Source organism: Malaclemys terrapin, chromosome 1, assembly GCF_027887155.1.
Source record: "Malaclemys terrapin pileata isolate rMalTer1 chromosome 1, rMalTer1.hap1, whole genome shotgun sequence".
Classification (NCBI taxonomy): domain Eukaryota; kingdom Metazoa; phylum Chordata; order Testudines; family Emydidae; genus Malaclemys; species Malaclemys terrapin.
The window spans coordinates 316,141,907-316,255,335 of record NC_071505.1 but is presented as its reverse complement, the minus strand read 5'-3'; the positions used below and the strand labels follow the sequence as shown (position 1 = coordinate 316,255,335).

Here is a 113,429-nt window from a genome sequence, read left to right as displayed (position 1 = left end):
ACTTGGCGTAAAGTTACGCCAATTACACAAGCTGAAGATCTTGCCCACTAACTTTAAAGAATAATTCTGATTCTGTCTAGAAGTAAGATTCAAGAAAATATTTAGGGCTGTGTCCTCAGGGGACTCCTGCCCTGAATATGGAGAAAATAGGGATTGGTTTATTCTCAGCCACTCTTTGTCAATTGTGGTCCACAGAATAAAAGGTTCTGAGAATCTAGCAGTTGGGAATTGGCATGTTGGAAGGGGAGGGAGTCCATAAGAGGATTTCACTCTTAAGAGGTAGACATAGAATGAAAAAGGTTGGAGGATTCCTGTTCTCAGAAAACAAACACTGAATCTTAAACTAAGAAATTTGACCCAGCAAGTCTGCTGCTTTTTAACTGACCTTGGGCCCACCTTCCTGACTACCTATGGGCATAACACATACTTGCTTTGTGAAGAATATTCCCTTATGTGTCACTTATATGCCAAGTAACCCGATGTCACTTGTATCTTGGCGGCAAAACAGATGGATGGCTCACAGTTGATGAGTGCTCACCTCTGAATCAACTGCACTAAAAATCCCTTGACTTCAAATGGCATTGAACTGAACTCTTCAAGGGCCTGATTCTTATTTATATTAAGGCCCCTTTATGCTGGCAGAGTGATATAAAGGGACCTTAGTATAAATGGGAATCTGGCCCTAAGATTCTAGTGCCATAATATAGCAGTTAACATAAATCTGCTGTGTGCCATGAACCAACCTATTCCTGTGTATTACATGCTGCTAGAGGCAAGGGGCCTGATTCTCCACTGACTTTCACCTTTTAGAGCTTGTCTATACAAACACTTAGTTTACAGCTAGCCGGGGTGGTGCAGCACATTAAGGGCATGTCTACACTGCACAGAAAACCCCATGGCATCGAGTCTCAGAGCCCAGGTCAACTGACTTGGGCTCATGGGATTCAGGCTGCAGGGCTAAAAATAGCAGCCTAGACATTTGGACTGGTGCCATGCCTCCCACTTTTTAACATGGGTGTAGTTTTGGGGGGCAGGGTTGGCCTTGGGTTTACAGTTTGGGGGGGCAATACTGCCACCAAGCGCAGCCCCTGCCAGCACCACTCTGCACCTGCAGGAGGCTTGCAGTTTGGGGGGGCAATGCCGCTCCCTGCTACCCAAAATATGACCATGTTAAAATGGGAGAGTGCATATCCCCCTGGTTCTGGCATCACCCTCCCACTGTTACAAAGGCTCCAGGGCCCTTGCTTATAGGTCTCAAAATATTTCCTCATCGCTTATAAGGGAGACAGCATAGTCCAATGGCTAAAGCATCAGATTGAGAGTCAGAAGACGTGAATTCTGACTCATTGTGTAACCATGGGCAAGTCACTTAAGCTCTATGCTTCAGTTTCCTCATCTCTAAAATAGGAATGATAATTCTTACTCACCTTTGCAAAGTCATTGAGATGTAGCACGACTATAAACACTTGGGGGCAGGGACCCTTTTACCTGTGTGATTGTACAGCACCTGTCACAATGGAGCCTGGAGACTATGGCTTCTACCACAATGCAAATAATAGTTACACAGATGAAAAGAGCTATATAAGTGCTAAGTATTATTATTTTAAGTCTACATTTAATTGCAGGCATCCACAGGCCAAAGTTGTTCATTTGTAAAAAAGATTCCTGAACCCTCTGGAGCCACCACACTTTTCTTTCTATGTGGAAGATTTTGGGTGTGGGAACATTGGGGAAATATGCACAGACGAATGAAACAATCAGCTGAATACAGCCTTAATGATCTCTATTGGGAATGTTGTAGTCTTCAATTAATTATGATGGGAGGAATGATTTAACCAGATTGGACTGTGTGAGGAATTGCCATAGCCAATAAAACCAGAAAGGATTTGCAATGCATTTTAAAGTACTGTGCACATATTCATCTTATTTGTAGCACCTATAACTGTAGAGTAATGTGTAAATTCAAACATTGCATATCTAGATAACATATTAAAATGATACAGTACCGTCTCACTACACACGTTTAATAGAAGTCTCTGCTGTATAGCTGACTTGATGAAATGTATGAACTTGCTTTTATATGTTTTGCAGTGCAATATAGAAGTAACAGCTTGAGCACGTTGTAGATATCTGATTATATCTTAATGCACCTTAATTCTTTTTTCAAGAAAGTTTAAAGATAATCACTTGAAACTAATAGTGGAGCTTAATATTGTTCTTTATAGATCATTTTGCCTGCCAAATTAAAACATAGAAATGGTAGCGGGAAAAATAATCCTTTACAATTAAATATTTGTTCTGAAGTATTTTATGTATGGCAAGTCCCATTTATGGATAAGTAGAATCCTAAAAACAAGTCTGTCTGCATTTGGATTCCAGTGTCCACTAATGCAGTGGTTCTCAACCAGGGGTATGCAGAGGTCTTCCAGGGGGTACATCAACTCATCTAAATACTTGCCTAGTTTTACAACAGGCTACATAAAAAGCACTAATGAAGTCAGTAGAAATTAAAATTTCATACGAACAATGACTTGTTTATACTGCTCTGTATACTATAGACTGAAATGCAAGTACAATATTTATATTCCAATCATTTTATTTTATAATTATATGGGAAAAATGAGAAAGTAAGCAATTGTTCAGTAATAGTTTGCTGTTACACTTTTGTATTTTTAAGTCTGATTTTGTAAGCAAGTAGTTTTTAAAGTGAGGTGAAACTTGAGGTACACAAGACAAATCAGACTCCTGAAAGGGGTACAGTAGTCTGGAAAGGTTGAGAGCCACTGATCTAAAAAAATTCTGGCATCCAAAACTTTGGTTTGTGTCCCGCCACTGCAATTTTAAAAACGTAATTAGAGCTTTAAGATGTTTGAAAATTTGCTAGTGAAGAAAAATAATCTTGCTCCGCTCACTGAAATGCTTTATGCAGTAGAGTTCTCCAGATAGCTGTGGCTTACAATGTGCCCTAAGTGGCAGCACATAGCTTAGGAACAGATCAGAGAATGAATTGTGACTCAAATTTAGTCAGTTTCTCCCCTGCTCCCCAGTCCTCTGAGAGGGAGGGCAGTATATCAGGTAGCCTCTTTTCCTGATGCAGCTTGCTCCCCACTGTGCATCCAGCCAGCCACTCTGGCTGGCAGGTGGAGAGAACAGAGCCTGGGCTCCTCTCACTCTCCACTTCTTGCCATCCTTGCTCTCCCACAGGAGCTGGAGCCATGGCCTAAGCAGCCCTTATTCAGCCATGTAGGGAAGAAAGGGGTGGAGGGGCAGGGCTTAGTCCCCTGCGTGTAAGAGCTGTGGCAATGTAGCCAAAATGTTTTAAAATATTTTTCAAAACCACATAGGACAATTGTTAATTGTTAAGACTCTTCTTGCTGGTTTTGCAGAGACAATCTTTTAAATAATTTCATGGAATGCTGTTCCCAAAACAAAATATTTGAATGTAGTAATATTTACAGCAATTCCTAATTACCAAAATAACCACAAGTTAACACCACAGTAGTCTGACAGTAATAATTATGAATTTCAAAGGAACAGGTACTATCCTTTATGGAATTGAGTCTACACATATTCATTTCAGAGACTGTGTACTACAAAACAATAAAGGTTGTAACCAAATTATTTGTATAATTATATAAACCACTTTAAAAGAATTAGTTGCTATGATTTGCACAACAAAATAAAGAGATTATGAATGTGCTAGAAGAAAAGTCTGATTGCTTGTCAGTGATTATTATTTATTTATGTATTTATATTGCAATAACACCTTGAGTCCTAGTCATGGACTTGGCTAACAGGATAAGGAATAGTGTTGCCAATTTCTGAATGTATTTAGAAATAGGAGTATTTGTGTTGAATGCCACATTCAGCTGTCCATCCACTTAGGAGAAAAAAAACTTCCAAAAGCGTATCTCATTGGCATACCTACACGGTCTATTGGCTCCCAATTCTTAAACTTTAAAAGTGTGGCTCTCTGAAAAATGACTATATAAATATGGCATCCTCTTACTCAGCAGTTCTTTCCTCCGCACTATGGCGCTAACACATCTAAAACAGAGCGTTAAATTCTATTTTGTGTGCATCAACAACAGAATTGTTTACTAAATTACAATTGCTGCGCAAATCTGTTGAAGGCAGCGAGGTTGCAAAAATGTCACTGGGGCCATAATACGAAGACGATATTACACAGGTGTAATTGAGAACATAATTTGGCCCACAGTACATTTATTACTGGTGACAAAACATGAGAAGGAAAATACCTAACCTGACTCTCAGATTCCAGGTTCCTTTTGCGGGGCAGAGATGGGAGTTAGAAAAACCTCCTTTTTACATATAAACTAGGCACATTTGATGTGGAACCACTGAGACCACAGGTGCCGACTTTCTAGTGTGCCAGGGGGTGCTCGATCCCAGCCCTGCCCCCACTCTACCGCTTCCCCCAAGGCCCCACCCTGCCTCTTCCCACCCCCATGCCGCCCCTGCCCCATAGGCACGGGAACTAGGGTTGCGGGAGGTGCTGCAGCACCCCCAGGCTCCCAACTACCAGCCCCTTACCCAGGGCTCAGCTGCCGCCCTGCACCCAGGGTCCCGGCTGCCAGCCCCACACCCAGGGCTCTGAGGGCACCCCGTGCCTGGGGATCTGCTGCCACCCTGCACCCAGGACTTTGCTCCCGGCCTCAGTTCTGGGGGGCCAAGAGGGGGTGGATGGGATAAGGGGGCTGGCTTTCAGCACCTCCACTATTAAAAATGTTTCAGTGCCACTGCCCTGCCTTCTCCTGCCCCCTCCCCCAAGCACACCCTGCCCTCTCTCCCCTCCTGCATGCCGCAGAACAGCTGATTGCGGCGCGAGGCACTGGGAGGGAGGGAGAGGGGCTGATCTGGGGGCTGCCGGTGGGTGCTCAGCACCCACTATTTTTTTCCCATAGGTGCTCCAGCGCTGGCGCACCCACGGAGTCGGCGCCGATGACTGAGACACAATGAACATATTGCTCCACACAGCCATCTTTTTCATCAAAATATTTTTGTTGCAGGCACAAGGGAACAGTGAAATCAAAATCTCACAAGAATAAAATATGCCGTAATACTCACTTATAGGACCACAGGGATTTATTGGAACACTGGAAATACCAACTCCAGCACACACAAGCAGGACTCAACTTCCTGCTAAACCAGGTCAGCTACAACAACATAACATATCATACAACAACTACACACTAAGATAAAGATACAGCACAATCTAGTGGTGGAGGTACTGCCTATACTAATCATTACAACTTTCCCCTCTCTAGTTAAATAAGAATTCCAGTGAATCTCTCCCCTCCCCCCCCCACAAGTTTCCTATTGATCTGTCTGCTCAAGTCCTATATTCAGTCAATGAACCATCACTAGTAGTTGGATCTAGATTATCAGCAAGTGCAGGAGTCATGTCCTTTTGGTCAGTCCTATCCATTGTGTTTGCTGAACTCTGCAGTGTGTTGAGATCCCAAGGACAGCCTGGCAATTCTTCCTCCACAACTGGTCTCCTGCCAGGAGCCACAGGAACCTGCTAGGGTACTTCCAAATCGTCTTCTGCATCCCTCTGGGATGGTGGTTGAGCATCCTCAGTGTTTGCCCTCCCCTTTCTGTCAATGAATCTGTCCACCAGTTCTCAATGTGCTACAAAGGGATGAGCTTTTCCTTCTAGTATTATCAGCAAGGATAAGTTGTTTACGTTTTTTTAATTACCATGCAAGGTCCCAGCCAAAAAGGAGTACATTTGGGATATTTTCCAGTTGTGTAGCCACATCTTCTCTCCTTCCTGGATGGGCACATGATTCTCCTCTTTCCTAACTCCTGTGTTTCCTGCTTATCTGTACCTCCACCATCTGGAATGCTGTCCTCAGGTCACTGATATAAGACTCCACTGCAGGGGCATACAGAGGCTTTTGGGAGCCCAGGGCAAAACCTGAAACTGAGCCCCCCACCCTTCAAAAAAATATCATGGAGACAAATGAGTTTAAGAAGAATACTCCAAAAAAACATGAAATCAAAGGTGCAAAAACACTGTCCCCCCCAGAAAATGAGGTTTGGAGAGCAAGCCCACCCCACACTCACCCTGCAACAGTGGCTCCTGTGATGGGTTTCTTTAGTATTTCCCCCCCTAAAAGGATGTTAAATTTAATTACATTATGGTTGCTATTATAGAGTGGTTCAGCTATGTTCACCTCTTGGACCAGCTCCTGTGCTCCACGTAGGACTAAATCAAGAGTTGCTGCTCCCCTTGTGGGTTCCAGGAATAGCTGCTCCCAGAAGCAGTCATTAATGATGTCTACAAATTCTATCTCCACATCTCATTCTGAGATGACATGTACCCAGTCAATATGTGGTAGTTGAAATCACCTATTATTGAGTTTTCTGTTTTTGTAGCCTTTCTAATCTCCCAGAGCATTTCACAGTCACCATCACCATCCTGGTCGGGCGGTTGTATATTGCTACAGCTATACTCTTATAATTCAAGCATGGGATTTCTGTCCATAGAGATTCTGTGGTATTGTTGGATTCATTTAAGATTTTTACTATATTTAACTCTACGCTTTCTATCACATATAGTGCCACTCCCCCACCAGGATGACCTATTCTGTCATTTCATTATATTTTGCACACTGATATTACCATGTCCCGTTGATTATCATCATTCTACCAAATTTGTGTGGTGCCTATTATATCAATAATAATTATATTATTTCAGAAATAATCTAATAAAGAAGAGCGATGGATATGCAAAGTCAACAAAAGGTGTCTTCATACCCCAGTCTCATTGGTCTTCACTGACTAAGATTCTAACCAATGGTGCAGTTTACTATCTCCATTCTCCCATTACTCACAAAATGAGAGACACTGGTCCTCACCTTGGTTATCTGGAATTGTCAGCAAACCTTGTGTAATAACTGTGATTCAAGTTCCTTCCCCTGATCACTGCAGATGCAGCTTGGTGGGCCAAACTACAATACTACATGTTTCTTCATTGCAGCTGTAACTGCCTCCGTTGTTTTATCTGTCAGTAGCTGTGCCACCATAATTTGAGAAGGTGCCATACACTACCAAATACTGATTTTAAAATGGTGTTTTTTGTAACAGGCCTTTCAAGTCAAGCTGTATGCACTCCTAGGGCTCACTAGGTTGGGGTTTTTCCCCTAAAGGAGTTCTGCCTCTCCTTGCCAGTGCTTTCCTTTCTTGACAGGAAAGTATCCAGTCCTTAGCATCTGCCTCCAAGCCCAACCAAGAAAATCTGTTGGATACCAGTCTCAGTGTCTTCATAACCCAGATGGCCTGCTGCTCAGTTATCATGAAGACCCTTCAGTACCATTCTCTGCAAGATTACTGGAAAGACATTTCTGTTACCTTCCTACACCACCAAGTTGGTAGCAGGATTAATGGATAATTGCTCCTGAGCTGCGTTGAACCTCCCTAGTCTGGGTCTCCTTTGGTAGAGCTGTTGGCACATTGAACATAATTCAGAGTCCTTAGTCTGTTTTTGCCAGATGTCCTCATAAGACCAGTCTGACTCTATTCTCACTGGTCTCACCTGGCTGACAGCATCTGTAACCACATTTTGCTTTCCAGGTTTATGGTGAAGAGAGAGACAGACAGACATAAGAACATAAGAATGGCCATACTGGGGCAGACCAATGGTCCATCTAGCCCAGTATCCTGTCTCTCACCAGAGACCAATGGCAGATGCTTCAGAGGGAATGAATAGAACAGGGCAATTATCAAGTGATCCATCCCCCTGTCATCCAGTCCTAGTATCTGTCAGTCAGAGGCTTAGGGACACCCAGATAATGGGGTTGCATCCCTGACCATCTTGTCTGTGAATCCATCTCCACAGGTATTCTTCTGGGTTGTGCTTGATAAGGAGCCTCTGCAGGGCACTGTGGTCTATGTTCACAGTGAATTCTGTACCTAGTAAATTGGGATGATAGGCCTCAAGGGATCCACAGTAGCCAGATACTCCAATTGTGTAGCTGAATACTTGATGTTAGTAACTGTGATGGGGATGGTCATGCCTAGTGGTTGGAACTGTGGCAGTTTTGCCTAGTGGTCTGAGCCAAGAGTCAGAGCTGGAATTGGGAGTCCAGAGTGGGGTTTGAGTGAAGCCAGAGTGAGAGCAAACCCAGAACAGGACAGGAGCAAGAGCAAGGCCAGAGCAAGACTAGGAATAGGACTGGAGCAAGCTAAGGCTTAGTGGCACCAGATGCCCCATAAGGCAGGAGAGAGTTCCAAGCCCTGGAGTGACATTGAGCAGACTGAGCTGCTGTTCTTCCTGTGAGGCTTATATACCTGCCCTGAGAGTCACCCGATCAGTTCCTAACTTGTGGATTGGCTGGAGTAAAGCACAGGAGTGACATCATCTTACATTTTGTTTCCCTCTCATTTAACTTACTACCACCAAAAGCCACCTACAGAGCTCATCAATTTGTTCAAGTGCAACCTTTGAGGCATCACAGGTTACTATAAATGGGTGAGCTGGATCTGAGAAATTAAGCCCAGCATAATTTAGAAATCCTTCCTTCAGTGACTCAAACACTTTTTGATGTTCCTCCATCCAGACAAGGCCACCCCTAGTTAGCTGCTATAACGGTGCTGCCCGCTCTGCAAATTTTTTTACAAATCTATAGAATCTACAGAGGTCTACAAACAGCTGTACCTCCTTCCAGCTTGTAGAAACTTTAGTCCTTTATAACATTCAGTTTCTGTGGTTGGGGTTCCAACCCAATCTCACTGACTACATATCCTTGGAAGGTGATGCTGCTTCTCACAAACTGTCATTTGTTTCCTGAATGTTTAAACCCTGACTCCTTAAAAAGCTTTAGAATCATTTCCACTCCTACCAGATGTTCTTCCCACATCATCTAAGTATGTGAGGATGTCTTGATTGCTCAAAATTTGGGTTAGATCATCTACTACCCTCTGAACATCCCTCATGCATTCATGGGTCCAAAAGGCACTCTGTGGAATTGAAACAGTCTATAGGCATTAGTGTAGCTAAGGGGGGGAGCAGGGGAAGCGTCTGCTCCCCCACTGAGCACATATCCAAAAGTGGCGCCTTAGGTGCCAACTCATGGGTGCTCCAAAATTTGGTGGGTGGGTGCAGAGCACCCACCGGCAGCTCTCTGCCCCACCCACCAGCCCCAGCTCACCTCCGCTCTGCCTCCTCCCCTGAAGCGCCACCCGCTCTGCTTCTCTGCCCCCTCCCACTCCCCCCGCGAATCAGCTGTTCGTGCGGGAAGCCTGGGGTGGAGAAGCAAGCGGCGGTGCGCTCAGGCCCAGGGAGGCAGAGGCGGAGCAGAGGTGAGCCCCAAGCGAGAAAAAAAAGCAAAGGGGCGCAACTGGAGGAGCGAGGCGAGGATGCGGCCGGAGGAGCCAAGGGGGGTGTGGCACGGCCAGAGGCAGGGCCAGCTCCAGACACCAGCCTACCAAGCATGTGCTTGGGGCGGCACCTGGAGGGGGGAGGCGCAGCGCTCCGGCCCGAGAGCGGGGCCATGACTGGGCTCGCCGCCCTCCTCCGGCGCTTTGGCCGCCAGGATGAGCGGAGCCGCAGCGGGCTCGCCACCCTCCCCCCTGGAGCCGGGGGGGGCACTTTTTTTATGTGTTTGCTCCCCCTGCTCTTAGAACCTGGCTACACCACTGCCTATAGGGTGTCAGAGACAATTTGTCACTACAACCTGATACGCTAGTGGAATCTGATGAGGGGGGTGCCTCACAAGAACACTCCCTGTCTTAAGCACAATCTGATGTTACCCCCAATCATCTCTCCTAAACTCTTCATTATTCTTGGAGAATACACTAGCATACTGTAAGAACAGCTGTTCTAATCACTTCTTTTTGTTGCCTTCTGCAGCTTCTTCCATCAAGTCATCCCCACCCTAGTCCTTTTACTGATTGGGCCACTTCACAGCTCTTGATCTCTGGCCCCTGTGAGGTTTGAGATACCAGCTACATTGACCACTGTCCCCATGGTCTGATTTTTCATCAGCTGCATTTCCTGGGCAGTCACTTTAATTGCTCTTACACAGAACCATTTGATCCAGCTTGAAAGAGGATTCTACTAAACAGCATTCCTGCCTGGATATTGGTAGCTTCAAATACTCCTACAGATTTACAGCAGGACCTTTATCCTTCGAGGTATTATTGCATGATGACCTGGCTTCACCACAACTTTATTCCAAGCCTCCACATGCATCTGGCACGTAAATACCTTGCAACACCAGCTACAACAGTACCATGTGAATGCTTGTTCTCACTTTCAGGTGACATTGTAATTAAGAAGTGGGCAGCATTATCTCCCGTAAATGTAAACAACTTGTTTCTCTTAGCCATTGGCTGAACAAGCAGTTGGACTGAGTGGACTTGTAGGCTCTAAAGTTTTACTTTTTTTTTTAGTGCAGTTAGGTAACAAAAAAGCCTACATTTGTAAGTTGTGATTTCATGATAAAGAGATTGCACTACAGTACTTGTATGAGGTGAATTGAAAAATACTATTTCTTTTATCAGTTTTACAGTGCAAATATTTGTAATAAAAATAATATAAGGTGAGCAGTGTTCACTTTGTTCTGTGTTGTAATTTAAATCAATATATTTGAAAATGTAGAAAAACGTCCAAAAATATTTAATATATTTCAATTGGTATTCTACTGTTTAACAGTGCGATTAATTTTTTAATCACAATTAATTTTTTGAGTTAATTACGTGAGTTAACTGTGATTAATTGACAGCCCTACAAATTATGCCCTCAACCATCCCTGAAAAGCTCAGGCATCTGTATTACATTTTCAAGGCCCTTGTTGGAAAAATCCCTTTTAAAAGGTGGCAGAACCCTTAAGATGCTGCAGAAATCTTTAGAGAACTAGGGAATGATGGGAGACACAGGCCATCTGCACAGGCCATCTGCACTGGGCCTGTTGCTTATCCCTCAGGATCTGAGAATTTTGTGGACAAGTTCTTAGGCCCCCTCCTGCTGGTTTTCCTCATAGGAGAACATTATTGGGTGCTATATTTGGAACTTAAATATTAGAACTATGGGCCCCCTGGGAATACCTATGATAGAAACCGATTGCCATCCTAGTATATTGATGTTTAGCAAGTACTGCTAAATCAGAGAAAAGAAAAATAGAAAATTGTCGATTTTCTTTACCTAATGGTAATAAGAAAATTGCAGACCTGGCACTGCTTCAGCAGCATATTGGGAATTCCCACTTTTGGTTACAGTATTCAGAGTCAGGGAAATAGTTTAGACATTTAAAAATGTTAAATCACTTATGTAGTTATTAAAGCATATCCAATTATATTCACTTTCATAATGTGAAGAATATGGTTTTACTGGATAACATCTGAGATTATTATTTATTCTTTTATTCTTCCTGGAAACGACCTGATAAGGATCCTTTAAAAGTGTCAGTGAATAAGAACTCTGCTTTCTCTCTTCCAAATTCTTCAGCTTTCCTAGCCATCATTTAAAAGTTTTGGTCTCATTAGTGAGTGAAGCATCTTTATTTGATTCTGGAGAATTTTCAGAGATAAAACAAACATATTCCTTGCCACTGTTAGTCCCCACTTTTTTCTTGCAATTGCAAGCACTTCTTAATCTTAGAACAGGCTGTGTTTTAAAACATGTTAGCAAATACATGCTTATTAATCTGTTTTAACCATCATTTAGCATCTAGGGTAGACAAAGTACAGCTGGGCGAGCTAACACATTTTAATTATTAAGTATTAATGCCCTGTCCACATAAGTGTTTTAAAATGTGCTAGTTAAAACAGGTTAGCTAACACAATTTTAAACATAACCTATTTTCCTACTGTAGACATTGCTAAACTGAGTAAAAAACTCAAGATCTTTATCAAGCATTCTTAAAACTACAACACCCACCTTGGGAAGTGAGGAAACAGATTGACCGAGCGAGATGGGTACTCAGAAGTCACCTACTACAGGAAAGGCCCAACAAGGAAAATAACAGAACACCACTGGCCATCACGTACAGGCCCCAGCTAAAACCTCTCTAGCACATCATCAACAATCTACAACCTATCCTGGAAAACGATCCTTCACTCTCACAGACCTTGGGAGGCAGGCCAGTCCTCGCTTACAGACAGCCCCACAACCTGAATCAAATACTCACCAGCAACTACATACCACACCATCAAAACACTAATCCGGGAACCAATCCCTGTAACAAACCCTGTTGCCTACTCTGTCCCCATATCTACTCTAGCGACACCATCATAGGACCCAACCACATCAGCCACACCATCGGGGGGTTCATTCACCTGTACATCTACTAATGTGATATATGCCATCATGTGCCAGCAATGCCCCTCTGCCATGTACATTGGCTAAACCGGACAGTCTCTACGTAAAAGAATAAATGGACACAAATCAGACATCAGGAATAGTAACATACAAAAGCCAGTAGGAGAACACTTCAGTCTCCCTGGACATTCAATAACAGATTTAAGAGTAGCTATCCTTCAACAAAAAAACATCAAAAACAGACTTCAAACAGAAACTGCAGAGCTACAATTCATTTGCAAATGTAACACAATTAATTTGGGCTTGAACAGGGACTGGGAGTGGCTGGCTCACTACGAAAGCAATGTTCCTTCTCTTGGTATTGACACCTCCTCATCTATTATTGGGAGTGGACCACATCCACCCTGACTGAATTGGCCTTGTCAACACTGGTTCTTCACTTGTAAGGTAACTCCCTTCTCTTCATGTGCCAGTATATGCATCTGAAAAAGTGAGTTTTTTTACCCATGAAAGCTTATGCCCAAATAAATCTGTTAGTCTTTAAGGTGTCACCAGACTCCTTGTTGTTTTGTGGATACAGACTAACACGGATACCCCTCTGATACTCATTTCTCTCAGGGGGGTGGTCTTTACTACCCACAGTGTTTCAATCCCTGATAAACAGCGGGGGTATTATTACTATGAATTTCTAGGCATTACTCCCTATAACACAGCAAAGTTGCTGCATCATCCAGACATTATGTGCGCATGTAATCGGACATTATGGAGTTCATAGCTTCCCAATGCCCCCACATTTTGAAGCAAAATGAAGAATTGTAAAATAGAAAGACTGTTCATGAGAGAGTGATTCTAAATATACATTGTGTATAGTAAATTAAGTCTAAAATGTTCCTTTAGTTTATTATAATATTTAACACTTTTCATCTACATATCTCAGAGAGTTCCACATATGTGAGTATCATTCCCCACCTGGGGAAGAGGTTGAGAGAACAAACAACACATGACAGATGTTAATCATGTCATTTAATGCATACTGGAAGGCACTCAGATAATATGGTGGTGTGTGCAGCATAAGAACCTATGCAGAATACAATAGAACAGATTTTCTCAAAAAGTATTTACAAACTCATATTTTAACCAGAGGGCTGTTAAAGTAACCAGATACATGTAATCGATTAACTATTTAAAGTACATGTTTGCAGTAATAGATGGAGTTTTAAAACTCCTGAGACTCATCTGATTGCTTTTTAAGGCTAAATAACATATTTGAATTACTCTTGTTACTTTTTGGTGATCTAGTCACATAGATAAACAATGGTCATAGAATCGGATCACAAATTAAGGCTGGAAGGGATCTTGTAAGTCATAGAAGTTAAAGATCAAAGGGATCTATTCAATCATCTGATACCTGTCCCGGTCAAGGCAGGATTACTCCCTAAAATATATTTTCAAATGCTTTGCCTAGTATGGTTTTTAAAGGTCCAAGAGATGGACTTTCTATGGGACCACTTCCCTTGGTATCTTTCTCAGCCTATGTGACATTCTCTTGGTGTTATCTGGAACGGTGATCTGCTAGGTCACTCCAATCCTTGACTCTGGGAGCCAGCCTTACCCTGCTCTGCTGTGAGAACCCCCACTCCTGAGCTGTTCAAGCATTGCCTCTGGCATGTAAGCTGCTTGGATTGTGCAACCGAATGACACTAGCCAATATCTCCAGTCTCAGATACAACCCTAGGAACCTCCGTCTTGCAGTGTCCAGTTATGCCCGCTGGACGCAGCAAGCTTATATGAGTTTGTCAATTTAACAAAGAAATTGATATGCACCAGGTTTGTTATCCCAAGGGGAGTCTCTGACACATTTCAAACCAAATGCACTGCTTCCGGTAGGATAAACAAACATTTATTAACTACAAAAGATAGATTTTAAGTGATTATAAGTCAAAGCACAACAAGTCGGATTTGGTCAAATGAAATAAAAGCAAAATGCATTCTAAGCTGATCTTAATACTTTCAGTGCCCTTACAAACTTAGATGCTTCTCACCACAGGCTGGCTGGTTGCCCTTCAGCCAGGCTCTCCCCTTTGATCAGCGCTTCGGTCACTTGGTGGTGATGTCTATAGATGGAGTTGGAAGAGAGAGGAAGAACATGGCAAACGTTTTTCTCTCTTATCATGTTCTTTCTTCCCTCTTGGCTTTGCTCCCCCCCGTTTCAGGGTCAGGTGAGCATTACCTCATTGTGGTCCCAAATTGTCCAAAGGAAGCAGGGTGACTCACTCAAGAGTCCAACAGATCCTTTGAGGCTGCCTAGGCCAGTGTCCTTTGTTCCTGTGAGGCTGGGCTAGATTTGTCCCATATATGCCCTGATGAAGTGTGAACTGCCCCTCTGTTCCTGGAGAGTTTTACCTGGGCTTGTTTTAAGCCATGAGGACACATTTTCAGCCTCAGAACTATATACATGAAATTACAACCTATAACCTTACTATAACAACCATGCTCAGTGCATCACGAGCCTTCCAAAGACACCCGACATGACAAACTTTGCATTGGATACCATACAGTCTATTATAAGGATGAACATGGGGGTGCAGGGTGTTCCACTGAGGTACAGAGTGTCACAGCCTAATATTAGGTTGTCCAACCCAACCCATTATTTCTAATGCAGGTTACTTCCCAGACTACTACATTAATCCTGTCAGTGTTATTTTCTCAATAGTCATGATAGCCATTATGACCCAGTCTCACTGTGCCCCTCTCTATCAATGGATGCTCCACAGCGTAAGTGTTACCAGTACCTAATTTGTGCCAGGGCTTGCCAGGGCTGAGCCCCGGCACCTCTAGGCTTGGCAGTTCATAGCCCTGGCACCTCTGGGCTTGCTGCATCAGTTACATGTAAAAAACGTGTGTGTGACAAAGTTCCTCCTCTATCTTGGTGGGTCCTGTGCTTATTGGTGGATTTTCTTGCCGCAGAGATTCGCCATGTGGGTTGGGGAACAGCCCAGAGACCTTCCCCTCTGGAAGAACCCATAGTCCAGGTCAATTGGGAGGTTTGGGGGGATCCCAGGCCCGCCCTCTACTCCGGGTTCCAGCCCAGGGCCCTGTGGACTGCAGCTGTCTATAGTGCCTCCTGTAACAGCTGCATGACAGCTACAACTCCCTGGGCTACTTCCCCATGGACTCCTCCAAACACCTTCTTTATTCTCACCACAGGACCTTCCTCCTGGTGTCTGATAACGCTTGTGCTCCTCAGTCCTAAAGCAGCGCACCCTCTCACTCTCAGCTCCTTGCACCTCTTGCTCCCAGCTCCTCACACTCGCCCCACAAACTGACGTGAGCTCCTTTTAAAACCCAGGTGCCTTGATTAGCCTGCCTTAATTGATTCTAGCAGCTTCTTCTTAATTGGCTCCAGGTGTCCTAATTAGCCTGCCTGCCTTAACTGGTTCTAGCAGGTTCCTGATTACTCTAGTGCAGTCCCTTCTCTGGTCACTCAGGGAACAGAAAACTACTCACCCAGTGACCAGTATATTTGCCCTCTACCAGACTCCTGTACCCCACTGGTCTGGGTCTGTCACAATTGCTTGAAACCCAGACCTCTTTCATTACAATTTAAGCACACTGTTTTGAACACAGTCAATATGACCTATACCCATTGTTGTAAATTGGCTCTGAGTGCAACTTTTGTGTATTTTTTTCTCACCTACATTGAGATACCACTAACCTTTAGTGCATACAGTCATGATACAAAAGTAGAAGTACTCAGTTATAAGAAAGCAGACAAAACTAGATAATTATGTTTGGAGCCAACAAGCAGTAATAGATACATTTGAAAATTAATTGATTGTGAATAACTTCAATAGTTCAACAGACTCAGAACTACACTAATCTTCAGGCTATATATTCCAGATCATGAATCTGAGAACTTGCTAGAAATAGGACATGTTGCTAAACTTTTTAAAGCAATAATGGAAGGACAATGATTTGTAAATTTAAAAAGTAAAAAATGCAATAGACATTCCTGTATATAAAACAAATAAATCTGATGCTGGTCCTTTTGAAAACCTAATATCTGCTGTGCGGCACCTTTTCCATCTTTGCATGACATATAGCCATGCCTTCTGCAATAAAAGAGTGAGCTGTGAAACTCCTATTTCCCATTGGCTTTCAATTAAATTTATGCACCTAAGGGCCTAAGTCACTTTTGAAAATGTTACCATTAGTTATTCCAATAATACACTATGTAAAGCAAATACATAACAAAGAGCATTGAGAGTCCATCAGTGAAAAAGAGGGAAAAGAAGTCACAAACTGTATTATCATAAACAATAATACTATAAATTATTTTTAAGCAAGTCACCATAGCAATCCTCTAATTTGCATTCACAGAAGAGTAAGGCGAGGTACTAAACATTTATTTTCACAGTTGTGAAAGAGAGAAATACATGTGATGCGTTAAGAACAGTGTGACGGATTGGACCCCCCCTTCCGGGGTGCCCCCTGATGTACTGGGGTCCCATTGAGCCGCCTGTTCCACCAGCCTGGACTCCCTCACCCTGTCCTGCTGCAGATACACACACACACAGGTAGGGACGCACCCAGCTGTAGAATCTCACAGTCTGAAATCAGCTCTGTGTGAGAAGACGCAGCTCGGGGAATTGCCCAGCACTCTAGTGCACACACCCTCTGGACTGCAAATCCAAAATTATATTGTCTTACTCTGTATAGAGATCTATATAGCGTAAGCTCATGGAATTCGTCCCCTCCCTCAATGTGGAGGAAGATATGCACAACTTTTTGTCCCCTCCCCTTTCCCTCCCTCCCCCCCGTTATGAATTGCACAAACTGGGTTTTGGAATAAACAAAAAACAAGTTTATTAACTACAAAAGGTAAATTTTAAGTGACTATAAGAGATAAGAAACAGAACAAAGCAGATTACTGAGCAAATAAAACAAAACACGCAAACTAAGCTTAAAACCCTCAGGAATACTGGTTACAAATAATAATTTCTCACCCTAAATGTTGTTTCAAGCAGGTTGCAGAATTTCTTGAAGGTAAACTGCACCACTTCCAGCTTAAATCTCCAGGGATTCCTTTTATAGGCTGGCCTTTCTCACCTGGGCTCAGCCCCTGCTCCCCTCCCAGCTTAGTTCCTTTGTTTCTTTAGGAGTTTTCAGTAGTCTTCCTTCTTGGGTGGGGAGGTAGTGGAGAAAAGCCCAGATTAACTCACTCCCCAGCCTTAAATAGGATTTGCATATGGCGGGACTCCTTTGTTTCCCATCCTGTGGAAAAATACCAGCATTTTAAGATGGTATCCTGTACCAGGTGACTTGATCACATGACCCTGCAGTGTCAAAGCAGCATCCCAGGAAACTTCTCAGGAAGGAAGGAGATTAGTAACTTCAAAGTCCTATTGTCCTTCCTAATGGCCCATCCCAGGCTGATTGCCTACTGTCTGGTGGGCATTCTCAAAGTACACACAGAGTTATAATTGTTATATAGTCAATATTCCTAACTTCAGATACAGAAATGATACATGCATACAAATTGGATAATAATATTCAGTAAATCATAACCTTTCCAATGATAACTCACATGACGCATCTTGCATAAAACATATCTTAGTTATGCATATTCATATCCTAACAATATTTCTATGAAGAATACGGAGCGTAATGTCACAAACAGTACTAAAGATGAAGAGAGCTTGTTTCATGAACTCTTCACTTCCAGACTCCACTACATAAAGAGCTGTGTGTATATATATTAGGGCTGTTGATTAATTGCAGTTAACTCACACGATTAACTAAAAAAAATTTAAACGCAATTTAAAAAATTAATCGTGATTAATCGCAGTTTTAATCACACTGTTAAACAATAGAATTCTAATTGAAATTTATTAAATAATTTGGATGTTTTTCTACATTTTCAAATATATTGATTTCAATTACAGAATACAAAGTGTACCATGCTCACTTTATATTATTATTTTTTACACATATTTGCATTGTAAAAATGATAAACAAAAGAAATAGTATTTTTCAATTCACCTCATACTAGTACTGTAGTGCAATTTCTTTATCATGAAAGAGCAACTTACAAATGTAGAATTTTTTTGTTACATAACGGCACTCATAAACAAAACAATGTAAAACTTTAGTTTAGAGCCTACAGTCCTACATCTTGTTCAGCCAATCACTAAGACAAACAAGTTTGTTTACATTTATGGGAGATAAGGCTGCCCGCTTCTTATTTACAATGTCACCTGAAAGTGAGAAAGGCGTTCACATTGGACTTTTGTAGCTGGCATTGTAAGGTATTTACGTGCCAGATATGCTAAACATTTGTATGCCCTATCATGCTTCCGCAACCATTCCAGAGGACATGCTTGCATGCTGATGACACTCATTAAAAAAATAATGCATTAATTAAATTTGTGACTGAACTCCTTGGGGGAGAATAATATGTCTCCTGCTCTGTTTTACCCACATTCTGCCATATATTTCATTAATGGCAGTCTCAGATGATGACCCAGCACTTGTTGTTCATTTTAAGAACACTTTCACTGCAGATTTGACAAAACGCAAAGAAGCTACCAATGTGAGATTTCTAAAGATAGCTACAGCACTCGACCTCAGGTTTAAGAATCTGAAGTGACTTCCAAAATCTGAGAGGGATGAGGTGTGGAGCATTCTTACATAAGTCTTAAAAGAGCAACAGTCCAATGTGGAAACTACAGAATCCAAACCACCAAAAAAGAAAATCAACCTTCTGCTGATGGCATCTGACTCAGATGATAAAAGTGAACATGCATTGGTCTGCACTGTTTTGGATCATTATCGAGCAGAACTCCTCATTAGGATGGATGCATGTCTTCTAAAATGGTGGTTGAAGCATGAAGGGACATGTGAATCTTTAACGCATCTGGCATGTAAATATCTTGCGACGCTGGGTACAACAGTGCCATGTGAACTCCTGTTCTCTCTTTCAGGTGACATTGTAAACAAGAAGCAGGTAGCATTATCTCCTGCAAATGTAAACAAACATATTTGTCTGAGTGACTGACTGAACAAGAAGTAGGACTGAGTGGACTTGTAGGCTCTCAAGTTTTATATTGTTTTATTTCTGAATACAGTTATATTTTGTACATAATTCTACATTTGTAAATTCAACTTTCACGATAAAGAGATTGCACTACAGTACTTGTATGAGGGGAATTGAAAAATACTATTTCTTTTGTTTTTACAGTGCAAATATTTGTAATAAAAATAAATATAAAGTGAGCACTGTATACTTTGTGTTCTGTGTTGTAAGTGAAATCATATTTGAAAATGTATAAAACATCCAAAATATTTAACTAAATGGTATTCTATTATTGTTTAATTTTTTTAATCGCTTGACAGCCCTAATATATATATTTATATATACAAACCAGTTTACTACACTTTCCAGCAGATAGCAACTTGCTCAGCAGCTAGCGTGGGTGAGGGACTTCGATATGAAGAGAGAGTGAAATGATTGGTGCTGCTTGGTTTAGAGACAATTTACATAAGAGAGGATATAATAGAGGTAAATAAAATGTGAAGGTAATTCTGGCGCTCTAATTTACCTTTTTTCATAATGCTAGAGCAAGGGGTCATTAAATTAAATTCAAAAGTAAATACTTTAAAACTGATAACAAGAAATACTCTTTGACATAACACAATTAAACTGTGGAATTTATTCCCACAAGACATTGAGAGCAAAAGCTTAGTACAATTCACAAAAGGATTAAATATTTATATGGATAATGAAAACATCCACAGCAACATTAGCTAGGAGGAAAAAAATGTATAAGAGTGAGAAACCCTCATATTTCAGGGTATATGCCAATCGCTTCTAATGACATTAGAAAAGAAGTTTCCCTATGTGGATGTCATTCCATAGTTGTCCTCTATGACATTTCTTGCATCCCCAGCTGAAGAACCTTACACTGACAACTAGAAGAGACAAGAAACAGTCCCAGATGGAATGATGGTCTGAGCCAGCATGGTCATTCTTATGTATGTTTTTGGGCCACCCTGACCGTAAATATGGAGGTCTTTCCCAGTTCTAAGGTGGTACTTCCGTCCTCCCACAACCATAACAACCACTAACTAAAATCCTTTCCATGTATAAACCAATGTGTTTTTTTATTACAAATTTAGTGCTTTATACATATCAAACTGAAAAGTTCTTTGTACTTTGGGTAAAACCATAATGGATGAGCAAATGAAGAAATGCATGTAGTTAATAACAGAATGTGCATAACCTTTAATCTGACCCTGTTAACCCATGGAGAATTGTGTCCACATGTCCAGAAAGAGACTTCTGGTGACTAACAAAGGATACCTGTGTGACACAGACATGCCCCTGCATACCCAGGCAGGGTATGTCTATATCAAACCATCTTCTTGATATTACATCAAAAGGGGTCATGTGTGGTCTCTGCCGAAAGCTAAGAACTAGCTGATTGTCATGGTTATTACAAGATGTTTGTATGGGAAACAGTTTGTGAGATATGTCAAATGTAGAATATGAGCTGGCAAAACTATTGAAGTGAGACTTATCACCTGAGGCAAGGCAGGTTCAGCGCTAATTCAAACAACGTTAAGAACAATGGACATCTATGGAGACAGCACTTTGTTTAGTTTCTGGGTTTCTGGTCCAGGTAGAGAGTTGAACATTGTCAAAGAAAAAGAACCCCAGAAGGGTTCTCTGAAGGGCCGGGGAGGGGGGGGGGGAACGGACGACTAAGGCTATGTCTACACTACGGGGGGGATCGATTTCAGATACGCAAATTCAGCTAAGGGAATACCCATCACAGGAGGAGACTCTCTGCCAGCAGGAATGTCTCATGGACAAGCACTGCAAGGAATAACTTTTGGGTGAGAAATACATTGTTAGACAGGAAAGTAACCTGTTGGTAAGTATAGGCTCTAGATTGCATCTTATGTTTTTCTTTTTCCTGTAACCTTATATTTCCAAATCCTTATCCTTGCTTTTATTTGAATTGCTATCTCAAGCTCTGTTAAATAAACTTTAATCTGGTTTTACTATAGACTTGTCTAAGTAACTTGCGCTCAAGAGAGCGTTGAGCTGAGGGGAAGCCACTGAACTGGGGTGCACTGCTTCTCCGGAGACAGTGAATCAGTGTATACTGCAGATGAAGATAAGGGACTGGACACTCAAGTGTAACAAAGTGGGGTGTGTAAATTGCTAGCCTGCATAGACAGAGGGCAGGGCTTGTGGAGCCTGGAACAGAGCACTTAAGTTGCCATTAGCTTCTGGTGGGTGCAGAGGAGTCCCTGTCCTGCTGTGAGCAAGTGGTAGTGATTCACCTGGACACCTCGGCTAGCCCAAAAAAGTGTCAGAGGCTCTTATGACAGATGTGTGTTGTAAAAACAACGCAAGACTGTCAGAAACCAAGGCGAGGCTGGACATGCCTAGGGGTTGGAACAATGTTAGTCAGGACTACGGGTCAGAGCCCAGGGTCAGCACTGAAATCAGAAGTCAAAAGCAGGGTTGGAACACGGCAAGTGCAGAGCTGGGAGCCAGGCTGGAGCAAGACTAGAGACAAGACTGGAGCAAAAGCTGGGCTGAGGCCTGCAGAATCTGTCACATCAGGCAGAGTAGCATTCCACCCCATGGAGCAATGTTGAGCAAACTGAGCTGCTGTTTCTAATCCTGTAAGGTATGTACCTGCTCTGAGAGTCACAAGACCAGCTCCTGACTTATGGATTGGCTGGAGCCTAACACAAGAAAGACTCATTTCCACATGTCATTTAATTAGGCTATAATTCAGGGATGACTCATCACTTCACTAGGACAGTGTGATAAATAACAGGTACTTATCCAAATATGTTCTGTGATTGGTAAGAGATATTTGTTATTGTTTTCTGTGATTTATTAAATAATGACCCCTTGAAAGATGTTTATAACTCATTAGGAATTGCTAGTTGCCACACATGTTCTTAGTAATAATGACTGGATTAGAAATCCCTATCAGGCATGTGAACTGTGATACCATAAAAAAAGTTCCATAAGTAATTACGTAAACTGAGATATCGAAAACAACACATAGTGGGATCAACTGTGGGAAATTAGCTTCTCTTCTCCCCAAAGGAATATCTTTGTCCCATACCCTATAAAAAGGAAAAGTTAGCTATGCTGAAAGTGGACAAGTTGCTATTGCTTCACCAGTTACAGAGGATTTAGTAAACTATGCCTTTCTTTCTGTATCCCATATTGTGCTACTCTCCCGTATCGTACTAATAATCTTTCATTAAATAATTCCAATTGACCCTATCTGACATCTTGTGTTACTAATATTATCATTATTAAATTCATACACAAAACATGCTGATTATGATTGCTTCTTTCCCATGGGTGCTGGTTATGTTTTGGGTTGACAAGCCAAGTATTGAATGTCATCAGATGATCGGCTGCATACATGTGTTCTTTCTGTGTGCCGCACTGGCTCTGGCCAGTTAGCCCATACAGCAGGCTCCGATCGAACTGCCCAATGAGACCACAAGACCTGTTTTAGTAGTGAAAGAACTCAGTCAGGTTTATTGCCAACAAAGCACAGTCCTAGGTTCCTGGATCAATGCTTACATTAGCACATGTATGCCTGTGACGATGGACACAGCTCAGTCAGTGGCAGGACTTTCCACTGCCCCCTAGGCTGGACGAAAGGTTAAAGCGAGGTATCCCAACGTTTATAGACTGAGACAAACAGCTGGGATAAATAACGTAGGTATCACCTTATATGTTTCATGACATGTTTGTTACCTCCCCTTGATAACCCCTAGGGAGCTAGAGGGTTCCTGGCAGCTGCAGTTCCCAGCATGCCCTGAGGGAAGGAGAGGGTGGCGCGCAGGTAACTCCGTGCAAGCTGGGACCCAACATCAGGCTGTTTCTCCCTCTGGATCCCTGGGCTCTGGGGAGGGAGGGAGGCTGGTGTCTGGGCTGGGGGCGGGGGACATGGCTGGGCTCTGGTGGGGAGGGAGTGCGGGTATCTGAGCAAGTGGGGGCCCCATGGCTGGGCTTGGAGGGGGCGGAAGGTGGCAGAGAAACAGGAACTGGGTTGTCATAGGGGTTTCTTTAACTCTCTACTCCTGGGGGGAAATTTGTATGTGTCTGTATTGTTACAGACATATTTGCTGACAGGTATTTTGAAATAAATTACCAAAATAATTGAAACTGGCGTGATTATCTAGTATTATTTTGACATATTTGCAGAATTTTAAAATGCTATGTGCAGAATTTTTAATTTTTTGGTGCAGAATGCCCCCAGGAATAATGTTTCAGAAAAAATATCACTATTCATCATTTTTGTCTAACCATTTTATCGTGTGCTAAGTTGGGGCGTTCTTGTGCTGGCCAGGTGGAATGTGTTACATATTCAGTATGTTTTAGCAATGCTACCTAGTGGTGCCGAGTTCGTGTACCAGAAACTGACTTGCAGGCAAGCAGCTGCTTTTGCTAGGGTCTGACTGTTGCTCATAGCATAACTTTTGCTGACTTTGGTTCAGGCCTCAGGCCATGCACCAGGCCCATGCTTCAGGTCTTTCTTTCTACTACCTTCCCCCATTTTTGGTCTTTTTATGGGGTGGACGTTTACCCATTATCCCAGACAAGCATAATGCATGGACTGAAGATGACCCAGTGGACTAAACACTGTTATATGGCCACCTCACTTTATCATTCATCCATTCATGCCCCATCTGTCCCTGGGGCTGCACATTCCCTCGTACGACTGATGGACAGATTTTATTTTTTAATTGTGTTTAGTTTTTTATAGTTTTTTATGGTGGGCCTGGGAATGTTAGGCCCGGGACTTTTATTGAGGAATGTAGTTTTATAATTGAGCCTTGGGGGCACATAAACTATATGTGTAGTTTATATGGGTATATATGTATAGTATGTGTGTGCACATATGACACCACCTTATATCCAAGCATGACAATCCTTTTCCAGTCTGGTGTTGTAGTCTGGCCCTTTTACTTTTGTACCACAGATAGCCGCACACTCCTTTTAGGGCAATTATAGTAACCACCTGTATCATTAGTAGAGGCTGAGTGTTTTGATATACTGGGCTAGGTATTATTACAGTATAATAAAATAATAAATTATGTGTCTCATAGTGCTATGTATCTAAGAAGTAAAACAAAAATTTGGAGTAGTGACATTACAAATGAGGCCTTTACATATAATATTTTTGTAATTAGTTACTACACAATACTGTCCATCCATATTATAGGTTACCCTTACTGCTGGTTGTCACCCTCCAGTAAACTTTTCTGGGCAGGAAACAGGAGTGGCTGGCTTCTCTGTTCCATTGGTTGCGCGGTTCTGTGATACACTAGTAGTTGACATAGATCCAGTTGTTTCTTATAGATGCTGTTTTCCAGATAATCTACAGAATAGACAGTAACCAATATATTAAATATTGCCGTGCTAGGATTTAGTATTAGTACCCAGACACTGAACGAGATGTTTTTGAATTACGTGTCTCAGTTAGGATGCAGTGTCACTGACCCCAAATTGTGACTATTACTAACAGGGAATTTGTTTACCTAATTTGTAGTTACTATGTAACTTAATTTCTTTACCAATTTCTTTTTCTTGACTTTATGTTGTTTCCTGCCATTCATTTATTGATTTTTACCTGTGTTTTGGTTAAATAGTTTAGCAATGTTATGCACATTGTAAATGTTGTACAGCAATAATACAACAATACAGCAATAATGCAGTAATACAGCAATAATACAGATGCTTTTATACAATAGCCAAATTCAAATTAAATGACAGTTTAACCTGGTCCAGCTAGTGATTTCTAGCTGATTGCCAACTTAATTGACCATATATGGTAGACTGAGGTGTAGTTGACCAGTGTCTTATTTATAAAGCACTTCATTTTGCTTTTCTTGACTCTTGGGGATTCCTTCACTGTATACTGATGTCTTCTGGTGTCTTTGTGGTGTGATATCTTCTGGTGTCTTTGATCTGTGGGATGCAACCTTAAACAGCTTAAGTTAGTTAACTTAATACAGTTTTTGCTTGTTTGTTTACATTTTTCTTGTTTTCAGTAACCCAAAATACACAGATTAACTTAGTTTCATTACAATATAATAGGGACCAAGTCTTTTATAACACAAGCTAAACTTTTGCAATTGTTGTATAGACATTTATTTTCACTTGAGGTGCATTACTAATATTTTATACTAAATTAGGGCTGTCAAGCTATTAAAAAAATGAATCATGATTAATTGCACTGTTAAACAATAATAGAATACCATTTATTTAAATATTTTTGGATGTTTTCTACATTTTCAAATATATTGATTTTAATTACAACAGAATGCAAAGTGTACAGTGCTAATTTTCTATTTAAGTTTAATATAAACATTTGCACTGTAATAAGCAAAGGAAATAGTATATTTCACTTAACCTAATACAAGTACTGTAGTGCAATCTCTTTATCATGAAAGTTGAACTTATAAATGTAGAATTATGTACAAAAAAAACTGCATTCAAAAATAAAACAATGTAAAAATTTGGAGCCTACAAGTCCACGCAGTCCTACTTCAGCCAATCGCTCAGACAAACAAGTTTGGTTACATTTGCAGGAAATACTAGTGCCTGCTTCTTGCTTACAATGTCACTGGAAAGTGAGAACAGGCATTCTCATGGCGCTGTTGTAACCGGCGTCGCAAGATATTTACGTGCCAGATGTGCTAAAGATTCATATGTCCCTTCATGCTTCTACCACCATTCCAGAGGATATGTCGCCATGTTGATGACAGGTTCTGCTCGATAACAATCCAAAGCAGTGCAGACCGATGCATGTTCATTTTCATCATCTGAGTCAGATGCCACCAGCAGAAAGTTGATTTTTTTTTTTTTTTGATGGTTCGGGTTCTGTAGTTTCTGCATCAGAGTATTGCTCTTTTAAGACTTCCAAAAGAATGCCCCACGTGTCACCCCTCTCAGATTTTGGACCGCAGTTCAGATTCTTAAACCTTGGGTCGAGTGCTGTAGCTATTTTTAGAAATCTCACATTGGTACCTTCTTTGCGTTTTGTCAAATCTGCAGTGACAGTGTTCGTAAATCAAACAACATGTTCTTGGTCATCATCCAAGACTGCTATAACATGAAATATATGGCAGAATGCAGGTAAAACACAGAGTAGGAGACATACAATTCTCCCCCAAGGAGTTCAGTCATAAATTTAATTAACACACTATTTTTTAACAAATATCATCAGCATGCAAGCATGTCCTCTGGAATGGTGGCTGAAGCCTGAAGGGGCATACGAATGCTTAGAATATCTGGCACATAAATACCTTGCAACGCTGGCTACAAAAGTGTTATGCGAAAGCCTGTTCTCACTTTCAGGTGACATTGTAAATAAAAAGCGGGCAGCAGTATCTCCCATCAGTGTAAACCTGTGGTTCTCAAACTTTTATACTGGTGACCCCTTTCACATAGCAAGCCTCAGAGTGCAACCCCCCATTTTTATATATTTAACACAATTATAAATGCTGGAGGCAAGCGGGGTTTGGGGTGGAGGTTGACAGCTCGCGACCCCCCATGTAATAACCTCATGACCCCCTGAGGGGTCTCAACCCCCAGTTTGAGAACCCCTGATGTAAACAAACTTGTTTCTCTTAGCAATTGGCTGAACAAGAAGTAGGACTGAGTTGACTTGTAGGCTCTAAAGTTTTACATTGTTTTGTTTTTGAGTGCAGTTATGTAACAAAAAAAAATCTACATTTGTAAGTTACACTTTCGTGATAGAGATTGCACTACAGTACTTGTATGAGGTGAATTGAAAAATGCTATTTCTTTTGTTTATCAGTTTACAGTGCAAATATTTGTAATAAAAATAATATAAAGTGAGTACTGTACACTGTACTGTACACTGTACACATTCCGTGTTGTAATAGAAATCAATATAATTGAAAATATAGGGAAAAAATCCAAAAATATTTAATAAACTTCAGTTGGCATTCGATTGTTTAACAGTGCGATTAATCGTGATTAATTTTTTTAATCGCAGTTAATTTTTTTGAGTTAATCGTCTTAGTTAACTGCGATTGACAGCCCTATACTAAATATAATGCTTGACTGCTAAAATAGATGCTCACAACCTTTTATGAGAAGATGTATTGCTTTCCCCTGTTGAGCACTGTTTTAGCAAAAAAGTTAGTAACAGAATTTTTACCCAAACTTTTTAAAGTTAATTTGCTGGTGATACCAATTCCACTTTCGTTAACTGTTTAGAAGCACAAACTTTAACAACCATTACTTCCCTTTAACATAACATAAAAGAAAAGCATATAAAAAATTAAACCAAAATGAATTTTAAATGCAAGTTTCTGCAGACACTTTGAGGGTATTACATTTTCATGACACTTTGTTGTGTTTGGCAACCAAAGGTGAGATAACCACACATAGCAAAATTGTTATATTTTTAACATTTTTGCTATAACATTCTTATAATTATATGTATAAAATACTTGATAAAGGTGTTGTCAAGGCTGCTTCCCCACTTTGAACTTTAGGGTACAAATGTGGGGGCCTGCATGAAACTTCTACGCTTAACTACCAGCTTAGATCTGGTCCGCTGCCACCACTCCCTGGGTAGCCTTGAGAGACTAATTCCCTTCCCTGGGTAGCCTTGAGAGACTCTTCACCAATTCCCTGGTGAATACAGATCCAAACCCCTTGGATCTTAAAACAAGGAGAAATTAACCATTCCCCCTCCTCCCTTCCACCAACTCCTGGTGGATCAAGATCCAACCCCCTTGGATCTAAAAACAAGGAAAATCAATCAGGTTCTTAAAATGAAGGCTTTTAATTAAAGAAAAAGGTAAAAATCATCTCTGTAAAATCAGGATGGAAAATAACTTTACAGGGCAATCAAACTTAAAGAGCCCAGAGGACCCCCCTCTAGCCTTAGGTTCAAAGTTACAGCAAACAGAGGTAAACACCTTAGTAAAAGGTACATTTACAAGTTGAGAAAACAAAGGTAAACTAACACGCCTTGCCTGGCTGTTTACTTACAAGTTTGAAATATGAGAGATTTGTTCAGAAAGATGTGGAGAGCCTGGCTTGATGTCTGGTCCCTCTTAGTCCCAAGAGCGAACAACTTACCAAAAACAAAGAGCACAAACAAAAGCCTTCCGCCCCACTCCCACCCCCAAGATTTGAAAGTATCTTGTCCCCTTATTGGTCCTTTGGGTCAGGTGTCAGCCAGGTTACCTGAGCTTCTTAACCCTTTACAGGTAAAAGGATTTTGGAGTCTCTGGCCAGGAGGGATTTTATAGTACTGTACACAGGGGAGCTGTTACCCTTCCCTTTATAGTTATGACAGGTGTAAAGAAGTTTATAAAACCCAAATAGAAGATTGGCATTTTGTTAATATTACCTTTGTCTTAATGTTGAGGTTATATGTTGGACTGACAAGCCAAGAGTTGCCAAATAACAATGGAACAGGGCCAAGATCCTCAAAAGTATTTGGGTTCCTAATTCTCATTGAAATCAGTGGAGTTTAGGAGCCCAAATACCTTTGAGGATCTCGGCCAAACAGCTTTATTGAATACATACAGCCTGATTGGAGGGTGACATAAAAATGACTAAACTCCCATCAAATGTTCTGTCCCATCATGCACTCAGTAAAAAGTGGGATAAATTCTATACAGGTTGTGCATAACATGCTGATACTAAGTCCTGGTAAGGATCTTAATGCCCCAAATTTATCTCTGATGTAAATCAGTTAACGTCAATGGAATTACACCAGGGATAAATTCGGCCCAATATCTCTAGGACATTATATCCAATATTTATTTCTGTCATCTGCCAAATCTTAATTAGCTAATGTTTTGCAAATCACTTTGAAGGTGTACAGTGCTATAACTGCTAAATATCATTCGTTATTATCTTTTACATTCATGCAATATAGTTGTAATTGTCAATCAATATAACACCATGTACTCATTAATAAATTATTCATCTTTTGTCACCATCATCATTTAGTAATAATCCGCTTGCAATCATTAAAACTAATAAGACAAAATTATGTAACTCCTTCATTATTGATACTTATATAACTATTGAGGCAGGTACTAAATAAACAATAAACCATGATGCTTAAAGAGCTCTTCCCTTTCCAGCAAAAATACTCTATAGGCCTTATAGAAAGATCATATAGATATTGTCAAAACCATGCAGAATAAATTAATCTTTATTTTATTTATTTATTTTTGTTATCAGCAGGAAGTACCATTATTTCTTTACCTTGCGTTTTTTTGTTTGTTCAAATACCCTTTCTTCCCTAGCTATCTTTACTCACAAAGCTTATTTCAGAACAGATCTAATGGTATGTGCTCTCTCTATGCTAACACTTTCACTGTTGCAGCACTGGTTGAACCACACCAGTGCTAGAGCAATGGTGGGAGAATTTTTTAAAATGTTTATGCAGACAAGAGCTTGCAGGGTATTCAGACTCTTCTGCAACCTGGGTGCTCTTACATTTGCCCTGCAGCATTTGATATTTTTACAGGGAATGTGTAATCACTGTAAGCTACAGTACATGTAAAAACCCTATGGAGGAAACGAACTTGTTTTATCAACACCCACCACAAAAGCTCAAGAGGACATAATGAGACAGTTCAAGCACCACCACTGCTTGTCAACCTGCATCACTAAGGGAGAGAAATAAAAAGATAAATAATAATTAGATAAATAATAATAGATGATAAATAAAAAGCAATGTATGTATCTCCTTGGTGAGTTTGTTGTAAATCATAACATTAAAAAAATCTTGCAAGTTCATCCTGTTTGAATGCTGGATAAGCAAAATTTTCAAGTCATGAAATTCTGATGAGTTGCACTGTGGTTTTGTACTACAAACTCCGTGCCAATGTTTGAGAACTGAAGTCATCGTCTGCATATCAATTTGCATTTTGGCTAAAATCCTTTCTCAAAAGCAAAAATCACTAAAAAAATCACTAATCCTCACAATATCTCTATAAGGCCAGCGTTATTACTCCCATTTTAAAAAAAGAGGTAATTTCAATTCATAGATTCATAGAAACATAGATTCAATGACTTGACTCATGTTACCCTCTCTATCCTGAATTCTGCAAACATTTATGCAGATGCTTAACTTCAGACACATAGCTAGTCCCACTGAAGTACTTGAGGAGTGACTGGTCTAGTAAAAGAATCTGGACAGGCACCAGCCAAGCATGGACTGAAGGGAAGTATTGTGTTTGGGTTGGAGTTGCACACAGAACTTTCAAGCTATGAGAGGAACCTCTGAAAAATTAGTTATATGGAGAAGAATCTGAGCTCTGATGGAAAAAGGGACAAATCCTGAAGTCTTCGAGACTTTTGCCTGAATAAGGACATCAGAATTTTGCCTGTAGAGAACTGTACATTAAGACTTTGGAGAGAAAAGTCATGGATATGAGTCCACTTTTGCAAGCTTGAATTTTGCTGTCTTTGTAATTAATTCCCATTTTTGTTCAAAAGTCTGGGAAATGTGCATTTGTAAATAAAAATGGATTAGGATCATTTAATACTCCAGTGTCTTCTGACCACTAATTTTCTATCCTAAAAGGAATAACCCACCTCTTGGAACATAGTGCATTAGGACCCAGATCCAAAAAGAGACATGAGTGCCTAAGCTCCAAATTTAGGTGCCTAAATCCCAGTTTTAGGCTCCACTGAGATCCACAAAACCCCTGCTCGGTTGCCACTTTCCCTGTCTCCCACACCTCTCGGGTGAGTGCTTTAACTATTTTCTTCCCATCAGGAAGAAGGGGCAATTGAACCTAGGTCTCCCTCATCCCAGGTGTATGCTCTAACTAATGGGCTAAAAGTTATAATGTAGAAACCATCATCACCACCTCCTCCTTCTCCTTCCCTCCCTATCCCCATTTTGTGTGGAGTTAGGCAGACACCTGCCTATCTCTATCTCGTTCTTGCAAGAAATGCCTTAGGCGCTAAAGCTGCCTGGCTCGGTTGTTGATCACAAGCAGAGAAAGCCACCTCCCTGCAGCCCAGACTTAGGTGCCTATCTCCATGAAAGGGGCAGGGCTTAGGAAACACCCTTATTGTTGACATCTCCCATTGGGTGCTTAGGCAGCTCCTCACAGGGACGGCTCCCGGCACCAGCTGAGCAAGCAGGTGCTTGGAGCGGCCAAGGGGAAGGGGCGGCACGTCGGGCTCTTCAGCAGCAATTCGGCGGAGGGTCAAGGGCCTGCCGCCGAACGCGATCACAGCTTTTTTTTTTTCCCCCTGCCACTTGAGGCGGCAAAAACCCTAGAGCCGGCCCTGGCTCCTCACCTAGCATGCTGGCTTTTGTGCATGTAATTCTTAAGCACCTAGCGTCCCCTCAGCATACATTGTATAGGGAGCAAGGTGCCTAACTCAGGCTTTGCGAATCCCATTGTTGTTCCAGTGGTTTTCTAGACACCTAGAAGTTGGGTGCTGCAATGTTGAGCATCACAATGCCTCAGTCCCTTTGTGGATCTGGGCCTAACTAATTAATGACTATGCCACTATCTTAGTCCTGTTTCCTTTTCCACTTAATGCAGCTTTGCTAGGGCGACAGGGGATGGATCACTTGATGATTACCCGTTCTGTTCATTCCCTCTGGGGCAACTGGCACTGGCCACTGTCGGAAGACAGGATGCTGGGCTAGATAGACCTTTGGTCTGATCCAATATGGCCGTTCTTATGTACAACATATAGACAGTAAGTTTTTTTTCAGGGAGATGAAGTATAACTTGAGAGACTCCATTTTGCTTCTTCTCCCCATTTACCCCCTCTCTCCCTGAGGCCCTCCACTGCAGTGACCCTGCTTCCAGTTCAGAGAGACTGACTTCTTCTAGAGGTCCATCTAGCCCAGCATCCTGTCTTCCGACAGTGGCCAATGCCAGGTGCCCAGAGGGAATGAACAGAACAGGTAATCATCAAGTGATCCACCCCCTGTCACTAGGTGACCAGATGACAAGAATAAAATATCGGGACACATGAGGGGGGCAGCCACAGGCTCACAGCCCCCACCCCACTGGAGCCATGGAGGAAGGGGATTACACAGCTTGAGGAAGCTGGGGGTCGGGGGTGCACAGCCCTCGCTCCAGCCCACAGCCCCACTGCAAGCCGCGGGCGAAGGGCCCCAGCCACAGCCCTGCTGCTTACCTGGGGGACGGTTCCCACCCACTGGGAAGCACCTGGCAGGTTCCTCTGGCTCCTAGGATCAGCGATGGCCAGAGGGAGCTCCACTCCACATGCTGCGCCTGCCACAAGCACTGGCTTCAGCTGCCATTGGCTGGACACTGTGGGGCGGGACTTACTTGGGGGCGTGAGTAGCACACAGTGCCCCAGGGTCAGGAGTAGCTGGGAGGGTCTGCGCTCTGTCCGCACCCGCAGCTCCCATTCACCGTGATGGAGCCAGCGCTTGTGGTAGGTGCAGCATGCAGAGACATCCCTTCGCAGCCGCCCCTGTGCCTAGGGGCAGCAGGATCCTGCTGCCCGCCATTTCTTGGGAGCCCCCCCACCCCAATAAGCACCGCTGGGGCCCCAGGTGAGCGCTTACCAGTGAACTCCTCCAGCCCTGAGCCAAAATATTGGGACAAATGGCATCCCGACCGTACATCAGTCGGGACACGGGACAAACAACTAAATATTGGGACAGTCCTGATTTTATCGGGATGTCTGGTCACCCTACCTGTCGCCCATTCCCAGCTTCTGCCAAACAGAGGCTAGGGACACCATCCCTGCCCATCCTAGCTAACAGCCATTGATGGACCTATCCTCCATTAATTTATCTAGTTCTTTTTTGAACCCTGTTATAGTCTTGGCCTTCACAACATCCCCTAGCAAGGAGTTCCACAGGTTAACTGTGCATTGTGTGAAAAAATACTTCCTTTTGTTTGTTTTAAACCTGCTGCCTATTAATTCCTTTAACTTCCCACAGTTTTCTTTAGTCTATCTTCTCTTGGAAAGTAACTGTAGGGGCAAATTGTGCTCCCCCCACTCCACCCTTGGAGGCAGCTGTGACACTGCATGCCATGTTCTTCACAGAGATATTATTATATGATTATGACATAATCATAATGTATTTTATGCAAGATAAGTCATGTGAGATGTCATTAAAAAGGTTATGATTTATTGAATATGATTATCCTATTTGTATGCAATTATCATTTTTTTATCTGAAGTTAGGAATATTGACTATGTGTCTGTATTAAAAATGTGTTTACACCTGGGGAACACCCACTAGACAAAAGGCTGTCAGTCTAGATGGCTGGCTGGGAAGGACTCATTCAGGTTAATGAGCCATTAGGAGAAAACAATAGGTCTTAGAAGAAGCTTATCTCCCACCTGGGAGCTTTCCTGAGGATGCTACAGACAGCCTCCTAGTTATGGCTGCTGTGACACTACAGGGACATGTGACTAGGTCACCTGCTGCTGGACTCCATCTTGGGATGTCGGTGTTTTTCCACTGACTGGTGTGGGAACCAAGCTTTGAAACAAAGGGTTCCCGTCATATGCAAAAGCTATTTAAGGCAAGGGAGTGACACCATCATGGTTCTTCACTGACTCCCCACCCAAAGAGACTCCTGAAAACACCTGAGGAACAAAAACTGAACTGGGGGAACTGCTGGACCCAGGCTAAAGGGATTTCAAGCTGTAAGCCAGTGCAGCTTGCCCCTTAAGAATCTACAACCTGCTTGTATCATCACTTAGGGTGAGGATTTGCTATTCATATCCGATCTATGTAGTATATTAAGCTTAATTTGCATGTTTTGTTTATTTGCTAGGTAATCTGCTTTGATCTGTTTGCTATCCCTTATAATAACTTAAAATCTATCTTTTGCAGTTAATAAACTTGTTTTTGTTTTGTCTAAAACCAGTGTGTGAGAATCATAACTCGGGGCATAAAGCTGTCGTATATTCCTCTCCACATTGAGGGAGGGGGTGAATTTCATGAGCTTACGCTGTACCGTTCCCTGTGCAGTGCAAGATGGTATAATTTTGGATTTACTCTCCAGAGGGGGGTGCATGCCTGAGTAGCTGGGAAGTTCCTATCTGGAGCCTTCCCATGCAGAGCTGATTACAGCGTCTGCATGTAACTGCAGCTGGGTGTGTCCCTACCTGTATGTGTGCTGGTGAAAGTGCAGGCTAGTCACAGCAGTACAAGGGAGGGAGAGGAATTATTCCAGCTTAGTACTAATGTGGACACGAGAACGAATGGATATAAACTGGCCGTGGGGAAGTTCAGGCTTGAAATTAGACGAAGGTTTCTGACCGTCAGAGGGGTGAAATACTGGAACGGCCTTCCGAGGGAAACGGTGGGGGCGACGGACCTGTCTGGTTTTAAGATTAAGTTAGATAAGTTTATGGAGGGAATGGTTTAATGGTAAAACACAGTAGCCAAGGAAAACCAAGCAATGGTACGTAAATAGTATAATGGCTGACAGGGGTCAGGCTAGAGACTCTTGCCTACATGCTCGTGGTCTTACTGATCACCATATTTGGGGTCGGGAAGGAATTTTCCTCCAGGGTAGATTGGCTGAGCCTCTGGAGGTTTTTCGCCTTCCTCCGCAGCATGGGGCAGGGATCACTAGCAGGAGGGTCTCTGCTGATTGAAGTCACTAAAACACAGGATTGGGGACTTCAACAGCAGAGTCCAGGGAAGGAGTAGGGACGGTTTTGTGGCCTGCAGCATGCAGGGGGTCAGACCAGATGATCATAATGGTCCCTTCTGACCTTAAAGTCTATGAGTCTATGAGTGTAAAGGGAGCCCAGGCTGGTGGGTCAGGTGTGTTCAGTGGTACCCCAGTTCCAGGTGGCACCCTGGGGGGAACCCGTTATAGCAGCATACAAGGACATTTGCAAGACAGCTAGGGAAGGGGCTAGGCTCATGGACCCACAGCTTGAGAAATGACAAAAGGAAATACTTTGTCATCCACTGTGTAATTAGACTGTGGAAATCATTGCCGCACAGAGTCATTGAGGCCAAGAATGTAACAAGATTCAGAAAGGGATGGGACATTTATATGGATAACAAGAATGCCCATTTATCATAATTAATGGCAGTCGACGGGGGAGCGGCAGCAGTCGATTTGCCGCCGTCCTCACGGCCAGGTAAATTAACCTAAGATACGCGGACTTCAGCTACGCTATTCACATAGCTGAAGTTGTGTATCTTAGGTTGACTCTTCTCCAGTGTAGACCTAGCCTAAGATACGCAACTGTAGTTACGCTATTCGCGTAGCTGAAGTCGAAGTATCTTAGTTCGACTTAACTGACCGTCCTCATGGCGGCGAGTCGACTGCCACAGCTCCCCCGTCGACTCCGCTTACTCCTCCTGCCGAGGTGGAGTACAGGCGTCAATTCGGGGATTGATTTATCGCGTCTAGACGAGACACAATAAATCGATCCCTGATACATCGAACACTACCCGCCGATCGGGCGAGTAGTATAGACGTACCCTTAGACATAGAAAGTTGAAGTGTACATGGTACAAACTTGGGTCTGTGACTATGTATAGTCTTTATTGCCATAAGCAATCATGCTATTAATAGGCATAGGAAACTATCCACCTCAGTAACCATATGCCTATTTATCATGTTTGCAGGAACCAGCCCTAATTCTGCAAAGATTTATACACATGCTTAACTTGGATTTCAGTGGGATGATGAATGTGCTTAAAGTTAAGCACATACATAGTTGTTTAAGATGCCTAGAAATGCCTTGGGGTACGGATTCTGTTAACTGTTCAGCATATTTACCACATTATACAGCTTCACATACGTTTGCTGTACACATACAACTACATCACAACATTAGCAATGTCAAGTGTTCAAAAATCATGACCCCTTGGGGGGCTGAGCTGCAGGGACCTGGGATCTCTCTGGGGGAAGGTGGAGGGAGCTGGGGAGGGCTGCAGGGGGCTGGGGTCTCAGACCTCAACTCTATTTTCCCTCTGCACATTTGTGTACACAGAGTCAATCATGACTAGTAATTTAAATTAAATCCACCCTGCCCACAAAAAGTTAATCCGGCCCTGCCCGGCACTGGGCTGGGCTCAGGGGGCAGGGGTCTGCCGGCATTGGATAAGGATGGGCTGGGCTGTAGGGGTCTGGGGTATCCTGGGGGTAGATGGGGGTCTGGGCTCAGGGGTCTGGGGTCTGCCAGTGATGGATAAGGGTGGGCACTGGGCTGGGCTCAGGGGTCTGCCGGGGATGGATAAGGTGGGCACTGGGCTGTAGGAACCTGGGGTGTCCCAGGGTAGATGGGGGTCTGGGCTCAGGGGACAGGGGTCTGCCGGGGATGGATAAGGGTGGGTTGGGGTGTAGGGGGCTGGGGTGTCCCCGGGGGAGATGGGGGTCTGGGCTCAGGGGGCAGGGCTCTGCCGGGGATGGATAAGGGTGGGCACTGGGCTGGGCTCAGGGCTCTGCCGGGGATGGATAAGGGTGGGCACTGGGCTGGGTTCAGGGGTCTGCCGGGGATGGATAAGGGTGGGCACTGGGCTGGGTTCAGGGGTCTGCCGGGGATGGATAAGGGTGGGCTCTGGGCTGGGTTCAGGGGTCTGCCGGGGATGGATAAGGGTGGGCACTGGGCTGGGCTCAGGGCTCTGCCGGGGATGGATAAGGGTGGGCTGGGGTGTAGGGGGCTGGGGTGTCCCGGGGATAGATGGGGGTCTGGGCTCAGGGGGCAGGGCTCTGCCGGGGATGGATAAGGGTGGGCACTGGGCTGGGCTCAGGGCTCTGCCGGGGATGGATAAGGTGGGCACTGGGCTGGGCTCAGGGCTCTGCCGGGGATGGATAAGGGTGGGCACTGGGCTGGGTTCAGGGGTCTGCCGGGGATGGATAAGGGTGGGCACTGGGCTGGGCTCAGGGCTCTGCCGGGGATGGATAAGGGTGGGCTGGGGTGTAGGGGGCTGGGGTGTCCCGGGGATAGATGGGGGTCTGGGCTCAGCGGGTAGGGCTCTGCCGGGGATGGATAAGGGTGGGCACTGGGCTGGGCTCAGGGGTCTGCCGGGGATGGATAAGGGTGGGCACTGGGCTGGGGTCTGCCGGGGATGGATAAGGTGGGCACTGGGCTGGGCTCAGGGGTCTGCCGGGGATGGATAAGGTGGGCACTGGGCTGGGCTCAGGGGTCTGCCGGGGATGGATAAGGTGGGCACTGGGCTGGGCTCAGGGGTCTGCCGGGGATGGATAAGGTGGGCACTGGGCTGGGCTCAGGGGTCTGCCGGGGATGGATAAGGTGGGCACTGGGCTGGGCTCAGGGGTCTGCCGGGGATGGATAAGGGTGGGCACTGGGCTGGGCTCAGGGCTCTGCCGGGGATGGATAAGGTGGGCACTGGGCTGGGCTCAGGGGTCTGCCGGGGATGGATAAGGGTGGGCACTGGGCTGGGCTCAGGGGGCAGGGCTCTGCCGGGGATGGATAAGGGTGGGCACTGGGCTGGGCTCAGGGGTCTGCCGGGGATGGATAAGGGTGGGCACTGGGCTGGGCTCAGGGCTCTGCCGGGGATGGATAAGGGTGGGCACTGGGCTGGGCTCTGCCGGGGATGGATAAGGGTGGGCACTGGGCTGGGCTCAGGGCTCTGCCGGGGATGGATAAGGGTGGGCACTGGGCTGGGCTCAGGGCTCTGCCGGGGATGGATAAGGGTGGGCACTGGGCTGGGCTCAGGGCTCTGCCGGGGATGGATAAGGGTGGGCACTGGGCTGGGCTCAGGGCTCTGCCGGGGATGGATAAGGGTGGGCACTGGGCTGGGCTCAGGGGGCAGGGCTCTGCCGGGGATGGATAAGGGTGGGCACTGGGCTGGGCTCAGGGGGCAGGGCTCTGCCGGGGATGGATAAGGGTGGGCACTGGGCTGGGCTCAGGGGGCAGGGCTCTGCCGGGGATGGATAAGGGTGGGCACTGGGCTGGGCTCAGGGCTCTGCCGGGGATGGATAAGGGTGGGCACTGGGCTGGGCTCAGGGGACAGGGGTCTGCCGGGGATGGATAAGGGTGGGCTGGGGTGTAGGGGGCTGGGGTGTCCCGGGGATAGATGGGGGTCTGGGCTCAGTGGGCAGGGCTCTGCCGGGGATGGATAAGGGTGGGCTCTGGGCTGGGTTCAGGGCTCTGCTGGGGATGGATAAGGGTGGGCACTGGGCTGGGCTCAGGGCTCTGCCGGGGATGGATAAGGGTGGGCACTGGGCTGGGCTCAGGGGGCAGGGCTCTGCCGGGGATGGATAAGGGTGGGCACTGGGCTGGGCTCAGGGGGCAGGGCTCTGCCGAGGATGGATAAGGGTGGGCTGGGGTGTAGGGGGCTGGGGTGTCCCGGGGATAGATGGGGGTCTGGGCTCAGCGGGCAGGGCTCTGCCGGGGATGGATAAGGGTGGGCACTGGGCTGGGCTCAGGGCTCTGCCGGGGATGGATAAGGGTGGGCACTGGGCTGGGCTCAGGGGGCAGGGCTCTGCCGGGGATGGATAAGGGTGGGCTCTGGGCTGGGTTCAGGGCTCTGCCGGGGATGGATAAGGGTGGGCACTGGGCTGGGTTCAGGGGGCAGGGCTCTGCCGGGGATGGATAAGGGTGGGCTCTGGGCTGGGTTCAGGGCTCTGCTGGGGATGGATAAGGGTGGGCACTGGGCTGGGTTCAGGGCTCTGCCGGGGATGGATAAGGGCGGGCACTGGGCTGGGTTCAGGGGGCAGGGCTCTGCCGGGGATGGATAAGGGTGGGCACTGGGCTGGGCTCAGGGGGCAGGGCTCTGCCGGGGATGGATAAGGGTGGGCTCTGGGCTGGGTTCAGGGCTCTGCTGGGGATGGATAAGGGTGGGCTCTGGGCTGGGTTCAGGGCTCTGCCGGGGATGGATAAGGGTGGGCACTGGGCTGGGCTCAGGGCTCTGCCGGGGATGGATAAGGGTGGGCACTGGGCTGGGCTCAGGGGGTTGGGCTCTGCCGGGGTCGAAGGGAGTCAGGGCAGGGCGCTCCCTGCGAGGCGCCGCCCGGCCAGCAGAGGGCGCTGCAGCCGGAGCCTCCCGCCCCAGCCTCTCCCCTTGGCGGCGGAGCCGGCTCCTCGGCGCCGCATCATGTGGGCCAGGCCAGCCCTTGCACGGAGCCGCGGCCGCGGCCGAGTGTCTGCTGGGTGGGCGCCGCCATGAGGCGCTGAGCGGCGGCTGCGTGGGGAGGATCGAGCCGGCCGCAGCCCCGAGTCTCCGCCCGGCCTTGTCCCGAGCGAAGCCCCGTCCGCTGCGGGGCGGGTCCGGCCGGCGGGAGCGCGGGGCCATGTGAAGCGGAGCGGCCCGGAGCCCGCGCCCGGAGCGAGGAGCCGCCGCCGGCCCCGAGGGGCCCCCGCGGGGGGAAACATGGCGACGTCTAATCTCTTAAAGGTGCGACCCGGGCCCGCTGCCCGGGCAGGGCCCGCTGGGGGGACCCGTGTCTCGGTCCGCCGGTGGCGGCGGGGCCTGGGGGCAGCTCCTGGCGGTCCCCAGGGCCCGTCGCTGCGGGGCGGGGGCGGGGGAGGTGGGGGAGCGCGGCGGCCGGGCAGAGGAAATGTGGGGGAGCGAGGGGGCAGCCTGGAGTGGGGGAGGGGCTGGGGTGTAGGGAGAAAGGGGGAGCAGAGGAGAAGGGGGGACAGTGGTGACGGTGGGAGGGACAGGGGCTGTGCGGGGTCAGAGACCTGAAGGGGGAAGCATAGAAGAGCTTGTCTCTGAAGTTTTAGTGTCCAGTATGTTGTAATATTTTGGGGTTGGGGGGAGGGCTTATAAAAACCTTCATCTTCCCCTATGCTGGTGGCTGTGTGGGCTCGAGAGACACGGATCTCTCTCCCCTGTCCCCTTCGCTCCAGTACTAAACTTCACACAGTCTAACGCCCCCCCCCCGCCCCGCCCCCATCAGATAAATGTGGGGAAAGTATACGGTGACATATTTTAGACAGGACACTGTTTAATTCTCTTCTGCATTAACAAAGAAACTCTAGACACACAGCAAATGATTTTTAGATAGAGTTTGAAATGATTGTACCGTGAGTAAGTATTGTTTGCATCACCACCATGTTCAAAATTTGAGGGGTGCAGTTTACCTGGAAGGAAAAAAACACTGAATATGTACCATTTATTTAAGCAACATTTTTTACATAATCTAGTGTTTCCATAAATTTTTGGTATATGATGATAAACATCAGTGAACATTGACATAATATTACTCCTGAGGGCATTCTGTGCCAAAAAATTAAAAATTCAGCCCACAATATTTTAAAATTCTGCAAGTTTTATTACTAAATAAATGAAGAGGCTCCAGCACGGCGGTGGGGAGCACGGGCCACTGGCTGCACAAAGGTGGGAGATGACCCTACAGCCCCCCTGGGACACGGACTCAGTGGTGAGGCTGTACCTGACCCTGACACAGCACAAGGCCTGGACCTGCCCCAAAACCACCCTGGGGCCTTGCCCTTTTGTGCCAGGTGCACCAGGTGTGGGGCAACCAGGTTCAACGAGGCAGGATCCAAGTGTGGAGGGGATCCAGGTGTGGAGTGAGAGGATTCTGTGTGAGACAATCTGGGTGTAGGCAGTTCAGTGGGGGGGTCTAGGTGTAGGGGGATCTGGATTCACAGAGGCTTGTTGGGGGTGGGGTTCCAGGTGCAGGGGCAATGGGACTCTGTTGGGGCTTCCAGTTGAAGGTGGTTGGGGCTCAGTGGAGGGGTCTGGGTGTGGGCTTCTCAGCAGGGGGGCCTGGGTGCTGGGGGAGTGGAGCTTGATGGGGTTGGGGTCTGGGTGCAGCTAGTTGGGGGTAAGTGGCATCGGGGTCTGGATGTGGGGACTCAGGGGGGTAGGGCTCATCAGGGTGGGGGTTTGAATAAAGGGAGCTCTGGGGGGGTGGTCTGGGTGGGGATCTGGGTGCAGGGGGCTCCAAATGCAGGGGTTGAGCTTCAGTGGGGTGGGGCTCAGGTATGGAGGGCCAGAGGGGTTCTGGGTGTATGGAATGAGGCTTGGCGGGGGTGTCTGGGTAAGGGCGGTCTGGATGTAGGGGGTTGGCCAAATGGGACAGCAGCTCCCCGCAGCTGAGGAGCGATGGGGGCAGGAAGCAGAGGAGGATGCTGCGCTTCCTGCAGCCGGGGGAGGTTTCTGGGGTTGGGTTTGACACAGCCCGAGCCACTCCTTGCAGGGGAAGAGGAAGTCCAGTCCTCTCCTACCTCCAGCCCAGCCATGACTAGCAGCTGATCCCGACTCAGGGTAGGAGCCCCTGGCTGGGGTGTCCCCAGCCCTGCAGTGATTTACCTCTCTGCCAGCTGTTTAGGATACCTGAAACGATGTACCTGTGTTGCTAGAGTGGTGTGTGACTGCTCTTGCAGCTTCCCTGTCAGAAAGTCATTTTTCTTCAAGGAAGCAAAGAAATCTGCGGGAGACAAGAATTCGTGTGTGCAGAATTCCCCCAGGAGTAATAGCCCTGATCAGTTAAAATTGCAGAATTCCAAAACCACTGTGTTGCTATGAAACAAAATGCCCAAGAGGGGGAAATGGGGACATAGTATGATTATTTGAAGGAGTCCTATTTCAGAATGCTAGGTCCAAACAGCCTATATATTTGGCCATGTTTTACTTCAGCACTGTGTGTGTTGTTACTTATAGTATGTTTAGAGATTTTGAATAGATTGACATTTGCTTTGGGAAAACATTAATTACATGGTCTTATAAACAGATGTAAGAAAGTTTAGCATCTCAGAGTTGATAGTATTTCACTTTAAATCTTCTAGAAAATAATTCCTACAATTGGGGGAGAGTGCAGTGTAAAGCCCTGATTCTGTTAGTTGTGGAATAGTAATATCTGCAAAACTGGTTTTGAAAAAGTGTTTATAATCACATGCTAAATATACAAAGATGCAGGCTCAACACAGATGATCTAGATATAGATGCCTGGTAGATAACTTGCTGGTGTCTATAAAGCTTTTAGATAATTAAGTTAGTAGTAATTGAATGGTAGTTTGCCTTTTCCATCAGAACATCTCAAAACCCTGTACAAAGACAAATATGAACCCTTTTTACTAAAGGGGAAACTGAGATAGAGATTGATTTACAGGAAACCACACAGCAGTCCGTTGAGAGATCTGGGAGTAGAAACATTCTTGACTCCCAGTCTTGAGGCTTAAAAAACTACTACACTTAAAGCATATTAACACAAAACTAAGGTTGACTGGCAGTGTCTCATATCCTTTCAGAATATAAGATGCACCTATACTTCAACCTTCTGAACACTCTACAATACAGAGTTCAACTTAGGCCAGGTCTACACTAGCGAGCTTACTCCGGCACAGCTGTACTGATGCAGCTGTGCTACTGTAAGATCACTTGTGTAGCCACTCTATGCCAATGGGAAACGTAATAAAACCACCTCCGATCGGCGGTAGCTATGTTAGTGGGAGAGCGTCTCCTGCTGACATAGTGCTGTCCACGCCAGCGCGTCTGTCGGTGTTTTTTTTTCTCACAACCCTGAGCCACTGAAGTTATACTGACAAAAATGCTAACTAATGTAGACATAGCATAACATTTCACCCCCTTCCTTTTTGGGGGGGAGGTGGGGGTTGTGGTATGTGGGAATTGCAGAACCGCTAGCTTTGTTATCAGTCACCTCCACGTCCTGGCATTCCACTAGGCATGTCCAGAAAACAAGGGAATACGAGTTGCACCACATTCTAACCCTCTTGCATATTCTCAGTGCTCAGCAGAACCCCATATCAGTACCCATATTCACGCATTGCTCGGCATCCTTTCTGTCCTCTGTGCTGCATTGTGGCTCTGGGGAGTTCCAGCTGTTTGGCGGCCCACATCTGATACTACTGCTATACAAATAAATAATAACTGAAGGTGTTGTCCCATAGGTAATATTTAGGATTAGAAAGAAAAGGTGTTAACATTTGGCTAGTCCTTGGAGGAGGGAGAAGGCCAAGTGGTTGAGTGTAGGTCTGATTTAGGTAGCTTCTGTTCATTAAATTGTACCTTTATCGTAGTAAATACAAGACCTAAGAGTTTCCCTCTCATTCCTTGTGCACTTTCCCCAGGGTTCTCTATTTGCTTGGGAAGTGAAGTGAAATGAAATATGACTTCCCCCACGGGGGCAGTGGATGCCTTGACACTAGCTGAGTTGAAACCTGACTGGGTGATGTCAGTTTGGAATGGATCAATACAATAATTTGAGCCTCAGATATGCACCTTCCTTCCCCCGCAAAATGAAGAATAGTAATTTTGATATCACATTAATTTTTTTTATTGGGATGTTGTGTTTTGAAAACACTTTGCTCAAACAACCTCAAAGTTGGCCAACTAGTCCTTCCCTGGACCATGATGAGGCACAGCAAATTTCAAGGCAATCTCAATATACCTGTGGATTTTAGAGCACTTATCAAAATCAGTTTGTTTTGTAAATCAGTAAGATGGTCTCTGCCTTATCTGTAGTGGTGCTACACTCCTCTAATATAGGACTCGGATTGCAGGAGGCAGTTCTTTGTGTCTGTATTTAAATATTTCTAGAGTTCATTGCATAAAACTGGAGCAATTATGAGACTTACATGAATTGTGGTTATTTCAGAAGTATATTTGCTACTCTGTAAATGACTGCATTACAAAACGTAGTAAAGATGCTCAAACTAGTGCAGGGATCTCATAGTTGCTTTCTGGAACTTTGAAGTAGAGAGAGGCCAAATACATAACAGGATTTTTAACTCCCAAAGTTCAGGCATGTTCAGATCCATGGTTTTCATTCAGATATCACGGTATATCAATACTGTGGTCTCCTCAGAGCCCTTGATGGTACAGGGAGCAAGAAAATATGGTCCCTGATTGTGCAATTGGATCCATGTGGACAGAACCTTGTATCTATGTAGATCAGGGGTAGGCAACCTATGGCATGCGTGCCAAAGGCGGCACACGAGCTGATTTTCAGTGGCACTCACGCAGCCTGGGTCCTGGCCACCAGTCCGGTGGGCTCTGCATTTTAATTTAATTTTAAATGACGTTTCTTAAACATTTTAAAAACCTTATTTACTTTACATACAACAATAGTTTAATTCTATATTATAGACTTATAGAAAGAGATCTTCTAAAAACGTTAAAATGTATTACTGTCACGCGAAACCTTACATTAGAGTGAATAAATGAAGACTCGGCACACGACTTCTGAAAGGTTGCCGACCTCCGATGTAGATTCTCATAGGAGTGAAAGGAGCTGCATGCAGGTGTAAGTATACCCTTGCAGATTTAGTTAGGGATTGGGGCATAAGCTTAGTCTGGATTCTGTAGGAAACCTGCTATGTTTTTTCCCCTTCCCCTGTTTAAATCCTGTATTTTATCCCATTTACCTCTTATTTCAACCATTCTTCTCCAACCTCTCATCCCTGGCAACCTGCAGTATACCAGCTAGTTTTGATCTCTATAACTTACAGTAAATATTTCCAGCTGCATATTCTGGGTGTCTCGTCTTGACTATTTCGTAATAGGACTTCCTTAAAATGTCAGCAAGGAATATATGCCAATTGCCGTTTTATAGTGGAGGCCTTCTTGTCGTTAACATTGCCTAACCCTCAATATCTGCCGGTAAAGCCCCATTCTTCGGCTCGTCGATAGTTGCTCGGTATTCAGTAGTAACTGCAGTGCAATCACAGCACCAATTGTGAGAGCTGCCAGACAGTAGAGGTTGGTCAAATTGCATGCTAAATTTGAAGTTGATGTGAGAGCTGGATTTAAGCATCCTTTAGGCCCCATATTTGACATCCAGGAGCTAGTACAAGACCAGCACAGTAACATACATGTTAAAAGAATTAGGAGTCCCTGTGGCACCTTAGAGACTAACAAATTTATTTGGGCATAAGCTTTCGTGGGCTAAAATCCACTTCATCCGATGCATGCAGTAGAAAATACAGTAGGAAGATACAGAGAACATGAAAAAATGGGAGTTGCCGTACCAACTCTAACAAGACTAATCAATTAAGGTGGGTTATTATCAGCAGGAGAAAAAAACTTTTGTAGTGATAATCAGGATGGCCCATTTCAAACAGTTGACGAGAAGGTGTGAGTAACAGGGGGAAAATTTGCATGGAGAAATAGTTTTTAGTTTGTGTAATGTCCCATCCACTCCCAGTCTTTATTCAAGCCTAATTTAATGGTGTCCAGTTTGCAAATTAATTTCAGTTCTGCGGTTTCTCATCGGAGTCTGTTTTTTTTGTTGAAGAATTGCGACTTTTAGGTCTGTAATTGAGTTTCCAGGGAGGCTGAAGTGTTCTCTGATTGGTTTTTGAATGTTATAATTCTTGACGTCTGATTTGTGTCCATTTATTCTTGTGGGTAGAGACTGTCCGGTTTGGCCAATGTACATGGCAGAGGGGCATTGCTGGCACATGATGGTATATATCACATTAGTAGATGTGCAGGTGAACGAGCCCCTGATGGTATGGCTGATGTGATTAGGTCCTATGATGGTGTCCCTTGAATAGATAACGTGGACAGAGTTGGCAATGGGCTTTGTTGCAAGGATAGGTTCCTGGGTTAATGTTTTTGTTGTGTGGTGTGTGGTTGCTGGTGAGTATTTGCTTCATGCTGGGGAGCTGTCTGTAAGGGAGGACTGGCCTATCTCCCAAAATGTGTGAGTGAGGGATCGTCCTTCAGGATAGGTTGTAGATCCTTGATGATGTGCTGGAGAGGTTTTAGTTGGGGGCTGAAGGTGGTGTTCTGTAACTTTCTTTGTTGGGCCTGTCCTGTAGTAGGTGACTTCTGGGTACTCCTCTGGCTCTGTCAATCTGTTTCTTCACTTCAGCAAGTGGGTATTGTAGTTTTAAGAACGGTTGATAGAGATCTGGTAGGTGTTTGTCTCTGTCTGAGGGATTGGAGCAAATGCGGTTGTATCTTAGAGCTTGGCTGTACACAATGAATCGTGTGATGTGGTCTGGATGATGTGAATGACCACACAACACCATCAGGGGCTCGTTCACCTGCATATCTACCAATGTAATATATGCCATCATGTGCCAGCAATGCCCCTCTGCCATGTACATTGGCCAAACCGGACAGTCTCTACGCAAAAGAATAAATATATCTCTTCCTACTGTATTTTCCACTGCATGCATCTGATGAAGTGGGCTTTAGCCCACGAAAGCTTATGCCCAAATAAATGTGTTAGTCTCTAAGGTGCCCCAAGTACTCCTCGTTCTTTTTGCTGATACAGACGAACACAGCTATCACTCTGAAACCTGTCATACGTGTTAAAGTTAGAGACAAGGAGGGTGAGGTAATATCTTTTATTGGACCAACCTCAGTTGGTGGAAAGAACAAGCTTTTGAGCTTCACAGAGCTCTTCCTCAGATCTGTGGAAGGAAGGAAACTGAAGTGTCCAAGCTAAATACAAGGTGGGATAGATTGTTAAGCATAAAGGGTTCACACATGTTGTAGGACAGTGGTTCTTAACCTTTTTTTACCCAAGTACCCCTAAACTTAAATAGACAAATCTGCGAACCCACAATCAGAAGCGATGCATAGAGGTGTCACATGCCCCCAAGATTTCTGCCTTCCATTTGTCCCTGCTCACTGAAGTGCTGATGTAGCAGGGCAGAGCTGTGGTGTGTCTCCTTGGCTAGCTGCTGCCTGCTCGTGGAGTCAGTGGCTGTGACACAATCCCTTTTGATGGCAGGGGGAGAGCTCTCTTCTGCTGTGATCCTGCAATTTTTGGTTGCATCCCCCGCCCCAAACCCAGACAGGCTGGGTGGCCTGCTGAAGTGAGTCAGGAGTGGAGGTGGCACCTGGGGCTGACACCTGGTTTATTTTGTCAGAACCCCTGAAACCTGCTCGTGGACATCCCCCCCCCCCCCCCCCCCCACACACACACAGTTGAGAACCGGTGTTGTACGAGACCACTTAAAATGAAATGGGCAACTAACACCCCTACAGTTCTAGAACAATGGACGATTAGTAGATAGCAGGGTATGTAGTAAGTAGGGCTGTGAATTAATCACGATTAACTCACGATTAATTCAAAAAAATTAAGCGCGATTAATCACGCCTATAACAATAGAATATCAATTGAAATTTATTAAATCTTTTTGGATGTTTTTCTACATTTTCAATATTGATTTAAATTACAACACAATACAAAGTGCACAGTGCTCACTTTATATTATTATTTTTGATTAAAAATATATACACTGTAAAAATAATAAACAAAAGGAATAGTATTTTTTTTTAGTTCACCTCATACAAGTACTGAAGTGCAATTTCTTTATCGTGAAAGTGTAACTTACAAATGTAGATTTTGTTTTTGGTTACATAACTGCACTCAAACGAAACTGTAAAAGTTTAGCGCCTACAAGTCTACTCAGTCCTACTTCTTATTCTACCAGTCGCTAAGACAAACAAGTTTGTTTACATTGACAGGAGATACTGCTGCCTACTTCTTATTTACAATGTCACCTGAAAGTGAGAACAGGCATTTGCATCACACTTTTGTAGCTGGTGTTGCATGGTATTTACATGCCAGATATGCTAAACATTCATATGCCCCTTCCATGCTTCAGCCACCATTCCAGAGGACATGCTTCCATGCTGATGATGCTCGTTTTAAAAAAAAAAAGTGTCAATTAAATTTGTGACTGTACTCCTTGGGGGGGAGAATTGTATGTCTCCTGTTCTGTTTTACCCACATTCTGCATATATTTCTTGTTATAGCAGTGTCAGATGATGACTCAGCACATGTTCGTTTTAAGAACACTTTCACAGCAGATTTGACAAAACTCAAAGAAGGTACCAATGTGAGATTTCTAAAAATAGTTACAGCACTCGACCCAAGGTTTAAGAATCTGAAGTGCCGTCCAAAATCTGAGAGGGACGAGGCGTGGAGCATGCTTTCAGAAGTCTTAAAAGAACAACACTCTGATGCGGAAACTACAGAGCCCAAACCACCAAAAAAGAAAATCTCAACCCTCTGCTGGTGGCATCTGACTCAGATGATGAAAATAACATGCGTCAGTCCGCACTGCTTTGGATCGTTATCAAGCAGAACCTATTATAATCATGTCCTCTGGAATGGTGCTTGAAGCATGAACGGGCATATGAATTTTTAGCATATCTGGCACGTAAATATCTTGCGATGCTGGCGACAACAGTGCCAAGCGAACACCTGTTCTCACTTTCAGGTGACACTGAACAAGAAGCGGGCAGCAGCATCTCCTGCAAATGTAAACAAAACTTGTTTGTGCGATTGGCTGCACAAGAAATAGGACTGAGTGGACTTGTAGGCTCTACATTTTACAAGGTTTTATTTTTGAATGCAGTTTTTTTGTACATAATTCTACATTTGTAAGTTCAACTTTCATGATCGAGAGATTGCACTACAGTACTTGAATGAGGTGAGTTGAAGAATACAATTCTCTTTTTTACAGTGCAAATATTTGTAATAAAAAATAACCTAAGCACTGTACACTTTGTATTCTGTTGTAATTAAAATTAGTATATTTGAAAATGTAGTAAACATCCAAAAATATATAAAATACATTGTATTCTATTGTTTAAAAGTGTGATTAATCACAATTAATTTTTTAATCGCTTGACAGCCCTAGTAGTAAGTTGTTGTAATGGGCCATGAAATCAGTCTCTCTTTTAAATCCATGGTATTTGGTGTTCAGTAGTTACAAATATAAGTTTCCTTGTCTCTCTCATATCCTGGGACCAACATGGCTACAACACTGCATGTAACATTAAAGTTAAGGAAAATGAAGTAATAAGTGTGAGGGAAATGCAGTGCTATCTACCAAAAATAACTGAGATGGGTGGGTGTGCTCTCAGTATAAAGTGTCTCATTCTCTTTTATTGTATTACAATAGTGCCTAAACCCCAACTGAAATCTAGGCCCCATTGTGCTAGACGTGATACAACATGCAGTAAGAGACAGACTTGCCCCAAAGAGGCTACTATTCAGTGTTTAAAAAACAAAACAACAACCCGCTACATGAAGACAGAGTTACAGTTGCTTGGTAGTGTGTCGTCCTGTTGCAGAATGTTTGAGTTGAGGAAAACTCAAACTTCTGAGAAGCAGGAAATGCAAGTGAAAGTTGCCTGTGCAAACATTCCTTTTTGTCCTTTAATAGTGTTAGATGGAATCCAGTGGGTGAGAGTGAATTGGTTGTAAAAGAAAGAACAGGAGTACTTGTGGCACCTTAGAGACTAACAAATTTATTAGAGCATAAGCTTTCGTGGACTACAGCCCACTTCTTCGGATGTTGGCTGTAGTCCACGAAAGCTTATGCTCTAATAAATTTGTTAGTCTCTAAGGTGCCACAAGTACTCCTGTTCTTTTTGCGGATATAGACTAACACGGCTGCTACTCTGAAACTTGTAAAAGAAAGTTAAGTATATTTCAGGAACTGTGGGGTTGGCAGAGTAAAGGTATGTGTTGTTTCTCCCTCACCCCAAAGATGCATGACGGTTTTATTTTCCTTTGGGTCTTCTCATACAAATCACCGTTTTTGTGATTCAGAACTGTTGCTTGTTTGATTAACAACATTGGCTAGTTTACAGGGTTTGTAATAATACAAAGATGTACATAGTACTTTATAGACAAACAAGAATGACAGGCCTCCATTCCAAGGAGCCCAATCTTTCACATGTCTCTTGAGTGATCTTTACTCATGTGAGCAGTCCAGTTAAGTTCAAGACTTGTAGAAATGGGCCCTAAATTATGGACATTTATATTTGCAAAGGTATAGCTAGAGCTCTGAAAACACTTAACACAAATAAAAATATATGACTAACAAGATGTACTGGGGCATTGCTGAAAGAGAGCAGAGTTAAGGTTGCATGTGCAACCTTAACCGCATATCCTGGCCAGAGGCCAGATTGAAAAGGGCTAGGATGGAATTGGAGGAGAGGAATTCCACACAGTGAATGTAGACCGTGCACTCTATGAGCTTAGAGATGGAAGGAAGACGGGGTAGTAGCTGGAGAGGCATGTGGGGTCAAGGGTGTGTGTGTTTTTTAGGGTGGCAGAAACTAGAGCAGGGAAAGCGAAAGAGTAAAGGAGGGCATGAGAGTGGGCACAAAGGAATCAGATCACTTGATGTGCTGGGGTCATTAAGGCAAGTAGGATGAGGTTAGAGGTGGAGAGCAGAGGAGAAAATTGTCTATGACGGGAGAAGGAGATGAGAGTTGTAGGAAGGGAAGGCAAGACAAGCTGAAAAGAGGATGACGGTCATATAGTATTTTTGTCAACTTTCTCTTGGAAAAAAGTGGTGAAAATTTGTGCAGAGAGGGAAGTGAATATATGGTGGAGTCAGAATCCCCATCCTGGAGCAGAATATATTTTTGAAGAAATAGAGGTTATTTTGGTAGATAACTACAACTGTAAGGATTGTTCAGACATTATCTGTATGTATTTAGTACAAAATATAATTTTATGTGTTATACATAGACTTGGCAGAGTTTGATTTTTTTTTTTGAATGTCAAAGGATAATTTTAAGCTATTGTTTATATAAATTTTCACAATTATGGGAAGTATGGGGAATGATCAGACAATTTAATGACTGTAGATAATGAGATTCAAAAACGTAAAGCTTTGAACAGTTTTAAACACAAGTTGTCAGCATCAAATATCAAAATATACAAAGGTAAATATCTTTATATCAAACTCTAATAGGCTCTCAAGTAGCATTTTTCTAACCTTATCTATTTGTAAATTTCAGTTATCATAGATGGAAATATTTCTGATCCATTTGTGTACAGTGAAATCGATTACCCACATTTATTGATAAAAGTATAATCCTTCCAAGCCCAGTTATACAAATGTTTGTTCTACAGTTATATTTTGTTTGTAAAGTTAGTCTAGTCAGCTTTGTTACTCTGACAAAAAGCAAGTATGTATTCTCATTCTGATGCTATGTGAACCTTGTCTACCACTGCACTATAGTTTAACTTCCACTGGAAAAATACTTCTCCTTGCATCAGTCTCTACTCATTTATTCTTTCCTATTATAACAATTCAAAGGGCATAGGATTTCTGTAAGAAAAAGGAAACTTGTTCATAGAGCAATGTTTGGGAAATATGTAGTGAAGAAAGGTTTCAGAGTAGCAGCCGTGAAGTGGGCTGTAGTCCACGAAAGCTTATGCTCTAATAAATTTGTTAGTCTCTAAGGTGCTACAAGTACTCCTGTTCTTTTTGTAGTGAAGAGAGAGAGTCTAAAATCGGTACATGTTGTGTCTGGTATTCAGTGCCTCTTCAGACAGCAGATATTGGTATTGTTGAAATGCAATTATTGTATGTTAATGTAGTATGTGAATGCTGGGAGGAAAGGAAAGACAAAATTTCATTAGCAAGATTCCTTAAATGTATCACAGTGAAAGATTCTTAGTTATTTTTTAAATTTACCTTTTTTCTCTACCTTGTGGATAAGATCATGTAGATTTGGACCAGATGGATGCTTTCTGTGGTAGCACAATCATCAGGGTGGAAAAGAATGACAAATAAGTAGGGCCCTTTGTTTTCAGTTTTTATTTAATTTAATTTTTTTCCTGGGAATTTCAGTGTTTATTACCATCACAACAAAAACAGATGAAAATCAGTGCAAAAGTATTAATAATTTTTCTGGGTAAATATCAGGGTTTATTTTGGTAGATGGAAAGACGGGGAAAAAATTAGTAGATTAACGCTTTGAATTCAGTTCATCGATGTGGTTTGCTGCAGAACTACAACAGAACTCAAAACATGCCACCTCTGAGTTTAAGAGAAAAATACATGTCTAATCCCCAAATAAAACTTTTAATTTGAATAAACAGTTTACTGTTGTAGTCTTAGAACTATTAGCCTGTAAATATTTACATTTAAGAATTGGGCCACACCATTTGCGGTGCATACATTCAACTTCATTCGTTTCTCCTGGTTTTGTTTTTTAAAACTTTCGAATACTTCCTTGTGTTCTGAAACTTATTCTGACACAGACTTTTATTTTCTTTCCATTTTAGTGTGTCAAATCTTTAAACCGTTGTTTATTAGAAACTCGAAATATGTATGTGGTGGACGTGAGATTTATCAGTACGTTCAGATGCACACATGCGTGCCTGTTTGTTTATTGTGTGTATCTTCTAGACTAATACATAGCCTTACTTCAACAGGCAGTTTTGCATATATATACAGATAATAATGCATTATTGTAATACATATAGCTCATGCAGTGTATTGTATTTTCCTAATAAAACAAGTTATTTTTTTATATATTTGAATGGTACACAAGTAGGGTGAGAATGAGAAAAAACTGAATAATACTTTTTGTAAAACCAATACAATTCCAAAATCACAAATGGGGAAAAATAACGGTCCAGTTGTAATTTGATTTCTCATGACTAAAAATGTCTAGTTCTCTCATTCTTTTCATTTTACGTATCTCCTTTACCCATTTTTGATGCTGATAATGTGAGCAGCAAAGCTTTCAGCAATCCTATTAAATTTGTTGTGTACTTCTATTTTCATTATTCCCTTTTACCTTTGCCCAAAAGGTTAGATCAAATACTTTCATCCTTAAATGTACAGGTGCTTCTCTAGTGGCTATGTGCAGCGCACACACTGGTGTTGTTATCATTGTGCATATATGCCAGTTGCAGAACGTAAGCCTGGAGCAGTTCCAAGTTTCTAAGGCCTTGTCTACACTATGGGAGTAAGTCCACTTAAGTTAAGCAACTCCAGTTACATGAATAACATAGCTGGAGTCGACGCAGCTTAGGTCCACTTACCGCAGTGTCTACACCACGCTGAGTCAACGGGAGACACTTTCCCATTGACTTACCTTACGCTTCTTGTTCTGGTGGAGTATTGGAGTCGATGGGAGAGTGATCTGCAGTCGATTTAGTGATTCTTCACTAGACCCGCTAAATCGATCCCCTGGTGCATCGCTTGCTGCGGCGTTGATCCCTGGTAAGTGTAGACATGCCCTTAGGCTATGGCTATAATTCAGCTTAAGATGACATAAATTAAGTCTCTGAGAGATGTGAATTAGCCACCCTGCTGAGCGACATAACTTATGCCAACTTAAGGGTGGGTGTGGACAGTGCCGTGTCTGAAGGAGAAGTTCTCCCACTGACACAGCTACTGCCACTCGCGGGGGTTGGAGTAATTAAGCTGATGGGAGAGCTCTCTACCTTAGCTTAGAGCGGCTATACGGAGAGCTTACAGCAACACAGGGGTTTGTTGTTTTTTTTTTTGAGGCTGAACCAAAAGCTTGATATCTGTAGTCTAAAACTAGTCTCAAGAATAATACATTATTAATACCTTCTTATTTGCACCCCATTTGCTTCCAACAACACTTTAAAGTAAGTTCATTCTACTTTTTTGCACCTTATCTGTGACCTTTCCAAGTTAATTTATTATTAAACTCTACTCCTAGAAATATAAACTTTTGAACTATCTGAATTTTTTCACCATAAAGAAGTAAGTCCCTGTCTTCCCTAATTTTCTTCCTGCTTAAAAACATTTCCTTAGTTTTTTGCAAGTGAGAATTTAAATCTCCAATCATATCCTGACTTGAAATTCTCTAGTGATTTATTTTTGACTTTTCCACATCTACTTTTAAGTCTTCTATCCTTAGTCCATGTATTTGTATCTAGTGTTGTAGCCCTGTTGGTTTCAGAATATGAAAGACAAGGTGGATGAGGTAATATTTTATTGGACCAACTTCTGTTGGTGAGAGAGACAAGCTCTTGAGCTACACAGAGCTCTCTTTCAGGTCTGGAAAATGTACTCTGTGTCACAGCTAAATACAAGGTGGAACCGATTGTTTAACATAAGTAGATAACACATTTCAAGAGACTATTCAAGGTGAAGTGGCCCATTAACACCTCTCCAGTCATCAGGGGGTGGAAAGCTGGGGGCTGGAGAGGGGATTAGTGGGTTATAGATAGTTGTAATAAGCCATAAAGCCAGTGTTTCTATTCAGTACGTGATTTTTAATATCTACCAAAGTTATGAATTTAAGCTTCCAGGCTCATCTTTTGAAGGAGTTGTGCAGGTTTCCTTTGAGGACGAGTAAGGCTATGTTTTAGTCACAGGTACTTTTAGTAAAAGTCGTGGACTGGTCACAGGCAGTAAACAAAAATTCACGGGCCGTGACCTGTCTATCACTTTACTAAAAATACCTCTGACTAAAACTGGTGTGGGGGACTCGAGAGCACCGTGGGTACTGGCGGTGGGGCTAGGGCAGGCTCCTTACCCAGCTCCTGGGAAGCGGCAGTCCCAGCTGCCCCTGCTCGGCCCCAAGCCCTAGTTCTGCAGCTCCCATTGGCTGGGAGCTGCAGGGGTGGTGCCTGGCTGCCAGCAAAGGCAGCATGTGGAGGAGCTAGGGGAGCTGAGGGAGAGGAACCTCTTCTCCTCCCCCCAGTAAGCAGTGGTCCTGAGGGTGTCCCACCAAATTCCTGCTGCTGGGGGTAGGGGGCCCCTGAGACTGCAGCAGCCAGTGTGACTGACCCCAGGGGCCACCCGAGCTGCTCAAGCAGCTCCTGGACCAGCTGCACTGGGCTGCTGCAGAAGTCATGGAGGTCACAGAAAGTCACGGAATCCGTGACCTCTGTAACAAACACAGCCTTAAGGATGAGGTCTGAGGTCAGATATAGAATGATCACTTCAGTGAAAAGCTTTCTTTCACCCATAGCTGATACGGTGTTTTTGTTTATCCTTTTTTTTTTTTTGCATGAGTTCATCCAAGAGCATAGTGATTGTCTCATTTCACTCGTGTAGTTGTTGTTGGGGCATTTAGTGCACTGGATGAGGTACACCACATTCTGTGATAGGTATGTGTAGGACAGATATGCAGATATGTCATCTGGTTCTGCTTTGAGTTACTGGATCCTGGTTTGTGGGGAGCTTGCTTCTGTTGAGGAGGTTGGGGAGTTGTTTGAAGGCCAGAAGAGGAGATTCAGGAATGTGGTCCTCATCGAGTGCGAGTTGTAGTTGTTTGCCCCATATGGGTTCCATTGTGGGGTTGTAAGTGACAATTCACATATCAAATCCTGGTAGATTTAACACAGGTTTACTTTTAGCCATGTTTCTTGCACACATATTACATTAGGCTTTTTTCCCCAATTCTTAACTGCATTATTAAATTATGCACGTTCCATCTGTAAGGATCGTTAAGACCATGTTATTTAAGATGTATTATTGCTTTAATTTAAAATCATGTGAATGCGGTCTATTGAGAGGTTGTCTATCTTTAGATATCTTTCTGCTGATTTTGCTATGATTTTAATCATTTCACGTTTTTTTTTCCTGTCTGCAAGATTCAGTTAATTATTTCTATAATGAACGCTATAAACTGCTCTTTACTTACAAGCAGGACATCATCTCCTATTCCTTTCATATGCTCCTCCCTGACCAGAGATGTGTTCTGCTGCCCATCAATTCCTTGAGTATTTTTCTTCCTATTTTCTGCAGTGAGTACCTTTTGGTAGCCTCTGCTTATGACACATACAAAAAATTAAAATAATTCTAAATATATTTCGCTAGCTTGTTTTGCTACTGCACATCCTTTATATTCTGCACTGTGCTTTCCCCCCCATGATTGCTGCATTTAGGTTCTGTCCCTTCTACACCATTCTCATAGGAATGATTTCCTCCACATTTATTACACCTTATTGTTCCCTTACAAATGGCTGCCACATGTCCAAAACTTTGACAATTATAGCAACTTACGGGGGGAGAAGGTGTTAATATATGGTCCCTTTGGGAAGGCAAGGTGAGCATCTCTCAAATAAATTATTCTTAAGGCCCTTACACAAAAAATAATCTCTCAGTGCTAACAGTCTTGCCCTGTCTCTAAAGTTTTGGGGGGGATGGAAAGTGGGGAAGATTACTGAGGAGATTGTGATACTGCCACTCTGGCACATGTGAACTTTTTTTACCCGCTTCAGTCTTATGTGTGTTATGGAGACTATGCTGGGCTTGTTGGTCTATCATTTCCTTCTGGTGATGAACAGAGATCAAATGTCTCTGCTAACTTAGGTCCATCACTGCTTTTGATCCTGTCATCGACCACAGTTGATTGTGTCAACTGTAGAACCTGGCAGAGATAGCCAGGGTAGCACTTGAGTGGCTTGGTTCTTTTCTTTTTGAGAAGAACCAGAGGATAGTATTGTGTGATGGATTATCTGTCTGGAGATCTCTCTCATAGGTAAACTCGTAGGGTTTTATTTTGTCATCTTTCCTTGTTTTGTGTCAAACTGCTGAGGTGATTTCAATTTAGTGTGCATTTACATGAACATGCTAGATGCTCAGCTCTTTCATCATCTCATTGGACCTGCATAGTAATGTTATTAGCCATTCCTCATACTATGATTGGAAATCAAATAAAATTTGTCTGCAGATACTTGCATGTTAGATGGAAGTAATACTATTTAAGTGAGGAAACAACCAGAATTAACTTCTCCAGTCACGTCTATACCTAAAATTTAGGTCAACTTAGGTCAGGGGTGTAAAAAATTGACACCTGTGAGAGACGTATAGACACTGATAGGCCAAAGGAAGAATTCTTCCATTGACCTAGCTACTGCCTCATGTGGCAGTGAATTAACTAAGGTTATGGAAAAATCGTTTCCATCTGCACTACAGCGGCACAGCTGTGCCATTGTAGAGTCTGTAGTGTACACACCCTCCCTCTTTGAAAGGGTGAATTCCTCTGTGAATATGACTCCCAAATTCCAGTTGGTTCTGGTAGGAATCCCACAATGCAGTGCAAGAAAAAACCCAGAATGCATAGGCTAGTGGTGGAACATTGCACCATGGGAAAATCTGCTCAGAATGCTGTGCGGTTATTTTGAAAAAGCACAGAGCTGTCTGGACACTAACATGGGAAGCAGTCTAAGCGGGCATCAACAAAGTGTTGTGGGTGCATATTTTGGTATAGTTATATTGGAAAAACATATACTGATAAAACTTTCCTGTGTAGACAAGACCAGACTTTTGGGGTTGGTGAACTCTTCTTTTCAGGTAGCCCAGCACTTGTCTTGGCTGCCGGTCAGAGCTTTCCCAAGCAGTATTTAGAATAAAATTGACATGATTATTAGTTTCACAACTGTATATTCTGGATAGTAACAGTAAAAATAGCTAGCCTTGACATTTTCACTTTGCTAATGCTTGTGAAATCTGGGATCTGCAGCAAAGGCATTGGAACTGTCGGTCTGCTGATTCAGTAGCCCGTACTGGATGGATTCAGATTTGGAAGATTATTTTAAGAAACTCTGAAGGCTAGAAACTTTATATAAATATAAGCTTACATCTGTCAGAAATTGTTGGCTTAGTGACTTAATCACCAAGGAACATACTGTGCTCACCACTGGCAAGTGGCTTTTCCAAGGCTTATTCTGAGGGATGCTGGGAGCAGCCTCAAGGTTTCAGTCTTCCCTCTGCTCCCTCTTTCCTGCCCCTTGTAATGGGAGTGTCTGCTTCTGTACCCATACACTCTCTGCAGCAAGGAATTGTGTTATATTGATAGTGTCTTTCCTCAGCGCCAGCAATGAAAATTACAAAGGTCTCATGGGTTTTACTAGTGCTCAGAACCATAGGCCTAATGCTGCATTCCTCAGGCAAAACCCTTAATTCTCTCCATTTGTAGTTCTGTCTGCCTGTGGCGTACAGAATTGGGCTCTTAAATGGCAATGAAACTCAACACATTTTTGTAAACATCATTCTTTTGCTCTGGAAATTCATGACTAGTGAAAATATGGAAGACAGAGGGGAAGAGGATCAAAAATAGGCTGGTGAAGGGGAAGAGTGAGGAGGACTCCCTGGCTTTTTGCAGTAGGCAAGAAACAGTAGTGCGGGAGGATAAGGTTTTTTTGCCCCCTCCTTCTAAGTAATCATTGTGGTGTGTGTATGGGAGGACACAAAATGTATTCGATACCTGAAGGTAAAGGGCCATGCCAGCCAGATGGATTCTGCAGCAGAATGAATCTAAGCCTTCAGCAAGGTCCTGGCATTCTGTACCGCTTGGGTGATTGGAAGTTCTGCAGTAGCTTTCTGTAAATTTAAAAAAAAATGAAGTATTGAAGAATATATATGTGACAACAAATGATACAATCAATGTAATAGCCACCCTTTGTACTTAAATAAATTTCTTTATCATTTGCATTGTTCACACTCTCTTTTGCAGACTTCAGTATTAACACTTAGCTGCATTGTCGAAATAATCTGGCTATTTCTCCTGAACATTAGATACACTTTTTTTTTTTTTAAAGTGGTTGTTACATTATTATTCACCACCTCAGTGAATGAATATGGGGTAGTTCATAACTCTCAGAGCTACTGTTTCAGGCTGTCTGTAGATTCAGGCAGACAATACTGCAGTCTTCAGGTCACAATTTCATGATTTTTTTCACAAAACTGAGAACTGGAAATACTTATTTTAAATGAAAGCCTGGAGTGCTATTTTGCCATTCTGGAGTGCCATTCCGAAACAAGGAGTAAATTCCATTTCATCACAGAATACGGGGAGCCCTGGTTAAAGTCTATGAGACTCAAGTACTCAAAAGCAGGGTCCAGAGCCATTGCTTTGGTGGGAAGCCTGTTGTACTTAAAGTACTGCACAGGATCTTTTCAGGGGGAATAAGACAAAACACCACATTTATTAGTAATACGTGTATTCATTAACACTGTATTATATGCATATAATATATTACACTTACACTCACACACACACACAAACACACTCCGTCTTGTTGTTACCAATTAGTTGCTCCCCTTAACTTCACTGGCCAGGTGAGTTAGATGGGGGAGGGGGTGGAGCCGGGCTTCTGCCGATCCGGATCGATGCTCCCATGTTGACAAGACGAGACCCGGGGTCCTCTGCAAGACACCTCACTTTTATAGCAGCTTTCCTCTTATGCAAATCTGTACCAGATTCAAACTCTGTGTCTGTGTCCATTGGTCCTTTGTGCTGCTTTCTTTTGAGTGTTGTCCCAATGCTGCAAAGAGGGTGTTTCCAAAAGAAGGTGCTTGCTTCTAACCCCCGAGGCAAGAATGTCTGCTTGTCTTTAATGAGCCCACTTGACACGTTTTATTGTTCTTGGGTCTGGCTCCCAGCCCCTCTCCAACAGTTGAGGCTGTCTGGAGGTGCTGCCTTCCATGCCTTGCTCATTCACACCTCATTCATTCAACAGGGCAATTGATTAAGAGTGGGGGCGGGGAGAGCTCTTGTTCTACTGCTAGCAAAAAGAATTTTTCTTCTATCTTATTCTATTCTTAGGGGCTATAATATTATACCAAGGGCAATGCAAAGTTTCTAAATGAGGCTTTGATACAAAGTCCCATGAAAACAGAGGTCACACGTGGGTAGACCCACCACAAGGTTATACGAAGAGGCACAATGTAAAGTTATATGAAAATTATCAGAGATTGATCTACAAGCCCAGTGCTTCTCCTGGTCTCGTGCCCTACTTTCTAGCAGTTGGGAATGGAAGACAATGCTAGGCTTCTCTGTAAGGTACTGTACTGTGCTTCCAGGTAGGAGTCTCTTTCCTATTGGATTGCAACTACAGCTGTTTCTCTGTAGTGTGGATGCACTTTACGTGGATCTATGCTTGACAACCACTTGAAAAGTTCAGCCAGTACTACTTATTTGCTTACTTAGCCTAGGCAATATATTCCTTGTGTTTAAAACAACTATGTACACAATACAGCTTACCTCGGTATAAATTGTGTTGCTTGGGTGTGAATATCCCCGCCCCGAGTGATGTAAATTATACCAATCTAAGCGGTGGTGTGGTCAGCACTTCTCCCACTGACATAGCTACTGCCACTCACGGGCTGGAGTAATTAAGTCCATGGTAGAGAGCTCTCCCATAGACTTGGAGCGTCTGCACTAGCAGTGCTACAGCAGCACACCTGCATCGGTGGAGCTGCGCTGATGTAGCCATGTCTCTAGAAAGTAGGTGCCACAAGTACTCCTGTTCTTCTTTTTGCGGATACAGACTAACACGGCTGTTACTCTGAAACTTCTAGAAAGTAGGGCTCTCATTTTTGCTATAGGTTTGGTGTTGATTTAATCTCCTTTCCTATGAGCCAGCGTGGCAGTTAAGATCTATTTTGGCCCGTATGCTAACTTTCCTCAGATGTGACAGCTGAGGATTGGTGATAGGGAGGCTGTGGAGGACCATTGTATCCGGAATTGCCTCACCTTGTTGTGCCAGGCTTTGAGGACATGGTTCGAGGCTGATTTTATTCATTCAGGTTTTTTCTGGAGGGGGAGCGTAGGGAAATGCTTTGGGCAGAGAGCCCTTTTTGTTGATGTGTTAATTCTAATTGTATGTTACATTTAAAACTGCATTTAATTTTATATATGCTTAAAACTTACAAGATAATCATTGTTACACTTATTTATCTGATTTACATGTTCAGGTCCTAGCTATATTTCACCACACTTAGTAAAAGAAGTTATTCTTATTCATACAGCCAGGTGCAAAGCATGAAATTTTAAAGTTCAGCTGCATTTGTTTCTTATTTTCAAACAAGTCTGAACAGTTGTTTTCTCCTGCTTTAAAAAACAAACAAAAAAGTGTATTCCTATTCCTCTCTTAATCCTAATGGCTGAACAGGGTTTTCTCCACTTACCAAAACACCCACCTTTGGACTAATACCATACTTGTGAAGTTTCAGCCCAGAACTAAATCTTTTAGAACATAAGAACATAAGAAAGGCTGTACCGAGTCAGACCAAAGGTCCATCTAGCCCAGTATCCTGTCTACCGACAGTGGCCAATGCCAGGTGCCCCAGAGGGAGTGAACCTAACAGGCAATGATCAAGTAATCTCTCTCCTGCCATCCATCTCCACCCTCTGACAGACAGAGGCTAGGGACACACCATTCCTTACCCGTCCTGGCTAATAGCCATTAATGGACTTAACCACCATGAATTCATCCAGTTCTCTTTTAAACTCTGTTATAGTCCTAGCCTTCACAACCTCCTCAGGTAAGGAGTTCCACAAGTTGACTGTGCGCTGCGTGAAGAAGAACTTCCTTTTATTTGTTTTAAACCTGCCTATTTTCAGGAAGTTCTAAGTGCAAACACAAGTTTATGATGGCAAATCCTACTCTATTAAACAATTGGTCTGTCAAGTCTGTTATCTTGTTGCGAGAGCAGTTGATCGGGACCAGAAATGCTAACAGAAGTTGAAATCTTGCCATAGGAACAAGAAAATATTTAAGCAGGCTACCTGTGATTGTCCAACAGACTTAAGAAAACTGAACCGAAGTAGGAAGAACCATGCGGTTCGTGATTTTCAAAGATACTATGTGGAATTCAAGAAGAGAGTTGTCCCTACTTCAGACTAGGGTGGGGCATTTGATCAGTCCAAAAATAATTGGTCAGTTGATCTGACAATAATTTGACCCATGTTTGACCGATGTCAAAAACTATGAAATATTTTAAAGTTCTAATTTATTAGAACAGTAACAAAAAGGTCTCCAATGGTCTTAGTCTTAGATATACTTATGCCTAATTACAAAAAGTTACCGTATATACTCGATTATAAGCTAGTTTGTTTATAACCGACATCCCCTTCCCCCCAAGATGGATAAGTAAAAATGGAAAATTTTTATGACCCGTTCATAAGCCAACCCTATAATTCAGGGGTCAGCAAACTTTGACTCCCGGGCCATTAGGCTAAGCCGCTGGTGGGCCGAGATGGTTTGTTTACCTCGAGTGTCCGCAGGCACGGAGGTAAACCAAAGTAAACAGTGTCCCGGCGTGCCAGCTGCTTACCCTGACGGGCCGGGACAGCAACTGGTGGGGAAATTTTTTTGGGGGGAGAAGCTGGGGGTCTGGGGAGTAACCTCGGTGACCACCCCCCACATGACCCGCCCCTAGCCCGGGACCCCCACACTCTCCCCATCCTATCCCTTCCCACCTTATCTGGGGAGGGCCAGGGGAGGATTTATCTGGCCTGGCTGGAGCTGCTCCAGCAGGCCAGGCCGGGCGGCGAGGCCGCAGCGTGCTCTGGCCGGCCGGGCCCAGCGGCTGCAGCCTGCCAGCCCCAGAGCTGCAGCTGCTTCAGAGGCTGGGGGGAGAGCAGGGGTGGCCAGAAGTGGAGAGACTCTGCCCTGCCTCTTCCCTTCTGACTGTGCTGCCTCTCCTTGCTCCCTTTGTTGTGGGGAGGGGCTGTGTCCCACCTCTTACTCTCTATACCCGTTTATAAGCTGACCCCCTTCTCTGGTGCTTCCCTTTTTTACTAAAAAAAATTTGGCTTATGAACGAGTATATATGGCACTTTAACTAGTTATTCTAACTCAGAAAAATATGAAACATAATGAATTTCTAAAAAATGAAAGAAAAAACTGAACAGTTACAAAACAAAAGAAATTAAACAGAAATGGAATAATACATAACAATAAAAGAAAAGTAATTTTAAAATGCACTTATGCTAGGTAAGCAACAGACCAACTCGGGATGCATCTTACTTTTCATTATCTTTTTCTTTTTCGGTTTCAGCTGCTTCATCTATATCTTTGTTGTCATCAAATTCATCCGTACCTCCTCCTTCCTTTTCATCTGATCAATATTGAGTCAACGCTTCATCTGCCATTTTCTTCTCTAATTTTAAATTTTGATACACAGTCACCAGCTTCTCAGCACTAGAGGTCTTCAGTCGATTTCTGGATTTTGAATGTATGATTTCCCCAAGTTGAAAAACGTTCTTCCATACATGAAGTAGTACATATAGTGTTAAAAGAATTACTGCCACTATAGCTAGAGTGCAAAATAGACCCCCACCGTTTCAATCATGATGAAGTAGCAAACTGTCTTGATTCAGCTGCTGGGATTGTACTCCATATTGTTCTACGACTGAACAAGCTGCTTCTTATTTTATAATTTGCTACTTCCATCAGAATTTTGGTCGCTTGGAGATCTTTTAAAATTTGCAACAGTCACTACAAGGTTACAAACTGAATCAAATTCATCATCAGAAAGGTCTTGGTCCTGGGAGCGTGGATCAAGAAGGTAGGCAGCATTACACGGAGGGATTTTTTTCAATCCTATTATTTTGGGTTTTATCTTTTTCTCTTCTGCTTTTGTAAGTGGGCTGTTCAGTATTCTCACAAATGTTTCTTAACCTTTAGGAGCTTATTCTCGGCATCAGACAATGTAGAACGATCATTTTTCTATATTCTGAATGGATTGAGTTTTGCATCCAAAAGATCTCCTCAGCAAGAATGTCAGTGCGGATTACTCAGGAGCAATCCCCAGCTACCCCTTTTGGAACAGCAGCTGATTGCTAGAAGGCTGTTAGTATCTGAAGTTTTTTGAGACATTTAATAGAAGATGCCCCTTAAGTATGACAGGGCTTACTTAGTGTAGATGAATTGAGTGCTGTAGTAAATACACCTCTACCCTGATATAACGCTGTCCTCGGGAGCCAAAAAAATCTTACTGTGTTATAGGTGAAACCGCGTTATATTGAACTTGCTTTGATCCACCGGAGTGCGCAGCCTGCCCCCCGGGACACTGCTTTACCGCATTATATCCAAATTCGTGTTATATCGGGTTGCATTATATCAGGGTAGAGGTGTAATGCTAAAAAATGACTGCTGGTATTTTGGCTTTTAAAAAACAAAAAACTTGTTAGTGTGTTTTCTCTCCTGACATGATGAGAAAGTTGTCAGATATTGAACATCGCTAACAGAAAGCTGCATTACATGGGTTGCATGTCTGTAACATAAAAGATGTGGATACTCGTTTATCAATAAAACCCGAGCAGCTTTCATATTAGTGTCATAATCTTCCATGGACCCAATTTGTTGTTTTTAAACTGGTCAGCAATATATTGGGCAGTGTATTGATGCTTAGCTGTGCATTGGGATGGGTAAAATGCTGATTGTGAAGTTTATTGTGAAGTTGAAAACACCCTCATTGTGATTAGTGCTCCAGCCATCATGGAGTAAAAATGCCAACTCTTTTTGGTCCACTTTGGCATTCAGAAGACATTCTGCAAACCATATTTTGTAAACTGGGTACTGCTTGTGAAAAAAATTCTAGCATATAAGGATTTTAAACTATATGAAATGGTGGGTGTATTGCTGGCATAAATACCTCTAGCATACATATGGTCAAGTTCGTGTTTCTGGTCATGGGATATTTCATGCAAAAAAATCTCTTGATCCCAATTTGATGGACATCTGAAGGCTTTCCAGAAGTAAGGAGTTTTCAGTGCTGAAGCAGATGGAGTAGTAAAATTCTTATTAGAAGAAATGGAATTGGCTTCACTTTCATTGTCATTCATATCACTATCTTCAACAAAAGACTCCATGCTTCATGATGCTGCTGCCAAAGATGAAGTTAGAGGAGAATGCAAAGAAGAAAGCAAATTTTGTTCCAGACTGGTTTTCCCTTTCTTTCTGTTTGAGTGCAATAATCTAGTTTTGACAATAGGTCGACAAACATCACAAGAATTCAACAAATGTTTCTCCATTCTATCTACGTGTCACGCTTTCAGAAGAACAGAACTTGCACTTAGCTTGAACAGTTTTTCCATACAAATGATTTTGGCTTTCCTTGACTGTATAATTTATTATGTCACTGTTAATGTCTCACTACTTCTGGAATGCTCTCTAGATTATGAAGTATCTCTCATATTTCAATCATCAGTAGCCACTAAGTTTGATTTCTAACTTCTGGTATTCCAGAAAATTCCAGCCCATCAAATTGTTTTTGGGCATGCTGCCCCCATCCCCAGGACCTTTGCAGACTCCCAGATCACATGGAGGGTGAGGTGGAGAGGCGGCGACTCCTTTCTGCAGCAAATATAGTGGATTCTTAAGCAGGCTCAGGAGGAGGAACAGAGCAGAAAAGCAGGTGCCTTTATACTCAGTGCAAAGCACAGAAGAAAAATAAGACATACACAGAATCACAAAAATATTGCCAAAATTTGCGCAGTTGTCACAGCATTGATGGTCTAGTACAAATATTGTATGTATATCTTTGTTTGTATGCTAGAAGATTGCAGCCAGTCAAGATGCTCAACTTTCAATTGATTCTCCTTTTTCTCCAAAAGGTGACATTAGTATATGAGAGAGAGAAGGTGGGTGAGGTAATATCTTTTATTGGACCACCCACTTTGTCTCGCTATCGTCCTGGGACCAGCACAGCTACAACAACACTGCATACATTCATATATAGTAAAGTGAATGATCAAGATATTTAAGTAGACTTGCTAACAGATGGCACAACCATGCTGTCAAAAAGTAGGCTGCTGCCTATATCAGGCCATTCTTGCTGGAATACTTGACAATATTTGACCATGATCAAATAGGCAGTCAGTTGATATTATTTGACTGGTCAATTGGGCCAGCTTACAAAAGCCTACATCAGACTTTCCAAAGAGTTAAAATTTTATTAGTGGAATTTTGTAGGTTATATTTAAATAAGTTGTAAATCATTGTATCTAATTGTTATGATTATAGACTAAGAAATAGGTTGATAGCACAGGCCATTGTTTAAGTGGGTATATTAGGACATCAGAGAGTTCAAACAAGACCCCATGTCTTCAGCAATTCCCAGGCCACAGAATTTGCTACAGAAACCAAGTTTGTATTCTTAAAAGAATGTTTTCTATCCCATAGAATGTTTTTTTCTGGAAAAAGTGGGGGGCTGTGCTCAGGCAAGATTACAACATGTACAGTAAATATCCTTTATTGTTTTTATATCCTTATCATTTATCTTCCTCCCCCTCCCCCCAGTCTGTATTTTTGCTAGGGTTCAGTGCATCTATAGGACCTGAGTGTGGTGTAAGAGGTCAGGGTTTAAATTACTTAGATGCTTTTGAAAATCCAGATCCTCCAGCATAATGTGGCCATTTGGACTGCACTGCTTGCAGATTCTGGCTGCCATGCTAATGTGCCTGCCCCTGGAGAATCAGCCTGATGGAAGGAGGCTCCTTTGGTATAGAGACTCCTCCACTTCCTTGTTCTCTCCCCCTTTCTCTGCTGCTAGTGCAGTGTGTGTAGTCTTATGGTATTTGTTTGGTTAATACTTTAAGAAGCTTGCTGCCTGGACAGCTTAGTTTAAGAGTGAGCTTGTAGAAGCCTAAAGGACAGTAGTTGGTTAAATATGAGGGTAGGAAACCATCCTATGGGAACAAAATGCTCCTTTTTTCAAATGAGATTGCGGTGCAGCAAGGACACCCAATCTGAGGAGGAACATTCATTACAACATCTGGAAAGATTAAATGTTTTATGAAAGGATGAATGTGCTTGGACATGCAGTATGGTAAATAGTCAATCTTAATGTTTGCTAAAGAATTTTTGAGCTGGAAGCTCAAAAGAACTGTCATTTCCACTAAATGTTTTAATCTTGGGAATAGTCTGGTTCTGAGGTTCTCAAACTTCATTGCACCGCAGCCCCCTTCTGACCAGAAAAATTACTATATGACCCCAGGAAGGGGGACTGAAGCCTGAGCCTTGCCCCGGATGGGGGGGCCAAAGCCCAGGCCCAAGGGCTTTAGCACTCGGCGGGGGGACTGTAACCTGAGCTCTGCCACTCAGGCTAGGGCTGAAGCCGAAGCCTGAGCCCCGCCGCCTAGGGCTGAAGCCCTTGGGCTTCGGCACCAGATGGTGGGCCCTGGGCTTTGCCCTGGGCGGTGAGGCTCGGGCTTCAACCCCGGGCCCCAGCAAGTCAAACACCAGCCCCGGTGACCCCATTAAAACAGGGTCGTGACCCACTTTGGTGTCCCAACCCACAGTTTGAACCACTGCTCTGGCTCTTAGAGAAAATGCCATTCTGCATTTTAGCCTTGGCATATGTACTGCATGATAAACAAAGAGATGGCTTTGCAAATAGTGTCATGTGCAGCTTATCAGGAAATCTAGATTTCTCTGGCTACTTGGATCTACAAGGAACATAGGGGTGACTGCCAATCTATGAAAATACAATGTATACAAATTTTTGACAGTGAAAGTGATGTAAGCTGTTTTGGGCTGGGGCTGTCTCTGTATGTGTTTTTATATAGGGCCCAGCAAAATGGAGTTCCAATTCTGACGGGGCCTCTGAACACTACTACAATAACATTAGATTTAACTAAATTTTGTCTAGAGTTAGCTACAACTACTTTACATGGACTCCCTAAAATGTGCCTTACAAGAACTTTAGACTTTTTTAAAAAGTTAGAAAATGGGGGAATTTCAGAGTTAAAGTTGCATTTCATGAAGAAGTGCTTCCCTGTATTAATTCACTGGGGAAGCAAGGGTTCGTATGCACATGGATGGCCTGAGTGCATATTTTCTCTAAAGAGTGTTGGAATTAAAAATGAACATTAGGAAACATTATGGGCGTTTAGAGTTCAGGTTGTACTTCTTAAATAAGACAATCGATGTATAGCTTTTTCTAAAAATCACTTATTAAATTTTATAAAACAGCCATATCTCAAGTGACATATAGAACAAAGTTTATAGTTTAGAATCATCAACATAAATATGAAACATTCACAACTGGCCATTCTAATATACTAGAATGCATGACCATCATGTACTCCAAATACAATACAGAATTTGTAGGTGTACATGGCATTTTACAAAAAAAGTCAGTCGCTGTCTTGAAAAATTTAGTTGAACTTGAATATTGTAGATCTAACAATTCAAATGGAAGGAAATGTGAGACATCTGTGACGAGATCATAATATTTATTGAACTATAATCCATTGAGGCCTGTACTTCTTAGAAGTAATTCTAAATCACAAAATTAAGATTCTTTTAGGTATTAAACATACATATTAAGTGTAAGTTACTATAAATTATTATTTGTAAAAATCTTAAATAGGAAACCTACAGATATGGAAAACTTTATAACTGTTCTTTTATATCTATTCTGTGAAGTAGGTCATACCTCACAACTCTTAGAATTAACTGTTTGTTAATTTTACTCAAAATTGAGTGTTAATTTGACTATTTAGCTTCTGTTTATAGTAATCCTTAACTTGAAGTAAAAGGAAGTATTGGAAAATGTGGAAGCTCTCAAACTGTCCTAATTGACTTAGAGGTTCATTTTTACTTGATCTGCATTTAAATTATGCTTTTTGTTTCTTCTTTAAAGAATAAAGGTTCACTTCAGTTTGAAGACAAATGGGATTTCATGCGCCCCATTGTTCTGAAGCTGTTACGCCAGGAATCTGTCACAAAACAGCAGTGGTTTGATCTGTTTTCGTAAGTGATTTTTTTTTTTAACTTCCAGTTCTTTGGTAACAGGATGGAAATAAAATTATAATATTGCTTATAACGTAGAAGTCAGATGTAGGAGGGCCATGTAGAAATGGATGCATTTACAAGATAAGAGAACAAAAAATACTGGTTAATTCTGTTTCATTAAATAGTAACACTGCTTCTCTTGAATACAGTTTTGTAGAGTTGGTGTTTTACTGAGACACAGGCCTCCAAAAATAGAACACAAAAAACAGCACCACTTTCTTATTGTTTTTACAATTTTGTTTTACTTCAGCTGAAGATGATAGGCTTCTTTTGTACCCTCCCGCAAACCTTTCACTCTAATTGGAAATGGGGACTAGATATTTTGTAGTGCTTTGACAGTAAAGTCTGCATATATGACCAATCACTTCATACAGTATTACTCTGACAATAAATGCATATGACTTGCAAGTGGTTTAGCTTTAAGCTGATTGTGGCGTCCTTCAAAAATGAAATAATAATGCAATTTTACTGATAGAATTGGAGTAATTGTATACTTTTAAACATAACGCTTATACGATTTTTTTTCCTGACACTGATTGCAGCATTATACTTGTAGCTTTTTTTTATTATTATTTCAGTTTCACTATGATACAAGGAGTAGATAATAAACCTTCTATTATATAAATCAGGCCATCTCTGCTCTGTCAGCTGAAATTATAAATGACTTATGATAGATCAAAAATTAAGATTGAGCTTGGGGAGGCCCTGTTTTAATTGCAAAGTTCTAAAATTATTGGTTCCAGCAGGGATATCTTGCACCAACTCCTGCAATGGAATATAGGCATCTTCTGACATTCCAGCTACTGGTTCCATTCTGACCCTGATCAGAGGACAGTGTGGTCTCAAACGGATGAAGAGTATTCAAAGATCTAGCCCTTGTCTGCATGGGAAATTTGCACTGGTTTAACTTTAATTGGCTTTTAAACTGATATAGTTAAACCCTGCTTAGACGCTCTTAAGCTGAAAAAAACCCACTTCTCTAAAGAAATGTGTGTTTATACAGGGGTTTGCATCAGGGTAACTATATTGGTGTAAACCCACTCCTTAGATTATACAGTACAACTTTCCCATGTAGACATGGCTGTAGTATCCCAAAAGGTGGTAATGAAGCAAAGTGATGCTCGACATAGCATGTTTTACGTGACTCATGATGATATAACTGAGGGCATAATTTACCTGCAGAATCTCTATTATTAGTGGTGAGAAGGAAAGAGCCCAGCTTGACTCTTAAAAGGCCAGGTTGAGTTTGCTGGACTGGCAATTAGGAAAAAAAAATGTTTATGTTCCTGTGGATCAAATTTGTTATGGAATTAGTGATGCAATAGTGCCATTTTTGGTTCCTTTCCAGAGGAGAATCACACTTTTAAAAGCCACCCATGCCATGGAACATTTCTTGACTAAAGTGCCTCTTGAGGTCCCTGATTATCTGTAAGCTCAAATTTCTTACAAGGAAGGTCAGTTTCTGGGCAATGGTGATTCAGCTTGCTGAACAAGTGAGCTTCAAGCTGTAGTGCAGCAATTCAGAAATTTTTCACAGTTGGGACCACATCTTCATAGAGTGTTTCATGAAGAGCTCTCATCTTGCTTAGGATTGGTCAGTGTCAATGTGGCAATGACGGCAATTGCTTCTAGGTAAAAGTAAAGTTAGGAAAGTTATTTAGATGTTTTTAATTTAGTAAGTGTTCCTGTCCCTTTTGAAAGAAAATAAGCCTCCATTTGTTCTTCATTTTACGCTCCCTTTCCTCCCATCTGTTCTTTTTTCCCCTACCTCCTACCAGGTGCCTGGACATGCTTCTGTAACCTGGTCCCCTTCTCTCTTATTGTCTGGTTCTTTTCTCCCATTATGTGTTTCCCTACCCCCAGTTTTGTTCTCCCATAATCCTTGCATGTGTTAATGATCTCCCTGCTACCCCAGCTCCATCCAACTCACAACTGTCCTTTCCCTGATTCCTTGAATTTATTGCTTGGCTACTTGTTGTTTACCTCTCCTTTGCTTCCCTGGATGTTCTGTTTCTAATGGGGGAACCACTAGTCCCATTGGCAGCTCTTGGGTTCAAATGGTGGCTGGCGGCTGTAATCCCTAAGCATATTCTCCTCATATATAGGAATGGCTTCTAGTAGAGGCTTGCTCCTTTTGTTTCCAGCTGCTTCTATAGATGTCAAGACTCTTTGCAATAACTGGAAATGAGGCCTCAGCACCCTGATTGGTCAACAATAACATGTGAGCCACAGATTTGAGAACTGTTGATTTAGAGAGAGAGATCCATTTTGTACCATCTCTAGACTCCTTCAGAAGATGGTGATAATCCCACCTTAATCAGTCAATCCGTCTGCTGATGTTTTCCCATGTCTGCATGCCACTCCTGTTAGTCCTCCTTCAGATGTTTCATGTTAAAAAAAACAACAACTAAAACTTCCTTAAAAGCGATCCAGATGTTTATTTTGGTATTAAATGAGTATGTTTTGCTGTTTCCAAAAGAATCATATTTAAAATATCTGAGTGAATCTGTTAGACTGCAGCATATTGGTGCTTTAAAGCTTGCAATGACTATTGTCAAGTCTGCTACATTAGAAAGCTTCTAATTTGTGGCCATCCAGGAGATTTGCAAGATAGTCATATATATGGAGTTCTTTGAACGCATTCACTAAATGGTATGGTATTGCTTAGATTTGGCCTCTAGATATGAATTAAGACTTGATCTGTCAGTGTTATAAAAGCCCCTTTACAAGGGAGGTTTGACCAACCATTTCTTAAAATATTCCCCAAATAAAGTGAAATTACATCCTCTTCCTGTTTTGAGAGGTATCATATTTCTCACTACATAAAATCTCTTCATTAGAGCCCCAAAATTGCCTACTTTCTGATTCAGTGACTAGATTGCTTTTTACTCTCTGCAGTGCCCAGCACAATGGGTCATAAATCCTGATTGGGGCCTCTAGGACTAAAGCGATACAAATAATTAGTACTAGGTTATGATTCTGCTTGTTGTAGTAGCTTTAGAACAAATTAGTAGTTTTAGAAGTTGGAGTTCCCACCTTGGTTTGCAAAGGAACAGACTCAAGAGTGTTGATACTTATGTGGTAAATATCTTCAGAAAGTAATATGTGAGTGAATAAGTCTCTTTCTTGTCTGAGTACAGTAGAACCTCTGAGTTATGAACACCTCGGGAATGGAGGTTATTCGTAATTCTGAAATGTTCGTAACTCTGAACACAACATTATGGTCGTTCTTTCAAAAGTTTTCAGCTGAACGTTGATTCAATACAGCTTTGAAACTTTACTATGCAGAAGAAAAATGCTGCTTTTAACCATCTTAATTTAAATGAAACAAGCCAGAAGCAGTTTTTTTACCCTGCCAATTTTTTTAAAACTTCCCTTTATTTATAGTAGTTTAACACATTTTGTACCGTAGAGTATTTGCTTTATTTGTCTCTGCTGCCTGATTGCGTACTTCCAGGTCCAAATGAGATGTGTGGTTGTATAGCATGGATTAGTTCTCATTAAGATGTGCTGCCTTTTAAATGTTTTTAGTTTTGATAACTTAAGTAGGAACATTTGGAGAAGGCACTGTAGGAAAATATATAAAGTTCAAAATGCATATTTAAGTCCCAGTCTTGCAACCAGCTCCACACAGGTGGACAATGGATTCCCATTAAAGGCATTGGGTTTCCATGTAGGCATAAGTGTCTGCCCGTGTTGATCCAATTGCAGGACTAGGACCTTAGTGTTCAGACTGGTGCAGCTGTTTATCTGTGCATACCAAATGATAGTTTTTCACTCTATCGAGAAGCTGTGGAGATCGTCTTACTTGTTGGGAGTGGCAGACAACCTTTTAGTTGAGGACAGAGAGTCAGGAGATGTAGGCTCATTTCCTGGATCTGCCACAGAGTTACAGCATGATCTTGGCCAAGTCATTTAAACCTGCTAGGCCTCCACTTTCATATCAGTATAATGGGGCTATTTCCCTACCTCAGAGTGGTGCTTTATGAACATTAATGATGCCCCTATGGTATACTCAAATGGAAGGTGAAGGACAAAGTATTACTGCAGTTCCTGACTTTATACTGCTTGACTGTCAAATGTCAGTGTTACATTTAATATTAAGGCATCATTTTGGGTTTATGAATTTCATTTTTCAGGGTTTATTTTTAGCAATTTTTGCATTTTATGTAGATGTCAATAATTGGGGAGGCTGGGTGCTTTCCTCTTTTTTATAGACTAATGAATAATGTATATTATATACATTACTCATCGTATACAGTAATGAGTAATCTCTCTGTATTGTTTCCTAGTGCACTTTAGCATACTACTGTTTCAAAAGCACTATGTTAAAGCGCACAGGGGAATCTTTAGTGCTTACCAGGAAGCCTACACTAACCAATAAGTATGCAACACCCTTAGTGCTTCAGAAGTCACACCTCCATAGACTGCATTACTGCTCCGTGTAGACAAGCCCTCAAATACAAGTACCCATTTCTGGTGTGATTTGGATCAACACCTATTTATTTTATTCTTTCTTTTTTTTTTTTTTTTTCCAGGGGTGTTTATCAGATAAAACCTAAAATTACATGTTAAAATAGTTCATGAAGAGCTTTTTAGAAAAGAGGAGGGCATGTGCCCTCATACACAAACAGTCATTGTATTGGTGGGATTTCATTTTTAGTGTATGGAATGTACACCCATTTCCTTTGAGGAACTACTTCAATATAACTGTTTTTAGACTTTGTACATTTCTGCATTAAATTCTAAGTGTAGTTCTTACTGAAAGATGTATAAACTGTTTTCTAGGGATGTGCATGCAGTTTGCTTGTGGGATGACAAAGGTCCAGCAAAAATTCATCAAGCTTTGAAAGAAGACATCCTTGATTTTATTAAACAAGCACAGGCAGTAAGTTCTCAATCTTCAATAATTTACACTGTCCTTTTAAAAAAATAAAAGTATAATCGTAAACCTCTTTGGATCCCACACATGACTTGTTCCAGTAATTTCTAACACAATGGAAAATTGCCTTTTAGGCATTGGTGGACCTTGTTTTGAATATCACAATTGTACTGAAAACTTTTTATTAACCGATTCATTTTATCCTGAGTGTTTACCTTGACCAGAAAGATTAAGTACTTCTCAGTCTGCTCTTGAGAATAAAGAGGTAATAATTGTTATATACTGTGGAGGAGATTTGGCCATTATTGGATAAATATTTTTGTTCATCAGGGAGTCTCCTTGGAAATATTCCTTCACTCGCTTGCCTCTTTGACTTATAAATAAAAGCATTTACTGCTGAATCTTTGACTTGAGGCAAAGTTAAGCATCAAAGTGATCTCTTTTGTATGATTCGAGAGAGAGCTGGAAAAGGAACAATAAACCCCCTTTTCTAGTTCTGGTTTTTATTGCCTAGAACATTCATTTCTGGGGATGTGATCTGCAAGCTGTCTAACTTGCTACAGAAGTTGCTAGAATATTCTAAATTTAGCTATCAGTGAAGAGACCTTTAATGCCTATCAAAAAAGATAGAGATCAGATCAAAGATATTTTAAATATTTTTCAAAAATTACCAATATTTGCTTGACTATCAGATTGATAAAGCCAGAATTTGTGTTCTATAAGAAAATGTCTGGAAATAAAGATTAACTCTTAAATGCAAGGAAGTTCTTTAATTCTTTTAGCTGGCTTCAATACTACACTAGCATATTCATGAGTTTGCTTAAGAAATGGTCAAATGTATAGTCTTCTGACAGAATACTAGTGAGTTAACAGCTTGACAAGCTCCATAGGCCATTTGTATTTCAGTAGCTTTGGTCTACTGTTGACTTGACACCTGGATTTGAGTTTTTTCTAAATTAAAATACATATGAAATAGTGTTGTAGTGTGCTCATAAGAGTTTTTGTAGAGTGTGAAAGATGTGCAAAGACAAAAATTTGGAAAATAAAAATAAATCTAAAATGTGTTCCTACAAACTCAGAAAGGGCCTTTTACTCAAACAAAGCCTTTTCTTTGCTAGGCCCAGATACAGCAGACTATCCCTATCTGGCAAAGCTCTTAAACGTGCTGATGTTCCTTTGACTTTATTGGTACTTAAGAATGTGCTTAAGTGCTTTGTCGAATTGGGACCTTTGGCATGATCTGTACTGGTAGCTGTTTTTGTAAGCTTATGTTTATGCAATGTCTAGCCCATCGTGCCTAAATTGGCTGTAACCTGTAGGAGCTAGTGCAGCATAAATGTTAAAAGTTCAGGTGTCTAAAGCCAGATCAGTAGATCACATTGAATTCAACCTTCTACTGCATATAAGGTAGAAAATAGTCCTTGTGAAACTTTCCTGTGTAGACAGGCTATACTGAGATAACCCCCATGTGGACATTTATTCTGGTGTAAGAATAAATAAAGCCAAATCTCTTCACAGGCAACATAACCTAACCCAAAAAAGCCATTCTTATACCAGAGTGGTTACATGGGGGATTATATCATTTTAAAATCAAATCTTAGATTATACCAAAAATACTTGTACCATGAAGACACAGCCATCTGTTTTTTATGTAAAAACTTATTTACAACTGAGCTGCTCTTTTCTTCCAGAGAGTACTGAGTCATCAAGATGATACAGCTTTACTAAAAGCATACATAGTAGAATGGCGCAAATTCTTTACACAGTGTGATATCTTGCCCAAACCATTTTGTCAACTAGAAATTACTTTAATGGGTAAGCAGGGCAGCAACAAGAAATCCAATGTAGAAGACAGTATTGTTCGAAAGGTAAGTGACACTTTCTGATCAGAGTTTTGTAACAGAACATAAAAGTTTTAGTGTTGATGCATTCCACAGCTGAAGGATAAAATTTCACTAACCTCACAGTATTGGAGTATCACTTTGCTTAAATCACCTTGCAACTTTTACTCCTCTTCCCATAGTTTTCCTCTGCCACTTACCGAATATTGCCCTAACACTGACCATTTCCTTCATCTGTTCAGAGCAGCTCCCTGTGTTTTAAAATAGTTGTAGATCTCTGTAAAATGATTTATTTAACAAAAATACTTCTGATCTTGCTCCCTTTGCAGCCTGAGATACGTGAGGTCAATGAGCTTACATTTACTGGACCATTAAGGAGTAGTAATGACGTGTTACAGATGAAGCTCTAGTCAGTACTTAGCAAGGAGCCGGACAGCTGTAACTGAGGGCACTTAATGGGGCTATTCAAGGGCAATCCCTCCTGCTCCGTAGAGGACACTTCCCTACCCTTTGGGAAGGAAGAGAATTTATACTTTTAAATAGCATGGAATTTGCTGTAACCATCAGATACAAAAACTGCACAGAATTACAAAAGGGAGCTGATCTAGCAACTGAGTAGAGGAGATCATTAGTGTAAAATAACAGAGGCTGGGAGCATGCACTGATTATATCTGTTTTTTGGGGTTTTTTTGGTTGTTGCTCAAGATAATGCTGATCATGTTTTCTAAGCATCTATTAACTTGTTTCCCTGGAATTCCTATTGATTTTTTTTTTAATGCAATTTAAAAAGTGTACTGAGGTGGATAGCTAAAAATATTGAAAAACAGTCTTTGCTGAAAAGAAACCTCTTCCTCATCTCCATTATCGATAAATCTCTGAGCCAGTATTATTGTTACTTTGAAAATTGTAAATTGGAAGACTGCTTTTTGGAATGCTTGAACTATGATCATGCATTTTTAGACCTCTAAAAAATGAACCATTTTGTTTTGAGTAGCAGCCCAAAAATTTCACTATCCTGTGGCTTTTAAATTTAATTTTGTTTGGACATGTTTCGCTAAAATCTCAGATAAGTGGCATACCTACTATACATCTTACCATTACTATAAATCCTTTAGAGTTGGTTGTTAGGACAGTGTGATGAGCTCACATTGAGAATCCCTAGCTTTTTTGGCTTCCAGGTGTTAAAAAATGAGCATTTATTCATTTTGAGTGCGAGATTCCTCTCCAGTTCCAAGAGGTGACCGTCACAGTATCATGTTAAAGCTCACAAGTTGTTCTTGAATAAATCCTTGTACATCCAAATACAAAGTTAAGTATTTCACCTACCTTCTCTGAAGTGAAATTTTAAAAGAAAAGCAACTGTAATGTATACATTTACTCTCTATTTTGACATCTTCATTTTAAATTTCCTTTTAAATATGAAAGGAGAGCTAAACAAAAGAAACACAACTTAAGAAAATTCTTTATTTTAATGACACTCAAAAATTACCTTCTGTCTTCTGAGCATTAATTCAGTTCCAACATGTCTGAATCTGGCATGTTTAAGAATAAAACACTGAAGTTAAGTCAGGGCAGATTTTGGTTTTATGGAGCAGCTCGGGCTAAAGGTTTCAGAGTAGCAGCTGGGTTAGTCGGTATCCGCAGAAAGAACAGGAGTCCTTGGGGCACCTTAGAGACTAACCCATTTATTGGAGCGTAAGCTAAAGGGTTTCTTTATGCTCCTTAACTTTCCAAACACTCATCTGCATTTCATTAGATACCCACTATAGTAAATTATGTGATGCACAGAAATTGACATTTTTATCTTTGCCAAACTTGCCAAAAAATTAGGCTCCTAGAAATCACTATTGGAATCACTTAAAGATAAGACTGTTCACAATCATCCTTTAAAAACAAAGTTGATTCAATATCTTCTACAGTGATGACAGTGAAAAACAAAACTGGAATCTCAAGTAAGCAGTTGGTGCACTTAAAAACTTGAGACCATAGCAATTAATATAAAACACGGAGATACTATACATTAACTAAGCCAGAGTTTAAAATATGAAATTTTAGGTATTCTGTGTGGCAGAAAGAAGAGAATCAGGATTTATAAGGAAAGGTTATTACAGACAGTTTAACTTTAAAATGACTAATATGCCATTTACATATATGCTGCTTAGTTGTAGAATTATTGTGCTTGACTCTGTACAAATATGACTTCCACCAGGGAGCTTTCAGTGTTGTTCAGATGTAACACATTGGTCTGATCTTGAGGTTTAGCACCAAAATCTTAGGGGTCTTGCTGCTTACCAGAACCAGCTGAAGAGACAGTCATCCAGTAAAAGTAGTGAGACCCTTATCTAACGGTAACTCTTTTTAAATGGGGACTACATCATTGACTGAACTGTTCATTGCAATATCTATGTAGCTCATTGATTATTTTTACATTGTACTCACAGAAACAAGTGATCGCATGGCATTGGATGCTAATAGCTTAATCTAACTGTCATGAAAATCTAAGGCAATCCAACAATTAATTACTTTTTTTGTATACCCTTTGCTCTCTACTAATTGCTATTTTATCTTAATTTTTCTACGTAAGCCTTTGGGTCTGCCAACTGCTGGACCACTATTTGACATTTAGCTCCAAGGTTAACTCCTTTGTATTGAGAGACCTGTTACGTCCTTTAGTATATCAGTGCGCACTTAGGGAACTTCTAGTGCACGTCAGCAGGGTTCATATAGACAATTAGTGCAAGGCATGATTGAGTTCTTCAGATTTACACCCCAGCTTGCTGTGCAGTAAGTGCTCATGTAGACATGCCCTTAATTTGAAGTTCTGCCCATCCTTTTCTAACTGACTTTTTTTCTTCCTTGTTATTTAGCTCATGCTAGATACTTGGAATGAGTCCATATTTTCAAATATAAAGAATCGACTTCAGGACAGTGCAATGAAGCTGGTTCATGCCGAAAGACTAGGAGAAGCTTTTGACTCTCAACTTGTTATTGGAGTTAGAGAATCATATGGTATGTCTTATCCAGTGTGATCTCAACTGCATCTTCCTTTCTAGTTCACAGACTTTCATAACATGCCTTCAACTAGATGTTGACAAAAGGGGTATGTTTGGAATGATCATTATAATGTTTTTGTATTGATTATCAGTGGGGTAAATGCACTTGCCAATGGCAAGTAATAAACTTTTCACTGGCAGGTGAGGAGACTGCTCACCAATTTCTGCAAAATTGAAATGTACATTTTAAATAATAGTTTTAGCCCTTAATGTTGCAAAGAGACCCCTCTGAATGTGACACCTGGCAGTGCAGTCCCAGTCCTAGAGCTTGGGCTCCAGCCTGAGCCAGGAAGTCTACCTGACCCAGAATTGACTGGCGTGGGTCAGCTGCAGGTTTTTCTTTGTTGGATAGACATACCTCATTATTATAAAATTTAGCAAGAGAAATAATTGTTTTTTAGTCAAATGCAAAGCACGAAAAACTAGAGTAAGATCTAACTTTTTCTCTTTATAGTTAACCTTTGTTCTAATCCTGAAGATAAACTTCAGATTTATCGGGATAACTTTGAGAAGGCATATTTGGATTCAACAGAGAGATTTTATAGAACACAAGCCCCTTCTTATTTACAACAAAATGGAGTACAGAATTATATGAAATATGTAAGTATAAAGTAGGGCTGTCAAGCGATTAAAAAAAATTAATCATGTGATTAAACAATAATAGAATACCATTTATTTAAATATTTTTGGGTGTTTTCTACATTTTCAAATACATTGTTTTCAATTACAACACAGAATACAAAGTATACAGTGCTTGCTTTATATTTATTTTTGATTACAAATATTTGCACTGTAAAAAACAAAAGAAATAGTATTTTTCAGTTCACCTAATAAAGGTACTGTAGTGCAATCTCTTTATCATGAAAGTTGAACTTACAAATGTAGAATTATGTACAAAAAGATAACTGCATTAAAAAACAAAACCATGTAAAACTTCAGAGCCCACAAGTCCACTCAGTCCTATTTCTTGTTCAGCCAATCGCACAGACAAACAAGTTTTGTTTAAATTTGCAGGAGATGCTGCTGCCTGTTTCTTGTTCAGTGTCACCTGAAAGTGAGAACAGGCATTCGCTTGGCACTGTTGTCGCCAGCGTCGCAAGATATTTACGTGCCAGATGTGCTAAAGATTCATATGCCTGTTCATGCTTCAACCACCATTCCAGAGGACATGCTTCCATGCTGATGATGGGTTCTGCTTGATAACGATCCAAAGCAGTGCAGACCAACGCATGTGCATTTTCATCATCTGAGTCAGATGCCAACAGCAGAAGGTTGATTTTCTTTTTTGGTGGTTTGGGTTCTGTAGTTTCCGCATCTGAGTGTTGCTCTTTTAAGACTTCTGAAAGCATGCTCCACGCCTCATCCCTCAGATTTTGGACGGCAGTTCAGATTCTTAAACCTTGGGTCGAGTGCTGTAGCTATTTTTAGAAATCTCACATTGGTACCTTCTTTGCATTTTGTCAAATCTACTGTTAAATGTTATTAAAATGAACATTTGCTGGGTCATCATCCAAGACTGCTATAACATGAAATATATGGCAGAATGCGGGTAAAACAGAACAGGAAACATACAGTTCTTCCCCAAGGAGTTCAGTCACAAATTTAATTAACGCAGTATTTTTTTTAACGAGCATTATCAACATGGAAGCATGTCCTCTGGAATGGTGGCTGAAGCATGAAGGGGCATACGAATGTTTAGCATATCTGGCATGTAAATACCTTGCAATGCTGGCTACAAAAGTGCCAAGCGAACGCCTGTTCTCACTTCCATGTGACATTGTAAGAAGCAGGCAGCAGTATCTCCCGGAAATGTAAACAAACTTTTGTCTTAGCAATTGGCTGAACAAGAAGTAGAACTGAGTGGACTTGTAGGCTCTAAAGTTTTGCATTGTTTTGTTTTTGAGTTCTGTAACAAAATAAACCTACATTTGTAACTTGCACTTTCAAGATAAAGAGATCATACTACAGTACTTGTAGGATGTGAATTGAAAAATACTATTTCTTTTGTTTATCGTTTTTACCATGCAAATATTTGTAATAAAAAAATAATATAAAAGTGAGCACTGTACACTTCGTATTCTGCATTGTAATAGAAATCAATATATTTGAAAACGTAGAAAAACATCCAAAATATTTAATAAATTTCAATTGGTATTCTATTGTTTAACAGTGCGATTAATCACAATTAATTTTTTTGAGTTAATCATGTGAGTTAACTGCGATTAATCGACAGCCCTAGTATAAAGATAGTCATGTGATAACTGTTCTGTTGTTGGTACTTAAAATGATTGCTGTTCTGCTTCTGCACAGGCAGACGCTAAATTAAAGGAAGAAGAGAAAAGAGCATTAAGGTATCTAGAGACAAGGCGCGAATGTAACTCTGTAGAAGCGGTAAGTTTAAAAACTTAGTTGTATATGTAGTAAAATCATGTGCAGTATTTCAATAGTAGTAAAGGGTTCTGATGTCAGTTTTGATCATAATTTGTCTTGCATTTTTATTTTAACACATAATTGCAGTCAGAAGATCTGACATACTAGAAGCCTTATTTTTATTTTTATTTTAAATCCACTATTAGTTTTACTTATTTTAAAAATAAAAATCAGTAGGCCCTATTTCAAAGGTCTCCAAAATGTGGGGTGTGTGTCCCGAGGGGGCTGGGGAGAAACATTCTGGGGGGATGGTGGGCCCGGGCCAGCCCCCACGGGGGGGGCGGGAGAGAGCACCACCCAGCTCTGCTTCTGGCCCTCATCCCATCCGCCAGGCCCTGCCTGCAGGCCCCAGACGAGGCTCAACTCCCAGCCGCGCCCTCAGCTGTGGCCCCAGTCTCAGTCCCCGTACCCATCTGTGGGGCCCCTCCCAGAGCCACGGCCTCATTCCCGGCCCTGGCTCTTGGGGGGGGGGGAGGGTGTGGACAAAAGGTAAGAGAGGAGCGTGAAGTAAAATGTTTGAGGACCACTGCTCTACTTTGTAGTTTGGAGTCTTACTAAACGTTCTGTGGAAAATACAGTAAAAGTACAGATTTTTAATTTACAACTCTCCTGTTTTAGATTCAGTACTTGATTGTTGGATTGGGAATGGGTTTGCCATTTTTTTAAATGTAAGTTAGTACAATTTATGTTGCACTTAGTGGGTTATAGTGACTTGGGAAGTAGGTAGGCAGTCCTAGGAGGTAAAAGGTTATTCAGTGCCAGCTTACAATATCTGGAAAAGTTCACTGTTTATCACATGAAACTCCCCAAACACTTCATAACTGGTAAATGACTAAATTTGCTCCCTCCATAACTGAAATGTAACGATCTCTGGTGTGAAGTACATCAACGGTTTACCAGTGCTCACCAAACAGCTTAAGAAGGAAAGTGAAAAATACTCTATCAGGGTGAAACTCCAGGGAGAGATTTAAGTGCAGCAAGAAGCAATTTGTAGTTTCCTGTGCTGAAATTTGTTCAGGACACAAAACTATTTTAAACAAACACCCTAAGATCTGTAGTGGTCAGGATTTGCTTGGTCGCCTTCTGCATTACATCATAAGTGGGGCATCCCTAGCTAAGATGAATGGTAAGCAGTATATAAAATTGTGTCTCATCTGCCAATCTCTTGAGTGTAGAAGTAATTTCTGCGCTAGAATTGTCATTAGGCTCTTGTTCAAAGCAAACTAAATCAGGCCAGGTAGGGTACACTGGAATGAACTATTCTTCGCTGTTGGAAGTGCATTTGGAAACTAAGTAGGGTAGTTACTGTTCCAGAACTGATACTTCCTTGTGAGGAAGAGGCCACAGAAATATTAAACTGTTCACTCTTTCATGAGAGAAGCTACTACATTTCCCATGCTACATGCTTTAAAGGAAAAACACCTATGAACTGAAGTATTACTTTGTTTCGTGGTGTCATAATTTCTGTATTAAGTACAGCCTATGAGCATGAAACATTTTTCTGAGCTGTAGTGCATGAGGAGAGGCTAGTATTTATATTGAACATGAACTTAGAGAGAACAAACTGGCATTCAAAGGATTGTACAGTAATAATCTAACTATATTTCTTAATACATTTCAGCTTATGGAGTGCTGTGTGAATGCTCTGGTGACCTCATTTAAAGAAACTATTTTAGCTGAATGCCAAGGCATGATCAAACGAAATGAAACGGAAAGTAAGTGAAGCTTAAAAAATATTGCAGCATGATCTCAGTCAGCTAGATTTAAAAAAAAAAAAAAAAAAATTCTTAATAAATGTATCTGATTACCATTTTGTAACTGAGGCGGCTACATGTTTCTTTTTATTGCATATGGAGCCCTTTCATTCCACAAAAAGCATATGCTTCCATGTGCCATTGTAGGGAAATGTGTTTTTAAATGTGTTTATACTCTGTACCTTCAATACCCCAGTTTGACTGACTGGATAACTCTTCTTTTCGTGAAAGGCTAATTGTGACGAAGGATTTTTTTTTTACACACATTTATTCTTTCTTTTGCAACAACCTGCTTTCTCCAATTTTAATCAACTTTGGGGCTCTTCTTCAGAGCATTGCATCCTCTTGAACTTGAGTAATTTTAAAAATAAAATACCTCTCTCTGGAAATCTCTCTCCTTTACCAAGATACTGCTTTTGAAGGCAGGGAAAGCGTTGGGTGTTTTAATTACTATTTCTGGTCCAGGACCAACGTTTGGAAGAATGAACTGGTCAGCGAATAAAGTACCTCTGCATGTCTTTCACCTGTTTCACACCCAATATCTCAAGACCTGAGAGAGCTGAAGATTAATGCTGTATGCCATTTAAAAGATGGTTTGAAGCGTTTGCTTCTAGAGATTTTGAGAGTGGGGTGATTGAAGTAGGAAAGATTTGTGAAGGTGCTGATCTGCTGGCCATTCAAGATGATAGCTACTAAAATGTCAGAAATGAAGTAGGGGAATTGACAAAGAAAACCAGAAATCAGTGTGGTTATTTTTAAAAGCACAGAATCCTGCAACCAAATTGTTGAATTTTTGTAACTGTATGAATCATAGAATATCAGGGTTGGAAGGGACCTCAGGAGGTCATCTAGTCCAACCCCCTGCTCAAAGCAGGACCAATCCCCAGACAGATTTTTGCCCCAGATCCCTAAATGGCCCCCTCAAGGATTGAACTCACAACCCTGGGTTTAGCAGGCCAATGCTCAAACCACTGAGCTATCCCATTTTCATTTCTATACACACGTCAGAACTGGGGTTCTCAGCTTTCAGATAGTCTTAAGATCAAATATGTTCTGAAATGCCAGGTCTAGAAGTGAATGTTTTATACTACATCAGACTGATCCCTCCGTCTAGCAATACTTTCTTGGCACTAGACCAGGACTGAATATAGCAAAGTCCCCATTTGCTGCTTGGCTTGTACTGAGTATGCTTGCAGGATTGAACATGCTCAGTAACACTGGTGAAACTGGCTGCCCTCACTCCCCCCTCCCCGCAAATTGGCAGGCACGGGTCATGTCTGCTCGTTATAGTATAACTTTCAGTCCCCAAAGGAGTACAGTAGGTTTATTTGAACCCAAAGCTATAGAGGTACTTCAAATAAGATACTTTCTTTAGAAACTTTGCTAGTTACTTACATGCCTCTCTGTTCCTTTTTTCATGCTAGAGACACAAGTTGGGTGAGGTCCAGTAAAAGATGTTACCTCACCCACTTTGTCTCACCCACTTTGTCTCTCTAATATTCTGGGACCAACATGGCTACAACATCTTTCCATCATGTTCTTTATGCCTTCTCTTGAATTGATCTGTAAGGCTACTACCATTTATTTCAGATCTCTTCAAAACTCACCTCTACCCTATTGACTATAAGAAATCAGCCACTTGATGGCTGGGTTAAGGAGGTAGATGGAAATAGCTGAATCTTAAATTAAAAGATGCAACCATGCCTATAATGTATTCTCCCACCTTTCATATTTCATTTGTCATTTTATATTGTGAGCTGGGGTAGCCAATAGGCAGACTGAGGACCAAATCTGGACCTCCAGAAACTTTTGAGTGGACTTTAAAGGTCAAACGGGCTGGAGCCGTGCAGAGCAGTGCCCACTCCTCAGCGCAGCGTCTCCCAGCAAGGGGTGGGCAGCTGGGCTAGGCTGTGGGACGCAGTGTGTCCCAGGCAGCTGCTTGTTCAGCCACAGCTCCTTCCTCCACTGGCCGGCAGCAGCTCAGGGATGGGGCAAGTGGGCCACGTGAGCGAATGAGCAGGTGCTGGCATTCAGGCTCAGTGAGTGGGACAAGCAGGGAACTGGGCCGCCCAGCCCACCAGGTGAGCAGAGCTGCCAAGTGCCTCTCGGCCGGGCCGGCTGCTCCATTGCGGGGCCTCAGAGCCTGGCCAGGAGGGGTGACAGAGCCAGGCCCCGACTCCCCACTTTGGGGTGGGAGGAAGCCCGCAGGGAGGTGCTGACTGACGGGCTGGCACTGTGTCCCTCACTCAAGAGTGAGGCTGCAGTACCCCCTCCCAAACCCCCCAAATAGTCCCTCCCAGTACACATGCACGGCAGTATCCTCTTTTTGGAAACTTGAAATATGGTAACCCTAAGCTGGATAGGGGACAATTAAGGGGCATGGGGAGGGGAGCTGGGTGGGGGGCAATCGAGGAGTTTTATACCTACAATCATTTTATTTGTCAAATCTAAGTTGTTAATCTTTGTAAACTCAAAACAAATTAAAAACTTGAAATAGTTGTCAAAGTGTTTTAATGCTAATATTTGTATCTCTGACATTTTATCTATGTACTTTCTCAAAGGCTCAGATGTAATTTATTACATCTTTCTTGGAGGTTATTATTAGGGGAAAAAACTAGAGAAAGGTTGGAGATGCCTTTGTTACTCTTCTTGTGGATGCAGTGGGGAGGAAGAACTAGAGAGGATATTGATTCAGAAAAAAGGGACCAAAGAATTCTTTGCCACAGATGTTTTTTGGGACAAGCAGCAGGACCAAAACAATACAACCCTGCTTGTATAGCAGTTCCCAATCTTGCTTCTAATTCTGAGATCCATTGTTACTAGGAAAGTTGAGGCAACTGGAGAGGATGAGTGTGATTGAAGGTGGGAAAAGGGGTTCTAGTTGTACCCCAACCTACTTCTTCATGAACAAGATGACACAAAAATGGGATGTGGGACGAGAACTGCTTATGATATGAGATGCATTTAGTTTGAACGTGTGTGTGTGTGTGTGTGTGTGTGTGTGTGTGTGTGTGTGTGTGTGTACAAGTAATCTAGCAAAAAAGAAAATAAATTAAACACTGAGAGAAGGGGAGGATAATGCATATATGTTGACCTATTCCTGGTTGCCAGTGATTTTTTTATTATAGTTTTTTTTATTGGTGAATACAGAAAAGTTTTTATTCTCTAACATTCTACTAAGCATTTTTACTAACTTCTCAAAGAGAAGAATCCTTTCCTTGTGGAGTTCACATTTTGAAGAAGTTTCAGTAATATTAATATAAAACTATTTGAGGGGATGTATGGTTATTGAGATCGCTTACTCTACTATTTTTGTGATTTTTATGTCCCATTTGAGATATTCGTGTGAACAGAACATATACAAATTTTACTTAAAGCATTGTCTGGTTGTTACATATGGAGTGACTAGTGGTTTCATCAGTATTTTGTGTTTTTTCCAGAGTTGCATCTAATGTTTTCACTGATGGATAAAGTTCCTAATGGAATAGAGCCCATGTTAAAAGACTTGGAAGAGCATATTGTTAGTGCTGGACTAGCAGATATGGTAGCAGCTGCTGAAACTATTACTACTGTAAGTGTATGGTCTTGAGGGGGGGGGAAATTTCAATAGTCAGCAAGAACCTCTTGCAAAGGAAAACAAAAAATGCCCCCCCCCCCCCCCCCCCCAATAGTGGGATTACTGGGTATATTACATGCAAGTGTAAACATATATTTTTTAAATTTAATAGATATGTCAACAAACACTTTGACTTTCTCTTTAAGAGATCAGAATTTAAAACATCCTAAAAGGAATTTTGTACAATTATACCTGAATCCTTGTTTGGATGTTTGAACTTACAAATACTGGATCCATATATTAAAACATGAAATTTAAAGAAAATGTGCAGATGATAAATTGGAGGGAGCGCATATCAATCCCTATAGTTAGATGTATTAGCAATTTAGTTATAAAGGACTTTTTCAATTACTTATAACTTTTTGAACCTGTTACCTTTTGAGATTAAAATTTGGCATGCTTGTTCTGAACTAAGGAATGGTATTTTTTTTGTGTGGAAGTTTCTCAGAAATGTTTGTTTTTCAAGCAAGAGGACAAAATATATTTTTCGGTTATTTTTTTAAAAATCCTAGATGGTGGGGGTTGTTTTTAATAGTTGTAGCCACACAGGAGACATAATAGACACAGGTACCACCGCCCTGCCTCTGGAGCGTAGATATCCCTCCAGTGAAAACTGATTTGATTTGGCATTTATAAGGTTTTTAAATACTCAATGTACACATACACATTTTTAAGTAGGAAATTTCATACCAAAAACTACATTAAAAGAATGTAAAAATTGCAAAGCCAAAACACTTAAGTTAGGGAAATACAGTTAACGTTGCCTACTCGTGCCTTACCTATGCATGTGTATTATGATAGTCTCTAATTTCTAATGGTCATTAATTACGTGATCACATATTATTCTTTGAGGAGTGTCCTTGTGGGTGCTCCACTTTAGTTGTCTTGACGCCCTGCACTTGTCATCGGAAATTTGTGGTAGCAGTGCCCGATTGGGCCACGCATGCGCCATCTCATGCCACTGCGGGCAGTTACATAGTGGTGCGCGGCTAACGGTCCCTCAGTTCCTTCTCTACCACCTTCGGCTTGAGTCGAAGTGATCAGCAGCGGCCCTCTCTTACCTTTGATAAGATTAGCGTTTAGGTAGTTCATAGTTGTTAGTATAAGCAGTAGTTAGATATTCTACCTTTATACTTATTTTATTTTACTTTAAAAAAAATTTTTTTCTTCCTTATCTACCCCTCAGTAGAAAGATAAGTTTATCCTCCCGTAGGATTACTACCATCCCTTTTTGTTGGGGGATAGACTTTTGCAGGCATGCCCGGACCACCAGGCTTCAAATGCTGCCTGACTTGCAGACTGTCAGTCCAGGTTTCTGACAGTCATGCACAGTGCGTCAGCTGCCTGTCCCAGCGCCAGCCTGTCAGTCAGTAACACTTATTACTCAGAAGTGCCCACACTGCTGGAATCTCAAACTTAAATTCCTTATGATAGAGAAATCACTCAGGCCGGCCGTGGACCCTGAGTCCAGGACACCTCCGGGCCAACGGTCGCCCGCTCCAGCAACATCTATGAAGGAGTCTTTACCCAAGAAGGCTACCAAAAAGTGGTCCCAGAATTCTCCGCACTGGGAATCAGCCAAGGAAAAGCAATCCCCGCCCGAAAAATCTACCCCAGTACCGATGGCACTTAGTGCATTGGACCATGAGACACTGGGACCCTCCAGTACTGAGAGTCCTCAGAAAGCGAAAGACCCTATGAGGGCAAGCTCGAATGGAGGTTCACAGAGCAAAGTGAAACCTTCCACGTTGGCACCCACAGAGGCGAAAAGAAGCTTGGCACCAACTGGCATAGTGGCGCCACCTGTGGTTCCTATGCTGCACTACTCGAGATCTTTGGCACCGGTGGCTACAGTTTACACTCCCAGGCTGTCAGCAACACCATCCCCAGTACCAAAGCTCACGGTTCTGCAACAGTTCATGAGACATGTGGATCTATTAGTCCCCTCTACTCGGTACTGAGGGTACTCCATCCAGATCGGTACCGAGCCATTCGAATATTCCACCTAGATCAGCTCCACCTCTGTCTAGTGACGAGGATGACCCAGTCACATATACTCCTCGTCACTCCTCACCCAAACGTGGATCGTCTCATCTATCAGAACACCACTCATCTGCAGAGGCATGTACCTGGTATGGGCCCTGCCCCCCGTGCCATTGCCACCAAACTTGCCATACTGGAATCCATGGGCTATATACAGGGCCCAACACCACAGGTCTACTAGCCCGCTAAGATTGAGAGCTGCACAATTCCTATTGCCAACTATCCCAGCACCCTCAGAAATACAAGAGGAAGTGACTGAGGAAACCGAAGATGTATCCTATCCTATTTCCTAGAACTGGAAGGGACCTTGAAAGGTCATAGAGTCCAGCCCCCTGCCTTCACTAGCAGGACCAAGTACTGATTTTGCCCCAGATCCCTAAGTGGCCCCCTCAAGGATTGAACTCATAACCCTGGGGTTAGCAGGCCAATGCTCAAACCACTGAGCTGTTCCTCCCCCCCGACCAGGAAACCTCACCACATGCACACCTCTCATCTTTGTCATCGGATGAAACCATAAGGCCACCGTCCCTAACCATTGGGATGATTTCAAGGCCTTTCAGGACCTCTTCAAAAGGTGGCAGAATCCTTAGCTATTTCATTAGAACAGGTACCTGAATCTCAACATAAGTCACTGGACATACTCCAGTCATCCCAGTCAGCAAAGATAGTATTACCGATCAACGATGCTATTATGGAGCCTGCCAAAAACATCTGGCAGACACCAGCAACAGCATCATGCAAGAGATTGGACAAAAAATATTATTTGCCATCTAAAGGAGCTGAGTTTTTATTTACACACCACACCAAACTCACTAGTGGTGGAGGCAGTAAATGAGAGGGGAAAACAACACCACTCCAGAACAACCCCATATGATAGACTGGAAAAGATTAGACATCTTCGTCCGCAAGGCCTTTTCCTCTGCGACACTTCAGTTCCGTATAGTAATTATGCAGCCCTACTGGCAAAATACACACATACACTATCTTTTCAGAAATGTCAGGATTTATTGATAGTGTGCCTGACAATAAAAAAAGAACAATTTAAAGTTAATATCGCTGAAGGACATCTCATCGCCGAACAGCTTTATAGGCCTCTCTTGACTCCGTAGACATGGCTGCATGGTCCATTGCGGCTGGCTCCCTCACTCAAGGTTCCCTATGGAGGTCCAGGCTACAGTCGAAGACTTTCCCTTTGAAGACCCAAAATTATTTGTGGCTAAAACAGATGGGTCTCTCCACACCCTGAAAGACACATGGGCAACTTTGAAATCCATGGATATCTACACGCCTGCAAATAAAAAGAAAAAGGACAGGTATTATAACCAGGGAGCCTGATCGCCTCCATACACACAACATAGAAAGTATGACCAGCACTGCAAACAGCAGCAAACCAGACGTTGACAGACCCAAAACCAACCTTCGACGTCCCAACAATCCAACACTAGCGAGCAATTTTGAAGGTGTGCTCGAGGGCACAAGACAACTGCACGTTCTAATGCTAGAAACAGACACTATCTCCCAACCATTCGGAGATGGATTGTCACATCGATGGCCTTCCTCATTGCCATCACATCCGCCAGATGAGAGAGAGAATTAGGTGCCTTAATGGAACATCCCCCATACACAGCATTCTTTAAAGATAAAGACTGGACATCCAAAGAGCATTAGCTTCTACACTGAAAGAAACAAAAGTATTCAGAAAATCACCAAGACTATCTGTCTCCATAACAGAATGCTCGATGGGTCAAAACATCTCAAAACCGAGACTATCCAAATGTATATCAGCATGCATCCACCTCTGCTACCAAAACACCAACCTACAAGGCCCAGTGGGAGTCCGCACGCACTCTACCAGAGCACAGGCAGCATCTGTGGCCTTTCTTAGTAATGTCCCCGTCGCTAACCTTTGCAGAGCAGCAACCTGGGCATCAGCCATACATTCCCAAAGCACTATGCTAAAGAACAAGAAGTCAGCATCAGACGCTCACTTTGGACTCTCAGTGTTATCCAGCGTCAATATCGAAACTCCGAAGCCCCTCCCTTCCACTGAGGGGCACTGCTCAACAGTCGCCTAAAGTGGAGCACCCAAAGGGACACTTCTTGAAGAAGAGAAGTGCAGTACCTGAGGTTCTTCATGATGGTTGTCCCGGTGGGTGCTCCACTACCCTCCCTACTCCCCTCTACTTCGGAGTTTCACGTAGATTCTCTGGGGTAGAGAAGGAACCGAGGGACAGTTAGCTGTGCACTGCTATGTAACCGTCCATAGTGGCACAAGATGGCGCAGGCGCGGTGCAGTCAGGCACTGCTACGACAAATCTCCAATTACAAGCGCAGGGCATCAAGACACCTAAAGTGGAGAACCCGCAGTGAGAACCATCTCAAAGAACCTCAGTTACTGCACAAGGTGAGTAACCTCTCTTTTTTTTTTCACCTGGAGATTGTTTTTTTTGTTTTCATTTGTTTTGTTTTGCTGCTTTAATTTTAGGATTCTGAGAAATATGTAGAGCAGTTGCTTACATTATTTAATCGATTTAGTAAGCTGGTTAAAGAAGCTTTTCAAGATGACCCAAGGTTTCTTACTGCAAGAGATAAGGTATATGTTTTAATATAACTGATCTTTGTCTTCATTTATTTTAAATTGTTGAAATCCATAACAAATTATGCCTCTGAAATCCCATTGCCTGTTTATTGATGAGTCCTGAAGTCTGTTCTTATGCTAATAAACTTGTTGAATAAAAGTCTGGTTAGAATCTTTTTAAGGTAATTGGTAACCTGATTTTTATTATTTGTATTGTGGTAGTGCCCAAAGGACCCAGTCAGGCCTGGAGCTGGTAGTGTTGTTTAATTGTACAGCACCTATGAAGATGCTGACTGTGCTGAGGAGCTTATAGTCTAAGTGCCTGATTCAGCAAAGTAGTTATGCTCCAGGTTGTACGTATAATTCTGAATAGTCCTCTGACTTCAGTGGAACCCCTCACATGCTTAAAGTTAAGCATGTGCTGAAGTATCTTGCTGAATCGGGGCTTAAGAAAAAGCTGTTTTTCAGTACGGTAGCATTAGTCTGCGTCTAAGACATTCTTAGTGTTGAATCAATTGATTTTTAATTCATCAGTGCTATACATTTCCAGGGCCTGTCAGTGACATACAAGAATTGGGGAAATCACTGACAAGCCCTGGAAACGTATAGCACTGATGAATTTAAAATCGATGGATTTAATACTAAAAAAGCCTTAGCCTGCTTCTAAGACACACATATTGAAAAGCAGTCTACAAACATATTGGACTAGTAAAGGACATGGATGAGAGGGTACAGACACTTGCTATAGTAAATTAAAAAATTAGAGATGTGAATTGTTTCATATTTGAATACATTATTAAAAAAATTGAATGACGTGTTTTATACTCTTATTTTAACTATTCATTTTAGGCATATAAGGCAGTTGTGAATGATGCTACAATATTTAAACTTGAATTGCCATTGAAGCAGAAAGGGTAAGCCATTTAAATACTAATGTGAATCAAGTATTTCAAATTTAAATTTGAACAGGTGAGTTCAATAATGTTTTAAAATGTTTTAAGAAGACTATGTAATGCCATACTACAGTTTACTTTGAGTGCTTTTGGGGTCAACAGAAAAGCAAACTAAAGGCCTGTTGGGGCTTTGTACCTTTTTTCATACTCTGAGGAACTTTTTCACATGACAGCAGATCAGTTATTAAATAAAAAATGTAGCCTATCAAGCTGGCTTTTACTTGTAGTATTTTGTTGCTTAAATATTTTTACATTGTTTATAATGACTTAGAGTTGGGGTCTACATAAGTTTAGGACTGTTTAGGGATAGTGATTCTTTTTTTTTTTTTAACCTGTCCTTATTTAAATGGTGTTTTTATTAATTATGTAAAGTTGCTGTTGAGCTGTGTATGTATCAATACACAAATCCTTGTCTCTCTACATATTGTTATTGGACTGCCACTATCCAGACTGATGGATAGTCCTCTTTCATACTGAGAGCTGGCAGTGAATGCCAAGCGTTTTCATTCCCCTCAGCTAGGGTAACTACAACTTTTACTTCCCTTTACTGTTTTAATTTCTGTCATTGAATCAGGCAGGAAGGAAGAGGCCATTGTCATCACTTTCTGTCCTACTGCACTTTTATTTTATACACATTTGTTACTTTCTTTTTCACTGAGATAATGATGAAAATAGCGGAGGAAGTGGGATGAAAAAAGACATAGGTGCACTGTGTGTGGGGAGCTTCGTGCAGTAGTTATTCACCAGGATTTTTGTGACCTGTGAGCAGACTGTGAATTTCCACAGCAAGGCAGCAGTTTCAAGCTGTAATTTGAAGGAGAGAACTTCAGTTAAAGAGACCACGAGATGGTCACTAGGTCCAGAAGGACCTGGTATCAATCAGGGCATGGTCTATTCTTGAGGTAGAAATGTCAAAGGCAGAAAAAATCCTTGTGTCCAAACAATAGGAACCCTAGGGAAGTAAGCATTCAAACTGAGAATGCAAAACTTGGTAAGCTATAGAGACCCTTTTTTGGCCAGGAGCCTCATTTGGAAAGGTGAAATTGCCCATTCTCTGTCCTATGGAACATCAACATAGGATTATATACAAACCCTGAGTATGCTGTGACAACCTGCATCTAAATTCTGTAGCCGTCTCATATATAGGGCCTTACCAAATTCACAGTCCATTTTGGTCAATTTCACAGTCATAGGATTTTAAAAATTGTAAATTTAATGATTTCAGATATTTAAATCTGAAATTTTATGGTGTAATTGTAGGGGTCCTGACCCAAAAAGGAGTTGTGTGGAGGTCGCAAGGTTATTGTAGGGGAGGTTGTGGTATTGCTATCGTTACTTCTACTCTGTTGCTGGCAGCAGCACTGCCGTCAGAGCTGGGCAGCTGGAGAGCGGCAGCTGCTGGCCGGGATCCCAGCTCTGAAGGCAGAACCACCACCAGCAACAGCGCAGAAGTAAGGATGGCCTGGTATGGTATTGCCACCCTTACTTCTGTGCTGCTGCCTTCAGAGCTGGGCCCTTGGTCAGCAACTGCCACTTTCTGGCCGCCCAGCTCTGAAGAGAGCAATGTAGAAGTAAGGGTAGCATGACATGGTATTGCCACGCTTACTTCTGCACTGCTGCTGGCTGGGTGCCCGGCCATCAGCCACTGCTCTCCGGTCGCCCAGCTCTGAAGGCAGCGCAGAAGTAAGGTTGGCAATACTGTGGCCCCCCTGCCCCCTTAAAATAATCTTGCAACTCCCTTTTGGGTCAGGACCCCCAATTTGAGAAACGCTGGTCTCCCCCGTGAAATCTGTATAGTACAAGGCAGCATTTCTCAAACTGAGGTCCGCGAGGGTACTCCAGGGGGTCCGCCGGTCCCGCTGATCAACTCCTCCCCCTCTCTTCCAGTGCCTCTTGCACGCCTGGGAACAGTTGTTCAGTGGCATGCAGGAGGCGCTGGGAGGGAGGGGGAGGAGCAGGGACGGGGTGTGCTGGGAGGAGAGGTGGCAGGGATGGAGCGGGGCCAGAAAAAGGTGGGACCTTGGGGAAAAAGGTGGAGTGGGGGTGGGGCCTGGGGCTGAGCAGGAGGGTTGGGGGTCCGTGAAAATTTTTAAATCAAATGGGGGTCCTCGGGTTGCTAAAGTTTGAGAACTGCTGGTACAGGGTAAAAACACACAAAAGACCAGATTTCACAGCCCATGGCGCTTTTTTCATAGCAGTGTATTTGGTAGGACCGTACTCATATAAAATGAATCTGCTTATAATAACCATATGATAGCTGTATCCAGTAAAAATGGTTCCTTCTTATAGATTACTGTTATGGGTAGAGGCTGTATTTTTCTTTTAATTCTGGTTTTAAAATTGTGAAGTAATTCAGTATCTATTTTAAATTGAAAAACTGAAAACTTTGTATTCAAAGAAGTCAGGGTTTTTGTGTAATGATTTAAGTTTATGTAGAAGTCAATGTGATTCCTCTAAAACTTAAACATACAACTGACTATGAATGTCAACATGGTATGAATCTTCAGTACCCGATATAGCTTGTTGCTTTTTTCAGGGAGTCTCTTAATTGTGAACAGTGTTTACACAAAGCACTGATGGGTGGGGTCTCTGACAGCTACTCATTGACAAACTTGTCAGCTCTCGTGGTCTGAAAACCACTTATTTGCAACAGTCAAAGTTGAAAATTAAGAGCCTTGATCACTTGGGCAAAAACACTTTAGTTCTAATGTTTAAAAAGTTGCATTTTTAAGGGAAGACGATAGTTACTGTTACTTTAAGCAAATAGAATCCTAAGACATAGTTCCTGACAACGGCGTATAGTGTGTTGTGTCAGATCTGGTTGAGCTCCCCTTGTTGGACAGTTACCAGACTGCTGTGCGGGAGGATCCAAGTGCTGAATCCCACAGCTTGTTGGGACTGGGTAGAGTTCATGGCTCACCCAGAGCCCTTGGCACTCCCAATACTTCTGGTTGGCTGGGGCAGCCATGAGAGGCTTGGCCCCCTGGAGAGGGGATATTAGTATTGTAGTGCCTCTGTCAAGTGAGCAGTTTCTCTTGCTGGATGAGGTGGAATCTCTATTCTTCACACCTGCTGAAGAGAGGTGAGCTGTGCTTCCTCATCCATCCCCACTCTAGTTCAATGATTCATCTTGACTGACTACCCTGAAGCCATAGATTAAGGGGAAATTTCCCACCTTCGTTTTCTCTGCATTTCCCTAAACAGTTGCTTTATACCCAGCTGGGGCTTTTCCCACATCTGCTGGATATCATGAGTTTGAGGGGGTGCTCTTTACCATTTCTCCCAGCAGGGTTTTGAATCCATAAGACCTTGAACTGTATCTTTCCCCCTGCTTCTGGCATGATTTTTGACCACCAAAATGGTCGACACTGATTTTCTTCCCTGGTAAAGGAAAACTGTTAGCTCAGCTTCTGGGCCACTGTATCTGGCCTTGTTGGGTTTGCATCTGTGCACTCTGGGGTTACCCGGTTACACCATTTCCCACTAACAACTCAAAAGGAATATTTTCTCTGGTATTCCCACAGTCAGCATCTCAGAACATTCCTGGGTGTCCATATGGACTTGGGCTACAGGTAGGGCAATCGTTCATCATAGAAACTTTTACCCACATCTGTTTGCCTGTCAGTGCCTTATATGGAAAATTTCACATGGGATTTCACCAGAGTTGTGCAGCACCAGTGTCATGTTTCTGCTAACCTAGACTGGGGTAAACTATAGTAAGAGAGATTGCTATGCCTCCTAAATTATTAAAGGAACCCACTTGGCAGAAGCTTGGAGCCCAGTTTTCTCCAGGTAAGGTAATATAGAGAGAATTCCATTAGATTTTTCACTCACCAAAGTCCAGTTTCTTAACACAGTTTCCAAACAAAGATTCCTGATTAAGTTTGTGGTTCCTCCCTAGAACCTACATATAGTTCTTTCACAGCTTAGCCTTTCTACCACGCCCTCTTCCACCATTTGAACCACTAATGACATTCCTGGCCTATAGTTTTCCTAGAGGTCATAATATTAATGTGAATGGTAGAAAAACTGACTGTTTTGTCCTCTTCCTATTCAGAATTCTGCATGTCATTCATTCCATGAATTTGTCCAAGTTTTCTACCTTTTGGTCTGTTTTACTTTAACCAGGACATTTTCCTGCCTAGTTTGTACCCTAAACCTTGAGCAGACAAAATAAAGCTTTGATACCTGTTGAATGCTTCTATGGCCCGAAAATCAGCATGATCCCATCATTCAGAAAATCCTGAGAATTATTCCAAAGCCAAGGCTTCAAGACTTACAATAACCTAAAGGTGCTATACTTTCATTTCTGAGACCTTTAAAAGGCCATCAGATAACCCTGTACTACAAGATGCTTTTTTGTCCTAAAACCACTGAGTTGTCTGAAGTGTTCCATAAGAATACTATCTTGTGGCCCTTGCATACTTTGAGGCACTATAGTCTTAGGGTACGTCTTCACTTACCGGAGGGTCCGGCGGCAGGCAATCGATGTTCTGGGATCGATTTATCGCGTCTGGTTAAGACGCGATAAATCGATCCCGGAAGTGCTCGCCGTCAACGCCGGTACTCCAGCTCGCCGAGAGGAGTACGCGGCATCGACGGGGGAGCCTTCCTGCCGCGTCTGGACCCACGGTAAGTTTGGACTAAGGTACATCGAATTCAGCTACGTTATTAACGTAGCTGAATTTGTGTACCTTAGTCCGAAGTGGGGACTTAGTGGGGACCAGGCCTTAATATTGTAGTTCTGCTGATTCCGCTTGTAGCAGCAGGATTTCAGGTCGTCTGTCTCTGAACCACCTTCCAGTGGTTTGCATCCAATACTTCTTTGGTGTGTCTGTGACAATAATGGCTTGCTCTCTTGCTTCTATGAACTGCATTTCTCCGCATTGTTACTTGGGACCCATCAAATTGCACTAGTAACAGGAAGACACAGAAAATGCATTCCTTATTTGATCATTCTTTTCTGGAACTCTAACCAGTATGTGGACACCCACCTTTCAGATGTTTATGCAAATTACTGTTTGAAATTATTCCTAGCTAATTGCAGTTCTGAAATTTCCAAACAACATTAGTTGAAGAGACAAATGGAAACACTTGGACATGTTTTGGTTACTGTTTGACTGAATGGGGTGGGGTTAGGGGGAATGGAAGAGGGAATTACCTTTCATTTTGCAACAGTTTAATTGAGGTAGGATCTCTTACCTGGTCATTTATTCCCTTCCCTTTAATCTTAGTTTCTAGTTAACCTGGTATAGCAGGTTTCTCTTCACAGTTTTATGGAGTTTTCGTTTCATGTTGCTTTTAGGGTTGGATTGAAAACACAGCCTGAGTCCAAATGCCCTGAACTGCTTGCTAATTACTGTGACATGCTGTTAAGAAAAACACCACTAAGCAAAAAATTAACCTCTGAAGAAATTGAAGCAAAGCTTAAGGAAGTGGTATGTGCATGCTCTCAACTTTTTTAATTAAGCTAAGAAATAATTTTTGCTGTTGTTCAGGATTTCATCTTCAAAAACGTTGCTACACTAGAATATTAATAGTTGAAACTGAAACCTCCACAGCGAATATTTATATGTCCATATGCTGTCACAGGACAGCAATGTCAATGTGCTAGTTTACAATTTACATATTGTGTATTACATATATAATGGGCAAGACTCTGAAAATATAGACAGGAAATTAAAGTTTAAATACACAGCAGATCTGATGCACCATTGAAGGGCTTGCTCCTCAGTGATTCAGTTGAAGAAATTGGTGATTATGATACTGTAGCAATTTTACAACTGGTGACTAGCTTGTAACATGATCCTTTTGTAAGGAAATCTAAAGTAGCCTTGCACTAGTTTTATTTTATGGTGATATGTGGGACCAGTTTTGAGAAAAAGAAAAAAAAACAAAAAACTGTAAATGAAGTGGTTTGATTTGGCATGGAAATAAATAGGCATTGAAATCTATTTTTAACAGCTTTTGGTACTTAAATATGTACAGAATAAGGATGTTTTCATGCGATACCACAAAGCTCACTTAACAAGACGTCTGATACTAGATATATCAGCTGATAGTGAAATTGAAGAGAATATGGTGGAATGGCTGAGAGTAAGTATCCTGAAACCTTGTTTGATTTCTTAGTTCCTGTTGATGATCGGTTTTTATTTTTCAATTTAAATGTTTCTCCTATCATGTGTGACTTTTCTATTTTAAATTGTACCCAGTTTTGATATTTTATGCCTCTGTATTAGGGCTGTCGATTAATCACAGTTAACTCCTGTGAATAACTCAAAAAAATTAATCACCATTAATCGTATTTTTAATCTCACTGTTAAACAATCGAATACCACTTGAAATTTATTAAATATTTTGTATGTTTTTTATATTTTCAAATATATTTATTTCAGTTGCAACACAGAGTACAAAGTGTACACTGCTCACTTTATATTGTGATTTTTATTACAAATATTCGCATTGTACAAGTGACAAAGAACTAGTATTTTTCAATTCAGCTCATACAAGTACTGTAGTTCACTCTCTATCATGAAAGTAGGGTTTACAAATGTAGATATTTTTTGTTACATAACTGCACTCAAAAACAAAACAATGTAAAACTTTAGAGCCAACCAGTCCTCTCCATCCTACTTCTTGTTCAGCTAAGCACTAAGACAAACAAGTTTGTTTACATTTACGGGAGATAATGCTGCCCGCTTCTTATTTACAATGTCACCTGAAAGTGAGACCAGGCGTTTGCTTGGCACTTTTGTAGCCAGCTTTGCAAGGTATTTACGTGCCAGATATGTTAAAACATTCATATACCCCTTCATGCATCAACCACCATTCTGGAGGACATGCTTCCACGCTGATGACGCTGGTTAAAAAAAAATGCGTTAATTAAATTTGTGAAGGTTTCAGAGTAGCAGCCGTGTTAGTCTGTATCCGCAAAAAGAAGAACAGGAGTACTTGTGGCACCTTAGAGACTAACAAATTTATTAGAGCATAAGCTTTCGTGGACTACAGCCCACTTCTTCGGATGCATATAGAATGGAACATATATTGAGGAGATATATATACACACATACAGAGAGCATAAACAGGTAGGAGTTGTCTTACCAACTCTGAGAGGCCAATTAATTAAGAGAAAAAAAACTTTTGAAGTGATAATCAAGATAGCCCAGTACAGACAGTTTGATAAGAAGTGTGAGCATACTTACAAGGGGAGATAGAATCAATGTTTGTAATGGCTCAGCCATTCCCAGTCCTTATTCAAACCGGAGTTGATTGTGTCTAGTTTGCATATCAATTCCAGCTCAGCAATCTCTCCTTGGAGTCTGTTTTTGAAGTTTTTCTGTTGTAATATAGCCACCCGCAGGTCTGTCACTGAATGACCAGACAGGTTAAAGTGTTCTCCCACTGGTTTTTGAGTATTTTGATTCCTGATGTCAGATTTGTGTCCATTAATTCTTTTGCGTAGAGACTGTCCGGTTTGGCCAATGTACATGGCAGAGGGGCATTGCTGGCACATGATGGCATGTATCACATTGGTAGATGTGCAGGTGAACGAGCCCCTGATGGTATGGCTGATGTGATTAGGTCCTATGATGATGTCACTTGAATAGATAGGTGGACAGAGTTGGCATCGGGGTTTGTTATAAGGATAGGTTCCTGGGTTAGTGGTTTTGTTCAGTGATGTGTGGTTGCTGGTGAGTATTTGCTTTAGGTTGGGGGGTTGTCTGTAAGCGAGGACAGGTCTGACTCCCAAGATCTGTGAGAGTAAAGGATCATCTTTCAGGATAGGTTGTAGATCTCTGAAGATGCGCTGGAGAGGTTTTAGTTGGGGGCTGAAGGTGACAGCTAGTAGTGTTCTATTTGTGAATGAACTCCTTGTGGGAGAATTGTATGTCTCCTGCTCTGTGTTACCTGCATTCTGCCATATATTTCACTTATGGCAGTCTCATATGATGACCCAGTACATGTTGTTCATTTCAAGAACACTTTAATTGCCGATTTGACAAAACACAAAGAAGGTACCAATGTGAGATTTCTAAAGATAGCTACAGCACTCGACCCCAGGTTTAAGACTCTGAAGTGCCGTCCAAAATCTGAGAGGGACGAGGTTTGGAGCATGCTTTCAGAAGTCTTAAGAGCAACACTCCGATGCGGAAACAACAGAAGACGAACCACCAAAAAAAAAAAACAAAAAAAAACCACCTTCTGCAGTTGGCATCTGACTCAGATGGTGAAAGTGAACATGCATTGGTACGCACTGCTTTGGATCGTTGCCAAGCAGAACCAGTCATCAGCATGGAAGCATTTCCTCTGGAATGGTGGTTGAAGCATGAAGGGACATATGAATATTTAGCACATCTGGCACGTATCTTGCGACACCGGCTACAATAATGCTATGCGAATGCCTGTTCTGACTTTCAGGTGACATTGTGAACAAGAAGTGGGCAGCACTATGTCCCATAAATGTAAATCAAGTTGGTTGTCTGAGCAATTGGCTGAACAAGAAGTAGGACCGAGTGGACTTGTAGGCTCTAAATTTTACATTGCTTTGTTTTTGAGTGCAGTTATTTTTGTACATAATTCTACATTTGTAAGTTCAACTTTCATGATAAAGAGATTGCACTACAGTACTTGTATGAGGTGAATTGTTTTGTTACAGTGCGAATATTTGTAATAAAAAATAAATATAAAGTGAGCACTGTACACTTTGTATTCTGTGTTGTAATTGAAATCAGTATATTTGAAAATGTAGAAAACATCCAAAAATATTTAAATAGAATACCATTTATTGTTTAACAGCGCAATTAATTGTGCGGTTAAGTTTTTTAATCATTTGACAGCCCTACTCTGTATAAATTCCAACATTTTGCAGATGTGGAACAGGACCTATGAATTATTTAAAAAACATTTTCTCTCTCCCATAATGAAACTCTTAAAAAACAAAACAAACAAAAAAAACCTTAGCTACTGGTTAAATTTTAATTTATTATGAAAATGAGACCAATGTTTTATGAATTGTCATTTTAGTATATCGGATATAAAGGGTTATGTGGAGCAAAATGAGTTGTGGTTTAACATGGAAAAAAAAACCCAGACAGAACTGTTTTACTTTATGAAAGTTTTCGTGTTCATGATGACTTTTTGCATTGGAATCATATGCATTCTAAGGGATAATCCTGCATTCCGATACATAATGGGAATTGTGTACGTAGAGGTCTGTTCAATAGGCCATATGTGGGATTTGGCTTTCTCAAAATGATTCTGTAAAATCCTGTGCATATGTTCTTGTAACTTTGGGTGATACAGTTAGGCAAACCATGTGACTTGAAACTGTCAGCAGATTAGTTCCTGCCCTATCAAAAGAACAGCCCTAGGGCTAGATGTGCAGAAGTTGTGAAGCCATCTGGTCTTTACATATCCAGATGACCAGATACACTGCTAACTGGTTGTTGAGGCATCAAAATAACAGATTTGTGAGCACGTTCATGGAAGTTGCATGCAAGTTAACTATACATTTTGCATGTTTATTTGCACACTTTAAACTTTTTGGTTTAAGCCCCTTCAGTTTATAGGATCCGTCAGTCTCTTCATGTTTTTACCTTTTTTTATGTTGATTCTTGAAAGTAATTGCATTTTCTTTCGGCCCTGATGTGATCTATATCTACAGAAAGATTGCGACTTGCTATCACAAAATGCCACAATCTGGGTTTTTTTTTTTTTTTTTTTTTTTTTTTTACTGAAGTCCATTTATTCTTAAATTACTTATGTAAACCTCAAGACTGATGTTTGTACGCTTTTTATCTTAAAGATTGTGGCTTCTTGGTATAATTTGTCATCTGTTTATACAGGAAGTAGGTATGCCAGCAGACTATGTAAACAAGTTGGCCAGGATGTTCCAGGATATCAAAGTATCTGAAGACTTGAACCAGGCCTTCAAAGAAATGCACAAAAATAATAAGTTGGCCCTACCAGGTATTATTCTCAAATGTGTTTTGATATTTGTTTTACTCATGTTAAAGAATAGTTCTTTTAAAACTTGGAATTTCTATCATGTTTAGACTTCAGTTTGAACATAGGTTGTCAGTTAGAACACATCTTACTTTGAGGTCAAAAACAGTTAACATGCTCCTTTGCTATCTAGTTTGGTGGTGTATTTTCAGATTAATATATTTTAATACTGTCTGGTTTTTATAGCTGATTCTGTGAATATTAAAATTTTAAATGCTGGTGCCTGGTCTCGAAGTTCTGAAAAAGTGTTTGTATCGCTACCCACGGAATTAGAAGACCTCATCCCAGAGGTAGAAGAGTTCTACAAAAAGAATCACAGTGGCAGAAAACTGCACTGGCATCATCTCATGTCCAATGGAATTGTAAGTATATTGAGTTTACTATTCATTTTTAATGTATAAAATCTGTATCTGTCTACAGCAATAAGCAATATATGTTTGGACTTAGAAAAACAACTGATGAACAAAAAAACCTAATGAACAAAAACAACTGATGAACAAAAAAACCTAATGAACAAAAATATATTTTTTTCTGTTGTCAGATAACATTTAAGAATGAGGTTGGCCAGTATGACTTAGAGGTAACAACGTTTCAGCTGGCTGTGCTGTTTGCATGGAACCAAAGACCCAGAGAGAAAATCAGCTTTGAAAATCTTAAACTGGCAACTGAGCTCCCCGATGCAGAACTTAGGAGGACTTTATGGGTATTTTTACCTTTCTGTTGAAACAGATTTCTTCTTTACCTTTATTTAATACTTAAATATCCACCTTAAAAAATATTCAAGTACTAACTCTGGCTGTGCTTTTGAAATTGAAGAGTGAAAACCTTTCCTAACTAGCCTTTTAGTTGCAATGGTGCCTCTTTGTGCTTTACATTAATATGTATAGCCTTCACCTGTAGGCATTCTTTCCTATCAAGATTGCCCAACTTAAACTTTTAGAGGCAGCTAAGTCTTTCTGGCCAGATGTTGCTTAGAGGATGCAATTGTAATAGTTTGTTTTTGTTGTAGGACTCGTCAAGTTTTAGGAGTTCAGCAGTTACTACTTAAATGTACTTTATTTAAAAGTGACTTAATTTTTTGGGGAACACTCCTGTAATCCACTCAGATCAGCAGAAACTCTAGAAGAAGAAATCTTGAATGGATCAGATTTACCACTGGCCATTTCTGTGGCTGTGAGTTTATGCACTTCAGCTCTTCTGAATGATACTGTTTATATTAAAACATTTCAAAAAGAGGTGTGGTAAATAATGTATCCTAACAGTGTTTAATAAATCATTGACTTGATGCTGATTAGATTATTATGAGTGCCAACAACAGGCACGAGTTTTTACAATCAAATAAGACTACACAGTTCCTGTACCAATGAGCGTATAGTACAGCTCTCTGTTATGCAGTTAAATCCTAAAGGTTGGTTGGTTCTGTTTTAAGAGTCTAATGTTTCATTTTCATGGTCTCTTCCCCTCTCCCCTTTCTCTGTAGTCTCTTGTAGCATTTCCAAAGCTGAAACGTCAGGTTTTATTGTATGAACCTCAAGTCAATTCGCCCAAAGACTTTACAGAAGGAACTCTCTTCTCCGTGAACCAGGAGTTCAGTTTAATGTAAGATATTCTTTGAAAATTAAAATATATAATGTTTTAGTACTAAAGGATTTCTCTTGAAATGAGCTGATTTCTTAATCACTTAACAATGAGATGCAAAATTGAGGTTTTGATGACTTGTTACTTATGAGTCCATGGCACTTCAAGCAGGAATAATTGTGTTAGAAGAGAATCTGAGTAGAAGATTGATGCTATCTACATTTACCCTATGGTGTCAGAAACAATAGGAATGATATTTTCACTTCTTGTTCTAAATTGTTTAATGTTTCTGTGCACTGTTAAAAAGTGGCTCAGCTACTGTGTCTTACAATAGAGGTGACCATATTGCAGTGAGGAGTGTAGAAATCTCATATTCGTGCTTTGGGATCCTTCAGAATGAAAGATGCTATAGAAATAAAACATTAACAACATCTGATATACATTTGCTTCAGGGCACTTTATTTAGAAGATATTAGCTCTTTTTATCATGAATAACTATCAATAGGGCTGGCGGCTTGCGGTGGGGATCAGATTCTGAGACTCTCTCCTATTTGCTGCTTGGCCTTGTTAGAGGGGGGATATCGTGACAACTGCTGCTTAGTCCCCAGTAGCTGCTGAGTCCCCTGCAAAGGGCTGAAGATGTCCCTGCTTCCTTCTTGGAACATACCCTGGGAGAACGGATGACAGGACACCATGATACAGAGGAAGCAGTCCGGAAAAACGTTGGGGGTGAAAATTGAATAACACCATGATTATCATATTTACCATAATTGATCTGATTTTTTCCATATGTTTCTGTGATAGACAGACAGCCGGCCTCTATGATGAACAAGAAAGTAGCCCAACTTTCTAATTTTACTTTTGTATAACTCCTTGTCCAGAACCCTGAACTTAATATTGTACGTGAAGTATTTTTGTCTGTAAAACTACATAATACCACAGTCCAGCCTGTCAGTTAGACATCTGTTGTGTGTGTTTTTCATCTGTTGATGCATTAAACTAACCTACACATGTTTTGGGGGATTGTGTATTGACTGCCAACCAGCCATTTCCAACCATTGCCGCAGTACTGCTTTGCTGAAAGTCTAATGTGAATTCCTTCTTAATGTAAAATGGGTATGTTTTAGCTTATTTTCATATATAATTGACTCTTTCAGAAAAAATGCTAAAGTTCAGAAAAGGGGTAAGATAAACTTGATTGGCCGGTTGCAACTCACTACAGAAAGAATGCGAGAAGAGGAGAATGAAGGAATTGTCCAACTAAGAATATTACGAACCCAGGTAAGTAAAGTTTAACAGAGCAATGTAAAACAGTCCCATTTCCTTTGGTGTACTACTACTACCATATGCCACCTCCGTTTCTGAGATGTTCTTCCATGGAAAGCTTATTAAACTGGATAAAAATAGCTTTAAGCTCAACCTCACAAAGTCTGCAGAGCACAGGGAGTTTGGGTCGTTATGCTGCTTTACCACTCTTGTTTAAAAGTACTTGTTCTAGTCTGCACCACTTGAAAAAGGCTGTTTTCAAACTGTATTTCCTTTCAGATTTATTTATTTAGACCAGCGGTTCTCAAATTGGGGGTTGGACCCCAAAGTGGTCGTGACTCCATTTTAATAGGGTCACCAGGGCTGGAGTTAGACTTGCTGGGGTTGGGCTGAATCCTGAGCCAAAGGGGTTCAGCCCTGGGTGGCAAGGCTCAAGTTTCATCCCCAGGCAGGGGAGGCCTGTAGTCCTTGGGCTTTGCTGCCTCTCCTATCCCTCCTCCTTGCCTCCTCCCCCTCGCACCTGGGACGGTGGGCTCCGGCGGGTTCAGGCTTCAGTCCCCCTTCCTGAGATCCTGTAGTAATTTTTGTTGTCAGAAGGGGGTTGCGGCGTAGTGAAGTTAGAGAATCCCAGATTTAGACGCTCATCGGTGTAAATGTGGAGGGAGGGGGAGGGATTCAAAATGAGGTTGTTTTTTGAAAAGGGTTTACAATGCATGAATTTTTCTTTGGAGGGAAAGTTTCATAAATGTGTTCAACATGGGAACTATGTACTCCGCAGCATTGCTCCCAAATGTAAGTTTTCATTTAAAAATATCCAGTCTCTAGCCCTTATGGTTGTGAAGAAAACCTTCAGAATTTGAATCAAATGTGAACTTGTCCACTGAAGTCAGCCTGAAACAATAGCTCTGAGAGGTGTTTGCTGCCCAACTCCAATTTATCTCAGTTAGGTATTAACTCAGAAACAAAAGACTGTTATAAATGACAATGTAGTTCAATGTATAAATGACTACTGGTCATTATAGCAGAAACCTCAAGCTAATGTACTTCATTGTTGGATGTAGTGACAAATATTGGGATGGCGTGCAGTGGGGAGCTAGCTGCTATCAAGGGTCAGTGGGAGGTACAAAGTGGGAAATTCAACCTACCCTCCACTCCCCTTCAAATCTAGTGTCTCGTCTCTTCCCCAAAAGAGGGAGACTCATACCCTCCCATTATCAAATGCTTTTTGACACCCAGGAAGCACCCAAGGCAACATTCCCAGTTATTGTTAGGTGCCAAAAGCCCATCTGTCCCCTGCTTACCTGCTGAAATCACCTGCTTACCCCGAGGGCATCTATAATGTAGTTATGTATTTTCAATGTAAGAATCTGCAGATTTTTGAAAATAACTAAATTCTGAACTGTTACCAATTTCTGTATTGAGCCTTTGAAGACTGTACTAGACGATGACTAGATGAGTCGAAAATCAGCATTAGATATCTAACTTTTCACCTAAGCAATTTGTTTGTATGCAGAACCAATCCATAGTTAATGAAAGCTGTTACCCATCTGATGGCTATCTGGTAACCTGTGTGAAAGGTGTCGATGGTCTAATTTATGGTCCAGTTCCCAGAAAGCAGGTGTCCAAATCATAGAAAACAGAGTTGTAGCTGATTTTTCTTGTGAGGGCTCTGGGCGGGGATGTCAAAAACTGACTGACTTCTGGAAGCAAAATTAATGTCTTGCTTGTAAAGGGGTTCACTCAGATCAAATTTGAGATTCAGTGATGGGATAGGATGGGAAGGGGATGCTTAGTTTTGACTTACAGGCTCCATTTGAGCCCTGGTGAGTGTCTATTTGTATTTGTTTACAGAAAATATCGACCTTCTGTTCTGATGTAACAACAAACTGTCATCTGTAAATGGCAGAGAGCAATGCAATGGGAGTGGACACTTTGTAGTGGGGACAGTGGGATATTGAGTCTCACTGCAGCCAGGGCAGAAGTTCCTGACAAAGATGATGAAACAATGAATCATGGTTTTAATTTTTCTTTGACTGTTCTATACACAGAATGGGCGAGAGCAGCGTTCTTGTGAAACCAGACTTTAAGTACAAAAGTTTTCGAGAAGCTTTAATGTCCCTTATTTCATTTAACTTCTAGAGAAGGTTTAAAAGTACTTCACAAATGTAATAAAAAATGCACTTCTATAAAAATACATACCCATATGGAAAGTCTCCAAGTTGATAACCCTCACTGGAATCAGTAGAACTATCATACACTACCCCTTGCAGTGGACTCTCAACATTTTATATTAACTTCAACTTCTAGATTCTTTCTGATCATGATCGGGAATTAGAGCCCAGGTCACTGCAGCCAGCTGTCTAGCAAACTGAGCCATCTGGGTCCACTTGACATTTTGGCTCTTCTTTCAACAGAAAGCCATGACCATGCATAAAATCAAGCTAAGCTGATGAAAACTCCTTTTGAGCCCCATGATGCCTGAGAGCTTATTTTTCAAAGGAAAGATAGTTTTTCTAATGACAATTACTTTAGCACACGGAGTGAGTGAATGCCTTAGTGGCTGACCCATGTGGTTTGTATACCAACCACAAAGTAGGGTAGCACGATGAATGCCTTCTAAATTCCTTCAAAAGTTGGTGACTGAATTCCATCATAACTCTTAATCATCCTCTCAGCAGTTAACTGTATACTCTCCATCCACCAACCTCTTCATGAAATATATTCAATATCTGGTTAGGTGAATTAAGAAGGATGGTTGTAGGATGTGACTTTCAGTTCTTACCAAGCTAGTTGACAAATGATTATTCAAAGTATAGATCTGTGTAGCATACTAACTTCAAAGATCTCTACAGTGCAGATCATTCCAAAGTAGTCTGTTTAGAGGAATTCTGTTGTAAGCCCAGGAAAAAAACAGCCCTTTTTAATGTTTTCCTCTTAGAGGTTATTAAAAACATGGAGTGTGCCCTTTTTCTTCAGTGAGCGACTGAAGGTACTTGGTCCATAACTGATATGGACAATAAAATCATCACTATTCCCATCTTAGATATTTGCTGAACAAAACATAGTTTTAAACCAGACTTCATAGGAACATAGAGATTGCCATACTGGATCAAATTTGTAGTCTGTCTAGTTCACTGTCCTGTTTCTGACAGTGGCCAGTGCCAGATGCTTCAAAGGAACGTTAAGAACCCTGCAGTAGGTGAATGTGGAGTATTCTGCTCTCCACATTAGATCTTACCTTGGTCTTTAATAGTTTAGAGATGGGTTTAAACCCTGGAGCATAATGTTTAATATTCCTTCCAAAATCTTTGTTGGCATTACCTATTATAATCTTTGATATTGTTATCCATATAAATTTCCAATCTCTCTTTGAATTTTGCTAAGTTCTTGGCTTCTGCAACTTCGAATGGTACTGAATTCTACCGTCTAATTATTCATTGTGTGGAACAAGTATTTTCTTTGGTCAGTTTTTAATTGTTTCCACCTTTTAATTTCCTTGAATATCACCATGTTCTTGTGTTCCCAAACAACCTTCTGATTACCATTCCTTATTTTTTCCAGATGTTAAAGGCTAGTCATCTCACCATTTAATCCACATAGTTATTGCATATCCCATTGCTTAAATATGCATATATGTGGAGGGATTTTCTCGTGGTAAGATCCTTCCCTCATATACACCTATGCACATCCAATGAAGTCAGTAGGATTGATTGGACATGAACAAAAGCAGAAGTTGGCTCTAGGTTGCTTTTACTAAGGTCTACTATATATACTTTCTTTAGGATCTAATGTTATAACCTGACAGGCTAAATTTCCTATTAGCAACATATTGAGAAAAAAACATTAATTGGTGTTCATCAAACTGAATTGCTCTCTTTCCTTTCCCACAGCTTCCCAATTAACCCTGTGTATTCATTTTGCCACTTGTACCGGATATTTCCAAAAACATTTTCTTTTTTATCCCCCCCCTACTAGGAGGCTATTATCCAAATAATGAAAATGCGGAAGAAAATTACTAATGCTCAGCTTCAGACTGAACTGGTAGAAATATTGAAAAACATGTTCTTGCCACAAAAGAAAATGATAAAAGAGCAAATTGAATGGCTTATAGAGCACAAATATATCAGAAGAGATGAATCGGATATCAACACCTTCATATACATGGCATAATTTGAAGACTCTGTAAGATGCCAAGAACACAAATTGAAGGGTGCTTGGGCAGACAGCTGCAACAGTTTTTTGTGCTGGAGAAGGACTCATTTTGACTTTCATTACATATTAAAATCCCTGCCTTATCTTACAAGAGGACTATATTTTGCCAATCTCATTCAGCTAGCATGATGGCATTCCCTTCATGATGCACACTTTAACAGCATGTTGTTTTGTGGGAAACTTGCATTTATGAAGAGCCCATTGTGAGCTTTTTAAAGTAGATTTGATTTACACCCACCAAGAAGAATACAGGTTTGGGTTTTTAGATGAACAGTACTTGCACACAAAAAAAGACCTTCCAATACTCATGCACTGAGAAACTGCTATTAAGTTTGTTTTTGTTTTTAAATGCAATTAGGACTAGAAGTAGCACTTTCACTTTGTGTTTTGGATCAACAGAGTAAATGTACTGTCCACCTTTGGTGATCCTTTTTATGTATAACATTTGAGAGAGACACAGATGCATCACAACAGATATGTATTTGTTACAGTAACAACCTGTTGGCTCAAGCAGTGCTTCAATATAGTAACTGGATTTTAATATTGACATACAAGTGACATAAAAATATTTCCAACTTGTGGATGTTGTTTTTCCTTAAGCAGGAGATCATTGTTTTATATTGTTTGCTGTAAACATATGGATATACATTGCTTATCTTATCTGAGCAAATGGTTTATTACAATCCTTTTGAAAGGTGAAGCTTTCTTCCCCATATCTGTTTCATGGCTGCGTCTGTTATAGTGAACAGAAATATTAAGTGTATTCCCTTGTACATTTAATATTTGTATTCCATATGTTTGAATATAACTAACTACATAAATCTGAAGGCATTAAAAAAGTAACTGATCCACAAGTCCCTTATGAGAAGAAAACCCTTTGCAATTTCTGTACACATACAGTAGCATCATATCCGGGTATTCCAATGGCTTTATGTTTTAGGGATTAGACTCTTAGTTGCCTAAAAGTCAGTCTTCTTTAAAATAAATAAATACATAAAGCAGCAACTGCCTATTGATTTGAAGTGAGCAGGAGATAAAGGATGTAGCTAAAGGAGACCTGCAAATGTTTAAGGAAGAAAAAACTCCCAGTTTTTGTGTGTGAAAAGAAATTGTCAAAATTCCTGATGTGTATTTGGCAAATTTTAAATGTTACATCTTTCTTCAGCCATGTTAAGTAGCCTCTTGGTAATATCTAACTCCTTCTCAAATGTTCCAGTGTTTATTGGACTGATGACATCAGTACTGCTGGAGCAGAGAATCTGCCTTGGAGGGGTGGGGGGTGGAAGGTAAGTCAGCTTTTATTCAGTGTCATGTGAGTACTCTTAGATGCTATCAGGCAGCCTTGCAAAAACTGCCCTGAAAATTTACCAACCCAGGCACAAAATCTACTTGTTTTCTTTTGATGATCGATAATGGGGGGGACCCCTTAATTTTACATACTCTTCCAAAAAGAACCAACCTTTCCCTAGGTGAGTGGGGAACTGAATTTTGCATGGTTGCTGTAATGCATAAAATAAGAGCACCTTACAAAAAAGAAATTGTGGGGATGGTCTTTTACTGCCTTAAGCTGACTGTGGGCTTGTTGACACTTAAAATGCTGCTGCTGCATGCCTGCACTGCTGCAGCACTTCAGTATAGACACTGCCCACACCATCGAGAGGGATTCTGCTGTTGGTGTAGGTAATCCACCTCCCCAACAGGCAGTAACTAGGTGGATAGAAGAATTTTTCTGTCAACCTACCTCTGTTTACAGCAGGGGTTAGGTTGGTATAATGTCTCTGAAGTGTGGATTTTTCACATGCCTGAGAGATGTAGCTGTACTGATGTGAACTCCTAGTGTAGACCAGGGCTGTGTGTCCACTGAAGTATGTGCCAGTGCAAGTTCCTTAGAACAGTGCATATTTGACATCTTGCTGAATAAGACATCTTCAGCTCCAGGAAGGCTTCATGGACATGCAAGAGAGCAAGAAAAAATGATATGTGGCAATATAAAACTCTGATTGAAATCTCACTGCATATATTTATATGCCTTTATTGATGCTTATAAATGAGAGCAGATACTGTGAAAACGTATTTCACCTTTAAGGTAGCATGGAAACATCAGATTCTTAGCCCTAAAATGTTGCTATTCAGAATTAAAAGTAAATGGTGCTCTCTGTATTTTGCCAGTAACACATATGCCAACATTTTAAATTTAGAAAACTAAAATTAGTTTGTTCTAAGAATAGAAATCTTTTTGTATGGTGCCACAAGATTTTCAGCATTTGTAATTTGATATTAAGAAGAATAAATGCTCATTTGGGAATAATTGGGAAATGACGAACAAGCCAGAATTTTAAAATAATTCTATTATGATGATCTGAGCACTTATTTTGAATATGTAACAGTTTACAGCATTAAATCAGAGAATAATAGCCATGAAGTATTGTCACACACAAGCAGGTTAAATATAAAAGTGGGCAATACTAATTTCTAAACCCTAACCAAAATCTAGGAGACAACTTTGAGATTGACTTTCATAAACAATTATGTCCCAGTTCATTTTGCATCGACAGCAACAAACTTTTAAATGCTAGTTATTTACATTTCTCCCTTCCCCTCCCACTAGCATATACTAAAATTATAGCCTGTGTCATTATTTGGATGAGGGGAATTTGTAAATAACAGCATATCTATAACATTGTTACATTTTCCTTAGGTTTATATTTAAAAATAGATGTTGATTTAAAAAAAAAAAAACTTGAATCTGAGAATCACACCAGCAACTTCCTAAAGATGCAGAATCACATTTAGCATCCTTCATCAGGTTACTTTCACAAACATGCATTTAAAGCTAATATTATCTGAGGCATAGGTATATACTTGCAGTAAAGTGTTTTGGGAATGGGAGGAATTCCGATCTAAATAAAAATGAGATTCTTCACTTGCAATATGGCAACAATGCACTTTTAAAGCTGAAGTTTAGCAATGACTATACATCTCCAAAGACCTAGCTTAAAGAGGTGCTGAATCTGAAACATATGGTGCCACTCATGGTGTCACAGTGAATAGGTATGGAGTAAAACTGACTACAGAAGCGAAAATATAGTTTATCACATTCTTAATATCTCATTGAATTAAGAAACATTGTTAAATCCTCCTCTGTCCCAATAACTTAATGAAGATCTCAGTTTTAATTCTGAAGTCTTCCATTTTTATCTTTCCACTGTTAGTGTCCATAGCTTCTGTTAGTCATCTAATTCTCTTGCACTTGTTTTGAGCGTAATACAATTACATTTAAAAAACAAAACAAATGACTTTCTTGTTTTCACCTTTTCTTAAATGTGTAATATGTTCTGAATAGTCAGCATTTTACATTTATTTGCATTGGGATGTCATCCTGTAAGATGCAAATTTTAAAAACACAATGGGGTGAAAGATATAGTTTTACAGAAAGATTTGCTCTTAGACTCCAACAGTTTTCTATTTTCATCTAAATGACTGGGATGCTCTCTTTGTAAATTCAAGGTCATATGAAATAGTCTTTGTGAAATAAACAATACATGAAAGCTTTCCTGTCATATACACTATATGTAGTCTGGTGTGTTGAGCAAGCTTGAGTTCCTAGGTTGTAATATCTATCTACATATGGTATTTACAATTTTGAATGTGTGCCACTACATACTGAGATGATAATGCTGTACAATTTTGAATGGTAGCAGTTTCTTTATGGCAGTCCGGCTAAACTATTTTGATGTACTGCTTAATTTTTGAATTTTATTTTTTAAGTTGTATAATTTATTTTCTTGCAAAATAAAAATGTAATATAAAAGACTATTCATTTTAGCAAGATATGTTGGTGTCCTCCCCTGCAAATTTTTTAATGAGCATAGTACTCTTTCCTAGTTATTATATTAGAAATACCACCATGTGTGAAATCCACCTATTCTAAATTCCAGTGTATATTACAAGGTGAGCAGAGGATCAAAAGATACAATGAAACAGTTTTCAGTCCTCCTTTCTCACCTATGTAATTTGATTTAAGTGTGTGGGTGTATGTACGTAGAGACGGATCTTTTGCTGTCCTTTTTATGCTATATGTTAAATTCCTTTTTAAAGGTGAAATGTAAATCTAAAATGAAAGGTAATTTTAAACCAAGAAATGCCAGCTGAATACCCTCAGTAACAGTGTTGCTCAGGAGTATACAGCACACAAATGTTGTGATTCTTTTAAAAATTTGTATATGTCCATGAAATTCTCTGGCACATCTTTGTTAAATACCTCCCAGAATAAATCACTTTGTGAAATCACTGATACCATTAGTTTACTGATTGTATCGTACTAGAACTATCAGTGATGTCACCAAATTATGCAAACTGATGGAACTTTCAGGAAGCTAATACTGTATAAACAAACCAAGGTGAAGGAAAACTTTCAACCAAGGTATTGATTCTGCTGTGACTTTCCTCTTTGACTGTCCTTGTCGTCTTTTTTATTATGTTACAATTCTTATATTTCAGCTTTTTTGTATTTAAGGTGCACAGAGTAAATTTAGAATGTTTTGTGCCTTCTGATATATGCAAAGATTATTCTTTCTATGGAATAAATACTATTTTTGAATGACTATTCAGTGCTCATGGCAGTTTTCAGACTGGCAACCCTTGCAGACAGACAGCTTCCTCATACCATACTGCCA

At 41.6% G+C, this 113,429-nt stretch overlaps 1 protein-coding gene across 1 annotated transcript; it reads left to right on the top strand.

Annotated features, from left to right (window-relative positions):
* The first annotated feature begins 39,425 nt into the window (after window positions 1-39,425).
* On the top strand, window positions 39,426-113,047 carry CUL5 (cullin 5). The gene is made up of 19 exons (XM_054015526.1): window positions 39,426-39,702; window positions 68,391-68,500; window positions 73,331-73,430; window positions 75,116-75,292; window positions 78,133-78,274; window positions 78,773-78,918; window positions 80,629-80,709; window positions 82,370-82,463; window positions 85,943-86,073; window positions 90,647-90,754; window positions 91,589-91,653; window positions 96,998-97,130; window positions 97,657-97,788; window positions 101,538-101,661; window positions 101,884-102,059; window positions 102,239-102,400; window positions 103,178-103,296; window positions 104,433-104,556; window positions 108,517-113,047. Exons 1-19 carry the CDS (start codon window positions 39,679-39,681, stop codon window positions 108,709-108,711), a joined length of 2,343 nt encoding a protein of 780 aa, XP_053871501.1. The 5' UTR covers window positions 39,426-39,678; the 3' UTR covers window positions 108,712-113,047.
* The last annotated feature ends 382 nt before the right edge of the window (window positions 113,048-113,429 follow it).

What these genes read in the sequence shown, in the direction of transcription:
- CUL5 (XM_054015526.1), top strand. Translation starts at nt 39,679, where the DNA reads ATGGCGACGTCTAATCTCTTAAAG. An exon ending in CAAACGAAATGAAACGGAAA is followed by an intron (nt 82,464 to 85,942) that starts GTAAGTGAAGCT and finishes TGTTTTTTCCAG; the next exon opens with AGTTGCATCTAATGTTTTCA. An exon ending in ATCTCATGTCCAATGGAATT is followed by an intron (nt 102,060 to 102,238) that starts GTAAGTATATTG and finishes TTCTGTTGTCAG; the next exon opens with ATAACATTTAAGAATGAGGT.